This window comes from Sciurus carolinensis, chromosome 8, assembly GCF_902686445.1.
Source record: "Sciurus carolinensis chromosome 8, mSciCar1.2, whole genome shotgun sequence".
NCBI lineage: Eukaryota > Metazoa > Chordata > Mammalia > Rodentia > Sciuridae > Sciurus > Sciurus carolinensis.
Genome location: NC_062220.1, coordinates 29,755,678 through 29,899,856, shown reverse-complemented (window position 1 = coordinate 29,899,856; position 144,179 = coordinate 29,755,678). Strand labels below are relative to the sequence as shown.

At 36.1% G+C, this 144,179-nt stretch overlaps 3 protein-coding genes across 3 annotated transcripts; all 3 read right to left on the bottom strand.

Moving 5' to 3' along the window:
• Window positions 1–2,571: 2,571 nt before the first annotated feature.
• LOC124990272 (40S ribosomal protein S25-like) lies at window positions 2,572–2,945 on the bottom strand. The gene is given in 2 exon segments (XM_047560099.1): window positions 2,572–2,846; window positions 2,849–2,945. Coding segments are annotated over 2 exon segments (372 nt in total).
• A 28,835-nt stretch (window positions 2,946–31,780) lies between these two features.
• Iqub (IQ motif and ubiquitin domain containing) lies at window positions 31,781–111,442 on the bottom strand. Its single transcript, XM_047561459.1, has 13 exons — window positions 111,079–111,442; window positions 95,785–96,188; window positions 92,942–93,076; window positions 89,306–89,467; window positions 89,046–89,218; window positions 88,679–88,834; window positions 83,008–83,218; window positions 70,313–70,488; window positions 58,964–59,134; window positions 54,367–54,543; window positions 50,403–50,651; window positions 38,184–38,369; window positions 31,781–34,434 (listed from the first exon to the last, which is right to left on the bottom strand). Exons 2-13 carry the CDS (start codon window positions 96,182–96,184, stop codon window positions 34,252–34,254), a joined length of 2,379 nt encoding a protein of 792 aa, XP_047417415.1. The 5' UTR covers window positions 96,185–96,188; window positions 111,079–111,442; the 3' UTR covers window positions 31,781–34,251.
• Window positions 111,443–115,734: 4,292 nt separating this feature from the next.
• Window positions 115,735–127,983, bottom strand: Ndufa5 (NADH:ubiquinone oxidoreductase subunit A5). Its single transcript, XM_047562533.1, has 5 exons — window positions 127,873–127,983; window positions 127,523–127,567; window positions 125,641–125,757; window positions 120,152–120,217; window positions 115,735–117,465 (listed from the first exon to the last, which is right to left on the bottom strand). The coding sequence occupies exons 1-5, from the start codon at window positions 127,891–127,893 to the stop codon at window positions 117,364–117,366; spliced, it is 351 nt and encodes a 116-aa protein (XP_047418489.1). The 5' UTR covers window positions 127,894–127,983; the 3' UTR covers window positions 115,735–117,363.
• Window positions 127,984–144,179: the final 16,196 nt, after the last annotated feature.

Sequence of the window (144,179 nt, the reverse complement as noted above, 5' to 3'; positions counted from 1 at the left end):
GACTCCAAAGTCTCTTTAATGACTTAAACAAATTAAAATAAAATCCTGACACGATCTCAACCATGTAAGACCACTGAAACAACTGCCACTAAAACGGTGGACAGAGTAAGTCACATTTTCCTATGGGTTATGCAATAATTGGATCTAGATAGGATAAAGATCTACATACTTGTTTGTCAACAGAAAGTCACAACCAGCAACTACTGGTTTTGTTGTTTGGGCTTTGAATAGTTTTCTATACCATCCTCAAAGATTCATGTTTAAATGTTTCAAAGATCATCTTGTCATTACTGGTACTACTTCATCCTGAAGCCAAATTTTCCATTCTAATACAAGCCTGCTGTCATGTCTCTACTTAGAACTGCAATTTGTTAACATTAGAATTGCTAAACCTGGAAATTAGCAGTTATAGACAATTCCCACACTAGAAGAAAATCTCTCAGTATTTCTGCAGACTTTTCTATTCTTTTGAAGTATATCCTCCTTATTATGCTTTTCTGAATTTCACAAAATCTATTATTCTTGCTTTGAGCTTTTACAGGTAAAAAGTCTCCTTGAAATTGTGTACAGTAGGCTCCTGAGAGTGAGTGAGCAAGGATAAGCTTGAATAAAGCATAGGAAATCATGACTAGCCAATCCAATGATCCTTCCATAATTAGAGAATTGTTAAAATCCATTAGAAACTTATGAAATAGCAAGGTGTTTAAGGCACTTTTCCCAACCCTTTTTCCTAAACCCTTACAACTCTAGTCTAAGTCCCATCTCCTTTAACTAACCCAGGCTCCTAGATTTGAATCTTTAGGCTCATCTTTGATCCTCCCCATCAGTCTTTTTGTAACCTAGATCAACTTGTCTTCCTCTTTTTTCATACTCCTGAAACCGAAGTTTCCCTGCTTCTGCTGTGTGAGGTCTGCAAAGTTGTAGCCTCTGCAGCTGAATGACTCTGGAAAATGAAGAATGAAACCCATAGAGTGGGTGTAAGGGTAGGATTTATTGAAGAACAGGAACAGGAACAGAAATCACACTGTGAGAGGGGATCTGATGCGGGTTTTCAATCTGAGTGTGCTAATCTAGGGGTTTATATAGCACTTGGGTTGACACTCTTAGTCCGAACTTATAACTAATCAGGATTTTTAAAAAGTACCAATGCTATTGGTCCAAAATTATGCTAATAAGGGTTTGGAAAAGTACTGAGGCTATTGGTTAGCTTGAGTTTGAACGGCCATGCAGATCTGCCCCACTTCCATTTTCTCTCTTCTCATCTGCATTCACAGCTTCCCAACAGGTTGCCGTCAGAGGATTCCAAAGCTGCAACACTGTGTGGGGTCAACTTCTACAACAGGCATCCATGCCAGGCCCAGGTCTGGCCACCTCGGGGTGATGGCTTGGCTGGCCTGCTTGGTCTCAGGCTGGGGTCAAGGTGGACTCCACACACTGCTGCCTGAGAGCCAACCCAACCCAGCACTTCTGCTGCAGGGTGGGTAGGCTTCCTGGCTTGGTGCCCAGGAAGAAGTGTCGCTACCTTTTGTAACCATCCTTTCATTTCTGCTTAGTACTCTTCCAATCCCATTCTAGGATCCCAGTCCCATTCACTTTTCTTGACATCTTACAAATTTCTACTAGGTAAGGTTTGAAGAAAAGTCCTGTTGATCACTTGTCCCATTCAAATCCAACAGTGATCCTCATTTGCAAGGTACGTTGTACACGCCCTCCAAAGAACCATGTAAAGGAAATTGAGCGTATCACTTTTTGTTTTGATCTGAAAATCTTGGTTAAAAATTTGGCATATCTTGCCCCCAACAATTTCTTTATGGTGCCCACTTTGGGGGCACATGAACTCAATGTTTTCATATTTATACCAAATTCTACAAACAATTTACTGGCAGCTTAGTGCTATGTATTCCACTGCTGGACACAGGTTACATATTTGAATTAAGAAAGAAAGACTAGAAAAAAATAAAAATCAGAGAAAAAAATCCAGGTGGGCAGAATCCAAGATGGATGGGCTCCATTTAATTCCCCTCCCAGCCATATATCCAATACTTTCTAGTAATATCAAGTCCTCACTCCTTGCCATTATATTCAAGATTTTTCCTCCCTCTATTTTAGTGCTTATCCCTCGACATAAATAATATGCTTCAGCTGGAAGTATGCCTGCTTCACTAACTCCTGCTTTCTTATTTCCACAGTAATAAGAACTGCATTTGCACATTATCAAGGTAGTTGAGTATTTCCCCCCCAAAATCCAAGAAGTTCTTGAGTTCTTCACCCATCCATTCACCCCCTGACAATACCTTCATCAGCAGAATTGTACTCATTGAAGGGGTGGTGGGTCACTTCAGACTCCATGAATGTGAGGCTGGACAAGTGATCATTCACCTCCTGAACTTGAACATTCATATAAATGAGTTTAGGAAAGTCTGCACATCGTTTTGCTTCCTTCCATACATAGCACGAGTCAGAAGTGGGGATAAAGTTACCTCCACTCTTTTTTCTTTTTTCTTTTCTTTTTTTTTTTTTTTTGATTTAATAAAATTGTATTTTTCCAAATGTACAGTTGATTGGACCTGCTCATGCATCTTCACCAGCAGCTGGGGCATCTCCACCCTTGGTATTTCTGGTGTAAATTATTTGAGCTCTGTGCTTTGAAACCACTTTGATAAGTCCTTTACTGCAGAGCTCCTGAAGGGCTGCCCTGGACAGGGAACCTTGAATCTTCAGTCTCTCAGAGACCACAGCTGGGGTTATAAGCTTGTAGCTGGGAACTTCCTTACAGAGTTTGTCATAAGTAGCTTTGTCAAACAAGACTAGATTTTTGAGTTTGTCCTGCACATTTCATTTGGATCGCTCTTTCTGGTTTTGCACCCAGATTTGTTCACTGGGTCCTTGTCTTTCTTGGCTGACTTTCCAGCATCTTTCTTCTTCTTGTCATCCTTGGGTGGCATTGTGAAGACTGGAGAGCAGCAACAGCTACTGCAGCCTTGTCAAGATGTTGGACAAAAAGCACCCCCATTCTTTATTATGCCGCTAATTTTCTGGTCATAAGGCCACATGTCCAATCACTCATCTATTTCACTAACATTATGGTTTATGGTTTCTTTTGTATTTAAACAAACTTGCAATTCAATATGTACACTTTTAGACCTATGATTCTAAAAACAAAAATCAAAACAACTTCTGAAACTATCAGGAATATTGTTTGACTTGAACATGCATCATTTTGATGGACATTGGACTATAGAAGAAAGAAAAAGAGAAGAATGTGACTTCCAGGCTAGGTTTGGGTGAATATTCATGAAAACAGAAATGTGATCTACTCCTTTTCTTATCAGACAGTATCCAATGATGAAGACATAAACCACTCTAGGTATTCCAGACAAAGGAATTTAATCTAGGGAGTTGGTAAGATAAGTATTATAAAGACTAGTTGAGAAAATGAAAGACATGGTGATAGCCCCAAATTAGAAAGCTAGTGAAAGCCAGGAGTGTAGAATTTTCACTGTCCCTGCGGGAGGTTCACCCACTGTTGCTGGGAAGAGCTGTCCCCATTACCAGCTGGAGAACCCTGGCTAACTCTATGTAGCAACTGCTGGAAGTCTGCTGTATCCAAGACCACCTGAGGAACTGGAAGTTGCCTGTTACTACCTGAGCCAGAGTGTCTGCCTCCCTCCTGCTTCTAACTTTGCTTCAGTACCTGCCACTGGAGGCACCAATCTGGAAACCCATCCTCAAGAAGTTCTAGGAAAGCAGTGGCAGTCTTTTTGGAAATAGCATGGAAGAAAGATCATGTCTGAATACTAGAAGACAGGACCTGGCACATTTACAAATTTTAAGACGAAAATTATTTGATAGGGATAATACTGTGAAAATAGGTTTATATCTTAATAACTGAGTTAATACCATTTTTTAAATGCCCATTAAAAGAACTGTACATAGGTTTAAGAAAAAAAGATTTTCACAGAGAACAATACATAATAAAATAAGCAGTTGACTCTAGCTAGCTTTTAAATTCTGTTTACCATAAAAATAAAGAATAAACAGTTCATAACCGTGTATATCGGCATATTCCCAGTGACTTGGGAGGCTGAGGCTGGAGGATTGCAAGCTCCAGACCAGTCTCAGAAATATAGTGAGGCCCTGAGCAACTTAGACTCTGTCTCAAAAACAAAAGTAAAAGGACATGGTTCAATCCCTAAAGCTATAAATAAATAAATAAACACACAAACAAATGAAAAAACAGTTCACATGGTTTATCAGTGAGCCAATCTTCAGAATTAAGGATTTTCTATTGTGGAGGTTTATTCCTTAGTGAAACAAGAAAGTGAAACACCAACACCTTATCTTCCATCTCCCCTGCACACAGGGGCAAGGACATAATTTGAATGACTACTGTATCTCAGCACCTAGAGCAGACCTGGTACATGGTAGACACTCAATAATTATTTGCAAAATGAATTAATAAATAGCTGAATGAACAAATAAATGTTTGGGTAGGGGAAAAAGTTGAAGAACCAGATAGGGTTACCTGGTGGGGAACAGAATGCAATATTAGGACATCAGGCTCTGGTATGTGAGGTCAAAGAAGTTTCGGCAGAATGAGCGAGTACAAAGAGAAGGTGAAAGGGAGCATCGGTTCCTCGCCAGGTTCTGAATGTTGTCTGGAATCGGTCCCTTAGCAAATCACATTGGCTTTTACCTCCAATGGGAAATGTTTTGGGTATACTTATGAGACTGGAAAGGGGGAAGCTACATAGGCTCAATCAGATGTGAGCCTTAAAAAAAACTATGGAGACAGATATTTGCTTCCAAACACTGTACCCAGAATAAAGTATGCTAAAGATAAAAATATCACAGAATTCTGGCTGAATGACTAACTTGTGAAATCCTTGCCCCTCCTCCCTCCCTATCACTGTCACCCACAATAACTGCAGGGAAATCTCCTGGCGACACACGGAGTGAACAGGCGATCAGTTCCAAAGGATAAAAAGAGGTGAGGGAGATAAAAATAAGAATGATGACACAGTAAGAAAAAGTAACATCAGATACAGAAAAGAGCTGGAATCCAAGTCAAGCCTCCAGCACAGGCAACAGCAACAACTGCTCCCTGGCACATGCTGAGGGGATTGGAGGAGGCTCTGCCTTTTTCCTTCCCAAAGAACTTCCAGCGGACCACCCTGGCCTTTTTACCCTTCCCCATCCCGACCCAGCACACTCTGTCATATTCCCTCTCCGCCTCCCTGACCTGGGGGCTCAGGCATGTTCTCCTTGGTTCCTCACCAAGAGCTAGATGCAAATTCCACATAAATGTGAAATAGATCCCTGAAGCTTCTCCTTGATAATGAACCTTCTGAAAAAGTTGGCATTCCTGGGAGCAGTTAACAGGACTGGCATATAGATGTCCTACATTTATTCACAAATACAAGATCCTTCGCAGAGGTCATTAGGAAATTTAGATTAGGAAGCAGATGCCTTCTGCTTCTGTTCTAGCAGGGCTTTGTAAGTTGGTTGGAGCATAATACAAACAGCTTGTCTTGCCACGATCATGATAATGACATAAATTATTAATATAGATAAGCACAGACAAAAGCAAAATTAAAACACTGTTAATGAATGTCACCAGGTTCCGGTTGGTTTTGTTCTGCTGTATTCTAAAGCTTTTGAGAATGAAAGCCATGGGGAGAAGGTGAGGAAAGCTTATTAAAATATATGCATAATATAATTTTCTGGATCTAGTGAAAGTTCTCTTTTATTCTCTACCTTTTGCCAAATGAATCAGGGCACATCAAGTCCTATCGTAAAATTGCCAGTTTTGAAAAATAAAAATACAATAAATTAATATGCAAATATAACTGGATATTCTAGGAGGTGCTGTTTGTTTAGTTGTTGTTGTTTTGGCAACTCTGTCCCATAGGTTCTTGCTTTAGTTGAAGTCAGGGATGAGAACATGACTCAGGACAAAGACCACTCTGTAACAGCGTTAGTCACCTTTCCTTCATTGTAACAAAATATCTGAGAAGAATAATTTAAAAAGAGGGAAGATTTATTTTGGTTCACAGTTTCAGAGCTTTTGATTCATGGTGACTTGGCTCCGTTGCTGCCGGACTTAGGTGAGGCAGAACATCACAGCCAGGGTGTTGGGGAGGAAACCGCTCACCTCACTGCCTAAGGAAGCAAAGAATGAAAAAAAGGCACTGGGGACAAGATAAACCCTTCCAGGGCACGACTTCCTCTCCTGGGGCCCCACCTTCGAAAGCGTCCATCAGCGCCCACTAGCACCAACTACTGGGAACCAAACCTTCAACACATGACCTTTGGGGTCATTGCAAATCCAAACTCTGAAAATAATGTTAGTAAATAACTTCAGGAAGCTTCAGTTTCTATGCTTTTAGAACCAGTTAATAATGCATGGAAATGATTTGGTAATGAAATGATCTGCTTTATTTAACACGACAGAAGCGTGTTTCACACATAGAAAATAATTCATTTATTATTTATTATTATTATTAATTATTATTAGATGATATTTAATTAATGTCTGAAATTATTAGAAAATTTTTTACCAGTAGACTTCTACCAGATTTCCTTGGTTTGGTTTTGCTTTCTTTTTTTTTAAACTTTAAGAGTGTATAAAATTACTGTGCAAATATTAAAAATCTCTACACTTCAGTTCTACATTGGCAGTCTAGGGAGGAATGCAAAAGGGAAAGGAATAGAGGAGAAAGACGCAAGGTGGAAGGATGGAAGACGAAGATGAGCACATGTGATCTGTGTGGCCTGTACGTGTTGAGAAATGTTGTATTTTCCAACACTTACAAACTGAGAAAATTTACCTAAATACACACAATTCTGGCTTCCTGGATAAATCATCGCTTTGGGCCCCTCAGGCTCTGAGTGATAGTTTCCCTTTTCAGAGGGAGCATGTGCATTCCAGGCCTAGGGTCGATTGCCCTGTCACTGATGTTTTTTGTACCTGGTCAGCTGCACTCCTTCATTTCATCTGCTTTGTACAACTGTGGAGGCCAGCTGTGGTTTTGGATGGCAATGACCCTTCAAATAATCTCTAATAGCAACCCAAGCCACCCAAACACACACAATCTAAGTAAAGAAATAGTGAGCTTGGAGAGCTAAACTCACTATGACAAGTGACCTAAACTAATAGACTTCAAGCATTTGTGCTCAAATGCCGCCTAAAGGAATCTTGAAAACTTCATGCTAGCACATTCTTATGTTGAAATCTCAATTTTTTACCATATGTTTAAACAGGTGAAATGATAGAAGCCTTAGCAGAGTGTCAGTCTGCCTCTCATCTTGAGTTCCCTCCACATCCTGATTTTCTTTTATTGACACAGTAAAACCTTGCCTGTGTGGAGTACAGCTCCCTGGATTCTCATATGGTCACGTATCCAATGCCACTATTCCATCATCTCCAAGGCAGAACAGTTTCATCATCCCCAAATCTACTTGCGTTGCCCCTTTGTACCAATGACAGCCATGGGGCACAAAATTGAGCTACAAAACAAAACAGAACAACAGAACGTCTACATATAACCTTACGGCAAGCATTGCCAATTGTCTTCCTGAAACGTTTTGTCGCTTCTCCCATTGTCTAGAACCCACAATTGTGGTGGGGCATTCCATCTTTCAGAAAAAGTTTACACTTTCCAGCCTCCCTCATATCCAGGTTTGGCTGTGTGGTGACACTCCTGTCAGAGAGCAAAAGTGCAAGTGTCGAGTGACAGCGAATATAAGTACTGCTGCAGCATGCACATATTCTTCTTTGTCCCCCACCTTCCCCGCCATTGTCCCTACAGAGACTGAGACCTGTGGCTCTCTAGCTGCCATATTGGCATCTCGGGACAAGAGCCTCACTGGACAGAGCCCATGTTCAATGTTGGAGCAGCACTACCATTCCAATCCCAGACTGCCTATCTCTGAACTTCCCAAGAATAATTAAGTGTCTATCTTATTTAAGACACTATATTTTATATCATTACTTCCCTGTGTGTTAGTCATAGCTGAATCTAATTATAATTATTATAGCAGTTACATTTCAAGTGATATTAATTTGAATAAAAGATATTGTCATTTGATAGGTCCCAAATGGTAAGTTATTGGCAATACCTTGGGGTTTACCTTAGTACATGGTCCTGGGGGAGGGGTATAGATGAGAAAATATCATGAATGTATAAAGAAAGAAAGAAAAATAACACTAGTCACATCACTCAGAGATAAAAATCTTAACATCCTATTTATTAACATTTTTCCCTATACTTGTATGTGCCAAAAGTAACCTTGTGGTAGTATTATTGTCATTCTATCTAGGAGATATTATATAACCAGAACAAAACATTTAGTTTTGCAGACCAAAGCCTCTGTTTAGAATTTATCTATTGAATAATGTTTTCCCAGAGGGTCAAATGAGATTGCCCTATAACTTCCAGTTTGGTAGTATATAACTGGCTTCAAGTCATTGAATTATCACACGTCTTTCTCCCAGGAAAGTGTAGTTTTGGTTCTTGGGGGTATTAAAATTTATAAATCCATCTTTAAAAATAAACTGAAATAAAAATAAGCAACATTTCATTATCCAAGCTTATTATAGGATCTCTGTGATCCATATGTTGGTTCTAAAGATACTTTTCAAAAGCCATATCCATACATAAATTTACACTGGCAGCATTTCTTTCTTCCTGCTGTAGTGCTTTAAAATTCAAATGCAAAGAGACCATCCTTAAATTATCTTGCCTTGTGAGTGACATTCTCCATTAAGGTCTAAAATTTACCTCCAACCCACATAGACCCAGTATCCACAGAGTTTGCTGCTATGAATTTTAATAGCTGGAATGAAAAATAGTGGAATAGAGGTTGGGGAAATTACTTGTGCTGAAAAAAACTTCACTTCCCATCATTTTAGAGATCTTTTCTGGACAGTTAGCTTCAAAGAGGGAGATTTACAGAGAAGCTGATTGTGACTTCGGGCTCAAGGAGGAATCTGAGTCATGAGTCAGGATACCTGCTGCCAGCTGCCTGTGTTTTGTCACCTGAGATCAAGCATGGCTTTGGGAAAAACTACTTTGTGTCACTTCCCATACCATCAGGCCAGGGCTAAACAAAGTAGGGTAGAACAAGATTTCTGGGGTTTGTCCCTACATAAATAAATTTCAAAATGTACCGTTTTAATATGTGTGGAAATGAGGGAAAAAATGTCACATGAAAATGTTAATGGTAAAATTTCTGCATATTCAATGAGACATTATTGTATGCAAAATGAAGAAAAGGCTCTGCACCTTCACATCTTCATTTAGAATGGAACCGAGGGAGATAGGTCTGCTCTGTAACATGGGAGAAGTCAGTTACACATCAGAAACTTCCTGGTACAGAGGACTGTGGAAACGTTAGCAAGTGAAAATACCTTGGAATCCATATTTCCCATAGCCTAGTTCCTTCATTGTTTTGTAGTGCAAGAAACACGGAAGCACAATTGGTTAACTAGCCCAGTGCCTATTTGCAATGTTCTTCCCAGTAACTACCTTATTCCTCAATTAAGCAACAGGTAAGAAGAGTTCACCTCCACCAATCATGAGAAAAACAAGACTCATCATGACAACAGAAAGCTAAGCAGACAAGGTGGATGAATATTATTGAGAAGAAACCTGAAATAAGAGGGGGAGAAATCTATGAGATGGTAAGCAGTGGACAGAAGAGAAAGACACTAGAAGTGGCAGCTGAGAGGGGCCCATAGAAGGCTGGACCAGGTACCCCACTCCACCAGGACAAACCTTGGAAGAGATGAGACGCAGCATCTGCAGGCCACCTATGCCCAGACGTGCTTGGGAGGGGGACAAAGTGTACTAGCAGCACAGCTTCCTGCCTAGTGTCTGCTCTCTTTCTGGCTACTGTGTTTCCAGACCCTTTGTGTACTCCTGCCTGGTGGCCAGCTCCCCAGCAACTTCACAGACCTGTTTAAGCTTCTCTTATCTCTATCCCTCAAAACCAATCGATTGGAGAACTGTCATAGTAGGCTCTATCCTGCAATGAAATGTTCATTTTTTAACTCAGCACTTCTTATTTTTTCCCTTCTTAATCATCCTCCCATAGGGTCCCCACATTGTGTTTCCTGTTTCCTGAATCTTAAAGTTACTTGTGAGGATGCAGCAATACATAACAACACACGGGTTGTTCAGGTAACTTCAGCTCCTCAAGGATTCTACCCACAGAGATCTAAATCTCTAGGACCAGGAAAAGGTTGGACTACACATCTTTTAAAGATATTTTGGTGATTCTAATGGAGTCCCTATTGGGGAACAAGTAGATCAATGGATATTTCAAAGGGAAGTTATAATTCAATCTAAGACTCATATCAGAATAAAAAGTAGTTATCACCACCAAGAGTTTTTAAAAATTCTGAGTATGTTCACACAGTGATTCATTTCCTATTTTGTTCTTTGTATTTCTTTTCTTTCCCTCAATATATGACTGGTGTTTGCAACTTTTTCCTTTTTCCTTTTTCCTCCCTTTTCATCATTTTCCCTCTTTCTTTCTGTCTTTCTTGACTCCTCTGACTGTACAATGGATTTACAAGCTCCAAATGTCTTTAGAAGTTAGAATTTTTATACAAGATGAACCAAGGGCAGCAACAGTATGGAAAAGAAGGGCAAAGTAAGGAGTCTTCAGCCTGAGGAATGCATGGCCCAGGGGCGAGGAAGGCGCAGGAGGACTTAAGACCTGCAAGGATACCAGTAGTAGCACAGATGGAGGTGGCCCTCAAAAGTTCTGTGTGAGAAAAACAAGAAGTGTTCAGAGGTGGAATGTTTGGGCTGTGGATTGTAATGTGATTAATTAATTACTCAGGAAAGTGTAAGCTAAGCAAATAGATAATAAGAAAATACATAAGGGACGAAATGAATTTCTAAGAATGTGAGCATTTCTTTTCCATTTTTTCTCAATATTCATTTCCAGAAAGAGTGTTTAGCTAGAATGGAAAGAACCTCCAAATATCGAAGAAGATCACATCTTTTTAATTACAACAAATAAAATCTTCAAGTGTAAATTTAATGTGAAATCATCTAAGTTTATTATAATTAAATCACAGAGGTAATACAATTAAGAACCTATTATATAAAATTGTATATGGAAATATAAAATAGTCACATACATTTAATATGTGTATTATATATAAACTGAACTTTTTATACCAAGCATATTTTTATTTCATCTTATGTTTATTACTTATATTCTGTTAACAATACATAAAGATACTAGTAGCTCCTGAATCAATTTTTTAGTGTATATACTTCTTTCATTTATTAATAAAAAGGAAAATTTTAATCATGACATCTAGTGAAATTAATGGAGCTACTTCTGACTTTTCATGCATAATTCTTTTTTAATTATTCCCAAAAGCTGAACAGCACAGTTTAATATATGTACATACACTGATTTACTCAAGGAATACTTTGCCTTTTTGCATGCTCTTTGCCTCATAAATAAATTATAATTTTAGTTACTCATAAATACATTATTAAAAATTAAGGATTGAGTAATAACGTATACATTTATTATTGTTTTTATAATCTCCCCAAACATAAATTATATTAGTTAACATTAGTATTAATTCTATTAGTTCTTATATTATTATAAACTTGCATTTACTATATTTAGGAATATTTTATGAGATATAGTCCATAATTTATCTTGGGCATTTTTAGTATATTCTGAAAACTCATATCGCCATGTTCATGTAAATCGAAAAGAAAAGATAGACTGTTCTGACAGAAATGAAGTCTAATTTGGTTCATTGTGTTGACTGTTAGATTGGTTTTTTTTTTTTAAATCACATTGTCTGGCAGACATGACAAGTCAAATTGTATTAGTTCAGGTCCTCCATGACGCACATGAAAAGACAGGATCAGATGTACAAAAATCTTATTAGGCAAAAAAAAACCCTATGGAGAGGGAAGAGGAAGAATCAGGAGATGTCAGGACAGCCTTTGGGCCACATTGCAGGTCTGACACGCATGGAAGGAGAAGAATAGGGAAGAGTCTTCGGCAGCAATTCTGAGAAAGTTTTGCCTAGAACAATGGAGAGCCCTGAGCTAAAGTTGTCTATCAGAGGAAACTCAAGCCCACAGAGATGGACCAGCATTACTAAAATTTCCATTGACTTGTGTAGCCTGAGAAAGTGCAGCCTCAATATAAAGCCAGTGGTGGATCCACAAAGCAGCAACTGGACTATCAGTCAGCTACACTCTCCACAGCCAGAGACCTAGTGATATGTTCCATAGCTTTGCAAACTAAGTTAAATTTGTAACCTATAGTTTTAAGTTTTTAGAATATATTGAATATATATATAATAAGATAAAAACATTGTTTACCAAAACATTATACCAACAAAATGTCTCTTAAAATGAATAATATTTTAATTTTTATAGACTTCTCTGGGTATGTCATGTCAAAAGTCATTTGATGGATCTTATTATTTCTCAGGATTAGGAAAATAAATTACTATAATGACCGAGTAATAAATCCTTTTGTGGGATGGGTGAATTTCTGTTCTTTGCCTTAAACAAAATTTTTTAAAAATCCAATTGAGTTATCAGCAGGTAATGTAAATTAAAATAATTTTTGAAGATAGACACTGATATTTGGCATAGAATTCAAGAGTTTAGGGAATTGAATGACAGAGTAAAACTTGAAATTCTAGTTTATATGTATATTTGTGGTAGAGAAATATGACATCTGATCAATAAAATAATCCCAGATAAAAATATATAAAATTTTCTAAGGGAAATAGAATTGAGAAAATGCATTCCTGAAAAGGAATTCATTAAAGTAGATAAAGAATATCAAATCATTATCAGTTTCATCTTGGAGATTTTGAGAACTGGAAAGAGCATCAGATTCACTCTTGCAAAAAAAGAAAAAAAAAATCTAAATAATGTCAAATTAACAAGTTTTCTTTAACCAATCAGACAATTGAAGGCTGAAGATAAAAGACTGACCTGAAATCTATGGAAAGACTGGCGCCTGAAAAAAGCATTTTCTTAACTAGGGCGGTTGCTATCAGACATGAGGGAACCAGTAAAAAGGGTCAGATAAAGTTTTTTGGAGAATTACAAGATGAGTGTCGGCTATTAAAACAATGTGAAGTTGCAGATGCGTGAGGTTTCCCAGTCTCTTGCCTCGCGATGCCTGTTCTTCCATAAGCCAGGTAGGACACTCATGGAAGTGATTGCTAAGAATTGTTTGGGGGATGGGATCAGCAGCCACTGCTGAAACTGGTCTCCCTGGTGTCCCATGGTCTGCGGGAGAAGGAACAGTAACAACACACAAATCCCTATTCCTCTGGGCAGTTAGGAAAACTCATTGCAGCTGGAGGAGTGGAAGATGGGGAGGAAAGTTCTCTTTGTGGAAGGGATGGGAACACCCACTAGAGAAGAGAGGAGAAAGCACCTTCAAAACCAACATTTCTGAGACCTGAGGTCACACAGGCTTCCAGAGACTGGTGCTTCACCATAATAGGATTTCACACCTCCATCACCAGTGTCAAGTAAAAATAACAGCTGAATACAAGAGGATGGCAGGGGTGGGGTGGGAGGGCGGGCAGGCTCTCTCCAGAGTTCAATGACAGGGAAGTCCTGAAGCCTAGGAGGAGCAGACCTGGAGAAATAAACCTCTAGGTAAGCAGCCCATACCTTAATCTCCACAGGAGCCTGAAACCTGTGGTACACTGAGGGTCACCACACAGCAAACCTCAGATACTATCCATAATCTGTCCACTTACACAAGATGGCCTGCATTCAACAAAAAGGCCTGTGGGGCAGGTGAAAAGTTAACAAAGCTCAACCTCAAGAGAACAGGCAACTGGAAGAACATAAGACATAAATGTTGTGGCCATCAGACAGGGGATTTAAGATAACTATGATTGATATGTTAAAGACTTTAATTGACAAGGTAGATAATGCCATAGTATCAGCCTAGTGACTTCAGAAAATAAATAAGAGCTTTAAGAAAAAATCAAATGGAAACACAAGAAATACATAATACAATAGAGATAAAGAATAATTTCAACTGGTTTAACAGAAGACTTAACATAGCTGAGGAAATAATTAGTGATTTTGAAGATGGGTCAATAGACATTACCTAAATAGAAGTACAGTGAGAAAAAAAAAGTGTAAAATCAGAATCAGGCATTCAAGAACCGTGGGGCCATATTAAATGATCTAACACAGACATAGCTGTAGTATCCAAGAGGTTCATAAAAGATTTAAAGAAATAATGGCCATAAGTTTCTGAAATGAAAGACAGCCATCAAACGAACAACTCAGAAAACACAGGACTTTAATTCAAAACAGAATAAAACTAAGCAGAAATATCTATCATCTATCATATATATATAATTACGGCACTGTAAAAGAATTCCATAGACTGAATGGCTTTAACAGGAGAAATTTATTTTCTCACAGTTCTGGAGAGGCTAGGAAGTTCAAGAGTCAAGGTGCCAGAGCTCCAGTGTCCTCCTTCTCTTCTTTTAAGGAACTCGGCTCTATTGGATGAAGGCTCCACCCTTATGACCTATTTTAACATTAATTACCTCCTTATAGGCCCCTTCTCCAAATACAGTCACACTGGGATTAGGGATGCTACATAATTGGGGGTGGGGGAGACATAATTCAGTCCATAACATTCTACCTTAGACAGCCCCCCAATTCATGTCCTTAATCACATTTTATCATGATAGTCCCCAAAGTCTTATTCCAGCATCCACTCTCACATCTAAAGCCTCATCTAAATATCACCTAAATCAGATATGGGCAAACTCCAAGTATGATTCATCCTGAGGCAAAATTCCCCTCTGACTGTGAATCTGTGAAACCAGACACGTTATGTGCTTTCCAAAACCCAATGGTGGGACAGGTATTGAAAAAACACTCTCATTCCAAAAGAGATAACTAGAAAAAAAATAAAAATAAAAAAGAATAGGCAATGGTCACAAGTAAGCCTAAAACCTAGCAAGGCACACTCCATTCAGTTCTAAAGCTAAAGGGGAAGAATCCTGGTGAGATGCCTGTCTTCCCTGGCCCTGCCTTTAACATTGATATTTCTACCAGCATTCTGACATCCATATTTCTAATTTTTTAAAATTCATTTTTATTGTAAACAAATGGGACACATCTTGTTTCTCTATTTGTACATGAAGTAGAGGCATACCGTTTTTGTAGTCATACATTTACCTAGGGTAATAGTTTTTGATTCATTCTGTTATTTTTTTTCTTCCCCCCCACCTCTCCCACCCCTCTTATCCATCTATACAGTCCCTCCTTCCTCCATTCGTTCCCCCTCTCACCCCCCATTATGTGTCATCATGTTCTTATCAGTGAGATCATTCGTCCTTTAGTTTTTTGAAATTGGCTTATCTCACTTAGCATGATATTCTCCAATTTCATCTATTTGCCTGCAAATGCCATAATTTTATTATTTTTTTATGGCTGAGTAATATTCCATTGTATATATATACCACTGTTTCTTTATCCATTCATCAATTGAAGGGCATCTAGGTTGGTTCCACAATCTGGCTATTGTGAATTGAGCAGCTATGAACATTATTGTGGCTGTATCTCTGTAGTATGCTGATTTTAAGTCCTTTGGGTATAGGCCAAGAAGTGGGATAGCTGGGTCAAATGGTGGTTCCATTCCAAGTTTTCTAAGGAATCTCTACACTGTTTTCCAGAGTGGCTGCACTAATTTGCAGACCCACCAGCAATGTGTGAGTGTACCTTTTTTCTCCACATCCTCGCCAACACCTATTGTTGCTCGTATTCTTGATAATCGCCATTCTAATTGGGGTGAGATGGAATCTTAGGGTAGTTTTGATTTGCATTTCTCTTATTACTAAAGATGCTGAATATTTTTTCACATGACTGTTGATTGCTTGTAGATCTTCTTCTGTGAAGTGTCTGTTCATTTCCTTAGCCCATTTGTTGATTGGGTTATTTGTATTCTTGGTGTAGAGTTTTTTGAGTTCTTTATAGATTCTGGAAATTAGCGCTCTATCTGAAGTATGATTGGCAAAGATTTTCTCCCACTCCGTAGATTCTCTCTTCGCATTGCTGATAGTTTCCTTTGCTGAGAGAAAGCTATTTAGTTTGAATCTATCCCAGTTATTGATTCTTGCCTTTATTTTCTTCATGGCCAACTTCACTTTTCTAGCATGTATCTCAAAACTCTTCTGGCCTCCATTCATCAGCTAGTTCCAAAGCCACTTCCACTTCTTTAGGTAGGTATTACAATAGGACCCTACAATGGGTACCAAGATCTATATTAGTCAGATTATGTAGAAAGGTATCAAAACATAGATGTTACAGAGGTAAGATAGATGGGGGGAGGAGAGAGGGAGACTGATTGATTATAGGGAATTGGCTCAGACAGTTATGGAAGCTGACAAATCCCCAGATCCATGGTTGGCAAACTGGAGAACCAGAGGAACCGATGGTGTAGAATGAGGCAATATTTCCCTTTGAGTCTAAAGGCTGGAAAGAATTAATGCCCCAACTTCAGGCAGTCAGGCAGGTGGAATCAGCCTTTTTGTTCTCTGCAGGACCACTGCTGACTGGATGAGGCACACCATACTGGGGAGGGTTCAAATGTTAATCTCATCCATAAATAGCCTCTGGTGGTGGATATATAACTATGACTCCAGGCATTTGTCAGAACTGTATATTGCAGAGTATCACTACTGTATGCCAAGTTTAAAGATCAACCAGAATGTTAGGGGAACCCAAGAAGGAACACAAACTATGACAAATGAAACTGACCGTTTTGCAAATTAATGATGTAACCATGCTCCAGATGTTGAGGAAACAAAGAGCTGAACTGCATACATTTAGAAATGGTGTGTTAAGGAGATATTGTAAGGCTAAAGACAAATCAACCTGCATACGCTGTAATGAATAACTATTTCTCATGGGGTGTGGGCCAACAATTCTGAATCTATCTCTAAGGCATATTAAATCTGAACAAATAAGAAATAGCTTGTAGACAATGGAGCCAGGTGTCTATCAGTGAAAGAAGTCACAAGGAAGAGATGAGCAATGGTGGAATAAGTGTTGTGATGCTGGGCAGCAATCTAAGGTACCAAGAAAACTCAGATGCCACCTACATCCAGTGGGGGTGAGGGAGTAGGTAGCCATCGGAGGTGTGGGCTGGCTGCAAAATAAAAGTTAGGAAAGTACTATATGAAAAGAATAAAGACAAAGGCAAGAAATATATATTTTTTCAAAGCAGGGACTTGATGGATTGAGCTGACCAGAGGGGTCTAACTTCTAACAAAGAAAAAGCCTGCACTTGCTTTATTTATATCTGCACAGACTAAAGGGAATCATAGGGTGCTTCTTCACGGAAAACAGGATAGGAGTGGGAATAAACAGGTTGTTTGGTGCTTGGCAGGTTAGGCCCATTTCCAGCATCTGTGTTTGGATTTGAAGTTATGAGCTAGGCTTTCTCAAACCAGGGAATTTCACCCAGGGGTTCCCAGAGAAGCAACTTTCCTGCCTTAAGGGCTCAAACAAATGTCCATTGTTCACAAACAGCTCTCAACACTCAGACTTATTTTAATATATAGAATTATCAAACTATAGAAGTGTGTCTGTGAATGAGTGCACATGTATACATTTCCTAGCTCTGTCCTCTGTGAGGGTCTAGAAGTGTAACATTCTAGCAACAAGGAGACCTAGCTCCCAGATCTTGAATTAAAAATACCATTATTCAATAAAAACAACCAAGGCTTCTAGGAGAATTGAATGATTCCAGTACTGGGATACAGAAAATATCACATGAGTCTGAAGCATTTTATGATAACAGAAAATAAGGATGTGGAAGGAGAGCAAGAAAGAAAAAGAGATATTGAGGGCATGCCAAAAGGATACCATAGGGGGCAACCTGTAGGAGCTCCAGATAACGAACACAGAACAATTTGAGTAAAAATAATGATAAAATCAATATCCATGTATTCATACTCACATGGTGTATAATAAATGCTAAAATCAGAAATGCTCATTGGCATTCCTTCTTTGGACAGGTGAAGGGTGGCTGCATTCACCTTCCTGGGAAATGCAGGAAAGTGCACAGGCTGTTATTATGTTTCCTGCCTGGGACTGTCTTCCCAGGGAAAAGAACTCATCTTTTCCAATATGTATAGACTTTTCTGAGACACATTTAGCCTCTCCCACAATGCAGCATCAGAACAATTCAGAGAACTGGAGAAGAGAGAATGGGAGGGGGAAAAGGACAGTAATCTCTGAGGGTTTTGATATTAATTTTAAAACATTCCTTGTCTGGGTTTTAGAGATGAGCAGACTTCTCATCTATAAATAAATTTACCCTGAGTGAACTATCTTCTTTTGAGTAGTTTTAAAATCTAATAAAGCCAGTCAATATGATACCTTCATAAATTATCTTAGAGGAAGTCATTTTATGTCCCAAATTAAATTATATATTACACACATAATTGCATATGAATAAAAACCTGCTTCATATTTTTCTTCTGAAGATGCACCTTTAGTTTATATGTGGATCTGAGGAATGCAATGTGCAAGAGTCAAATAAATAAGAGACATGTAACTGACATTATAGAAAACTAAAGTCTTTATTAAAGTAAAAAGAAATAGGCTATTTGGCATTTTCATGAAACAAAATTATATTGAATGCAAAACATAAATCGTTGCTTAGAGGAAAACTTTTTTTTTTTCTTTTGCAGTACTGGGATGAGCCTCATACAGAGCCTCATGCATGCTAGGCAAGCACTCTACCCTGAGCTACATCCCGCCCTTTATATTTATTTAGAAACAAGATCAGCTAAGTTACCCAGACTGGTCCTGAACTTGTGATCTTCCTGCTTCAGCTTCCCAAATAGCTTGGATTATAGGCAGGGGCCACCATGCCCCACTTTAGAGGAAAATTTGTACTGTGAAATGCTGTGTGTGTGTGTGTGTGCGCGCGTGCGTACATGAGCATGCTGGAGATTTGACCCCAGGCCTCATGTTTACCATCCACTGTACCACAAAGCTACATCCCCAACCCCTGTTTGATGAAATTTTAAAAGACCTAAATAAGTACACCAAGTTCTGGGATTGGAAGACCCAGTCTGGATAAAATGCCAGTACTTTCCAAATTAATCTAAAGTCAAGGTTCTCCCAACCCAAATCTTAGCAGGGTAATTTTTTTTTTATTGTAAACAAATGGGATACATGTTGTTTCTCTGTTTGTACATGGTGTAAAGGCATACCATTTGTGTAATCATAAATTCACATAGGGTAATGTTGTTTGATTCATTCTGTTATTTTTTCCCTTCCCCCCCACCCCTCCCACCCCTCTTTTCCCTCTATACAGTCCTTCCTTCCTCCATTCTTGCCCCCCTCCCTAACCCTAACTCTAACCCTAACACTAACCCCTCCCACCCCCATTATGTGTCATCATCCGTTTATCAGTTAGATCATTCATCCTTTGGTTTTTTGAGATTGGCTTATCTCACTTAGCATGATATTCTCCAATTTCATCCATTTGCCTGCAAATGCCATAATTTTATCATTCTTTATGGCTGAGTAATATTCCATTGTATATATATACCACACTTTCTTTATCCATTCATCAATTGAAGGACATCTAGGTTGGATCCACAATCTGGCTATTGTGAACTGAGCAGCTATGAACATTGATGTGGCTGTATCTCTGTAATATGCTGATTTTAAATCCTTTGGGTATAGGCCAAGGAGTGGGATAGCTGGGTCAAATGGCAGTTCCATTCCAAGTTTTCTAAGGAGTCTCCACACTGCTTTCCAGAGTGGCTGCACTAATTTGCAGCCCCACCAGCAATGTATGAGTGTACCTTTCTCCCCACATCCTCGCCAACACCTGTTGTTGCTTGTATTCTTGATAATCGCCATTCTAATTGGGGTGAGATGGAATCTTAGGGTGGTTTTGATTTGCATTTCTCTTATTACTAGAGATGTTGAACATTTTTCCATATGTTTGTTGATTGCTTGTAGATCTTCTTCTGTGAAGTGTCTATTCATTTCCTTAGCCCATTTGTCGATTGGATTATTTGCATTCTCGGTGTAGAGTTTTTTGAGTTCTTTATAGATTCTGGAGATTAGTGCTCTATCTGAAGTATGATTGGCAAAGATTTTCTCCCACTCTGTAGGCTCTTTCTTCGCATTGCTGATAGTTTCCTTTGCTGAGAGAAAGCTTTTTAGTTTGACTTGTTTTTATTTCTTGTGCTATGGGAGTCCTGTTGAGGAAGTCTGGTCCTAAGCCGACATGTTGAAGCTCTGGACCTACTTTTTCTTCTATAAGATGCAAGGTCTCTGGTCTGATTCCAAGGTCCTTAATCCATTTTGAGTTTAGTTTCGTGCATGGTGAGAGATATGGGTTTAGTTTCATTCTGTTGCATGTGGATTTCCAATTCTCCCAGCACCATTTGTTGAAGAGGCTATCTTCTCTCCATTGCATATTTTTGGCCCCTTTGTCTAGTACGAGAAAATTGTATTTATTTGGGTTTGTGTCCGTGTCCTCTATTCTGTACCATTGATCCACCTTTCTATTTTGGTACCAATACCATGCCGTTTTTGTTATTATTGCTTTGTAGTAGAGTTGAAGATCTGGTATTGCGATACCCCCTGTTTTATTCTTCCTGCTAAGGATTGCTTTAGCTATTCTGGGTTTCTTATTTTTCCAGATGAATTTCATAATTGCTTGCTCTATTTCTGTAAGGTACATCATTGGGATTTTAATTGGAATTGCATTGAATCTGTATAGCACTTTTGGTAGTATGGCCATTTTGACAATATTAATTCTTCCTATCCAAGAACATGGGAGATCTTTCCATCTTCTAAGGTTTTCTTTAATTTCTTTCTTTAGTGTTCTGTAGTTCTCATTGTAGAGGTCTTTCACCTCTTTTGTTAGATTGATTCCCAAGTATTTTATTTTTTTCGATGCTATTGTGAATGGGGTAGTTTTCCTAACTTCTCTTTCTGAAGATTCATCACTTATGTATAAAAATGCATTAGATTTATGTGCATTGATCTTATATCCCGCTACTTTACTGAATTCACTTATGAGATCTAAAAGTTTTCTGGTGGAATTTCCTGGTTCTTCTAAATATATAATCATATCATCAGCAAATAGGGATAGTTTGAGTTGTTCTTTTCCTATTTGTATCAGCAGGGTAATTTTTATAGTAATTGGTGAGTCAATTCTAAAAGTTATATAGAAGTGCAAAGGACTAAGAATAGCCAAAATAATCTCAAAAAAGAAGTATGACGTCATATTCTCTGATTTTAAAACTTGATATAAAGCTCCACTGACCAAGGCAACTAGATTAGTGGAACAAAAGAGTTATATGAAACTGACCAAGATATATATGATCAGTTGAATTTTAATAAAAGCAGCAAGATAACGAATTGTTGAAAATTCAACTAATTATGCTAGAACAATTGAATATCCACATATTTAAAGAGAAACTTTAATCTCTACAAAGGAAGGAGAAGCAAACAACATCTTTTCAACCTTGGAGAAGGCAACATTTTCTTAGAGGACACAAAAAACATTGAGTATGAAAGAAACAATTCATCATTTGGAATTGAGTAAGTAAAAAACTGCTACTTATGAAAAATGCCATTAATAATGTTAAACAGAATGCAATAGACTAGGAAAATGTGTCAATAATAATGTATCTGAATAAGGAGCTACATTAAAAATATCTGAAGATCAATTACATCTCAAGAAGACAAGCATATATATTGTTAATATCAAAGAACTAGGGTTGTGTTTAGCAAGTGAGAATTCCTTACCTTTATTCTAAGCAACTTAAAAAGTGTTAAAAAGTGGGTTTTTTTTTTTTTTTTTTCAACTCATGAACCCTTTCCTCAGTACTTACTCCTTACTCTATTCAATAGAAATCAAATAATTTCTGCAGGGCGAGGTGGAGCACGCCTGTAATCCCAGCAACTTGGGAGGCTGAGGCAGGAAGATCATGGGTTCAAAGCCAGCCTCAGCAACAGTGAGGTGCTATGCAACTCTGTGAGACCCTGTCTCTAAATAAAATACAAAATCGGGCTGGAGATGTGACTCAGTAGTTGAGTGCCTCAGAGTTCAATTCCGATACCAAAAATGAAAAAAGAAAGAAAGAAAGAAATCAAATAGTTTCTTACAATGAGAAAATGCCAGTTGTTTTCATTCATGTCAACTAAGAACAGGTACAGAAAATAGAGTTATCATAATATATAATGTTTATTTATTCTAACAATTGATATTTTTAAACTTCCACATTGTTATAGAATATTTATAAAATAATAAAGCCTTAAAAGTTTAAGACCACATTACAGTTCTTTGTTTTGAAGCCAAATGAGTCTCCTGAAGTTTGAGAGAATTACTGCTTTGCAAATTAGAAAAGAGAGAATTAGCGAGTTGTTGTCTTCCTAAAAGTGCCCAGCTGCCTCTAATTTGGGAAAGATAAATACAGGTTAGAAAGACCATTGGAAGCTGCCAAACAGAGGCATTAGCAGGAAGCCAAACCGAGTGGGAGGAGACAGACTGAATAATCCATTTGCAGATAAAGCTCTTGTGAAGGAGAGAAAGTTTTTTCTGAGGAAGTGTCAGAGAAGGGTCGCAATATCCTCTTTGATACTTGTAAATTGCATAACTGTGAAGTATTGGGAGAAGCTGTTCACACTTAATATACCTGGAAATCTCATCTCTATAAAATAGAGGTCTCTCTCTTTTCAATAGTTTTCATACACAATAAAGGATACAGTAAGGAGAAGAGATGACACTTGAGTGAAAATTAGGATAGAAGGGCTACAAATCCCCACAGGGCCATGCCATTATTCTGCAGTTAATAACCACATATGCCACTAATAAAGTGACCAATCATTGATGAGTAAATCCACATGAGTCTCCTACCCATATAATGCATATAAAATAATAAAAGAAATAAAATTACACTGTCTTTAAAAGCTATTTTAAATAAGCAAACATTACTTATTCAAGACACATTTGACCCTTCCCATGTCCCATGTATTTTTTACATATACTCTAACTCTCCACAATCCTGCTGCTGAAGTACACCAATCTGACATTAAAGACAAAAAGAGGCATAGAAATATTGCAATTATTTTTCATCCTGTGTACCTGAGTTCCTGGAGAATATGGGTAGTCATTTACTTGAAATTGCAGCTCCAAGGCATTATGCCTAGTTCATATTACACTCATGAAATATATTTTGAATAAATGAGTAAATGAATGCATGGGGTATAGTTGAGCTAACCTCAGGATTAGAATAAGTAGAATAAGTTAAGTTAGAAAACAATACTAGGGGGAAAGTCCAGTATTTGAAAATTCGTATAACAAAGAAAGATGGGTTTATAAGTACAGATGATAGCAATCATTTGAAGGTTATTAGGAAAGAATAATCCAATCTCCTTCTTTCATTACTTATGCTTGTACCTAATTCAATTCACAAATTCAATACTGACATGAAATACCAAACTCTGGTAAATTATTTTGTTGGAGAGTCAGAAAAATAGAGACTTGTAACTGGTGCAAAATTTCTTTACTCTGTTCAAGATTGATTTGCTTCTGCATGCTGCATCTCCATATTCACACCATGTCACTTGAGTCTTCAATGATCAAACCTTTCTGAATTCAGTTTTGGTATACTTTGCATTTGTTTTGACATGATATAAAATGCCAGCTCTCTAGACTATGAGAACAATCACTCTGAGCATGTATATGTTGGGGTTGTATTTTAATTTGGCTTTGTATGTGGGAGTGAAGAAATTCAAATTCAGTTTATGTTTCACAAACATCTTGGAACAGCTGTCCACAAGATGCTATGAGAAGAAGACATTGATTCTGTCATTATGACAAACTGTTCATATTTGAAATTTTCATGGTTTTGTACATATTTTCCTTTTCTGTTAAATGTACAAAATTTATGTAATTATTTCCTTCTGAACAAGCAAGTTTGAAAACTGAGTGTATGTGTTTTAAATTGATATTCATTGAAAACATTTTAATATTTTATTTGTATTATATATGTGTAATACAACCATGTTTTAAATCTGCAGTGAATTACCTTTAAGTTGGAAAAAGGAGTATCAGTATTGTTTTCAACCCAAGATCATCCAAAAAACTATTTTCCTGATTAATCTCTCTTTTTCATGTCTTCTCAGAGTTACATTTAAATATATATGATTGGTTTGAAAAATATGTGTGATAGTGTGTGGGAATAAACTCATAATAGATAGTGTCTGTTATGGAATGACATACTATCCTACCTATAAGCATCTCTCAGATCCAGTAAAGCATCAAGGTGAATTGCATCTAACAGGACACCATAGCTCACTATCTGAGATACCATTTGGATGTGCAAGGAATTCTGACTTATGAAATCTGACTAGAACAAAATAACCTACAAACAAGAATATGTGAAAATGTTCTTTTTCAACCAGATAGCAGTAACTGTCGACCTGTGGAACAAAGAAATTATAACCTGTTCATTTAGGAAAGCATAGTAACTTAACAGTTCAGTCTCTAAAGAATTATTGGATTAGTCTCAAGTTACAATTCACTGGAAATATTACTGTGCTCTTTGGAGGACTTTCTCCCTTGGACATTAAGACCTCCAAATCAATTGAGTCCAAGGTTGAATAAAGGGGAAGTATGTAGGATTTGCAGTGTAATAGTCAAAGAAGCCACTCTCGGCTTTATCCTTTTGTTCCCAGTCTGTGCTGTGAAGACAGGATACATAATGACTCCATCACCAGCTTTACCCATTATTCTGTGTGTGAGTGACACAGCACCACATATCAGCCAAGGATTTCAGGCATATAGTGCATCAGGTAGAAGAGCACTCCAGCTCTAGAGTGTTGTTACTCAGAGACCCTTGAGTAGGCCATTTCATTTCATTTTATCAAGTTAGATATTTCTGAGTGATAGGGGACATTGTAAGATCAGGACCTTCTGTGAGAATGAACTAACGCCTTCACTTCCTTTTCTATGAGTACCTTCACTGAAGTCAATATGGTGTGTGATGCCGTAGTGATGAGTTAGGTTTTCTGAAGGTTCATGAGTGATGACTATGTGGACAGAAAAACTAAACGCAGATAAGACAAATCCATATGCTATTAAGTATCCATCTTCATGAGAACAAATTTCTGCTCATTCTACAATGCAAAGGGTTAAATATAATCAAACAGCCACTGGATGGACTGCGGGTTTCCCTATGCAATATTATTATCTTGTGGTTTATTATTGCCCTGTGCTGTTGGTAAATCAGGCATGCAGTGGTGATGACAGGCAAGTGAGCCTTGGTGAGGAAAAATCTCAGTTGTTACGTCTGTAGATAAGCTCCATCCATATTGAGACTGTCCCTTAGTAAATGGGTCCACTGAGCCTGCACCAGGAAAGATAGTAAAAGAAGTTGATATCCATCACATGGAGAATCATTTTGTCCACTTGATTAGTGATCATCTTCTCAGCAGTGAATACTCCTGGAGCACACTGGACAGGGTGTAACTACCCACTTTGGTTTCCCCAGAACTCCTTATCCCAAATTTTCTAAGTCTTTCTACATCTCTTGCCAGTTGATTAACTTTTCAGTCACTATCATGGAGCTGTGTAGTCTCTGCTTTAGGCAATTTATATGTAACTTTTTCATACCTACTAAGTCTTTCATCTCTCTCTCTCTCTCTCTCTCTCTCTCTTTCTCTGCCATTTCCACATTACAATGGAATGATACTATGCATAGTCAGCATTGTGATTGGGTGGATCTGATAATACACAGTTCATTATGGGCACTCTGAATAACATCGTCACTTAGCAAATTACGATCAGGTGTTCAGCTTCTACCAGGACCCAACAGAAGGTCAGGAGAACAATGAGGACTTAGCATTGTGTATTTTTCTTCTGCAACACATGGTTTCTACTTAGGAGAGGATCCTGAAGATTCCCTGCTCTATCAATGTCCAGTCAATACAGCAATGATAAAGCAATAGGCAGCTCCCTGTCATTCCAACAAAATTTCTTTAAATTTTTTATTTGTTCTTTTTATTTATCATGACAGTAGAATATATTTTGACATATCATACATACATGGAGTATAACTTCCCCTTTTTGTGTTTGTACATGATGTGGAGTTACACTGGTTATGTATTCATATAAGAACATAGGAAACTTATGTCCAGTTCATTCTACTGTCTTTCCAATTCCCATCCCCCTCTTCCTTCCCTTCATTCCTCTTTGTCTAATCCAGTGAACTTCTATTATTCCCCCCACCTTCTTATTGTGAGTTATCCACATATCAGAAAGAATATTCAGCCTTCAGTTCGGTATTGGCTTATTTCACTTAGCATAATAGTCTCCAGTTCCATCCATTTACAAGCAAATGCCACAATTTCATTCTTATTTATGGCTAAGTAATATTCCATTGTGTATGTGTACCATATTCTCTTTCTCCATTCATCTGTTGAAGGGCACTTAGATTGGCTCCACAGCTTAGCTATTGCGATTTGAGCTGCTATAAACGTTGATGAGGCCACATCATTATAGTATGCTGATTTTTAAGTCCTTTGGGTATATGCTGAGGAGTGGGAAAACTGAGTCAAATGGCATCTTGTCAGTTTAGGAACTGAATTCCTCAATAAGACTACTAAAGCATATGAAGTAAAATCAAGAAACAATAATGGGATGGTATAAAACTAAAAAGCTTCATCACAGCAAAGGAAATGATCAAGAATGTGAAGAAAGAGCCTACAGAATGGGAGAAAATCTTTGCCACCTGCACCTCAGATAAAGCAGTAATCTCCAAGGTGTATGAAGAACTCAAAAAAGTTAACACCCCCCAAAAAACAAATAACCCAATCAATAAATGGGCAAAGGAACTGAACAGACACTTCACAGAAGAAGAAATGGTCAACAAATATATGAAAAAATGTTCAACATCTCTAGCACTTACAGGAATGCAAATTAAAACTACACTGAGATTTCATCTCACTCCAGACAGAATGGCAATTATCAAGAACACAAGCAACAATAAATGTTGGCAAGGGTGTGGAACAAAAGGTACACTCATACATTGCTGGTGGGACTGCAAGTTATTGCCATCACTCTGGAAAGCAGTATGGAGATTCCTCAAACAGGGAATTTTTAATATAAAGATTATATAAACATTAAGAGATATGAAGATTGGCTACTACAAGAGAACTCTAAACAATACCAGATATAGGTAGTCACTCCTATCTCTAAGGTGGAGGCAGATCATCTAAGGGGGAAACAAATTTGGAAGGATACTCCACTTGCAGCTGAGATTCAGGCCTTATTGGAAAGGATATAGTTGTGGTAGAGAAGTGTGCTATGGTGCTGCAACCTGGTATTGGCAAAGTGGTCTCAGGAAAGTGTCCTTCAGGCTGCTAGCAAGATTTCCTAGGAAGCCACCCACTGGGAGAATGAATGCCACCAGTTTGTTCCATCCACCCATGGAGGTGCTGGGAAAACTTTCTGGAAGGTTGTGCCACTGGGTGTTCCTCTCATTGCTCTTCACCATACACTATGAAAACCAGCATGAAAAACCACACGGGAAAAAAGAAAATTAGTCCCTCACTACATTGTCCCTCCAGTTGCCTCCACCAACAATACTTAACGTGGTCCCAGCTGACAAAGAAAAATTACTTACAGGATCTAGCTTCAATATCACACCAAGGCAAAGAAGGATGGTTTTGGAGTAGAGACACTAGAAGATGACAACTGGCCCAGTTGACACCTCTGACTTCTCAGCTCCTATATGCAACCTTCCACCTACACTCGAATTTCCTACGCTTCCAAACAATACAGGCTGTCCAGCACATAAATGATGTTCTTACCTTTTCTCCCAAATTGAGATTCATAGTTATTGTATCTATCATTAGTTATATTATTTGACAAATTCACCACCTGCCTGAATTCTGTTATCTAAAGAGTGAATTTTAAATTTAATCTGCAGGAACTTATATACAAAGTAGTAATGGTAAGAAAGAGAAAAAGAAAATGATTAGCATATACACATACCAAGCAAAGAGAAAATAGACAAAGCTACTAGGGCCTTCTTTTCTATAATTGGTTCCAAAGTTTTAGTTGGATCTGTCAACCAAAGCTGGACAGAATTTTTTACCTCATGTTGGAACCAAAATCTTCACTTCTGAAAGGTCAAGTCCTCATTCTTCTTGCCTTATATGATTGCTGTAGCTCTCCATTGATTTCTTCCTAGAAATTGAAATTCATCACTCTAGCCAGGTTTCTCAGCTCTCACAGGATTCGTCTCCCATGCTCTAGCATGCACATGTCTTACTAAGACTTGAAGGGTACATGCTACTTCAGACTTCCTAAGCTCAATGTATAAATATCACCCATGTAATGAACCAGCACAGTATTCTGTGTCACAGCAAGACTACCAGGGTTCCTCTGGATTGTGAGGGAGAACAGAAGAGTTGAAAGACCTGAGGTAAAGCAATGAAGATTCACTGCTGTCTCTGCTTTGTGAGGCTAAATAAATGTGATTTTGTTAATGGAAAACAGTATGTCAGTAGGTATGTGTCAAGTGATGGAAATGTATAAACTTGCTTCAATACAGATGCCACACCTGTGACCACAATTGCAATTGGTATCATCATCTGATTAACTTTATGATACACTGCAGCTTTCCTTAAAGACTTAAATAGGATTGACACCTGCCTAAGGCAGAGCTAAATGGGAATGTGGTGGGAATCATTACCTTTCAGCATTTGGTGGCATCAGTTCCCTCACGCATGCTGTATTATTTTTGTTTATTCTTTCTGTGAGGAGATTGAGGCAGTTTCAAGGGCTTTCATTTTTCTCTACTATCATAGGAGGAACCCTCACACAGGGGTCAGAAAATGTATAGAATATTGTCAATAAAAAGGTATACATTCCCCACCATGTTTTCTTGGAGTGGGGAAATGAACATGGGATAAGTCTATGATTATGATGCACCGATTACTGAATGTATTTAGACCAAGAACTAATCTATTCATTAGATGTCATAGACCCCTACTCTTTCCAGTGGACCATAAGGATGTTTTGAATCTCTGGAGATCAGAGTCATTTCAAAGATAGTATCCAAGAACCCTTATAAGGTCTGGGTATTTGTCTTTCCCCAGGGCACTGTCCCTGGTATAAAGCCCTGGAGGTGGCTTGTAGGAACATTCACAGTAAACATCTGTTAAGTGTGCAGAAACCAACTTCTCCCTCCACTCAGAAGCCCTCCATTCAGTACATGCTTTTTCATCCTCCAGAGCTAGAATTTCTTTTTTATGCTATGTATGTAAAATAGAACCACAGTAGGATGCAGTAGTGGGTCAAATAGTGGTCCCTACAAAGATATTTATGGGTCCTAGAACCAGGATCCTGTGAATGCCTTTACTTTGGATAAAGAGTCTTCACAGATATAACTTAGTTGAAGACCTTGATATGACATCATTAGTTAGGTGGGCTCTAAATCTCTTGAGTAGAAGGAGGCAATATGCTTACAGAGGCAGAGATTGGAACAATGAACCTCAAGAAGCAAGCAACAGTGAGAGCCATCAGAAGCTGTTAGACACAGGGAGGACCTTCCCAGGTCGGTTCCAAGGGAAATGTAGCTCTGCCAACACCTTGATTTCAGACTGGTGGCCTCTACAACTGTGAGAAAATACATTCTGTTATTTTAAGCTAAGTTAATCATAGCTTGTTATAATGACCCCAAGAAACTAAAACAGCAGCTCATTTCATTCCTATAGATCGTCTGATTATCAATATTATAAATTATCATTGTGATAAATTTCTAGAGGATCAATCCACTGCCTCTTGGACGTTTGTTATTTGTTTTAGTGTGGTAAGAACACTTGAGATCTACTCTGTTAACATTTTTTAGTGAACAATGAATATAGCATCATTATCTGCAGACACCATGTTGTACAGTAGATCTCTGGAACTTACCATCTTGCATAAATGAAATTTTATACCCATTGATTAGCACCTTCAGTTTCCCCTTTCTCCACCAGTTGGTGGCAACCAACTTCTATTCTTTGTTTGCTCCTTTAACTCTTTCAGATACCTCATGTAAAAGGACCATCCCGTCTTTGTCTTGTCTGATTTCACTGAGCATAATGTCCTCAAGGTTCATACATATTGTCAACTGCTGCAGGATTTCTTTGCTAAGGTTGAATAGTATTCCATTATATGTATGTACAACTTTTAAAAACCCATTCATTGATAAACATTCAAACTGTTTCCTTATTGTGGCTTTTAGGAATAATGTTGCAATGAACATGAGAGTGCCAATCTCTTTGAAATCAATTTTTTTTGATAAATACCCAGAAATTAGACTGTTGAATCGTATGGTAGTTCTACTTCAATTTTTGAAGAAACTTCACAATATTTTCCACAGCAACTGCACCATTTTGAATTCCTAGAAGCAAGGTGTAAGTGTCCCAAGTTCTGTAAAATCATCACCAATATTTGTTTTATCTTAAATTATATGTCCCTAGGACTTCTTATAACTTCACCCTCAAATCCCCAACTTCCCAATCACATTATTCCCACTAAAGCAGATTATGAAATTCTATTTCAGCATGCCTACTGTCTTCTTAAGACTACAGAGACCAGCCAGCACAGAGATTTTCAGTGATGCTGGTAATATACTCACCAAGGCATTTCTTAATCTTCATGCCTCAATAAGATATTTCTAGAAAGTGTCTGGGAAGGTTCCACATGAAAGATTCACACTACAACCATGCATCGTCTTTCTGACCCTTTAATGTTTTCTGGGGAATTTCTGACATCTCAAGCTCACTGGGTTAGGCCTCTTTAGACACTACCTATTGTAGCCTAGGCTCAGATTGCTCACATATGTGAGGAATATATGGACAATCTCCTTGTTGGGGGTGGGGTATAATAAAAATATGTAGCATGTGGTAGCACCATGGTTACTCAAATTATCACCAGCAGTAGCACAGTATGGGGTGCAGATGGAGAATAGAGCACAAGGAGATCAAATATTTCAAGCACTTAGTCACTTTGATGACAAAGAGTGTGGCAAGAAATGAGTATTTCTTACTTTAAAGAGGATTCAAATAGAAAAGAATAAGTCGAAAGCCTTGGATGGTCATTTTAAAGCCCCGATAAAAGAAATCAGAAAGTCTTTGCAACAACTGTAAAGAAATTCCTTATTTTCTGTATATGTAGGGCAGGTGTGACTGGTGATTAAGTCTGGAGACTATAAAGTTTGCAGAGCTGTAAAGTCAATTAAATGTGCCCTCCTATTAAATCTCGTACTACGGTAAGGATACTGGTGAGGAAGATCAAGCTGTGGTCTGGTATGAATTAGCTGTACACTGGAAGAGCTTTAACATCTTGGCAATTTTTATCAAGAGTCAGGAGAGTAAGTATAAGAGTATATCCTAAGGATATTAGATTAAAAAGAATGAAGTAAGAAATTATGTCATGCCAAATATATGTTCTTACCTAGAACTCAGAACTTAACACGTTAGCTTGAGACCCAGAAAATTGCTGGATCTGTAGCCTAGGCCTCAAACACTAGAGCTCCTTGTGCTCTATTCTCCATCTGCACCCCATGCTGTGCCACCACTGACGACAATTTGAAACCACGATGCTAACACATGCTGCATTATTATCATTATCCCCCCACCAGCAAGGAGGATGCCCATATGTTCCTCAAATATGTGAGCAATCCAAGCCTGAGATTCCATTTTAAGATCAGTTTCCTGGGACCCATTTCTGCTTTGGTCAGGATCTAGCAGGAACCAGTTGGCACACTCAGACTGTTTAATTTGAGAAGCATTTTAATAATAGGACTGTTTACAGAGGAGAAGACACTATTTAAAGAAACAAGCAAGAAAAAGTAAACTAACTACAAAAAGAAAGACACTCACTTGTGAACTAAAGGAGGAAAGGGAAAGAATGTTTTCCAGAATCCAAAAAGAGTTGAAGAGAGGGAGGGATGATCACCCAGCTGGAGCCATGGTCTTGGGCAGAGAAAAGCAGCCACCAATGACAGATCAAGAAACAGACAGACAGGAGAAGCCAGGGGAATAAACACCCAGCCTCTATCTTTCTCTCAGGCCTCAAATCTCCTGTTCAGTCCTATGGGTCTTAGTCCAGTCTTCTGCTCCTGTGCTGCTGTCAACAGCTTCACCCATGGGTCAATAGGGGAATTCCTAAATCCTTTATTAACCCATCTGTCTATTTCCCCCTCACTACGTTCCCACCCCTTACTTCTCAGAGTTGTGAAATTCTCACTCTCCCATAGGAAAATCCAGGTACTCACCATTCCAGTGTAAACTTGCATATGTCTGGTACATTGTTGCCATTTTATCAGTGATCAAAATGTCTCCAATCTATTATGGCATTTGCCAGTAAATAGATGGAGCTATTTCATGCTAAGTGAAATAAGCCAATCCCAAAGAACCAAAGAACAAATGTTTTCTCTGATATGCAGATGTTAATTCACAATCAACGAGGTGGGGGTTACAGTTTGGATTAGACAGAGGGGAATGCAGGGAGGGGAGGGGGCAAAGGGGTGATTCTACATCATATACAATCAGAACAATGAGAAGTCATACTCCATTTATGTATGATGTGTCAAATGCATTCTACTGTCATGTATAATTTAGAACAAATAGAAAAATGTCCCCAATCTAGTCCCCCTCTGTGATATGTTGTTTAGAAAGTTCCGAGAATGTCTGGATTGTCTATAAAAATGACAGTGTTATATCACTTTCCTCTTGGATGTTTATTTCTTTAACAATTGTGATGCAATGTACTTCACTTAGAAAATGTGTAAACATTCTAGAAAATGTGTTGCTAAACTGTTATCAAATGTTCATACAGAACAAATACTTAGGTTGAAATTCTTGATCACTTCACTTGAAAGAACAGCCTCATTAATTGATGATTAGAATTAGGAGGAAATTATACATTTTTCTATAATTGTGAGTGAAATGTTGCAGTTTGAACTACAGACCTTCGTTCTTAGTTCCCTCTCTGTGTTGATAGTTTCTCTCCACCCTCCAGATCTACTCCATCCCTTTGGTCACGTGCTCGTTGCCCTGAAGTCATGTGACTGCTGACCACTCCTCCTCCTGCTCTCCTCTTGGGTTCTGCACAGGGGATACCCAGGCAGACTGGAGGAAGGGAAGTGAGAAGTGGGCTATTTCTTTCTTCCTCCAGGAGATCACCAGGGCTGGCTGTGCCCTTGACGGCCTGTCACTGGTCCTCTCCAAAGCCTTCTTCGTGGGCACTCTCTTTCCGAGTTCCCAGGTTCCTCCCTCTGGAGTTCCTCTGAGAGAAGGGGTAGATACTGCGCATTTCAGACTGGCACTGGGTTTCGGCACTGTGTCCCTACATTCCAGCCACATCGTGTAATAGGTCCTCTTCTCCAGTGATGCTCCTTCGAGTGTGCCATCTCTTCCCTAAGACTGACTGATCTGCCACTGTACATCTTCGGAGAGCCTGACAAACATGTGGTCCCGGTCATTCTTCTGGTTTTCTGGAGAAGGGGTTGTGGGGCTGACTCCATCATATCTGCTCTCCCCAGAGTCTCACCATTACCCCAAGGGGAGTTATTTTTCTCATGGGATAATAGCTCCACTGTTTGCCTTGTTTACTCACATAAAATGCAGATTCTTGTTTGTGTGTTTACAAATAGTTCTAGTTGATTTACTGGGATTATAAAAGATAAAAGTGGATAATAAAAGACAAAGAATTCCTATGTTGAAATATGGTCTTTATCCTACTTATAAAGATTTTCAAGAAAGAGAATTCTCTAACTACTCTCCTACAATTGTATTTTATCTAAAGTAAACTATTTGCATTAAACGTTAGGCCCACTTTTTGTTTGGATGTTGTATTTTAACTCTAAAGTATTTACATTTTTTAAAAAAACAGTGTGAAAAATTCAAAATGAAAGGTTCTCTTTAAACTATTAATTTCAGTAACAAAATCACAGTTCAGTTTAATACTAACTGCCTAAAAATGAAACATTTATAGAGATGTTTTTTCTTCATACAATTCAGCATACTATGAAAAAAAAACAATTAAAATTAATAAAAAGGTAAAATTCCATTTCCATATCATGTGACTTCTGTATTACTCTCTTAGCAGCGGACACCAAAGTTTATTATCAAACAAATATTTCTGGATCTTCTAAGAATGAGGCCCCTTGGCTTCTATAATTTTAGGTGATGTATCTACGTAATATTTACGTCTGATTTCATTCATTTCACCATGATCAAGTATATATGAGGCCAACACTGGAATATGAGAAAAGTAGTTCCTAGCCAGGATATGTTTGTGTTTGATCTTGTGGATAAATACAGGTTCATATCCCTGAAAAGAAAAGAAAATTTAATTCTATTAAAAGTCACCACAGATATTCATCATCAGGTAAAAATGTTGCTGTATCTCACTGTCTTTGCTTAGTAGTTCATTCTTCACAGAATACAGGTTGGTTGGTTTGTCTATCTGTTTTCTCTCACTGTGTGTTCTCTTTCAAGGCTTAGTCACTATGATGCTTCAACCTGGGAGCCTTCCCTAGTTGTTCTTCTGACCTCTCAATTTCCATCCACTGCAAGTTACCAAACTAATATTCATTCTCTTTTCCATTTGTATGTATAGGCTGGTTTTACATGGGTTAGATGTTCCCAGCTTTCTGGTGTTTTCTATCTAGGGATTGCCGTGTAACATGTAATGAATTTACATACACACACACACACACACACACACACACACACAAAGTTCAGAAAAGCTTTTTAAAGAGGTTTTTAAGAGTGAGAAGACTCATGTATTAAGCACATTTAGCCCTTGACCATTCCTGGGGACAGATATAATGTAATTTATGCCAATTTATGACCAAGAGTCCACAAGCATGAGAATGAAAACCAAAGGTTGAAGCTGGCTGAGGGAATTCAGAGGACCTGAGTTTCTAAGAGCACTGTCCAGGACACACTGGTCCGGGACTGCCCACCTCTGACCTTGTTACATAAAGGAAATTAGACTCACATTCGATAAGTCATGATAAATTGCTCATTCTCTTGTTAGGGCTAAACCTGACAGCATCCAAAACAATGAAGAATTACATTCATTATATTTCTTCATTTTTCTCTATGCACTTTGCATAGTATTTGACACATTCAAAAGTAAATTCTGATTAAATTAATAAACTTCATCTATTCTCTTTATAACTCTTAATCAGATCTCTTTTCAACCAAATCACCTGTATATTATTTTCTGAGAGTAAGAAATTACCCCACTAAAAATCTCTTTATATGGTCAAATCTAAGGTAAAGTCAGCCCTGAGGAAAAAAAGTCAATGGATTTATATTCATTTTTTTAATTGGTTCTTTTTAGTTATACATGACAATAGGATATGCTATGGCTGATATTCCTACGAAAGTTTTAGACAGGAATATCCCAGCTTATTTTAAAGTTTCCTCTTTACAGAAAAATTTAGTAGATAAATTCTAGTCCTTGTTACTAATCTAATTTTGTTTCAATTTTTGTCTGTATTTCATCCAAGGAAAACTAAAACATTTCTGTTATGCTAGATTAATGTATACTTTCACAAAATCTTGCAGACTTCAAAGTGTCCTTTATAAATATAAAAAGTAATAAAGATGGGCTAAGTATATTAGGGAATACACATTCAAGGAAATATCAAGGTACTCTTAAAAAATAATATAATATGGAAAGATGTCCACTATCTATTGTTAAGCCAACCCCCCAAAACAAGTTATATAGCAATTTTTACATAAATAAATGAAACTATATATATATATATATATATACGTTAAGTTAAAAGTATATGTAAATATATGTATATATGTTTACATATACATATATGTGTATACATATACTTGCACATAGACAATTCTAGAAAGATTTCATTAAGTTATGTATAAGAAATAGAAGTTCTCTATGGAATGTACAGATAATGATGGGTAGATATCAGGAGACTTTTATTTTTTATATTATTTTAACCTGTTCATATTTTTAAACCAATAATGCATTGCTCTGATTATAATTAAAAATAAAATGAATCAAATATTTTCAAAGTACTTTCAGATACATAGTTACTACCCAAGGTGATTCATGCCCAACACTCAGCTGAGAGTTTAAACAGTAGGCTATTCAGTTATCAAAACTTCCCTATGATGAGATAACATTATCTCCTTTTTATAGATGAGAAAACTGGGGCATGAAGAATTACCAACCTTGACCAAAACTAACTCATAAAGGAGAACTCCAGAACTCAAAGATGGGGCTGCTTTCATTCTTTTTACAGATTCCACATTTTTAGCTAATCTAAAAATTCAGGAAGTAAAGAGGGCAGGTTGTTAGTGAAAAAGCTGGAGAAGAACTGGGTCAGAACTGCTGATTTTTCGTCCACAATCACTCCTACTCTGGCCAATGTGCACACTTTGAGAGATTCATCTGCCGCCCTTAGGTTCACAGAACAGATATCTTTCTTCCTGCCTTTCCTATAACTTCTGAGATTGCAGGAGTCGAGATTATTTTAAATTTTAAGTATTTTTCACTTCTTGAGAAAGCAAATATCTCTTTGCATTAAGGAAATTCTGGAAATTCTTTAACTTGCTGTAAAGCATACAGTATTCTTTAACTAGACCAAATATTACTACTTAAAAGATTATGCCAGCCCAAACCATGAAAAAGGCAAGCATTTTTTAGTTTGTCTGGTTGAAAACTTTTGCTTCACTTCCAGAAATTCAGAAAGATTGGCATACTGAAATTAGAAATGCTTGTGAATAGAACATTTAATTTGATACTGCAAATAATTTCATTAAATACACAAAGGGAGTTGTGTGGATTAATTGAAGAAGCACTGGAATATCAGCTCTGGGAATGAACTTCAATCTCATTGTGGGTCCTAGATGAAATGATATTGCTAGTATTGGCTATGTTTCCAGTGATTAAATATTTATGAGGCAGCTTAGTTTACTAAATATAACATTTAATGCAGTTTCAATTTCTTGCTGCCCTTCCTTTTATCCCTAGAGTGAAATTTTTCTTAGCCTGAATTCTTAAAACTGAGAAATTATTGAAAAAAAGCTAAAAATTTAACTGGCTTCTCTTCTTATATTCTCTCCCTACCCAATTCTCAAAAACCAACAGGCAGGGAATAGCACTATTCTAAATGATCATTTCTTTATTTTCCTTTAGTGACGTCATGCATGGAATTAAAGATGCAGCAATGTAATCAACTGAAGGCAGCACCAGCCTTAGGGATGCTGGGCTTCTGTAGTGTAATGTAGCTTTCTAGGAACTCTTCAGGGGCCCCTCGATTTTGTTCATCAAAATGTTTTACAGATTTCATCTTGTAAGTTATTGAAACTAAATGGTCTTTAATTTTTGCAGTGCTTCCTCCACTCCTAGTTAGTTGGAAGCAAATGAAAAAAGGAACCCCATCAGTATGATTGCCATCTAAAGTACAAAATTATGAACAAAGTACATTTGACAATGGAGTGTATTTTTAGGCAGCCTTGTGATGATTATTAATCAATCAAGGGACAGATGCCGGGTTCCATAATACCTTTGTGGTGGTAATATTTACTTATTTTTTTCAATAAGTACTTATTAAACTCCTAGTCGGTGACAGGCACAATTGTGGGTGTCAGAGCACAGATGCAAATAAATGAGACAAAATCTTCACCTTCGTGGAACTAATTGTGGAGTTAATGTGTTTCAACTTGCTGTCAGAAGGTAGTGGCATCATGTTGAGGTACTTTTACATTCAAATCGCCTATCTTTACCTTTTACATGTTCTAGCTTCCTTTTTTAATCTAAAAAAATACATATTTTTACTGGTATAGTATGATTATACACAATAGTGGAATTCATTTCTACATATTTGTACATGTACACAATGAATATAATCCAGTTATTTTAACCTCTGTCTTACATACTATCCACATGTTTTGTTACTGTTAATCTATATATTGTTTCTTAATTCCAATGGGGAAGTATTTAAATCATTCATGGAATGTATTTAAAGGCAATCAAGTTACCTCCAATAATTCCAATGACTCAATTAACTTCCCAAATAAAGTACAAAGTCTTACCTCTTCAATACTGGTTAGTTTGAGATGAGCAACTGCTTCATCTTTGGTGAGAAGAATGCAGTTCCAGGGGGACCACTCCAGGGACTTATTCCACCTGACCATGACCAGATCATTGATATCGTCCCAGGCACTGAGAACTGACTGTGAGGCCCAGATGTTCTCCATCAGGTACTGAATATCCTGTAGCTGCATGTCAAAATAAGTTTGAAAAGTAATTTTTTTCTTCTAATTAAAATTTTTAAAAAGATTACTATTTTACTTGAGGAAATAATTAAATTATGTTTAGGTTCATTTTTTAAAAGCAAATGCCATTCATCAGATTTCAGAGGCACACAACTCCTTATTTTATACCAAACTTCTGTTTATTTTGTGTGAACTACATCACTAGTCTCAGTTCATGACCCTAACCTAGAGTAAGCTGTATATTTCTTCCAGTATGCTAATTTTACCTTAATAGAATCACTATAATGCCTTATTATTGCCTTAGTAAGCATATGGTGTTCAATTCTTTCAAAAACTTGTTAGCAACTATCATCTTATCCTCGGGGCCACAGTAGGACTCTCTTAAGGATTTTTTACTGCCATTTTACAAATGAGGAAGTTGAAGTTTAATAAAGACTTAGTGTTGGTTTAAAATATTTTGTTGTCTTAATGACAAAAGAGGGAAAGGTGGTGAAATGAAATATGAAACTTTAGTAAAAAATTAAATCATATTAGCTAAAAACGCTTGGGATGACTTTTTATCATGAGGTCTCCATCTAATTGTCATGGAGGTACAAGCTTTACAAAGTACAAGCACTGCAAAAAGAAGAACTATTTTAAAATTTATGTGGGAAAGCAGGAATCTTTTCTGTAAGATCAGCAGATGAAACCTAAACAAATTTATCAAAGTTAAAAACAGAGTTTTCCACCATAAACAACTACAGTATTTCTTACATGGATAATTCAATATATTAAGTTCAACTAATGCAATCTTGCTTTTACTTAATTTTAAAGAAGAAAATATCATCACCGCTGCTATGGAAAAGAAATCTATGGGACTTTAAAATTAATACTTTGTGCTATTTTACTTATATTCAAAATTTGTTCATATTTGTGTTTATTTTCAATTATATTGATAATTTCAAAATTGAATCCAAGGGAATGAAGTATTTATTTGTATGTAAATGTGAAATGTGCACATGATCAAGGTGATGGACAACCTCTAAAAACTGGCTGCCTTTCACCAATCATTGTATTTAAAATTATTGCAATAAATGAGTAACACTACTGCTTACTATATTTGATGATCTCTGCATGGATTACAGATGAACTAGGTGACCACTAAAACACTCAGTCTCTTCTCTAAATAGAATCTGGAGTTTCTACATATCTTAGATTTCATCTTTTTACTTTACATGCCATTGTGTCCAAATTCAGTCTGCTGATCTTTACCAATGTCCATGACTTTACTATTCATTTAATTAGAAAGTTCAAGCACCCATATGCCTGTCAATAACATCACTAAACTAAATACTAATCAAAATTATTTCACTCACAAGAGGGAAAAGACCAATTGGGTACCCGTATTTGTCTAGTAATCTTAGACATTAGAAAATTAAGATAAGAGAACCAAAACCCTATAGAGGAGCAGTATTCAAATTAAATCATACCTCAGGGACACTATTCTTATCAGAAAGGCAATAATGCTCTCCCAGGAATTTTTCTCAGATCTCCACTTATGTGATGTTAATTTTATGTCAACTTGATGGGACCTCAGGGTTTCTAGATATTTGATAAATCAACATTCCGAGAGTTTTTATAAGGGTATTTTTGGATTTGATTAACATTTAAATCAGTAGACTGAGTAAAGCAGATTGCCCTCTGTAAGGTAGATGGGTCTCATCCCATCACCTGCAGTCCTGACTAGAACAAAATGTTGATCCTTCCCCCAAGTAAGAACTCTCCCGCCTGACAGCCTGTGAACGAGACTCCAGCTCTCCCTGTGTCTATGCAGCCTGCTCTCCTTCAGACTCGACCTAGGACATTGGCTTGCAGGTTGTGGGGTGGTCGGCCTCCATAATCATGTGAACTGATTTCTTATAATAAATCTACCTATTACATAAGTAGGCCTGTTTCTCGGGAGAACCCTGACTAATGCAATATGAAATACTGAGATGGCACTCACAAGTGAGTTATAGTAAAACCCTAATTTAAGATTTCCAAAATGGTAACATCAACAATTCTTTAAGAAAAGCACATAAGGATTTAACCCCAGAAGTAAATATCATCTTTATTTTAAAAAAATGTTAACTCCATTGGGATATATATATATATATATATATATATATATATATATATATATAAAACATTGGGATATGGATATAATTATTCATGTGTATATATAATATATGTGTGTGTGTCATTTTTTATCTTTTTTTCAAACTCTGGGTTGCTACCTCTTCGGTGACACCAAATTCTCTAAATAGAAAGTGGAACAAGCAGATTTGGATTAAATAGAAAACATCAGAGGACATCCATAGTGGCAAACACTGTTTCAGAAAATTGTTGTTTCTGAGGCAATACCGTATACATTCAAATGGACGGACTCTGGGAATCAGCCTGCCTAGGTCTCAGTTCTAGAGCTGGTACTTACTGGTATAAACTGGGACAAGTTAGCTAACCTCTCAGTGCTTCTGTTTCCTCATCTGCAGCATGGAAATCGTTCCTATTTTGATAGGATTTGTTGTGCTGACTGAATAAATATATAAAGTACACAGAAATATGTAAGCACTATTTGAATGCTGGCTATTGTTACTGACATCATTATCCTCATGGATGTCTGCATTAGGTTGTTGCAGACTGTGAGCAAATGCTTGAAAGGTAATGATTTAGTAATTTTGAACAAAGCACACTACATTTGGAAGGTATTTTTTAACGCTCATTTTGCATAGAAATATATTGTCTCCTTTCCTATTTGGCATTAAATACAATTCAGTTAATTTTAATTAAAGATTTTATAGAAAATTTGACCTTATTTGACAGTTTATAAAACAAATATCATATCGAGATCACCAGTACTTTATGACTTACTTGTTGCTAATGTCAGGTGCTAAAATTTGGATCTGAAATGTCCCCCAAAGGCCCAGGTGTGAAAAAGGTTTGGACCCAATTTGGCACTCTTGGGAGGTGCTAGGAACTTTAAGAGGTGGAGCCTAGTGGGAGGTCTTAGGCCACTAGGGGCATGTCCTCAAAGGGAATTGTGGGACTTCAGTCTCTTCTTCTGTCTTCTTTCTCTGCTTCTTAGGCACTGTGAAGTAAGTCATTTCCTCTCTCATGCGCTCTTGTTATGATGTGCTGCCTTGCCACAGGCCCAAAACCAACAGCACAAACTATGGATTGAAACCTCTAAAACATTCAGCCCAAATAAACCTTTCTTCTTTATAAACTGATTGTCTTGGGTATTTTTATAGTCATTGAAAACTGACTAACACATTGGGCAAAGTCATTTCAACCGTAAGTCCTTCTCTTTTCTCATTTTTATGTATCAAATCCAAATAGTGTCAGGATTTGACTTTGTAGAACTGAAGACTCTTGTGACCTAGACAACTCAATGGAGATCATGGAAAAACCAAAGAGACCATGGTAGTGGTTAAGTTAGGAATTCAGGTCAAAGTCCCTTATATCACAGGACTACCCTATTGCAAGAGCCTAGGGTTGGTTACTCTTATGAGACAGACTACCAGTGGGGTCAATGATCAAATGCCATGGTTCATTCAAAAGAAACTTTCCATTTAGGTAGATCAGTATCTACTCAAAGCTCTTTCCTAAGGTTTGTTTTGTTTTGTTTGTTTGTTTTAACTTTTGTTTTATTGCCCTAGCTTTCACTTTCACATTACTTACCATCATCATCACTTTCAGTATATACTAAAAATTACCATCATCTGCCAACCCCAGTATGTTTATAAGCAACATCAATTTCTGGAAAAGTGAATCATTCATTCATTCAACAATTATTAAGAGATATAGAGTCTTGGCTATGTATCAGGTTACAGAGACGTATCATAAGCAGGGGGAAGAAAAGGAACAACCCTGCCTTCTCAAGATTTACAATTTAGTCATTAAACAATCTCTCTCTTTCCCTGTCTCTCATACATACATGATTGCAACAATGACGTACATACAAAGAAAGGAATACATCTTTAATGATAACTATAAATTTTAAGTTTTCTTAGAATTATTTCATGTGTGGGCTAGCTCTTTCTCTTCAGAGTTATTTCTGTCATTTTATCTGATCACAAATCTTAAAAAAGTCCTCTTCCCCCAAGTAACTCTCTTTCATATTATTGCATTAGATTATTCAAAGAAAATTAACTATAGTTGAAAAAAGATTGTTCCAGCTATTCTTTTGTTATTTCTAGATATGCACGATAGTAGAGTGTATTTTGACATATTATACATAAGCGTAACTTGTTCCAATTAGACTCCCATCATTGTGGTGGTACATGATGTAGAGTTACATTGGTCATGCATTCATCTATAAGCATAGAAAAGATATGCCTAATTAATTCTACTACCTTTTCCTATTCTTATCTCCCCTCCCTTCCCTTCATTCCCCTTTGTCTAGTCCAATGAACTTCTAAACGTTCCTTCACTCGTTGTGGGTAAGCGTCCACATATCAGAGAGAACATCCTGCCTTTGGTTTTTTGAGACTGGCTTATTTCACTTAGCATGATATTCTCCAGTTCTACCCATTCATCAGCAAATGTAATAATTTCATTCAGCGAGGGAAACCCTTGCAGGGCCAGGCCCCCCAGCCCAGGTGGTAGGTCTGGGAACCAGGACATGGGAACATCATAGAGGAGGGCCTCCCAGTCCAGGTGGTAGTTCTGGACCAAAGAGAATTTCTTGGAGGAGAGCTACCCAGTGAAATTTCCCCACCCGGTAAGTCTTCCCCACTGGGCGAGGCTTTCCCACCAGGGTAGTAGAACCAGAGACACAGACCCAGCTCAGATGTGTCTCAGTCTGCAGTCTAGTCCCCCTCTGACTGACCATCAGTCAACAAGTGGAGGTGTTGCTGCCCACTGACAGGGAATATACCCTACCTGAAGGCCATCACCCCTAGAGGGACAGCTTCCTAGTGGAGCACCGCATTCTCAAGTTCCTTCAAGACTTCAGGCTACTGAAGGCTAAGAGGTGAGTTATTGGAAATCTACAGAGACAATATTAGTCAATAGAGGAAATCTGCAATATCTCAGAGTTTCACTACTAGAGGGGTACATACCTGAGCAATATGAGAAAACAAGGGAAGAAAATGTCCCAAACAAACCTAGATGGTATAGCAATAAAATCCAATGACAGCATGGCAGAAGAAATGTCAGAAAGGGAGTTCAGAATGTACATAATTAAAACAATCAGGGAAGAAAACAAGGAGATGAAAGAGCAAATGCAGGCTTTAAATGATCACACCAATCAACAGTTAAAAGAGCAAATACAGGAAGCAAAAGATCATTTCAATAAAGAGTTAGAGATATTGAAAAAAAACAAACAGAAATCCTTGAAATGAAGGAAACAATAAACCAAACTAAAAACTCCATAGAAAGAATAACCAATAGGATAGAACACCTGGAAGACAGAACCTCAGACATTGAAGACAAAATATTTAATCTTAAAAACAAAGTTGAACAAACAGAGAAGATGGTAAGAAATCATGAACAGAATCTACAAGAATTATGGGATATCATGAAAAGACCAAATTTAAGAATTATTGGGATTGAGGAAGGCACAGAGATACAAACCAAAGGAATGAACAATCTATTCAATGAAATAATATCAGAAAATTTCCCAAATATGAAGAATGAAATGGAAAATCAGGTACAAGAGGCTTATAGGACTCCAAATACACAAAATTACAACAGAACCACACCAAGGCACATTATAATGAAAATACCTAACATACAAAATAAACACAGAATTTTAAAGGCTGCGAGAGAAAAGAATCAAATTACATTCAGGGGGAAACCAATACGGATATCAGCTGATTTTTCAGTCCAGACCCTAAAAGCTAGAAGGGCCTGGAACAAAACATTTTTCAAGCTCTGAAGGAAAACAGATGCCAACCAAGAATCTTATACCCAGCAAAACTTACCTTCAGATTTTGAAGACAAGATAAAATCCTTCCATGATAAACAAAAACTAAAAAAATTTACAAAAAGAAAGCCAGCATTACAGAACATTCTCAGGAAAATATTCCATGAGGAAGAGATGAAAAACAATGATGTAAATCAGCAAAGGGGGGAACTACCCTAAAGGAACAACCAAATAAAGGAGAAACCAAGTCGTTTCAAAAAAAAATAATAATAATGAGCCAAATGACCAGGAATACAAATCATATCTCAATAATAATCCTGAATGTTAATGGCCTTAACTCATCAATCAAAAGACATAGACTGGAAGATTGGATTAAAAAGAAAGATCCAACAATATGCTGCCTGCAAGAAACTCACCTCATAGAAAGAGATACCCACAGACTAAAGGTGAATGGATGGGAAAAAACATACCATGCACATGGACACAGCAAAAAATCCAGAGTATCCATTCTCATATCAGATAATGTGGACTTCAAGCCAAAGTTAGAAGGGATAAAGAAGGACATTTCTTACTCTTTAAGGGAAGCATAAATCAGCAAGACTAATAATCATAAATATTTATGCCCCAATAGTGGCTCATCCATATACATCAAACAAATCCTTTTCAATTCCAGAAATCAAATAGACCACAACACAATAATACTAGGTGATTTTAACACACCTCTCTCACCACTGGACAGATCCTTCAAACAAAAATTGAACAAAGAAACCATAGATCTCAATAACACAATCAACAATTTAGACTTAATGGACATATATACAATATACCATCCAACAAAGAGCGAATACACCTTCTTCTCAGCAGCACATGGATCCTTCTCTAAAATAGGCCATATATTATGCCACAAAGCTAATGTTAGCAAATACAAGAAGATAGAGATATTACCTTGTATTGTATCAGATCATAATGGATTGAAATTAGAAATAAATGACAGAGTAAAAAACAGATATACTCCAACACCTGGAGATTAAATAATACGCTATCGTATGATGAATGGATAACAGAAGACATGAGGAAGGAAATTAAAAAATTCTTAGAGATAAATGAGAACTAAGAAACATCATACCAAAATCTCTGGGACACTATGAAAGCAGTACTAAGAGGAAAATTTATTTCATGGACTGCATTCAATAAAAGAAGAAAAAAATCAACAAAAAATGACCTAACACTACAGCTCAAAGTCCTAGAAAAAGAAGAACAGAGCAACACCAAAAGTAGTAGAGGACAGGAAATAGTTAAAATCAGAGCTGAAATCAATGAAATTGAAACAACATAAACAATAGAAAAAATTGACAAGATAAATAGTTGATTCTTCAGAAAAATAAACAAAATTGATAAATCCTTTGCCACACTAACAAAGAGGAGCAGAGAGGAAACCCAAATTACTAAAATTCATAATGAACAAGGAAATATCACAACAGACATGAGTGAAATACAAAACATAACTAGAAGCTATTTTGAAAATCTATACTCCAACAAAATAGAAAATCTCGAAGACATCAACAGGTTTATAGACACACATGAATTACCTAAACTGAACCAGGAGGACATACACAATTTAAATAGATGAATTTCAAGTAATGAAATAAAAGAAGTCATCAAAAGCCTACCAACAAAGAAAAGTCCGGGACCAGATGGGTTCTCAGCCGAGTTCTACAAAACCTTAAAAGAACTCATTCTAATACTCCTCAAAGTATTCCATGAAATAGAAGAGGAGGGAACCCTCCCAAACTCATTCTATGAAACCAATATCACCCTGATACCTAAACCAGACAGGGACACATTGAGGAAAGAAAATTTCAGACCAATATCCTTAATGAATATTGATGCAAAAATTCTGAACAAAATCTTAGCAAATCGCATACAAAAATATATTTAACCCACCACCATCAAGTGGGTTTTATCCCAGGGATGCAAGATTGGTTCAACATCCGGAAATCAATAAATGTATTTCACTATATCAACAAACTTAAAGTCAAAAATCACATGATTATTTTGATAGATGCAGAAAAAGCATTCGATAAAATACAGCATCCCTTCATGCTCAAAACATTAGAAAAAAGAGGGATAGTGGGAACATTCCTTAACATTGTAAAGGCCATCTGTGCTAAGCCCATGGCCAGTATCATTCTAAATGGTGAAAAACTGAAAGCATTCCCCCTAAAAACTGGAACAAGGCAGGGATGCCCTCTTTCACCACTTCTATTCAACACAGTCCTCAAAACTCTAGCAGAGCAATTAGACAGACCAAGGAAATTAAAGAGATATGAATAGGAAAAGAAGAACTCAAACTATCCCTATTTGCTGATGACATGATTATATATTTAAAGGAACCCGGAAATTCCACCAGAAAACTTTTAGAATTCATAAGTGAATTCAGTAAAGTAGCAGGATATAAGATCAATGCTCATAAATCCAATGCATTTTTATACATAAGTGATGAATCTTCAGAAAGAGAAGTTAGGAAAAATACCCCATTCACAATAGCTTTGAAAAAAATAAAATACTTGAGAATCAATCTAACAAAAGAGGTGAAAGACCTCTACAATGAGAACTACAGAACACTAAAGAAAGAAATTAAAGAAAACCTTAGAAGATGGAAAGATCTCCCATGTTCTTGGATAGGAAGAATTAATATTGTCAAAATGGCCATACTACCAAAAGTGCTATACAGATTCAGTGCAATTCCAATTAAAATCCCGATGACATACCTTACAGAAATAGAGCAAGCAATCATGAAATTCATCTGGAAGAATACGAAACCCAGAATAGCTAAAGCAATCGTTAGCAGGAAGAGTGAAGCAGGGGGTATCGTAATACCAGACCTTCAACTAGACTACAAAGCAATAGTAACAAAATGGCATGGTATTGGTACCAAAATAGAAAGGTGGATCAATGGTACAAAATAGAGGAAACAGACACAAACCCAAATAAATACAATTTTCTCATACTAGACAAAGGTGCCAAAAATATGCAATGGAGAAAAGATAGCCTCTTCAACAAATGGTGCTGGAAAAACTGGAAATCCTTATGCAGCAGAATGAAACTAAAACCCCTATCTCTCGCCCTGCACAAAAAAATCAACTCACAATGGATCAAGGACCTTGAAATCAGACCAGACACCCTGCATCTTACAGAAGAAAAAGTAGGTTCAAATCTTCAACATGTTGGCTTAGCATCAGACTTCCTTAACAGGACTCCCATAGCACAAGAAATCAAAGCAAGAATCAATAACTGGGCTAGATTCAAACTAAATAGCTAATTACCGAATTATTCTTACAGAAGTTGTTTCATACTCTGAGTCTTTAGAAGTTAGTTACTTTGATGTTCAAAAATTTAATAAATATTTTTTAAATCTAGCAAGAAACTTTTGGACTTTCATGAACAAATTCTTTTCATGAGTCTTCTTTCCTCCCTTTCAGTTAATGATCACTGTCATATCAACAGAATTAATCTATTTTGAACTGGCATGATATTCCTATATGAACTGGAAATGAAGAAATGGAAATAGAAAGTCAGATTTTTTTCTTTTTACAATTATAATTTTCAAAATGTATTTGTTTTAAAACCTCTCTAGCACTGACAGTCTTATCAAGATCTTTGACGTTAGAAATACCTCATTTATTTTCCACAACAATATCCTTTCTCAATTGATTAACATAATGTCCACACCTTTTAACAAGAGTAACAGCCTCAAAGGTGTGTTTCTCCCCCTGTGAAAGCTGCCCCCATCCCAGGACTTCCACAGAAGTACATTCCAGGTCCCCACTGACCGAACCATCACATGCCACCGTGGTGTGCCCAGGTCCACCCTGCTACCAGAATGGATGGCTCTGTCAGTTCTGCCCCAGCCCCCAGCAATGCCTGAAAAGATGCCACACAAGCCCAATTTTCTGGAAGAGTGTCTGATGATAGTGTTTGTCAAGGGCTTCTACACCTTGCATGTACGATAATTTCTTTTTCCCTTTGGAATGAAATTGAAAAAATAAACTGGGAGACTACAAACACCCATCCCAAGTGCTAACTATACAGTAGCACAAGAAGCGTGCCTGTAGTATTCCATAAGGAATATATATGTGCCTTTTTGCTCTCTTAATGTTTCTATTAATGGATATTTTAAAAATCATACCCCCTCAACTTGCTTTCAATATAGGAATATTTGTGATTGGATATTATAATTTCCTATAGTTTCTGCTTCAGGGAAGGCTAAGAAAAGCATATAAACTGGCATGTTCTCAAAACTCCCTTCTCCTCTTCAAGGTAAATTACCAAGCCATTCCTCACTGTCCATTCCTCTCTTGGAAAAATCCAAAGTTCTCACACATTTTAAAACTGAAGAGAAATCTTTAGGGTAGACTAAGCAGTCGAAATAATGCCCTATTATTACTTAGTATCATCTAGGACACATTTCCAAAGGAACTGCAAAGAGAATCTTGACAGATACATTGAATGTATTGCTTAAAACATTGTTTCGAAGAGCCAAGGACGATTTAGCAACAAGGACACCACGTCTGAGCTCAGCAAGGACTTAACTTCATTTTTACTTCCAATCATGAGGTTCCTTAACCTATGCCTGTGTCAGACTCCCAAACACCAGTAGGAATAGGACTCCAGCTCCTGCACAACGGCTGTCTCATCAGGACTTACCTTGACAGCACTACAAACCACCTGTGTTTGCCACGCCTCTGTTTCCTAGTGAGCCAGAGGGGTCCTCCATCGTTTCCTGATTATTTTACTCTTGTACAGCACCAGGTTCCCACTCACCTAGTCGCACCCCTGCCTTCCTTCCTGTGTGCTCTTTTACTGTTCCTTCCAGAAATATTTTTCATTGGCCCTAATCAGAATATGATACAAATATTTCCTCCTTTAAATTCAACATAGGCTGGGTGCAGTGGCGCACGCCTGTAATCCCAGCGGCTTCAGAGGCTGAGGTAGGAGGATCGCAAGTTCAAAGCCAGCCTCAGCAAAAGCGAGGTGCTAAGCAACTTAGTGAGACCCTGTCTCTAAATAAAACACAAAAATAGGGCTGGAGATTTGGCCCAGTGGTATAGTGCCCCTGAGTTCCATCCCTAGTACCAAATAAATAAATAAATAAATACATAAATTCAACAGAGGAGATGATGCTTGTCCTAACAAAGGGAAATCTACAAGCTATGTTGCACATCATGATCTCTTTTTTCACTCATTTATTTTATTTAAACAATTCTCTACCTTGTCCTCTAATCTTTTAATATTAATTCTTTTAATCATTGTAATTGCTCTCTGAATAGGTACTATTAATATCCCCACTTTACAGGCAAGTAGGTTGAGGAGCATATGAGTTAAATAGCGTGTCTAAAGACACGCCTGTTGAAGTAGAATTCAAAATTTGTTATGCTTCCTCCAACATCCTGCCCCTGTGTCTTTCATCTCCCTCTCTCTCTCCCCCACTCTCTCTCCTTCTTTCTCTTGCTCTCTCTCTCTCTCTCTCTCTCTCTCTCTCTCTCTCTCTCTCTCGTTCTCTCTCTCTCTACTGCATTTTTCCCAACAGCATTAAGTGTGTTATATTTCCCTCATCTAAAAATCAGATGCCCACACTGCCTGCCATCTCTGATGCCACCACACAGTGCCACCTCTGGCCCTGGGTCTTCCTGAATGCTGTTTCCAGGCCTGTGACCCTTGGTTTGTCGTGGTCACCAGATTCACTCCCACTCATTCTTCTGTCTCTTCCTGTAGGTTGTATCTTCAGGGAAGCCTTTTCTGGCCCACACATTAGCTCGAGTTCCCTTTTTAAACCCTGCATAGTGCTCCACACTGCTCCTCATAACACTGTTATCTGCTGTCACAGAGACTTGTCCTACTTTATGACGTCTGTCTTTTCTAAGATAGAGGGTCTGGTCCACTAGTGCATCCCCAAAGCACAGCACAGCCCTTAGATACCAAGAACACGTCTACACATACAACTTAGGGCTGGAATCGCCGTCCACATTTGGAAATCAGGGGGTGGTATTTCCCACCCAAGAATACCTTCAACTGCGTGCACTTCCTGTCAAGACATCCTCCTCGACAGACACATTTCAGCCGTGACTGGCGCCCCCTCTTGACCATACCTGCATCAAGAAAGCAATCTGAGAGTTATCTTCATAATCAGCTTCTGAAGCGTAGAGCCGTTGAAGTAAACACTTGTACTTCAAAAATGCTTCCCGTTGCTTCGCCTCATTCTCAAGGCTGGTGCAGTGGCGACACCGGTATATGTGCTGGGAGGTGGTTGCGATGGCAAATTCCGTAGAAGGCAAATAGAGCTGGCAATTGCGGCAAAAGTGAATCTTCTTGTAAAATTTCAGTGGGTCTTGAGGGACCTAAATAGCAGGAAAAGAAAAATAAAAAGCAAGGTGCAAAAATCAGACCATACACTCATCAGAAGCACTGTGCACTAATGTTTAGAACGAGTTAAAAAAAATTGGTTAATTTAAAAAGTCATATTTCCCCTTAACTTACTAATCTACACAAAGTTTAAATTCCAAGCATTATTCATTTACCCTGTCAAGACTCTACCCAGCGTTTTTTTCCTGTCAGTTTTCTGGTGGTTTGCCACATATTTGTAGGTGTTATGAATAATACAGATTTTTAATATTTTGACTTTTTAAATCGTTCCTGCATATGAGGGCATACACATTTTTCCAAATTTTATTTCTATGCTGTTTGAAGATGAAAAATCAAATCCCCAATTTTGCTATACTACCTTCTATTCCAGTGGATTTATATGTCATCCAAATGATCAGTATTCCCAAGTCTATTTCCTTTCCAGAACTTTCTATAGGAACAGAAATCAACAAAAGAAATACTGACTTCCCACATTAGAAAACACAGTTTCTCTTTTCCATGACATGCATACGCTTTGGGGAATTCTTCCTCTGATTCTACAGCATTCTGGAGCATTTGCCTCCTGCTCCACAATTGTACTCTCAGACCTAACGTAACACTATGCACACAGAAAATGTTTTGAAAATGTTTGTACTTGAATAAGTTAAATATAAGTACATAAAACTAGCATAAGAGTTACTCTTGTGGAATTAAATATATTGATTTCAGTTCAAGATTTAAGCATATATTCTAGGTGCTCAGAAATGATCTAAGTTGCTTCTAGGTTACTGAATTCAATCACAACTTCAACTGCTGTTTGCATGAGCATCAAGTAAGGTAGGAAAAACTGCACACCAGGTTATAAACACTGATTGCCTCAAGGGATTCAAGAGTAGGAAATCAAAGTGAGGAAGGGAGATGAGGAACAAAATATTATAATAGGAGGAAGAAAAATATGGTCATCTCCATGAATGCAAGAAAAATATATTTGATAAATTCAGTATCTATCCCATATTTAAACAAACAAATCAAAAGCAAAACCACTATCAACAAATCAGGAATTTAAGAGACATTCTTTAACCAGATAAAGGGCATCTCCAGAGTTCATTATCTGGGCAGTTCCCTCATTTGTAGCCCTGTGTCCTGCAAATTTTAGCAGTGTTGAACCAACAAGAGTCTTGATCTCTCTCTACAACCCAAGGAATCCTCTCTGTTTGTATAGTAGCATGGACAGTCTTTCAAGGCAGTAAAATGAGGCTACTGTAGGACTGCTCATTTGTTTCCTGTCTCTCAGGAACCACACTCCTTCATTTCCTGGTGTCTTAAAAAACATCAGTTCTCCTTTTTACATTTTAGTAATTTCAAGTTACTTCATCTTGGCCAGAAGTGGGAGAAAGTGATCAATTATATTTAACAAAGGAGTCAAGACAATTCAGTGAAGAAGTGTCTTTAAAAATGGGGGGAGGGGACAATTTGCAAAACAAAATTAGAAAATATCCTTAGCTAATCTGAGAATGGATGATAGCCCTAATTGTAAAACTTAAAATGACAAAATTATAAAGTAAGAAACATGAAAATTCTTGTGACCCTTGACATTAGACAAAGATTTCTTAAATACTAAACCAAAAGCAAGATTCATTTTTAAAATTGGTAAATTGAGCCTTATTATAAAAACTTCTCTATTAAAAATACTACTAGGAGAATGAAGACACCACAGAATGAGAGAAAATATTTTCAAATCACATGTCTGACACAAAACTTATATACAGAATATATTTTTTAAATTCTCAAAATTTAATAAAGAGAAAACCACCCAACCATAAAAAAGAAGGGGGTTGGTAAAAGTTATGTGCAGATACTTCATCATAAAGATCTACGTAAGGCAAAATGGATATGAAAAGATGTTCAATATTATTAAGCATTAGTTTAATGCCTATTATTAGTTATTAAGGAAATAAAAATTAAAATATAAGACACCACTACACAATTTGTTAGACTTCTCAAAGTTAAAAACTGATAATTCCAAGAACTGACAAGGATATGACATAACTAGAACTCCCGTAAATACTGCAGTTGAGAATTCAACCTCGTACTACTAGTTTGGAGAAAAGTTTAGCAGTCTATTATAAATGTATGTATGCATCTATCATGTGGCTCAACAATTATATAATTACTCCCAGTTATTTAATTGCATTAAATTTACCCCAAACTTATAATCAAGTGTTTATATGTTTTTATTCATAAAAGTCCAGAATTACAAATTCAAAACTTCCCTTACTGAAAAAAAGGATAAAAAAATACACTCATGTGTATCCAGACAATCAGGCAGTTGCTCAGCTACAGTATCAGACTACTATACACTCCAAAGCATGGGTGAATTTCAAAAGTAATGTGCTAATCCAGAGAGTCAGTCTCAAAAGACTGCTACAATTCCATGATAGCATGATTCCACTTATGTGACATTCCGGAACAGATCAAACTATGGAAATAACGTGCAGGTCAGTCAGGGTTTGCCAGGGTTGGGGGGTCGGGAAAGTGCTGACTAGAAAGGAATTCTCTCGGGTAACAGGACTATTAATTACCTAGACTGCACTGTTAGTGGCTTTACACATTTGTCAAAACTCACCAAAAAGAGTACATTTTGCCAAAGGCAAATTTAAAACATGAATAAAATAACATGGGAAGTACAGAATTTGAAAATTCCCTCTAAATTTGTTGTGAATATGTATGAACTGCATTAGTCTATAGAAGGACTAGAAATTAACATGGACAAATCAAACATTGATTGAAATAATACAGCAAGCAACTTTTCTCTTGGATTTTCATTATAATTTAATATGCTTTTAGCAATATAATTAAGGTCTTAGAAAAAATTAAAAAGAAAGAACATAAAAATTAAATAATTTTTATTCTTCTAAAGGATTTGTCTAAATATTGAGATTCTGTTTTGTCAAAAAGTTACAAAGATGTTTAGTCAGCTCCTTAAATTATAACTCTAAAAATAATTATTGAAATGAAACACAACGTATAATTCTTTGGCAGTCCCCTCCCCTTAGTCCCAATTTATTGAAAGTGTTTTAAATAATTTTTCACAGTATGAAAGCAATAAGGCACTTACCTTGGCTTAGGACCACAAAATTCCCCAGAAGCCAAAGCATGCCAGAGTTAGAGTTAATTGAAACACAATTTACATTTGGATTTCCCTCGGGATATCTATATGGGTCTGTTCACTAATCATTATAGCTACGTGCTAAGTATTTTAGGGAAGATAAATAAGGTGCAACATGCAATGTAAGAAATGAAATGCTTAACTCTCCCTGACCTCATGAAGGAGAGGACATGAAAGAGAGTTGAGTCTATAAAATGAGTGGGAGTTGGTTGGTGAAACAGCAGAGCATTCCAGGTGGAAACATGCATGTGTGCATCAAGGTGTGAGATGTTAGATGAATTCAACATTATGTAATTCTCAACTGGAAAACTAGTTCAATTACTATGAGAAAAATTCAAGGCTGGAAGCACAGACATAGAAGGCAAATGAGTATGTTTAGTTCTTCAACATGCTAATCATTCAAAGCAAATTTCACCAATAAAGTGGTCTTCCCCATAAATTCCAAATGAAGAATTAAAGCCAAAATTCTGAACATCTTCCAATTTAACATATTGCATCTAGGATTCTAAGAAAGGAATACAGGGGGGAAAAAAAAAGAGTACCTTCAGGTATCTTGCAACTTCAGGATTAAACAGAGGTATTTTAATATAGTGAAAAAAGAGTGTTGCAATTCTTTTTCTGAGTCCTTCAAGGTTATGGGGTTTGACTCCTCTCATCATGAGGTCAACTTCTCTGTCAATCAGTTCTAGGATTTCCTGGGTCAGTTTACATTCATGTTCCTATACAAACATAGTATAAAATTTTAAAAATCACTGTTTTCAAATTTACTTCCCAACCAAACCAGAAGCTACATTTCAAGAGAAATGATACAATACTGATAGAAGTAGAAATTGTTATAACCAATTTGGGAAAAAATTAGCATTATCTAATAGTAGAGTTGATAGGCACAGTTATCGGCCCAGGTATCGTACTCATGTGTCTCAAAGAAATGTCTGGGGCTATTGTTCACAGTAGCCAAAAACTAGAAATAAGCAACACCCATTAACAAACTGATTGCCACAGCAAATTACCATTTATTCATACAATGGAATATTATCTAATTTATGGAAATGAATGAACTACAGCATAAAATAACATGCTTAAATCTCACAAAGTAATTTTAAGCAAAATAAGCAAGATATAAAACAATACAGTATAATTTAAGAAAATTCAAAAATAAATCACACTAAATCACACTGTTCACACAGAGGTGGTAAAACTGAAGAATATGCAAGGAAATGACTATCATGCAAGTCAGCATGGCAGTTAGTTCTAGCAGACAAGAGGACTGCAGTGAGGTTGGGAAAGGGGGACACAGGATGTTGCCCTGCTTAACACCTGCTAAACTATACACCCTATGTGTTTTTCTGCATGTTTATTATAGTTACAATATTTAATAAAGTGATAATACTGAGTGCAGATAAACAAGAAAGCCCAGGTAAGAGCACCAGGATTAAGGCATATTTGTAAGTAGTAAAACGGAAGTAGTTTTCCTCCAACTGCCCAGAGGAGAATCAGATGATATAGTCCGCATGAAGAGTCAGAGGCAGTGAGCAGCAGTAGAACAATGCTCTTTCATTATTCTTCTTACCATGCACTTGGTAAAGCTAATATGAGAGTCTGCATCAGTGGTCCTTCACTCTGGAGGCAGCTTAGAAGGACCTGGGGAGATTTTGATATTGTCTTCACACTTGAGGGTCTAGTTGAACTGCCCTAAAATGAGGCCTAGACATCACTCTCATTTATTCTTATATACCTTCATGATCTCTTTCTCTCTCAAGCTCCCTAGGAGATTATAATGTACACTGAAGTTTACAATTCTGTATTAGTAATTGTCATCAAAAATAAAACCTATTATTTATGGAGGGCTCCCTATCAGTGAAGTATTGAATATGTATATATCTATATATGTGGATAGATGTGTACACATAGACATATTCTCAAAGTGACTAATTTTACTAATCAGAAAACTAATTTTTAGAAACACTAAGTAATTTATTTAATGTTGTGCAGTCATAAATGGAGTCAGAATTTAAGTCATACTTAACTACCTTAATCCTCCATCAAAATATTGTTAAAATATATACATCTGAAATTTTAGGTTAAAGGTATTAATATGCATGAGTTATCTTTTGAATTCATCCTTGGACTCTTTAATTAACTGGGTACCACTCCAAATTACGTCAGGTAGGATTTTTACTGTATTCCCTATCTCTCTTTTTGCCAAATTGGTCCTTCTACTGCCCTTTACAAATGTTATGTTTAGTTCTTGCCTCTGCACCTAGTGCTTCCTCTCTCTACCTAAGTAGCTTTACCTATCAAGGCTGATCACTACACAAAGATCTTTGAAAAGGCAGTCCAGAACAAAAGTAGCGAATGCCTCTGCTCTCAGGACAGGCAGAAATGCAAGATACCTGCGGAAACCTGTCTCCCAAGAAGAACCAGCTGCTCAGCTATTTAATCTATTTTAAGAGTGTCGTGTGTCTTGGTCCAGTTTCTTCTCAAAAGAATTAGCATACTTAGCAGTAAGGGGGCAAAGAATCCACCTGAGATATCCAGAGTTATGTTTGAAAATTCTCAAGTTTGCAATCATGTGGCTCACTTAGATGGACCTAAACATGACGGAAATCTTTTTTCAGTTGTTATTTACAATGAACTACCAGTTATCATTAGGATATCTATACCCATATGCTCTGGTAATTTGAGTTGATTGACAACCCAGACTGATTGACTATGTAGTCATTCAATCCATTGCTTATGCACAAACTTTAGTTAATACAGATGATCATTCAGAAACAATGATATCTCTATGTCATAAGCGAAGGGAGCAGTTGACAGTGTCTTATTATCTTCAAGAACTCAGAGCACAATTCAGAAACCAAATATTTTGCATTGAACTGCCCATTTATTTGCTTTAAAATATTACGTTCAAGTTGAGCTATACAATTGAAGAGCACCATTGGGCTAATGATCCTGGAGATTCCCCTTTAGGAACACAGAAAATACGCACACGGTAGTGAAGAGCACTCTCTGCAGGGATCGCACCCCCCTGAAGACATCATCTTGGCTGAAGACAGCTACCAACAGCCAAGGGAAACTGCCTCATCCTCATCTAAGGTCATGCTTTCTTTTTGGGGACATCCTGACTCAAATGACCAATTAATGGGGTTTGGGGAACATAAAGGCCCAGGACCCTCTGAGAATCAGGGGTATGTGGGAACAAAAAGAAATGGGAACTTGGCTCAGATACAGCTCTTAATGGATACAAATTATTCATAGGAACATCCAGCACTCACGTCCCTAGTCCTGGAATTCATAGCTGGAATGGCTCACTTGGAGTTGGCTCCACCACTCTACTCTTGACCTTTTGACCTGTAGATTAAAATTATACTGATGGAAAAGACCATACAGAAGCTTCTGAAACTGCTCTGTCCTGGAAACACAGGATGGAAATAGAATTGGCCCCACTTACTACCTAATGGGGACAGGGAAGAATATTTTTGACACTCAGGCAGCAGGCATGTCTAGCCTGATTTTGACAGCAAATGGAAGTCTAGAGCCTCTGCCTGAGAAGAGCATAGTGACCTGTAGTCTAGAGCTCTGAAGTATTGGGTCAACCCAAATTATTGGCCACCCATACCAGTCGAGGTGCTAGTCTAGGGTAAAGGAAATCTAAAATGGGTAGCAGAGGAAAGAGACAAGAGTATCTGTGGTGGCCTTAAAGCCAAGGTCTACAACAGGGGCTGCAGTTGTTCTCATTAACCTTGCTCCTATAATTTTCCCCAGGAATAAAGGGCTTATCCAAATCAGAGGAACTACTTCCCACACTTACTGAAGCAAGTGCATCAAGTAGCAGTTTGTGCAGGGTACATGCAACAGTTTGTGCTACATGCAGACCTGCAGCTCGCACACTCCCCCTCCTGGTGAGTCATGGACCAACAACTCTCAACCGAGTGAGAATGCCTCTCTGTTTTTACTATCATAGTTTTTAATACATATTAATTGTACAGAATACCGGGTTTCATTGTGACAATTTGATAAATGCATATAACTTAACCTGACCATATTCACTCTCCCTATTTCCCCACTCCACGTATCCCCTTCCCTTTTGCTGAAAGGTCCTTTCTATTTTCATATCTACGTTATCACCCCTAGATTCCACATGAGACAAAACATGTGCTACTTATCTTTCTTCTCAATATTTTTTTAGTGGTAGGTGGACACAATACCATTTATTTCTTTCTTTATTTTTATGTGGTGCTGAGGATCCAACCCAGGGCCTCACATGTGCTACGCAAGTGCTCTACCACTGAGCCACAACCCCAGCCCCTGCTACTTGTCTTTCTGAGTCTTACCACACTCTGAGAAAGAGATGTCTCATCCAAAATCACACTTCTTTTCCAGTGTCTGCTTACATCCAATAGAAGGTCCATGTGGGAGTAAAAAGCCCTGCCCCTTGCCTCAATTCAGCACAACTCTGGAGGGCCAACCCAGCTTCAGAATTCCCAGAGAGACTGGCTGTCATTGCAGAGATTTCACAGCATGTGAACTTCTCCATCTGCCCAATCCTGCCTCACACTAGTGATCCTCTCGCACTCTCCAGTGAACTTCTAAACATACACCCCCATCTCAGAGTCTGTTTCTTGAGGAAACTTGACCTGTGGCATCCACTAACTTTGTTTTTATTAAAAGCTGAATTAAAAACAGAAGTCACTAATGGAAGACAAAAAGAGATTTAAAAAATACTTAGATGATGCTGCTTTCAAACCTTTAAAACTAGATTTTCATTGAAAAATGTTCAAAAATGTAGATAATAATTGCTGTTTTGTGGAAATGAGTTAACTATTCATCTCATGCTATTTATTTGCTTACATTTGCATGTACTGCATAGATATATTTACATTTTGAATATTCATTAAGCTATGCTTACATTTTATTATGTATCATAATATATATTTAAAGAGCTTGTAGGTAAATATTAATTAATAAAACATAACTGTCCCAAATTATATCAAAACATAGTTGTTAATAAAATACATAAGAGAATATTTATTAAAAATATAACTACTTAATGCAAAATACTTTGCTCATATTGCTGTTCAGCTAATTTTTATTATTGATGTTGAAGTCTACCCCAAAACTAAGAAAAAGTTAACATACCTTCACAGTGTGTTTAAGTGTTAAAAGTATATCCAGTCTCTCATCTTGAGAGAGCGTTTTCAGAATAATGCACTTATAGATGTTCTGCAGTTCTCTGGCTCTGATGGTGAACTGGGTATCCATCTCAATTGTTTTGCCATCAGCTCTTCTCCATGTCTTTGGAGCTGAACACTTGAAAATAATATTGTGTTTAGAATTATATTTAAAGGCTAAAAATAACAATTTTATTCCTTCCACTGAAAGTTTACCCTAATGTCATTTATAACTAAAAGCATAAAACTTAAGAAAATTAATTGAAAAATTTGTAGATCAGGCTAATATAAAACATTTTAGGAAAAAATGAGCTGTTCTTTCAATAGAATAGAAGACTCTTCTACAGGTTTCAGAATTTACAACCAACTTGCACTAATTGGTATGTTGAATGTCTTTATGAGTATGCAGAATTACTCATTAGCCCCCATGGTAGGGACAGAGGGCATATACTAAGAATGTTAAAAAAAAAAATTATCTGCTTAGTTCAATTATGTTGAGGGTATAAAATTAATGTGTCTTGATAATGCCTTGCCAATTGAAGACAACTTTTGTGGAGCAGTTGTAACAGTCTTCAATGTTTTCAGACCTAAAGATATACCAAAAAGGGATTGTATGACTTTATGTTTTGGGGTCCCATACAAAAATAAATCTATAACAAGTTCAAAATTCTTCAAAAAGCAGGTGTTCACAGTGAAACAACTATACAGTAAGTCTTCTCTATCTGTGGGTTCCATATACTCAGATTTAACCAACCACAGATCAAAAAATATTGTTTTAAAAAAATGTGTCTGCGATTTGCAATAGCCTCAAAAAAAATAAAATACTTGAGAATCAATCTAACCAAAGAGGTAAAAGATCTCTACAATGAAAACTACAAAACATTGAAGAAAGAAATTAAGGAAGACCTTAGAAGATGGAAAGATCTCCCATGTTCTTGGATAAGAAGAATTAATATTGTCAAAATGGCCATACTACCAAAAGTGCTATACAGATTCAGTGCAAATCCAATTAAAATCCCAATGATGTACCTTACAGAAATAGAGCAAGCAATCATGAAATTCATCTGGAAGAATAAGAAACCCAGAATAGCTAAAGCAATCCTTAGCAGGAAGAATGAAGCAGGGGGTATCACAATACCAGAACTTCAACTATACTACAAAGCAATAGTAACAAAAACAACATGGTATTGGCACCAAAATAGACAGGTAGATCAATAGTACAGAATAGAGGACACAGACACAAACCCAAATAAATACAATTTTCTCATACTAGACAAAGGGGCCAAAAATATGCAATGGAGAGAAGATAGCCTCTTCAACAAATGGTGCTGGGAAAACTGGAAATCCATATGCAACAGAATGAAACTAAACCCCTATCTCTCACCCTGCACAAAAATCAACTCACAATGGATCAAGGACCTTGAAATCAGACCAGAGACCCTGCATCTTATAGAACAAAAAGTAGGTCCAAATCTTCACCTTGTTGACTTAGGATCAGACTTCCTTAACAGGACTCCCATAGCACAAGAAATAAAAGCAAGAATCAACAACTGGGATAGATTCAAACTAAAAAGCTTTCTCTCAGCAAAGGAAACTATCAGCAATGAGAAGAAAGAGCCTACAGAGTGGGAGAATATCTTTGCCACTCATACTTCAGATAGAGCACTAATTTCCAGAATATATAAAAAACTCAAAAAACTCTACACGAAGAATACAAATAACCCAATCAACAAATGGGCTAAGGATATGAACAGATACTTCACAGAAGAAGATCTACAAGCAATCAACAAACATGAAAAAATGTTCACCATCTTTAGTAATAAGAGAAATGCAAATCAAAACTACACTAAGATTCCATCTCACCCCAATTAGAATGGCAATTATCAAGAATACAAGCAACAATAGGTGTTGGAGAGGATGTGGGGAAAAAGGTACACTCATACATTGCTGGTGGGGCTGCAAATTAGTGCAGCCACTCTGGAAAGCAGTGTAGAGATTCCTTAGAAAACTTGGAATGGACCTACCATTTGACCCAGCTATCCCACTCCTCGGCCTATACCCAAAGGACTTAAAATCAGCATACTACAGAGATACAGCCACATCAATGTTCATATCTGCTCAGCTCACAATAGCTAGATTGTGGAACCAACCTAGATGCCCTTCAATTGATGAATGGATAAAGAAACTGTGGTATATATATACAATGGAATATTACTCAGCTATAAGGAATAATAAAATTATGGCATTTGCAGGTAAATGGATGAAATTGGAGAATATCATGTTAAGTGAGATAAGCCAATCTCAAAAAACCAAAGGATGAATGATCTCACTGATAAGCGGATGATGACACATTATTGGGGGTGGGAGGTGGGCAAGAATGGAGGAAGGAGGGACTATATAGAAGGAAAAGAGAGGTGGGAGGGGTGGGGGGGAAGGAAAAAATAACGGAATGAATCAAACATCATTACTCTATGTAAATGTATGAATATGCAAATGGTATGCTGTTACTTCATGTACAAACAGAAACAACATGTATCCCATTTGTTTACAATAAAAATAAATTTTTAAAAAAATGTGTCTGCGGAGACAAACCCACATAAATACAGTTGTCTCATACTAGACAAAGGTGCCAAAAACTTAAATTGGAGAAAAGATAGCCTCTTCAACAAATGATTCTGAGAAAACTGGAAATTCATATGCAGCAAAATGAAATTAAACCCCTATCTCTCACTCTGCTTGAAACTCTACTCAAAGTGGATCAAGGACCTAGGAATTAGACCAGAGACCCTGCACCTAATAGAAGAAAATGGAGGCCCAAATCTTCATCATGTCAGCTTAGGATCTGACTTCCTTAATAAGACTCCTAAAGCACAAGGAATAAAATCAAGAATCAATAATTGGGATGAATTCAAACTAAGAAGCTTCTTCTCAGTAAAGGAAACAATCAATAATGTGAAGAGAGAGCCTACAGAATGGGTGAAAATCTTTACCACATGCACATGAAGTAGAACACTAATCTCCAGGATATACAAAGAACTCAAAAAACTTAACACCAAAAAAACAAATAACCCAATCAATAAATGGGCTAAGGAACTGAGCAGACACTTCATAGAAGAAGATATATAATTGATCAACAAATATATGAAAAAATGCTCAACATCTCTAGTAATTAGGGAAATGTAAATCAAAACTACTCTAAGATATCATCTCACTCCAGTCAGAATGGCAATTATCAAGAGTACAAGTAACAATAAATGTCAGTAAGGATGTGGGGAAAAAGGTACACTCATACATTGCTGCTGGGACTGCATATTGGTGGAACCATTCTGGAAAGCAGTATGGAGATTCCTTCAAAAACTTGGAATGGAACAACTATTTGACCCAGTTATTCCACTCCTAATTCTATACACAAAGGACTTAAGATCAGCATACTACAGTGATGCAGACACATCAATGTTTATAACAGCTCAATTCACAGTAGTTAAACTGTGGAACCAAACTAGATGACCTTCAATAGATGAATGGATAAAGAAACTGTGGCATATATACACAATGGAATATTACTCAACCTTAAAGGAGAATAAAATTATGGCATTTGCCAGTAAATGAACAGAGTTGGAGAATATCATGCAAAGTGAAATTAGTCAATCCCAAAAAATCAAAAGCCAAATGTTTTCTCTGATAAGTGCATGCTGATCCATAATGGGTGGGTGGAGGGGGTGGACAAGGGAAGAATGGAGAAACGGAATTGGGCAGAGGGGAGTTGGGGGAGGGAAGGGGCCAGGGGGTGGGAAAGATGAGGCAATTATATGGAGATCATTACCCTTGGTACATGTGTGATCCCATGAATGGTATGACTCAAATCATGTACAACTGGAGAAATGAAAAGTTGTGTTCCATTCGTGTACAATGAATTGAAATGCACTCTGCCATCATGCATAACTAATTAGAACAAGCAAAAAAAGTGTACTGAATATACACACCTTTTCTTTTTCTTGTCATTATTCTCTAAACAACAAAGTGTAACAACTATTTTCATAGTATTTACATTGCATTAGGTATTATAAGTAATCTAGAGATTTAAAGTACATAGGAAGGTATACATAGATTATATACAAATATTATGTCATTTTATATAAGGGACTTGAGCAACTATAGATTTTGGTATCCACTAGGCGGTCCTGGAACCAATCTGCCATGAATCTGAGGGGACAGCCGCACTTTACCTTAGCAGGGCTGTGGTCCCTGCAACCTAGATGCTAGCTAAAATTCTCACTTCCTATTTCCAAATCTGGCTTGGTGCTTCCCAACCCAGCCTCCTCCTGAGCTAAGGGCCAAAGATGAACTTCACTTGCCTTGAAGCTCACTTAAAGATTTCTAGGAGAGGAGGTCAAAGACCAGAGACAGGACATAGAAGAAGTTCTTTCAGACTAAGAGGACACCAGGATAATCTGTAATGATGGGGCTTCTGCGTTTGCCACTGCTTCTGTCCCTCTCCTTTTAGGAGAGGAGGCAGTCACCTAAGAAATCTCACAGTGATAACTTACTATCTATCTGCTCTTTTCCTTACAGTAAAAGGTTGCTCAGTTTCTTTCCCTGTTTATAATCTTTCAGAAACAAGACTATGTTACTAACCCTCGCTGTTCAAATGCTCAGATGTTTTTGTAAGTTAACTGGTATTTGCTGTGAAGTTCATAAGGACCCCAATTTATGCTCAATTATGCCATATCTACAGTCCTTTAAATCCTAGATTAATTTGAAATTCAAAGAGAAGTTATATGTGTGGGAGCAAATCATTAGGAATGTAGAATAACCAAATGGAGACATAATATAAGGCAGTTATTCAGAAGGTCAGTGTTATCAATAATTTTTAGTTAAAACGCCAATTTACCTTTAATTTTTTACATTTTATGTTAGCTAAATTACATTGATAACTAAAAAGTTACCTCTTACAAACAACTGCATTTGATACAGTTTCAAAATAATGGCCGCATATTCTGGTCAAAGTGAAAATAAATGTAGTTCACAGGTAGAGAACTTCACTAGAAACTTTAAACTCTCAATTCTAGTTTTACTACAATAAATGAGAAGCTACAGCCCTGTAATTAATTTATATGAGATCATAAAAATAATATTAAATAATGCATTGTTAATTAGCAGACTGATAAAATCATGTAAAATTGATTAAAGAATTATGAAAAGGAAATAGCACAATAAAATATTTTATTATTTAATTATTATCACTTAGAAATAAAATCCTTTTAAATGGATATAGCTTTATTTGGTCATAACTCAGTAACTCAGCACATTACTGAAGTACAACACTGGTTCCAAAACTCTTTTGAAAAAAGGAATAAGCAAGCTTTGGCTGTGTTTAGTTCTGCAATATTCTAAAGTACAGCTAATATATTAATCTTTGCACAGAATTTTTCTCAGGGTGGAAATGTAATTTCCTTTCTACCAGTAACATAGACAATACCTTTTTCTCTGCAGGTTGCTAACTTACTTCATTTGTAATAATCCTTAAAATGCTTTTATGAAATGTCTACTTTATCTGTAATTTTTTTTTCAGTTGATGCTTTGATTTAATTCTACCTTCCCTCCAAGTTTTTGGCCCTATGGAATCCAGTACAACATGATAATATTTGTTTTTTTCCCAATATGTTTTATATTCAAACCTTCTTACTCTTCAATTTTGAATTCAAACCCTATCTTATTCATAAAGATTCATCTAATACTAGAGTTTGAGCTAATAACATACCTGAAATCCTATTACACCTGTAGTATCACTCAAACACACAAGCATGGAGGGATAGATCTCAGTCACTCAGGCCAATAAAAACTGGATCCAACTCGTTCTATAACTGTTTATGATTATTATTTCCATTTCTCCCAAAACATTATAAATTCCTCATATAATTCTGTATATTTCTCAGAGCCGAAAGTATTCATTTATTCATTCATTCAACAAATATTTACTGTGTTTACTAAACAATAGTTGAATACTAGACATCAAGTAAATAAAATACTGTCCTGATGTCAAGAAATTTCAAATCTTATGGTTAGAAAATAAGTAATTAAAAGAGAGCATGAATGGGATTAATGACTGCAGGTTAGTAAGTAACTATGGATTGGTATAAACCACCTGACTGGTGAAAAGAAAACCGTACCTAAGAGGAAAACTGAATAGCTAGGAGTTAGTCAGATTAAAGAGAAGTGGTGATAAAACCAAAAAATCCCAGATTTGAAGTTTAAGTTCCCGAGAGCTGGCAAGGAGAAGATATTAAAAAATTTGTTTGGCAAAGATGATTTTATTCTTGGGTGTATTTCTGCCAATACTGATAACTTGGTCTTCAACAGTAAGCTTCTTTGATTTTTGGTCTTCAGGTGTTTTTTACTCTGATGCACAAAAATGTCAACTTTGCTTATTTCTCTTTCCTACTTCCTTTTTTCTTTGAATGCTTTGGCTATAAGAAATGTACAACAATCATGTTCTTAAATTGCTGCAGAAAATGAAGCGTAATAAATTCCATTTAGCTGCCAACAAATGAGACAGCACAGACTCTGAGACAGAGGAACAGAAGAACAGCAGGAAGACACATTTCAGGGAAGGGAAGGTGGAAAGATAACAAAAACCTTGAGAGCAGCGGGCCTCCACAAAGGAGAAGAAATGACCACACTGTGAGAGTGGGCCTTTTCTTTCTCCTAGATTAATTCTCAAGTCCCTAAGGACACAAAGCGAGCACAAGCTTAACCCCTCAAGAGCTACTGGGTGGTGATCAACCTTTCTTTTATACAGCAAAGGGGTTTTGTTCATCCACAGCGACACCCCTGTTTAATGCAATGCTCAGAAAGAGCTGGATACATTTTCCTGTCCCATTAGCTGCTGGCAACCTGAGTATGGAAAAAAAAAAAAGCATTTAAATGGCACAGCTAACATGAATTGTAGTTTTTAAAGCTTGCAGCTGTAAGAAGTGGTGTATGAATCAAAGAGAATCAAAGAAATAAGTGGCCCATATTCTAGGGAAAAACTCTTATAAAATTCAAATGATCTCTTGATGCAGTGTGGGTAAAGAGCACCAAGGACACACTAGAAACCAGCTGATGATTTTTCTTTCAAATTTTTTTACCTGAATGTCTTTACCTCTGTCAACCTATAAGTTTTTAATATCTGATAACCTGTGGAAGTCAATGTTTGGTATGTTAAAATTACAAATTATTTAATGCTTCAAAAAATCTCTAGAGTAAGTCACTTATGAAGAATGAAAACAGCAAGAAAACGGCTATAACTTACTAGTTTAATTCCGTGGTTGGATCAATTTTAAATCATATCATTCATTATTCAGAGATATTCTACGTTCAGGATAAAAAGATAAAAGATAAAATATTGGTTCAATGGACCACAAAGTTCTTGGACTCAGTGAATTTAAACTAAAACCAATAAATAAAATATAATTTTCTAAAGTTATTTTTAAACTAGAGGAAAGTAAGCATTTCTGTTTAAGTATCTGTATGTTATGGTGCTAAATATAGATCTGAATATTTGCAATATGTCTCTAGTTGTTCATTAGTTTTGACATCTGAAAAAAAAAAAAAAAAAAAAACGATGCCCTCGTCTAGCTTCAGGGGTTAATTTTAAGTTATTTTTTCTTAGCAATTAAAAAAATACCCCAGCCAGGTGTAGCAGTGCATGCCTGTAATCCCCGTGGCTCAGGAGGCTGAAGCAGAAGGATCACAAGTTCAAAGGCAATAAACTAAGCAACTCGGTGAGACCCTGTATCTAAATAAAATACAAAAATACAAAATAAGGTTGGGGATGCAGCTCAGTGGCCATGTGACCCTGAGTTAATCCCTGGTGTCAAAAAAAAAAAAAAAAAATCCCATAGAATAAGAAGTTCCTTCAACCAACATTATGAAATCAACACTGACTCTGCCTGAATATCAGAGACAACACCAGGCATATCATAGGGGAGGTGGACAGTAATAAGGAAGAATACATCTTGTAAAAGTATTTACAACAAAATACTATAAAATTTATTTGCTCTTTAGATGTTTAGTATGGCATCATATACAAAAAGATAATAATTATTTTGCCTTAGAGTAAAATCAAGTTTTTAATTTACTGCAACAGGCTAAAAGTCAGTCTATATTTCCAAAAATTAATTAGATTATAAAAATACAATGGGGATTGTTCTCAGGTGCAACTGTTCCATTATATGGTTTTTCTTACCCAGCATAACACTTTGGTCAAAATTAGCTTTTGAATTTAGCCTTTGAATTTAGCCTGGGAATTGAGATCAACTGGTTTCTCATCTGGGGTGAGAACTCTGATTCTGAAATCTATGACCCACAAAAAGACTTCCTTTGATTTCTTGTGGCTAACATTTACATTTTTCCCTCAATCTTCTGGCCTTTCTTCTCTGTGTGCTACCTTGCATCAGCCTGAACAAGAAATCCAGCTTACTTATCTGGTTCTTTAACCCTTCCGAAAAAAAAAACCAAACAAACAAAACAATACAAAACAAAAATCAAAAACTTCCTGTTTTCCTGACACACAGCAAGTCATCTTATACTCAGAATTCTTTAGGACCTAAAATTCTACATCAAGAACCTATCAAGTATTAAAAACAAAAACAACAAAACAGATCTTCCTTCCTCACCAGAATCCTTGTAAACAAAAGTTCTCCATCTTAATCTTTTTAGATGAAATTTACGTAAAGACCTCTTAATTGCCATACTTCATGAGAAGGGATCAGGGTAATCAATTGGCTCTGAAGTCACTTTCATATCTTGGGCTTTGACCCACTGATGAACTCTATATAATTTCAAAAAATGTTTAGAGATGGTGCTTGGACATGGGGACTGGAATGTGAGACAGTCATCACATAAAGAGGAACAGGCATTGTATTTAGAACAGAAAATTTACAGCAGCTAATAGGAAATTAAAAGTAGTAATGATAGCACACATGGGAAATCCTGGAGAAGCACCAGCCTCAAGTAAGAAAGGGTATGTGCCACCCAACTTCCTATCCACCAGCACTTAGAAGCCTCATGACCCAAACACTCATGTTGCCTGGGTCCACACTGTTTTGTCTGGTGAGATTAACAATCAGACATGTCAGAATACAGTTTCCAGAGCTGAAGCTTAGATGCAAGTAAAAGCAATCTGCTAACGGAAGAAGTTTTGTTTGAAATATGAAAATATATATGAGTATTATGGCTTTCCCTACTGTAGTCTTCTTTCTCAGAAAAAGATATTCAAGAATTTTAAATGACAGTGTCTACATTACATAATTTCTTGATTATGTTCAAAATGTAAAATTGCACGCCATTGTTTCTGTCCCTTAGTTCTCCTCTCTGACATCCTGCACAAACATTTCTTGATACTGTGATAAGGGATGTACTAAGATATAAAGATACAGAGATGAAAGACATCTTCTGCCTTAAGAAGTGCAGAATCTAGGAAGAATTCAATAGAGACAACAAAACCTGGCCACCGCATACAAAGACAAGAGTGAGACCCAGTCCCACGGGCTAGCAGGAGAATCAGCAGGTCCTTTCTGCAAAAAAGGGACATATGAGCCTGTTTTACAGGGTGAGTAGTTTTGGCAACTACAGAGGAGAGAAAGGGCGTTTCATGTAGAGGCAGCCTCAGATGCAAAAGTATCAAAAGGACATGGTCTTTCTGGGGATATGCAAGTAATGGGGCATGGCTGGGGCAGCATATATGGCGACAGTGAAACCACAGTGATGAGGGAGGTGTCACGGGCCAGGAGAAGCATCGCTCTCTCAGGGCAGTGGGGAAGGACGGGATCAGAGGTGTGTTTAGTGAGGTCACTGTGGCAATGGTGCAGGTGTTGGAGGAGGGAACTGAGAAGTTAGACTGGAGGCAATGATCCAATTTGGAAACATAAAGTAATCCAGGTCAGAATGAAATTCAGATTCAATCAAATGAGTATTGATCTCACAGACGAGGAAAGGCGAGGCCTATCTTGTGACATTCTTTCAGGGGAAATGGGGAGGCAGGAGAGAGAGCTGCTAGCCCATCCTTTCATGTTCCAGCAGGATCCAGAGGCATTCTGACAAGAATCACATTAGCTTTGCTCCAAGTCTTTCCCTGTGTGGCCTATTGGTTACAGGCAAGATCATCAGGATGGACTCAGTGATAGTCGGTTTGGAAAGGAAAAAAATGAAGAATATGAAGAATTAAGGAGATAGTAAAGTAATAGGAAAAATAGGTTTGTAGCCAGATGGGGAAGAAAGAGTACCAACCAGGTATCTGTCTAGAACAAATGAGTAGATGATAAAACATCCCTGAGATAGGTCATACCAGTGCTAAAAAATAGGTATGGAGGTGAGAGAGGCAAAAGATGGAGAGATGATATGACTTCGGGTTGCCATATCACTTGAGGTGCACTCTTGAGCATCCAAAGAGCGATGCTAATAGGAAACTGCAGAGATGGTTTGAAAGCTCCTATGGGTCTGGCCTGGACCTGGAACTGTTGCAAAAACCAAAGATAAACTGAGATCAAGTAGAAGAGGGTACTAGTAAAATAAGAAGAGGGCATGTAAAGTACCAAAAGATATATATGGTTTTTAAGAGCAAATATTCTCAAAAAAATAAATAAGAACCACAAAACTAGAAGCACTACAGGCTAATCTCTTGGAGAAATTCATCCTTTTCTTCTGGCTGGATTGACTTTTAATTGTTTGGAAAGATCAGGTTTATAAAAGGAACTGTGTTACTATGGAAACAAGCTATTCAATACCAAACAGGCAGTTTGACCACAATAGGGTAATTACTTTAGTTTTCCCCTTAACTCAATTTGTTCATGGTTTTCAATAATCATCTATCCTTCTGGTCAGTTGATGGTGTAGTGAGCCCAAAAAGAGACACCAGACTTGAGTCATTTTCCTCAGGCTGTCCACTGTCAGAGTAGCCCAAACCCTGAGGTTCTGTGATTTTCATACCATGTGTTTCATCAGAGTGTGCAACTTTTCTACTTCACACAGCCAGCCTAAATCTAAACAAACAGAGACACAAGGAAGCTGTCTCCGACTTTTCCTTCATGGTCAAATCCCTTTAGTGAAGAACATGTTCCTTTTGTGTTACTTATCAATCTTTATTGTAGGCTGCAGGTAACATCTACAAGCTGTATCAGAAGACGTAAATATACAGAACTTAAAGAAATATGCCACCAAAATGCTAAGCAAAATTCATGCAAATTCTTACAATAGAAGTCTCTCCTTTAGATCATTATTATACATTTTTAAACTCCAGATACATTCATATTTAAATAATAGTTTCTTCACTAACCTTATCCAAAAAAGCTTGTATTGCTGTTTCCTGTCTATCCAAACAAGCAATGTGTCTGTGTCTCCCAATGGAAGCAATTATCTGGGTCTCTTTTTCCAAAAGTTCACACAAAGCAGCCTTCCTTTCAGCTCTAGTGAGACACTGGTTAATCCGAGAAAGTTCTTCTTGATGCCAGACTAGAGGAATAACATGAAAGACTCTTGAGTTATTAAAATCCTATATCCTTACAAAGTAGTTTTTAACCATCGCATCCTGACAAAGGGTATTTCTTTTTTTAATCAATTTAAACAAAATTATACATGAATAGAATCATTCATATCATACACCTGATGTGTAAAGGGGAAAATAATGTGTGGGACTAAATGGAATCAGAGAGATTTAAAACAATAAAAGTAACAGGAAACAAACACAAAAGCCAAAGGAAATCAGCACAGATGATGTCAAATTATGCCTCCAAGTACACATACGCACTCCTCAGCATCAAAAAAAAAAAATGTGGCAGCCATGAACGTGGACTCTCTCTTCAGGAGGGTGCCTGTCAGGAGGAGTGGAGGGGAGCTGACAGTTCCAGCACTTCAGATGAGCAGAGGGCACACGGTCCACAACTCTGAGGGAGCCAGGGCCTGGCTGTGTTTTCTGTCATATCAGAGTTGACCATTGGACTGGCTTAGAGTTACTGGGAACGCTATCACCAAACCCCAGTTTTCCTTCACTCAACTTCTACAGAGTGTCAGATATCAACAGTCATCTAAATATTTCCCATGCTTTCCCCTGCTCCTCCTCCCCTTTATCTCTCTTACTCCACCTTGGTATCTGCTTCCCTGAGGATCTAGAATGACAGATTCATGTAGAATTGCTGACTTTGGTTACTGCCCCCATTCACTTATGTACCACTTTCCCTTTCTTCACAAAATCTTAAATTACAGTAGCAAATGTTAAAAAGTAATGTCACAAAGTCATTGCATTTACTCTACTCACATTATAAAAATGTTTATGTTTTAAAACATTATTTACTTTCAATAAAGATTCTCATATTATATATATTCCAAGACCAAATCATAAAATGCAAAAGAACAATATTTTAATAAACTCACTTTATCTAAAGAATAAACTGAATCCTCAAAGTTAATACATCAGAAAATATGGATTGCTAGGTCCTATTTCATAACCAAATCAAAATTTCTGATCTCAGATATATATAATTTAAGAAATGTTCCATTCAATTCTTTTTTTTTTTTTTTGTACCAGGGATTGAACCCAGAGGAACTTAACCACCAAGCCACATCCCCCAGCCCTTTTTCTTTATCATTTATTTTGAAATGGGATCTCACAAAGTTGCTTAGGGCCTTGCTAAATTGCTGAGGCTGGCTTTGAACTTGCGACCCTCCTGTCTCAGCCTCCCAAGTCACTGGTATTACAGGTGTGTGCCACTACACCCGGCTCCGCTCAATTCTTATACTTAAGACATTTGGGAAAGAAAACTTTTTCATCCAGTTTTCAAAAATGTCAACCTTATTTGTATTAACAGAGAATAGTGTTGGAGAGAACCTTAGAAATTAAATTATTCAGTCCTATATTTACGAAATAAAACCCTGTTTCCATAAGAACAGAATTTCTGGTTTTTTTCCATTTATCATCACCCCCATAGCCCAACATTTTCACCATTATGTTAAAGACTTCCTTTGGGAAGAACTCTTCTTGACATAAGATTATGTTCCCTTGTCTTCCATTAGATACGATTCAATGAAATATATGTTCCTTCCCACTGTTACATTACAGACATAACTAAACTCATCAAGCTGCAGGGATATTTCAGGATATAGTACACTTATATAAATTCATATAGCTAGAAAATGATTTGCCTTATATTAAAATTTCAGATTTACATTAACACCAACATCTCTGTGAAGTAGAAGATAAATTCCAGAAGCCATAATGCTGTTTTTGGTCCTCCTTTCATAACCACTGCCTTTCATGATACCTAGTTTAGTAGTTTTATCAAGCTCTTTCTTTCTCTTCTCAAATTTCAACTTGAAATTATCCTGATCAGGTCAAGGAGTTGCCAGTCATGTTCTTTACAAAAATCCACTCTGTCCTTTATCAGGAATACATTATTCAAACACTGTGCAGCTAGATCTGTCCAGCAAGAGGATCTGTAAATTTAAAAGCTAAATAATGCTCAGCAAAAGAATTGTAAATTTGAGAGTCAAATTATATTATGGAAGTCCAGGAAATCTATGATTGACGAGTTTGATATTTTAAAGTAGCTTTATGACCAAAAGAACTTAAGAAATATGACAAAATCCATATACCAAAAGGCAGTTTATGAATGAATAGAAAGTTGCTTGCCTGTGGAAATAATAACCAAGAATATTTATCTCATAGGATTATATAGATATTCCCAAAAAGCAAATGAAAATTATATTAGTAAGCCTATTTTATTTTCTAGTGTAACATTAGAAACTTTTAGAAACTATAACAACGTAGGCCACTAAGTCATTATTTAAGCTATCCTGGAAATCTCAAACAGCAACATACTACTCTCCCATATATATTCTTAAATCCTATGTATATATATGCAAGTAGACATATAACTGTACTTTCAAATATACTTAATTATTGGTATGATGTTTTGATAGTAAACAATTCAACCAAGTTAATAATGGATCTTAATTCTAATAAAATTCTTCATTAGATGAATATAATAATCTATCGGAAGAGATAGAACATGCCAATAGAAAAATAGCATGTCCTAAGTACCTATAAGGAATAGAAAAACACAGGACAGAAACAGTTGAACAAAAGAGATTCTGTATCTGACTGACAGTTTCCAAAACTATACAGGGAAGACATATGAACACAAGAAGTCTTCCCCCTTTCATAAAAATATATGTTCCCTAGAGAAAAACTGAGATGCTATATTAGTTTGCTAGAGCTACGGTAACAAAGTACCACAAACTGCATGGTTTAAAGAACAGAAATTTATTTCCTCACAGTTCTGGAAGCTGTAAATCCAAGATGAAAGTGTTGGCAGGGTTGACTTTTTCTGAGGCCTCTCTTCTGATAGTCACTGTCTTCTAGTGTCTTCATATAATCTTCTCTCTATACATGTCTCTGCCCTAATCTCCTCTTCTTATAAGTGAAGCCAGAACTGGGGACAGGCAGTTAGTGTAGAAATAGGGGGTCAGGTCAAATCCAAGAAATGGAGGCCATGAAAGTCATCTGCCTCTGGAAGTTGGAGACTGCCCCAGGGAGAATGGAATGTCAAGGATCTCCGGAGCCCCTTGATTACCAAATTTACCTGCCCTTATGGAGGACTGCAGGTAAGGAGCTGCTAATTAATGCCCCCTGGGTCCTTGCCTGGCTGAATCATTTTGGCCCTCCCCCTGCCCCATCCACTTCTCACTTTTTACATCTTGCCTGCAAAACCGGGCCTAGTCAAGAAGGCAGGAAGGAGAGATAAGAGGGGATAAAATTGGAGAACAAAAGAGACCTTATCCTATAAAAGGTGTAGGGTGGTCTCACTTCTTGGGATTCTAGAACATCAGCCATGGCCTCCTTCTCCCTCCCAGGAGAAGTCTGTATTATAACTAATTTTAAATAAAACCTGCTTAATATGTTTGCCTTGGCATGCTTCTCTAGTGTTCAAACTTCAACATTAGAGGAAGCAGAACTCTTCACCCATAAATGGCGGTATCATAAGGACACCAGTAATACTAGATTAAGGCTCATCCAAATTACCTCATTTTTTTCTTAATTACCTCTTTAAAAGGACTGCCTCGGAATATAGCCACACTATGAGGCAAAGGGTTAGGACTTAAATTTAAGAATTGGGTGTTGGGAGAATGCGGTCTCACACTATAGCACATGTCAATATCCATAAATATTTTGAAGCAAAAGATATTAAAAGAATTAGTTCATTTGAAAGAACAAACTTATTTTTGTCTCCTTAATTTATGTTCTTAGATAAATCACCTAATCTCCAGTCTGAAATTCAACTATAAAATTAAATGCAAATACTAGCATCAAATATTCACACTCATTCTAAATTTTCTGAAATTTGAATGTGTAATTGCTAAGCAAGAAATAACATAACATAAAATATTTTATCCACCACTGGCAGTCCACATGCATATGCATTTTAAAATTCTCCTCACAAACTATAAGCCTGAACAGTATGAAAAAAGCTGACATGTGTCTAACAAGATTTTTAAAACTAGAGCGAATTGGCAGAAAGTGATGATTAGAGAAAATGGAGTAAAGGAAATATTTATGTGAGACGGTAGCTAAGAATTATCAAGAATTCACAACAATCATAGATTCTTAGGCTCATGACATAAAGAAATTCCAAACAGGATGAAAATAAATAAGCATAGGCAAATTAAGCACATAATAGTAAACAGATGACTATCTAGAAGAAATCAACCCTTAAAAAGAATGAGGGAGAAGCATAAAGCAAATAACAAAATAACATATTGACACTTAATGATATCGATAGTCACATTAAATGTAAACTGTCTAAATATCTCAATTAAAAAGCAGAGATCATCTTATTGGACTTAAAAAATAAGAACTGGGCTGGGGAGATAGCTCAGCTGGTAGAGTGCTTACCTTGCAAGCACAAGGCCCTGAGTTCGATCCCCAGTACCGCAAAAAATAAATAAATATGATAAGAACTAAGCATACGTTGCCTATAATAAACACATCTTAAATATAAAGAAGAGGTTAAAAATAGAAAAATTTTAAAATGCTAACAGTAATCTAAGAAAGCTCTAGACTGTGTATTAATACTAGGCTAAGTAGATTTTACAGCAAAAATTATGAAAAGCAATAAGGAAAGTTATTTCATAATATTAAAAGACTCAATTCATCAAGAGGCTATAGCAATCCTAAATGTTTATGCACCTAACAAGAGAGATTCAAAGTAAATTAAGTGAAATCTGATGGAACTGCAAAGAAAAATAGAAAAATCCACTATTTTAGCCTGCTATTATAGCCTGAGATGTTAATACTCTTCTTAATAATTTACAAACAAATAAAGGAGAAATTAGTGAGTATATAGAAGATTATAACACAGCTATCAACCAACCTAACCTGACATTTATCATTTATTATTTTTATTTTTGTATAAAGTTATACAATTATAATCAAATACAAACTCTTCACAAACACAGACAAAATATTCTCTACTATAACTTATATTCTGATTGCCATAACAAGTCTTCAAAAAATTTAGAAGAACTCTATTATATTGTCTCTTCACTACGAAGTTAGAAATCAGTAACAGAAGACATCTGAAATTAAATAACTTATTTCTACATAATCCGTGAATCAAAGAAGAATCAAAGAGTAATCAGAAAACATTTTGAAATGAGAAAAAATTAAAACTCAAAATATTGAAATTTGTGAATGCAGGTGGCACAGTAGTAGGGTAAATTTTGTAGTGCCAAATACCTATATTAGGAAAGAAGAAAGGTCTCAGCTTTCACCAGATGCCTAGAAAAAGAACAGTAAATTGAAACAAAAGGAAACAGAATAAAGAAAATAATAATAATAAGGGTAATAATAAACAATAATGAAAGACAACATAAAAGAGAAAAATAAATATAATAGTAATAAAAATGATAAATCATTAGCCAGATTTGATCAGAAAAAATTGAAAAGACAAAATTAACAATATTGGGGATTTAAATGACATTACTACAGATTCTACATGTTACAGATATTGAAAGGATAATATGAAATAATGTTAATATTTTCATGGTAATGAATTCAACAACTTAGATAAAATTTTAAAATTCCTTGAAAGACAAACAAGCAAAGCTCAAACAAAGAAGATACATAACATGATAGCACTATGTCTTTCAAGAAACTAAATGTACAATTCAAATTCTTTCCACAAAGAAAACTCCAGGCCAACATGACTTCACTGACTTTTCACTGTAAGAAAATTGAAGGGTACAGCATTATCCTTATAGAAAAGTCAACAATAACCTAAAATGAAGGGGAAAAAAAAAAAAAAAACACCCTACAGACCAATATCCCTTGTGAATCTAGAGGCAAAAATTCTAAACAAAACCCTAAGCAAGTCAAACTTGACAATATATAAGGATAATACATCATAAGTAAGTGGAGTTTATATCCTAGGAATAAAGGGTTGTTTTAACATTTGAAAATCAATCAAAGTGATTCAGCATAGCCCTAACTGAAAAAGAAAAACTACTATATGAACATCTCAATAGACAAAGAAAAAACATTTGACAAAAATGCATCACCCCTTCCTCAAAAGCACTCTCAGAAGGTAACTTCCTCCGTCTGACAAAGGACATCAGTGAATATCTGTTTTAAAGTGACAGTGGTGAAAGACTGAATGTTTTCACCCTAAAATCAGCTTGGAAGATTCAATATTGATAGGAAGTGGATATTTCCTAAGTTGAACGTGGATTCATCTCATTCCCATACAAACTCCCAACAGGTTTTCTAGTAAAATTTACAAACTGATTCTAAAATTTACTTGGAATATAATAGGCTTAGAATAGTCAAAACTACCTCGAAAAGAAAAAGCTCAAGGGACTAAAATTTCTGAATTTCAAGATTCATAAAACTACAGTAATCAAGACAGTATGGTATTGGTGTAAAGATAGATGAATAGATTAATGGAACAGGATGGAGAATTTAGAAATAGACTCACAAATAGGTAGACAACCAATTTCCCACAAAGATGGAAACAACAATTCACTGGGAAAATTATGTCTAAAATCAAATAGTATTAAAACAGTTTAATTTCAGTTTATGCGAAAATAAATAGGTAAACTTGGAAACTCTAGTTTTTCATAAAGTAAAGATATGCTTTCTTATCATTCTTATTCAACATCATATTGAAAGTCCTAGCTAGATGAATAATGGAAGCTTAAAAAAAAAAAAGCACACATATTTGTCTTTATTCACAGATAACATAATTCCTAATTGCCTATATAGGAAATACCAAAGATTCCAAATTAACTCCTAGAATTAAAAAGTGAATGTAGCCAAGTCTGAGGATACAAGATCAACCACACAGAGGTTAGCCATGTTCCCTACACCACAAATGTACAAAAGGCTGCCATTTAAGACAGCACCAAATATTGAAACACTTAGGTGTGAATTTAACAAAATATGTGCAAGATCTGTATGTTAAAAATGTGAAGCTCTGGTGAAGAAGTCAATGAAGATTAAAGCAATGAAAAAATGTACCATGTTCATAGGCTGTAGACTCAATATTTTTAAGATGTCAGTTCTCCCTAGTTTTATCAATGTATTCAACACAATTCTATTCAAAGTCCCAGCAAGATTTTTTGAAAATGTCAAAAGCTGAGTAAAATGGAAGTGGAAATGGAAAGGCAAAAGAACTAGAAGCCTAAAGAAAAACAAAATGTGAAGACTTACATTGTTCAAGATTAACTATAAGATACAGAATCAAGGTATATGCATGAGTGCACACGTATACACACATACACATCAGAACAGAGTCAAGAAATAGATCCATAAAATACAGTCAACTGAGTTTTGACTGCTATGATCTAAATGTTTGTGTCCCTCTGCAAGAAAAAAAAAATCACATGTCGAACTCCTTATCCCCAAGGCAGTGATATTAGGAGGTGGGATCTTTTGGGATGTGATCGGGTCCTGATGGTGAAACCCTCGTGATTAGGATTAGAGACCTGCCCTAACAGGCCCAAGCACAGGCCCTCTACCACAGTGGAACATGGTGAGAAGCCACCATGTATGAACCAAGAAAAGGGCACTCACCAGACAGCAAACTCTAAGCACTGGCTTTCTGTTGTTGACAAGCTACCCAACATAGAGTACTTTGTTACTGCAGACCAAATGCACTAAGATTTTGATAAAGATAAAAAGGTGATTCAGTGGAGAAAAGACAGTGTTTTCAACAAATACTATGGGAACAATTGGATATTAAAAATCAAAGCATTTAAAACTTAACATATATTTCATACCTCATATAAAATTAGTTTGAACTGGATTGTAACCCTAAATTTAAAACATAAACCTAAAAAATTCCAGTTTTTAGATACAGCTCAATACCAAATGCATGATTCACACAAGAAGAAATTAATAAATTGAACTTTAGCAAAGACTTTTGCTCTGAGATAGATATTGTTAAAAAAAAAAAAAAAAAAAAAAAAAAAAAAAAAAGAAAAGACAAGCCAAATGTGGAAGGAATGGAAACTTGTTCTGGAGGTTGTGGGAAAGGCTGGATCCTTCTGAAAGACTCTGCTTGATTCCTGTCCTCTTCCCTAGCTACTGTTTCTTCTCCCTACTTGCTTTGGGAGATGGGTGAATGGGAAGGTACAGGTTCCTGCTCTGCAGACCTGAGAGATGGCTCAAGCTCATTCTTCTGAGGCTCTTGAGCTGAATCCCCTCTTCCCGTGACTCCCTGAGCCCAGACAGGTACATCTGACCTCCAGGTAGCCACTGACGCAGGATCTGATATTCACTTCAAACTTCTTTCTGAAAAAATCGGATCATTTCTCCAGTTGACTCTATTGAGCAGTGGACCCAAGAGGACTTCAGATCACCTTGTTACTACACAGTAGAGACTGTGTAGTCCCTTCTGACAAACACATGTCTCTGTTAAAAAAATCCTGGGAGTGTGTACATCTCAATGCAGCAACACTCTCCAGCTCTCTTAAAGACCTCTAGCTTCCTAGGTGAGAGAAAGACTCCAGTCTACCCTCCTAGGTAAGGGTTAGGCACCAGTCCTTTGTATTCCTCAAACAAAGGGAACATATGCCAAAGCTCCTCTCACTTGGCATGTAGTCCTCTGCCCTCACCCCACACGTAGCAATGGCTCCCTCCAAAGAACCACTTTATTAACCTCTTCAAATTCTCCCCCTTTCCCTTTTTAGATCTTTGATCCTGCTGAATGGTCCATGGGACAATGAATAGTTCCCATATAATTTCCTTTGTAAATTATTTATGAGGGAGAGTTTGCTTCACACTGACTCTAATATCCTGATCTCACCTACTGAATCCTCCATAAAAAAATGAGGCAGGGTGATAGTACTTCACACAATGAGGAGGGACACAATGAGGAAGAGGGATTAATGTTGGAGAGGATAACGAAGCAATTAAAACATTCATAATCTCCTGTAGGACGATGAACTGGTACGATCTCTGTAAAATTATCTAGCAGGATCCACGAAAGCTGAATATATGCCAGTCCTATGAATGAGAAATTCTACTCTTAGAAATCCACATCCAAGAGAAAGGTACACATACCTTCACCTAAAGATGTTTGTGCATCACTACTTGTATTGGCCAAAATTGGTGTGGGAAGACAAATCCACAGTAAAATTAATATAAAAGCGGTGGTGCATTCATGCAATGGCATACTGTATGGAAATGAGAATGAACAAACTCACACAATAACAAGGAAAAAAATCTTATGATATAGTACTGAATTTCAAAAGCCAGATACAAATTATTCTTCATAAATATTTTAACTTACATAAAAAATTTAAAAAATCAACCCCAATTATTTCAGGCTCTCACTGAAACATGGAATACCTAGGTGGTATTGTAGCACCTATTTTCTTCCTCTATTGTCCCTTATGACAATTCTAATTAGTGGAAGAAGTTACCCTCAACATATTGCCATAAGAAAAAAAAAGACAATATAAATTAAATGTTGGCTAGAAACAGTCTTGTTTCAACACATCTCAGTTACATTTATTTCCTTAAGTTGACATCATTTTGTTTTTATTACGGGAAGGCAGCTTGTCTTGAGGAAAGGTGGTTTCCTATTATGGATAATAGTTTGATCTATGTAACTGTCACTATGCACCACAAGAGGGCAGCAATTTCAAGGACTAGAGTTAGGAATATGGAATGAAGAAAACTATATTTAATAAAAGAGCTTGTGAAACAAACAAAATTTAACTTATTATTCCAAGTGTTTAAATTTATAATTTTAGAATTGAAAGAAACTGAGATATGTCTTTTATGTAAAAACTCTTGTTTTATTTTTATTTTTCTCCATACAAGTCATGTGCAGATTTGTGTGGCAGGTATATATTCTAGTTTCATATTTAAGTTTATACACACACACACACACCCTGGCACTTTTTAAGTGCTTTCATTTAATCACTTTCATACATAATAATGTTTTGTGTTTTTCACTTTACTAAGCCCTCTGAAATGGATGTGCCAGAAACTATGGAGTCCTTTTTTATAAGATGAAGGGACTAAGGCTTAGAAGTGAGTAACTTGTTCTAGTTAACACTAATAATAATTAGAAAAAGCAGAACTTCATTCAACACGTTTTTAGTATTTTTCTGGAGTTGTCTGTTAGCCAAACAAAAATAATCAAGACTCCCTTTAGTTAATTCATGTATGAATTTAGAACATTATTTTCACAGAGCTTGGATCTAACATGAGGTTAGCTGTATAATTGTCCTCCAATACTGACACTCAAATTAACCACTGTTATCATCTCACAGAGAAAATGACATAGAAATGAAGTTTAAAAACAAAATAAACAGTATTCCTAGAGATTAATGATTAGAATAAAGGGGGAAACAGATGTAGAGTTTAAGAAGGCTTAAAGTTACCTCAAACACTGTTACCCCAAGTTGTAAACATTCCACAGTCACTCGATTTTTGCATTACCAAAGAGATAAGTGTTTGTTAGGCCACGTGTTTACTCATTTTATTTCCGGTAAGTAGGGTACCGTCTCACAGCTATTTAAATACACCCAAAATATGACACCTAAAATTGTACACAATTTGAAAACATGACCTGAGCAATTGAACTCTCACATAAACAAAAACAGCATATTAGGGGACAGGGCACAGTGGCACACTCCTGTAATCCCAGCAGCCCAGGAGGCTGAGGCAGGAGGATCTCAAGTTCAATGCCAGCCTCAGCAACTTAATGAAGCCCTAAGCAACTCAGTGAGACCCTGTCTAAAAATAAAAATGACTGGGGATGTGACTCAGTGGTCAAGTGTCCCTGGGTTCAATCCCTGGTTTAAAAAAAAAAAAAAAAAAGTATGTAAGGAAGTAAGTTATAGGGAAAAAAAACAGTTAAAATAAATGTTATCAATAATCATAGAGAAGTCAAAGACTTATTTCATTGAATAAAAAGACTCTGTTCAACTAAAAAAATACTATAGGCTATTTTTTATTGCTTTTGTTTTGTTTTGTGTGGCGGGGGGTACTGGGGATTGAGCCCAGGGTGCTTTACCCCTGAGCTAAACCCATATTCCTTTTTTATTTTTGAGACAGGATCTTGCTCAATTTCCCAGGTTGGTCTAGAACCTGTGATCTCCTGCCTCAGTGTCCTGAGTAGCAGAGATTACAGGCATTTGCATTGTGCCCAACTAAGGCTATTTAAAAAGTTTTAAAACTCTACACAGAGGTGTACACACACACACACACACACACACACACACACACACAAAATGGAATATTACTCAGCCATAAATAATGAAATTATGGCATTTGCCAATAAATGGATGAAACTGGAGAATATCATGCTAAGTGAAATAAGCCAATCCTAAAAAACTAAAGGTTGAATGTTCTCTCTGATATGTGAATGCTAATCTAAAATAAGGGTAAGGGGAGAGAGAAAGGGGAAAAAAGGAGAGGGAATTTCATCAAAATAGAGGAAAGATGAGTAGCCTAGACCAAGGGGACGGAAGGGGATGAAGGAGGGATAGGTAAAGGAAGAACAGTGAAAATCTGATTGAGCTTTCCTATGGACATACATGAATATAGCACAGTGAATCCCTGCATCAAGTATATACACAAGACACTAATTAAAAATAAATAAATAAATTGCTGAAAGATCAGTAGAATAGAGGGAGGAGAGAGAGTGGAGGGAGGAGGTGGGAAGTGGTGGGGACTGAATTAGAGCAGATTATAGTCCATGCTTTTGTGATTATGTCAAAATGTATCCTCTAGTGCTATAAATAACTAAAAGTCTCAACCAATCAGTCAATATTAAACCAAGATGTGTTATTACGAATTGTGGTGATATAAATGAAAAGGGTACAGTGAGGATCACGAGATGACAACGGTATATCCAAGGCGTAGTGCCAGTCACAAGACCCTTGAGGAGCTGACTCTCATCCTGAAATTGGAAGATGGGCCTTTGGGAAATGTGGCGTGTCTGCTCACCCATTCCAAGTAACCGAAGCTTTTCCTGTATCAGCGACTAAAACATGTCGTGTAGAAGAAACAGGATATAAATCATTCACTGTTATTATTATTGGGGGGATTAAAAAGGTATTGCTGAGCACCTTCTCTAAAGAGCACAGTCAGGGGATGCTGGACTGAGGGATTTAAACACCTCAACTCTGAGTTCACAAACTGTCCAAAGCATCAGGAAGCCAAATGAGACAGTGCTTTCCCTCTCTCAGGTGAACGAGGATCAAATGACACAATATACCTAAACTGCATAATTCACACAACAATATGCACATTTATTGTTAATATACAAGCGTTTTCAATGTTGTTTCAAGTTTAATTTCTGTGCCAAATGCAAGATAGTATTCATCTCTCTAACTTCAGCTCAGATTCCCAAGACTTCTCCCCAAAATAATAGTCTTTCTTTTGTCTTCAGCAAAACTGTTTTTCCTGTTAATGAAAAGTTTGTTAGTTAGTATTTTATTCAAAACCTGTGTCAAACTTACGGTCTAGTGCATTATAAAGAAGCTCAAAGTCTTCGTCTGTTTTAGGATTATGCCTCCGGTCATAGTCCCTTTGCAACCATTCTTCTTTTTCTTTTATTTTCCTTAGTTCCTCCTGTGCTTCCCACTCCAACCTCAATTGTTTCTGTCTTTTTAGTTTCTCTACAAAGACTTTAGCATGCCATTGCCTGTAGCGAGTCTGTATTACTATCACCTATATTTAAATTAAAAGGAAATAAAGTATATACCATCAACTTTTTGATCAGACAATAAAGGCAACAATTATTTCAATATCAATTCAACAGTAAAACAGTGCTGAGTCTGATTTTAGCTTTGTCAGATGTTCTTACATATATGAACATAGAAGTCACGGATAATACATGTCTCTGCTATTCATCTTAAAATCTAGCAAAAATCACCTTCATAGAAGGCTGTTAGTACAATGCTGAGGAGCACTGAATCTCCTCTCTGCTACTTAGTAGTAGTTTGATTTGGGGCAAGTTGCTTGCCCTTTCAGTACGTTAGGACTCTCATCTGTGAAACAGTGATAACAGTACACACAGAAAGTGCTTAGCTTGCCAGGCACGGTGGTGTATGCCTGTAATCCCAAAGGCTTGGGAGGCTGAGGCAGGAGGATTGCAAATTCAAAGCCAGGTTCAGCAACTTAGTGAGGCTCTGTCTCAAAAAAAAAAAAAAGATTTTTTTTTCAAAGGGCTGTGGATGTGGCCTAGTGGTTATGTGCTCCTGGGTTCAATCCTGTTATCAAAAAAAAGAAAGTGCTTAAGGATTTAGCTCAAGTCTAGTATATTACATCACAAGTCCCTGGTACATTACATCACAAGTCCTCCATCTATACAATGTTTAGGAGTTTTGGTTATTTCTAGCTCATCTTAATTGCCTTAAGCTAAGGCACATATTTAAAACAAAACTATATTTCCTAAACACATACAGGTATATGTGAAAACCAGTAAGGGTTAGATAAAAGAGACATAAATAAGAATTAAAATTCAAATAAAATGTGGGGAGTTTGCAACAAGATTGAGGACAAAACATATGCTGGCACATACTTTTCCCACTTCCTATTGTCTGATAAGTACAGCAAAGTGTGTAAAGCAGAAATCAATAATCACTGGATCATACCGAATGGGTAGCCCAAAGGAATAGAAACTTTGAAGAATCCCCTCAAGGAAAGAGACAGATGGAACATAATGAAGAAGGAATCTGTAACCTAGTCATGCACTGGAGGGGCAAGCTAGAAGACACAGAAGTGGCCCTAGAACTGCTTCACGCCCCAAACTGGCAGATGCTCTGAGCCAAAGGGCAGCCAACCAGGTACCAGTTGAAAAATGCAAATGGAACAGGCTCCCGTAAAACAATTTAGGTAAACAGCAACAGCAATATTTGTCCCTAGGCAAGATCGGTTAGTGTACCCAAACGCTGGTGAGACGAGGACATATAGGAATGCCCTATCTAGAAAAATAGCGCTGTTCCAGAATCAAGCCTTATACTATAAACCCACTGGGATCAGAAAGCGGTAAACATGCTATTAACACATTGCCTATTAACAAATTAGGTCCCAAGTTTCCAATTCTGTGAATATTTCAGTGAAATTAACAAAGGTGAATTAAAATAGGTTAGAAATCATAACCTAGAGCTTATATTTTATTATATTAATTAATATACATTATGAGTACTATAATTATATTATAATTATCTATATAATATATTATATACTATATCTAAGTTTTTATAGATATTCCACATTCGGGATGATAGGACAAAATGAGTTAAAAATCTCAAATCTTCTATGAGTACATACCCAAGACTAACCAAGCATTTGAAAAGAGCCAACAAAATAAAAAGCCTCTCACCCAACAGAATAATTTATTCTTGCTTGAAACAGAATTAGTAGAAGAGTAGTTCTCAAAGAGTAGTGGCTAGACCAGCAGTATGGGCTTTGTCTAGAAAATTTCCAGCAAGCAACCCACCTTCACACACACTGCCCCCAGCCCCTTGCCCAGAGGATTGGATCACAGCATCCTGTATATTCACAACCCCAGGGGATGTGGAAGCTGAAGTTTTAAAACCACTTTATTAAAGTACAATAAAACAGAAAACAAGACTAGAGGTAGTTAACACTTTCAGTGTAAAAGTCTATCAAAATAAAACAATCAAGCTTAAAAACAAAACCCAAAAAAGGACTGTGGAAAAATCTTTTATTTTTGAAATTTAAAAAAAAGAATCAATAAACTTGTGTCAGTTTGGTTGCCATTAAACTTTTAAAACTTACTAAAGACACCAAAGCAAGATTTGTTTAAATAACAGGAATTTTCTCATATGGCCATCCAGAGACGGGCGAGCAGTTTAGGGCTGGTAGAAGCCTGTGCCGCAATTAACATGTGGCTTTCTACTTGTATGTTTCGCTCAGCTGATCCACTTATCATCTTACAGCCAGGAAAAAGTGGGAAAGGAACAAAGCACTTTACAAGTAATTCCTGGAAGTGCTTCACATCACTGCCCTGCACACCCGTTGGCTAGACCTTAGTTACATGGTCCCCCTGATTTTCAAGGGAGTTAGGAAATGTCGTCTCAACTGGACAGTCATGTGGTCAGTTAAAGAATTTTGGTAGAGAACTGGAGGTTTGTTATAATCTGATCTGCGGAATGTGTAGAGACTGAGAAGGAATTAATAAACAGAAACTTAGGTGAGAAAATCTTTTAGAATACAGAAGGAAAGGTCGCAAAAGTTAGAAAGATGAAGAAAAAATCAGAAACATGAAAGATAAATCCAGTCATTCCAAAACACATCTGATAGGAGTTCCAGACAGAATGAAGAAATTTGATTACAGAAATTACTCAAAATAAACATTTCCCAAAGCAAGACATGAACTCTCAGAAAGAGTCCATTACCAAGTTTCAAAGGCAGCATGATAATACTACAAAATACAAAGGATAAAGTGAAAATTCTAAAAGCTCATAGAAAGAGGAAACAAAGCAATGAGAATCAGACAATATCTGAATGTCAAATACAGTTTCAAAGTTACAAAGGAAAATAATTCTGAAAATAAACTTGAATCTAACCTTCTATACCCACTTAAACTCAAATCCACATATGAGGTTCATTCAGTGAGGACTTAAGACGATTCACTCCCTATGCATAATCTCTGAAGAAATTACTAGAGAATGTGTTCCAGCAAGAATAATAAATCAAGCAGGAAAATTAAAACAGTGGACAAAAACTTCAAAAAACTTACGAAGATAAGTATATTTTACTCAAAAACAAATATATGTATCAAAGAAAATATGTAAAATAACAATCTAGAATTATAATTATATCGTAAATCATCTTTCATTGTAATTCAAAATCCTCACTGGATAGGAGGAATAGGGGAGGAAGGAAAAAGAAAGGAAGAAAAGAAATGCATATTAAGGTTCCTGTTCAGAGAAAATATACCACTGGATTACCACACATTTGGCATAAAAAAAAAAAGGTGTGTTAAAACGTTTTATGAGTAACTAGTAGAAAGTGCATATAAACTTATAAACTACCTAGTCTAAATTATGAAAAAACAAAAGCATGAAAAAGCTTAATCAAGCCAACAAAAAGAAGGAAAGGTTAATAAAAGAATAAACAAGAAGGATTCATAAATTAACAAGATGAGATGGCAGAAATTAATAAAAAAAATCAGTCACACATAATATAATCTTGCCTAAAACAAGAACTGTAAAGCATTGAACTCTAGAACCTATTTAAAAATTAAAATGAACATGTCCTAAGTGGAGAGGAATCAATAAGAATAAAAGAACTTAAATTAAATGGAAATTGACCTCTCATACAGCCTTTTAACTGCTCCCTGAGTTTATGGCCCACTGCTCACTTTGACCTCCCACAAAATCTCCAACCCACTTTCCAAGATCCTCTGGGGCTGACGTGTGTGGGTCTTGATGCCCTCCCTCTTGGCAGGCATTTAGATTTTCACTAAGCCAAGTTACACATCTCCATTTGCTTTACAACTTCTAAAGTCAGCTGACATTTACTCTTCTCTTTTCTCATCTATTCTTTGCCTGATATATTTATAATTTTTTCCCTTTAATATCATTTTATTGGCATTTGGAAAGTGGCAGGGAGAGGGTTCCTTCTCTACCTAATATCCCATGTCCTCTATTTCCTCCTACTAAGAAAATCTCAGCTTTCTTGCGGAATAATATACTACTTAGCAAACACATTTACCATCCACTCCTTTGGGAGGGACATCACATGACATGGCTCAGGCCAATGAGATGGAAGCCAGATGTCACTGGGTAAGGCTTTCAGGAGGAGGGAACATGGAACATACTCCCTTGACTTCCCTCTTGTTCCTACAAAGAATGTAGACGTGATGATAAGTGTCAACAATTTTGTCACCATACAGTAAAATGCTAAGCATGGTGAGATTTTAATGGAGTGGGAAGATACAAGAGTGCAGGTTCCTTATGATACAGTAAAGTCACCATCCAAACTCAGTACAATAATGAAGTAAAAATTAGTTTGGACTGAGAAACTAAAAAACACATCACTGTAATAAGTGACACTGATCATGACAGCCACAAAGCTATCAGGAAACAATATTTCTCCCAAGGATACTCTGCAGCTATAAAATGTCATAGCAATTCCTTTCTTTGAGTAACTATTTTCTTACTCACTGACAAAGTTTGTGCTCTAAAATCATAAACTCTAAGAAACTTTATTGCTTGAAATTAGATCAGTAAGAACAAAGCATCTTATTGTTATCTAAAAAGATCTGAATCACTTTGACAGGGAGAAGCAGCCTTGATTTTCAACAAGGGTACTGAACTTAGGGAACCTTAGAGATAACATTCTCCAACTCTTTTAACTTCATCCCCAAGAGAACAGGACCTTGGTCCACCTTGCAATCCAGACCTTGATGTTGACCCACTTACACACAGCCTTACTGTACAATCAAGAGACTACTTTGCTTAAATTCTACCTACACTTCACTTTCCCCCTAAATCTCACAATTCCATCTTTTCTCTTGCTGGGTAAATATTAATTTAGATTAAAAACAAAAACTCATCAGGCTGGAATAACTGGGACTGATAAAGCCAAGTGCAAAGCTAGCCCCGTGGTGACGCTGGTGTGCTGTCTTCCTCAGGATGACGACTCCACAGACTTGACTTTTGTGAATTCCAGGTTTCTCTCTCAAAATAACTCTAGGAGGTAGATACAACTATTATATGCTCTCTATAAGAGATCAAATAGGTTGAAAGTAAAAAGGTGCAAAAAGATGAATTGTATAAGTGATAAGAGTTGGAGTGGCTAACTCTTGTTAGTGAACACTCATGTTGTACTGAGTTTCAAATGGTCTGGCAAGCTCCCTACACGGTTCTACAATGACAAAGGAAGGGTTAAGGCCGAGGGACAGAAATGTTAAGAAAGATAATAATGACCAAAGGCACCGGAGATTCCCTAAGGACAAGGGAAGGATTAGGAACATTTAGGGTTCTGGTTGCTTGTATGGAGGGAAATTGGAGATATGGTCTGTATTTACTATCAATGAAACATGACCCATACTCATGTGGATTTTTAGGCTAGTGTAGCATAGGAAAACACACAGAAAACGATTGACTTTATATATTTAATTTTTAGTATTTGTTCACAATGGAATTATCTTACCGCCTTCAATCTTCGGGCATGGTATTCTGCAGCTGAAAAATATTCCCCTGGTTCTAACAGTTTATCAGTCATATTTGATACGTACACACCAATTTTAGACATTTGTGTGGATGTTGTATTTGTAGTTTGTTGGAGCTTTTTTCTCTGAGAAACTGTCTAAAGTAAAAAAATAAAACATTTAAGTAAGTATTCACTATATTCACACATGAGAGAGAGAATATTTTTTTCTACATATTCCAGTAAAATTTGCTTTCATTATCTTAATTGTCACATAATTAATGAGAAGAATTTGAGAGAGTCATATAGTATATAACAATTGTTGACCCTACAGTTGCAGAAACCTAAATGGAAAATTAAAAAACATTACCTGGGTGTCCCTTGAAAATGCAGAGACTTTTTCAGGGATCTTTTTAGGTACAGTTTGGGTTCCAGCATTGTGATATTCTGTTCCTGTTATTTTATGCCTAAATCCACCAAGAAATGGCTTGTGAAAATCAGACTTTATAATCTCAACAGCCACCACCTGGTATTGATTAATGCCTAAGGGGATAAAAATCAAGACTGAATGGAAGTTCAGTTAGAAAGGGAAACTAACATGGCTTATCTGAAAGACATCAAATAACTCACCAGTGTGTACGGTGACAGTTATGATTTGAGAGACATCACTTAATCCCTCTATCCTTTTGATTGGATATAGATCTGGATTCGTAGATGAGAGTTCCAGTTGTACAATTTCCTGTGGCTTAATTCCATGTTGTATAAGAGTCTCATTATTTTTAAGAATTATTCCTAAAATAAAAAAATTTAGAAGTTTTATGACAAAAAAATGACTATTTTTATTATTTTAATTATGAAATAAATTATATATATGTATAGATAGTATATAACATGATATTCTGATATTATGTACACATTGTGAAATGGCTAAATCAACATAACATAACTATTACTTACATACTTATATTTTTTGTGTGTGGTGAGAACACTTAAAGTTTACTCTCTTAGAAATTTTCATGTATACAGTGTACTGTTATTAACTATATAGTCACAATGATATACAACAGTCTCTGGAAATGGTTAATTATCTGTACTCAAAATTTTTAAGGTGATGGCAAATATCCCAAGTGGTTGTAGAAACACTATCACTTAATTACTAAGTATAGTATGAATGTTTTCCACCTCTTGCGGTAATAATAGTACAGAAAATACCATTAGAGTGACTATAGTTCATAATAACCTACAATATGTTTTATGAATAACTAGAAGAGAGGAGTTTGAGGCCTTTGAATACAAAGTAATGATAAAGAAATGAAAACAGTCATTATCCTGATTTGATCAATACACAATGTACACATCGAAGTAGCACACTGTATCTCATAAAATATATATAATTGTTACATATTAACCAAAACAATTTTAATCTTTAAGTAAAAATAAATGTCACCTGTTTTGATCATACATTGTATACATGTATCAAATTATCATACTGTACCCCATAAATACATATAATTAAAATAACGATAAAAAATAAAAATCAAACTTCACAATAGGAAGAGTTAGCAGCATGCTTGTGCTGAAATAAAACTACATCTCTCAATTCTTCAAATATATAAATATAATAACCATGAAACTCTATGGACATTTAAAAATAAAAGCATTTTATAGCAAGAGCAGAACAATATACTGAACACTGACTGTGAAAACTCACAATATATTATATGTAAATACTACACATATGCATTCCAGGGGAAGCATGATTATTTTAAGACCCATTTCGCCCTCTGGTGTGGATAAATATAGACTCAGAATTCCATATAAGCTCTTCCTTTCTCTCCTTCCATAGTCAGAAACTCACATATATTAATGCCAAAGTGGAGATTAGACTCACTTTTGCACTGGTAAAAGTGAACATTGCTTTATTTTTCTTGTGGTGGTGGTACTACTTCATCTTCTCCCCTCTCCCTGCTCCACCCTGCCACTGTGTATTTAAAAAATTAACTGATCACATTTTTGTGTTTCAAGACATATGAAAATGCAACAATGTTATGTCACTGGCTGCCGTTTTGGGTCATGGAATCTTTATTGATGGAATCTACTAATCTTCAAATGTATGGTCTTCCTTAATTACAATTTTGATTTTGAACATAATGAAAACCATACTCATAAATATATCAGACAGCACAACCTATTTTACCTATATTTGAGCAAGTACACTCAAAGATCAGTGAGTTTCAATTTCATATTCCACATTCTTAATTTTAAAAATTAACATGAATGTCATAGGGGCTTTGCGATAGGTTGAATAACGGCCCCCAATATTTGTTCACATCATTATATTACCTTTATAGCAAAAGCGACTTTACAGATTTGATTAAGGATTTTAAGATGCAGAGACCATCCTGGTCTATCTTGTTGGGCCCTAAATGTAATTGTGTGTACCCTTATTATAGGAAGGATGAAAAAGATTTATTAACAGAGGAAAATACAAGACAGTATGACAGAAACAAAGAGAGAGCTGAATATACTACTCTGTAGCTATGAAGATGCAGGAAGAGGCCAATGAACCAATGAATGCAAGGAATGCAACTCTAGAAGCCGGAAAGGCAAGAAGGTAGATTCTCCCCTAGAGCTTCCAGAGGGAGAAAGGGCAACTGACACCTCGACTTTATCCCAATGAAACTGATTTAAGATTTCTGGCCCCCAGAAATGTAAGAGAAATATATGTGCTGCTTTAAGCCACTAAGTTTGTGATTAGTTTTTACATAGACATAGAAAACTAATCCAGGTTCCCAGAGTTCTCTTTTTTCCTCTGTTTGTTTCTGTAGAGGATGTAGTCCCACCAAATTTGAGCTCCAGTTCCAGTCCTGGAAGACACCATCTATCTTAGAGAATGGCTGGCATCAAATCTAGCTGTTTCACAATTGTGACTGACACACACCTTTTACCCAAAGGTAGTATCTGGTACTTATAAAGAAGAAAGGCCATGGCATGCAGAGGACAGGAATCCTTAAGTACCGCTGGCCATCTCCTACAGTCACAAAGTGCTCTCTTTTCTGATTTTCAACTTTACCTTTGAGTTAATGTCCAGTAATTTCCAATTCCCTCTTCGGAGGCACCTCCAGTTTCAGTTCAGACTCTGCTACTTATCAGTCATGTGATTTTACCAAAGTTCCCTGAGTTTCAGTTTCCCTCTCTCAGAGAAAGAGTTAATAATAATACTACCTACATCAAGGGGTTGCTGTGTGGATTAAATGATAATGTAGGCAAAACATTCTGTAGAAGTACTAACACGCAGTAAGGGTTCAATGCATTAATCATTGTGCTCATTATTATAATTACTAATAATTATTTTAATTTTAGCCTTGTTTCCCTAGTCAGGCTTTAATGTGCTATTCGCACAAATCTTACTTTTGGAGTATATTCACTGTAAATTAATTTTTTAAATTATTTTGAAATTGAATTGTTTTTCTCTGCAAACGTTGTGTAGCATCTTTATAAGTCAATACCAAAGCTTTTAAAACTAAAATATTAGAATTTGTTCAAACACAGTCTATAAAAATGTTTTTTAGCTACGTTAGTCTGGTTATCTATCACAATTACAAAGACTATATCTAATCATGATCAATCATGATTCAAGACTAATAAAACTTCAGTGGGGCTTCTCAATATCATCCACAAAATATAAACGAACCAGGCATCACAGGAATGACCTTAACATATAAAATATTCAGAAACCATTTTCAGTCTTGCATTCTCCTTCATCTTCTTATTTCTTCAATCTCAGCTCCTCCCATTCCACGTATAAAATCTACTTCAGTCACTCAAAATGTCTTATCACTTCCAAAAAGCCCCAGGTTTTCTCACCTCTTTGGGACTTGGCACAAATATTATCACCTTTATAAATTGAAACATTCTATAATTTCCCAGGTTCCTTCTTTCCTAATCTCATAGCTTTTTGTGCATATTTCCAATAAAGCATTTGCATATGATATGGTAACTACTGCATGCAATTCTCCCTTACTGGTCTGTAAGCAATTTAAGAATAGGAATCTTGTTTCATGTTTCTCTATATCATCTGCTATTAGTAAAGTATCTAGAATAAAATGTCTTCAATAAAAAGATATTAAATGAATAAATGCATAACCACAAGATAATGCTAAAATAGTAAATACGGAGACATTTTGTTTAAAACTTCAAAGGTCTTGATTGTTTACATGTTAAAACTGGAGAATTCTGGATAAGTTTATGAGCCTTCGAACTTACCTGCATAACTTATCTGCAGTACAAAAGGTGGGATTTTTAATAAGTGTGAAAAGTGATCCTTGAAGTATTTAAAAATGGTGTCAACTTTAAAAGGCATTATAATTTCCTGGCCCACAGGAATAAGTACAACTTTTACTGAAGATAAAAAGAGAAAAGCAATAAGCATCGTCAAATACAGTAAGGGTCAGCAACCTACACTCTACAAAGAGACACAGAATTATGGGCCAAATGTTGATTGTGGAGAATTCAGGTTATTTCTGCTATACTTCCCCACCACACCCCAATCATATCTAAAGAGAAGTGACCAACATTGAGCTGCAACTCTAGGCTTTGAAAATTAATCCACAATCTCAAAAATTTTCAGAAATGTTCACTACCTGTATTATGACATATGTATAGAAAGCAGTTCTGAAAAATCAAGCATTTTTGATTAATGAGCATAGGAAAGGGAGACCTTGAAATAGACAAGTTGTTTCAGAACTTGGAAATGCATTTTAACCCCCTACTATAACTACTTTTGACAAAAGTTAACATTGTATGGCTCACACTCCACCCTAAAAAATAGGAAAATAAGATGCTTATGTGTTGAGCCAGGCATGGTAGCACATGCCTGCAATCCCAGTGGCTCTGGAAGCTAAGGAAGGAGGATTGCAAGTTCAATGTCAGCCTCCACAATTTAGTGAGGCCCTAAGCAACTCAGCAACACCTTGTCTTTAAATAAAATATAAAAAAGGGCTGGGGATGTTGCACAGTGGTTAAACACCCTTGGGTTCAACCCCAGGTACCAAAAAATAATAATAATCATCATCATAAAAAGATGCTATGTGTTAAAAATAAAAACTGATATTACAGAATGACCATCTATTCACAAATTATATGGAATAAGTATAGTATAAACTCTTTTACCTTTATAGACTTTAAATTTTTGTTTTAGTCAGCTATTTCACCACTGGACTAAAAACCAAACCAGAACAATTGTAGAGGAGGAAAAGTTTATTTGAGGGCTCACAGTTTCAGAGGTCTTAGTCTATAGAAGGTCGACTCCATTCCTCAGACCTTAAGGTGTGGCAGAACATCATGGTGAAAGAGTGTGGCAGAGGGAAGCACCTCATATAATGATCAGAAGGCAGATATATCCTCTTGCCAGATATAAATATATATACCCCAAAGTAACGCCCCCAATTCCCACTTCCTCAGCCACACCCTACCACTTCAGTTACCACTCAGTTAATTCACTGATTGGATTGACTCTTACCACTCAATCACTTCTCCTCTAAACCTTCTTGCGTTGTCTCACACATGAGCTTTTGGAGAACACCTCACATCCAAACCATAACTTTTAATAGAGAGGATGCAATAAGTAATCATAGTATAGGTCAAAAAGCTTGTATATTTCTAGATGCCAGACATGACAGTTTTCAAAAAGTTGAGACATTTATCAACATTCCCATGAAAAAAAAAATCTAACAAGGCAATAGTCATATTAAGGTTCTTTAAACTTATTAAAATTGTTCTCACAGTTCTCTACAAATGCAACACTTTCAGATGTTAAACAGAAATTATTAGTAGGCTATTTTGTTTCTTGGAGGTGAAAAGCTATGATTAATGTATTTTAAATTTTTCATAGCAGTGGTTTCTTAAGCTTTGGAATGGGGAGATATGTTGAGGGATTTGTGAAACTTGGTAAGTACAGCGTCAAAACAACTTTTTATTTAAAAAAATCACCATGTTTTTAAGTTACAATATCAGGGAATTATAGAAATACTAAAAATGGAATCCAAATTTACATTGAATAATGAAATTAAGAGATACTCAGTTCAGTTGCATATAATTAATTAGCTTTCTCTCCTTCCTCCTTTCTATTCTTTATTTGTCTGAACCTACCACACAACGTTAAACAACCCACTATAGTCAAAAGCTACATTTTACCAGCCAAAGTAAGCTGCTGTTATTATCACTGTTAAATGACAACCCACGTTCTCCATCCTATGAGTGGAAATTCTCAAAACCTGTGGACCAGGAGGAATAGTGCAGTCAGTTAATGGTTTTCTGTATAACTATGTTACTGCTGCTCCCCTTTTCTGTTATTAATAATATTATAATGAACACTGCTTTAGGGTTTTAAAATTGACCAAAAATGAGACAAGGATTTTTCCTAAACTAAATATATGGTTAACTCTAAGCAGACTATAAAAATATGTAAAAGCAACATGATTCAAGGAATGAACAATGAATATGAAACTAGGGAATCTGGTCTCTAGCTACGTAAAATAATTCCACATTGGCAGGCAAAAGAATTGTAATTGTACTCAATAATTTTTCAGATATTTCTCACCATCCCTAAACATTTTAAACTTATTTATTTGAATAAATAAATAAATATGGATTTAAAATTTGGTGATGCTCATTTACTGAGGAAGAGTAGATATTGCTAAATAGAAAAGTTTGCACAAAGTCAGTGCTATGTTGCATTCATGTAATCCCAGCAACTCGGTTGAGGGAGGAGGATCACTTCAAGGCCAGGTTCAGCTACTTAGCAAGGCCCTAAGCAACTTAGGAAGACCCTGTCTCGAAATAAAAAATAAAATGGGAAGGGGATGTAGCTCAGTGAAAAGTATCTCTGGGTTCCATCCCCAGAACCAAAAAAGGAAAAAAAGGAAAGCTTTCACACATAGTGAATAGTTTAAGTGGTATAACTATGGAAGTTTGGTGGGCATGGGAAAGGGAAAATAGTAACAAATATAAAATAGATCTTCAAATGAAAATAAACAAAAAATAAAAAATGAAAAGCAACTATTCTTTGAAATGCAGAAATGAAATATTCTGTCTTCTCTTCAAAATACCTGTTGCTGAAGATTCTGTCACTGACGTTTGCAAAGACTCCTTTATAGCCTTTATTTTATTCAGAAATGCCAGAGTATCCACATTTGAATTCTGTTCGATTAACTGCACATGGGGCTGCTGTGTATCATATCCTAGAAAATGCAAGGATTTTTTGGAAGGCACGACCCCTTCCAGGAGTTTTCCTTCCTGTTTCAATTCGAGACTTAAAATGCTGATGTCACTGAGCTCCTCAGGTGACTCATTGCCCTCACTGATTTCTAGTTCCGATTCATGCTCTTCACTTAGACCTGACTCTGAAAGTTTTTCTGAAGGAACTGGAGCATTGACAGTTTCAGCAGGCTCCTCGTAGTCTTCTGCCTCAGCTGTACTCTCAATATTAAACTGTTCCTCTTCAGACATTTTCCTAAATCAAGAAAAATTAACACATTTACTACATATATAAGAGTTTCTCCCCCTAATATCAAACTCATTGCTGATATAGGGTGATGTTCATAATATACTAAAATGGTGTTCATTGTTATTTAAATGTTGATTATTTCCTTAATGGCAGAATTTTGGTGAATTTTTATTTAAAAAACACAACAGAGACCGGCCAGCAACTAGGTCCAGCACCCACGTGCACATCTTCAGTGACCATCCTGGTCCAGCACCCACAGTCTCCTCCCCAGTCCAGTGCATTGTCTAATGCCCACGCTGTAGCCGACCATCTACAAACATGGGGGGTCACCTCTGCCCACTATCATGGATTATTCCGGCCTGGGAGGCCACCATCCCTAGTCAGGCAACTCCACTCTTGGGACATTGCATTATCAAGTACCTCTCAGTTGTCTAGGAACAGACAGTTGTTTGAACAGTACAGTATAGTTTTATTGTAGAATTTTTTTATTAATAGTATTATTATGATTATTCCTATTATACCTACAATTATTCCTACTTTTCTTTTCTTTTATTAATATTTTTCTCATTCTATTTTCCTCATATCTGTTTTCTTGGAGACTCTTTCTCCCTTTTCTCATGCTAACAACCAATTTCTTTTAAATCCTCTTTCACTATTCCTATGACATAGTACCTCTACAGACTCACGTCTTATTAACATTACATCCTACACCCATCCCCATCCTCTTTGTCCCCATTAGATATTGTGGTCATTATTGCAAAACTATTGTTGATACTGTAGATAATAATGGAACTCATCATCTCTATTAAGACAATACTGTTAATATTTTAATAGAAACTATTTGGGTTAAGAATGCATATTGTCTGTATTCTGTGCTGCTAATACTGATCTCCCACTTTAAGGTAAGCTATTGGAAACCTGCAGGGTCACTATAAGTCTACATGAGGAAAACTGCAATACCTCAGATTTGCACTGCTAGAGGGGAAGATACACAAGCAACATGAAAATACAATGGAAGAAAGTGTCCCAAACAAACCTAGATGCTATATCAATAGAATCCAATGACAGCATGGGAGAAAAAATGTCAGAAAGGGAGTTTAGAATGTACATAATTAAAATAATCCAAGAAAGAAAGGATGAGATGAGAGCAAATGCAGGCAATGAATGATGGCACAAATAAACAGTTAAAAGAGCAAATGCAGGAAGCAAAAGATCATTTCAATAAAGAGATAGAGATTCTGAAAAAAAAAAAAAACAAAAAACAAAAACAGAAATCCTTGAAATGAAGGAAACAATAAACCAAATTAAAAACTCAATAGAAAGCATCACCAACAGACTAGATCACTTGTAAGACAGAACCTCAAACAATGAAGAAAAAATATTTAATCTTGAAAACAAAGTTGACCAAAAATAAATGATCGTAAGAAATCATGATCAGAACTTCCAAGAATTATGGGATTTCCTGAAAACATCAAATTTAAGAATTATTGGGTTTGAGGAAGGCACAGAGATACAAACTAAAGGAATGAATAATCTATTCAATGAAATAATATCAGAAAATTTCCCAAATCTGAAGAACAAAATGGAAAATCAAATATGAGATGCTTATAGGACACCAAATGTACAAAATTACAACAGATTAACACCATGGCAGATTATAATGAAAATGCCTAACATACAAAATAAAGATAGAATTTAAAAGGTTGCAAGAGAAAAGCATTAGAAATACAAAACATAATTAGAAGCTACTTTGAAAATCTATACTCCAACAAAATAGGAAATCTCAAAGACATCAGCAAATTTTTAGAGACATATAATCCTCCCAAACTGATTCAGAAAGACATACACAATTTACACAGAACAATTTCAAGCAATGAAATAGAAGAAGAAGAAGACATCAAAAGCCTATGCACCAAGAAAAGCCCAGGACCAGATGGATTCTCAGTTGAGTTCTACAAGACCTTCAAAGAAGAACTAATTCCAATACTCCTCAAAGTATTCCATTTAATATAAAAGGAGGTAACCCTTCCAAACTAATTCTATGAAGCTAGTATCACCCTGATAACAAAACCAGACAAAGACACATTGAGGAAAGAAAACAGACCAATATCTCAGATGAACATCAATGCAAAAATTCTTAACAAAATTTTAGCAAATCGCATACAAAAACATATTAAAAAGATAGTGCACCATGATCAAGTGGGTTTCATCCCAGGCATGCAAGGTTGGTTCAACATCCAATAATCAAAAAATGTAATTCACCACATCAACAGACTTAAAGTTAAGAATCATACGATTATTTCAATAGATGCAGAAAAGCATTTGATACAATACAACACCCCTTCATGATCAAAACACTAGAAAAAATAGGAATAGTAGGAATATACCTCAATATTGTAATGTCTACCTATGCTAATAAGCCCATGACCAACATCCTTCTAAATGGAGAAAAACTCAAAGCATTCCACCTGGAACAAGGCAGGGATGCCTTCTTTCACCACTTCTATTCAACATCACCCTTGAAACTCTAGCCAGAGCAATTAGACAGACCAAAGAAATTAAAGGGATATGAATAGGAAAAGAAGAACTCAAATTATCACTATTTGCCAATGACATGATTCTGTATTTAAAGGAGTCAAAAAATTACATAAGAAAATTTCAAGAACTCATAAATAAATTTGGTAAAGTAGCAGGATATAAAATCAACACTCATAAATCTAATGCATTTTTATTCATAAGTGATGAATTCTCTGAAAGAGAAATTAGGAAAACTACCCCATTCACAATAGTCTCAAAAAAAAAAAATTGGGGAATTGACCTAACAAAAGAGGTGAAAGACCTCTACAATAAGAACTACAGGACACTAAAGAAAGAAATTAAAGAAAACCTTAGAAGATGGAAAGATCTCCTCCCATGTTCTTGGATAGGCAGAAGTAATATTGTCAAAATGATCACACTACCAAAAGTGCTATACAGATTCAATGCAATTCCAATTAAAATCCTAATGATGTACCTTACAGAAATAGAGCAAGCAATCATGAAATTCATCTGGAAGAATAAGAAACCCAGAATAGCTAAAGCAATCCTTAGCAAGAAGAATGAAACAGGGGGTATCACAATACCAGAACTTCAACTATACTACAAAGCAATAGTAACAAAAACGGCATGGTATTGGCACCAAAATAGACAGGTGGATCAATGGTACAGAATAGAGGACACGAACACAAACCCAAATAAATACAATTTTCTCATACTAGACAAAGGGGCCAAAAATATGCAATGGAGAAAAGATAGCCTCTTCAACCAATATTGCTGAGAAAACTGGAAATCCATTTATAACAAAATGAAATTAGACCCCTATCTCTCACCGTGCACAAAATTCAACTCAAAATGGATCAAGGACCTCAGAATTAGACCAGAGACCCCCGCACCTAATAGAAGAAAAAGTAGGTTCAAATCTTCACCATGTCAGCTTAGGACTAGACTTCCTTAACATAACTCCCAAAGCACAAGAAAGCAAATAAAGAATCAATAATTGGGATAGATTCAGACTACAATGCTTTTTCTCAGTAAAGGAAACAATCAACAATGTGAAGAGAGAGCCTACAGAGTGGGAGAAAATCTTTGCCAATCATACTTCAGATAGAGCACTAATCTCCAGAATTTATAAAGAAGTCAAAAAACTTAACATCAAGAATACAAATAACCCAATAAATAAATGGGCTAAGGAAATGAGCAGACACTTCACAGAAGATCTACAAGCAATCAACAGATACATGAGAAAATGTCCAACATCTCCAGTAATAAGAGAAATGTAAATCAAAGCTTCCCTAAGATTTCATCTCATCCCAATTAGAATGTGTATCATCAAGAATACAAGCAACCATAGGTGTTGGTGAGGATGTAGGGAAAAAGGTACACTCATATATTTCTCATGGGGTTTCAAATTGGTACAGTCACTTTGGAACACAGTAAGGAGATTCCTTAGAAAACTTGGAATGGATCACCATTTGACCCAGCTATCCCACTCTTTGACCTATACTCGAAGGACTTAAAATCAGCATACTACAGTGATGCAGCCACATCAACGTTCATAGTTGTTCAATTCACAATTGCTAGATTGTGGAACCAAACTAGATGCCCTTCATTAGATGAATGGATAAAGAAACTGTGGTATATATACACAATGGAATATTATTCAGTCATAAAGAAGAATAAAATTATGGCATTTGCAGGTAAATGAATGGCGTTGCAGAATAACATGCTAAGTGAAATAAGCCAATCCCAAAAAACCAAAGGCTGAATGATTTATCTGTTAAGTGGATGGTGATACATAAAGGGGGTGGGGGAGAGGCAAGAATGAAGGAAGGATGGATTGTATAGAGGAAAATGAGGGGTGAAAGGGGGTGGGGAAGGAAATATAATAGAATGAGACAAACATCATTATCCTATGTACACATATGATTGCACAAATGGTGTGACTCTACAACCAGAGAAAGGAAAGTTGTGTGAAATGAACAAAATAAGATTTAAAAAAGAAACATTATCAATTAAAGGAAGAACAATATAATTGACTATAAATCCATAGTATCCTTCACAGAATGTAGAAATTAAAAAATATATACATTTGATATTAAACGTAAATATCCTAGTCCTTACTCTATGGCCATGTTGTGGAGGAACTTGACTTGAGGCATATCCTGTGTACCAACAGTCTTTGTAAAATGCAAATTTTCTAGAGTAAGAGAATTAACTGAAGAAAAAAATAAGAAGATGAAATAGATATATTGTGATTGTTGAAGTATTGTAAGGAGAAAAACAAACTTAAATCTTCAAAAAACACTGACCTTCTGTGCTGGGGGCTATGCCATATGGACTATGCCAAGATGGCACCTGGCAGCCAGCCAGAAGTTGTTTTGCTCACATCCGAGGTGAGGAAGTCGGTTAGCATAAAGCACACCCAGGTGTTTTATCATTGGCCGTATTCAATTAAGTCCACGCACACAATGCGTGCACATGAGTTCCCGAGTGCTCCTGATTGTGCCTGCTCATTTTGACCTTTACCGTGATTGGACAGCTAGCTCCTCGCCTAATAATTGGCGTCAGCCCTACCCTTCACCTCCTAGAGGGAATATAAACCGGCTCTCCTCCAGCCCCGCGGTTCCTGGGTTTCTGAATCATCAATAAACCGTTTCAAATTTAAGAGTCTCAATACTTGTTTGTCTCCCGTGCCAAATTGACTCTGCTGGACGGCGTCACTTCTGTCCACCAATGTAGCATTTTGATGTGTGGTATTATTACAGTGGACTAAGAGAATGTAATGCAATCAAATAAAAACTACCAATGCTCTATATTTACCAAAAAAAAAAAAAAAAAAAAAAAAACACAGAAAAGTTTAAAAAATTAATAACAAAAAGAACTTCAAAACAACAATTTTGAGCAATATTCTGTGACAAATATGTGGAAAATATACTCTATAATATCATCTCCTTCTCGTAAGGAATGCCCTGTGAAAAAAGTTTTTCGCACTACTTCTTTTTCTGGATATAAAACTGATATGAGATGCATGCATCTGGCATTACAAATGATTAGACACTACAAGGAACCTGGCAGCTCCAGAGCAACTGTATCCCACAGAGAGTATCCTCTGCATCAGCTCTGCTCTCACAAATTGTAGCAGAGATCTCTAAGGACATCTGTCCTCAAAACGAACATCTTGACAAACAAATCTGGACTGTCTGGAGTTGATTAGATCCAGAGTTACAGTAACTAAGAGCTTGGTTTTGGGAAACAGGAAGACAGTATCTAGGAGCATGGACCAAGATAGTCCAAGGTATCCCAGAACCTGGCTGTCAAAAGGAGAAATAGGATCAGAGCAGCAAGTTGCTAATATATCAGTGAGCCTACCTACAGAGGCTGGCAGTCAGGAATGGAGGATATTGCAGGTGCCCTAAAGTTGCTTTTCAATGGCAACAGCTGGGGGGAAATTAAACCTGGGAACATCCGGGACGTAGGAAAGATCTCTCTGGGGCTTCCACTTAGAGTACAGATGCTTATGGGAAAAAAAAAAAAAAAATCATCCTTAGTCAGTGGAGATATCTGGCTACTAGAGGACAAATTTTTAAAAGTGGAACATCTGAAAAATAAGTAATCATTGAACTCAAAGAGTAAGCTATAAAGCATTAGAGAACCTTAAAGAGAGAATTAGGAAATTGGAAGATTTTATATCAAATGTTGCAAAGAGATAAGAATATGAAAATCAGTGATTGTTATGATTTAGATATAAGGTGTCCCCCAAAAGCTCCTTTGTGAAACAATGCAAGATTTGGAGGAGAAATGATTGGGTTACAGCCTTAACCCAATCAATGAGTTAATCCCTAATGGGATTAACTGAGTAGTAACTGGAGGCAGGTGGGGTGTGGCTAGAGGAAGTGGTTCATTGGGGGCTTGACTTTGGGGTATATATATTGTATCTGGAGAGTGAAAACCTCTCTCTCTCTCTCTCTCTCTCTCTCTCTCTCTCTCTCTCTCTCTCTCTCCCTCTCCCTCTCCCTCTCCCTCCCCCTCCCCCCCCCCCTCTCTCTCTCCCCTTCCTAGTCCATTGAGCTGCCTCCCTCTGCCACACTCTTCCGCCAGGATGTTCTGCCTCACCTCAAGCCCTGAGGAATGCAGAACAGCCTTCTATGGACTAAAATCTCTGAAACTGTGAGCACTCAAATAAACTTTTCTGCCTCTACAATTGTTCTGGTCAGATCATTTAATCAGAACAACCAAAAAGCTGACTAAAACAATGATTAAGAGCACAGAGAAGAGAAAAAGAAAGTAGTCAAGCACATATATTTTTGCTAAGCATATATTTTTCAGAGATCTGAGAGTGGTTTTGTATTGTTATAACAAAACAACAATAAAGAATATGCAACAGACTTCATATGCCCTATGAAGCCAAAAAATGACCTGTAGAACCCTTTTCAGAAAAAGTTTTTCAGCCCCTGTTCTGGCACATGTCAAATTAGTGGCCCAGAAGAAAACAGAATAATGGAGAAGAAATGTTTTAAAAGAAAATGGCTGAGAATTCTTCACAAGTAATAGAAAGTATGAATCCACAGATCCGTAAAGCACAACATAAATCTATACCTAATAAAAAAAGTACAAATAATTCAGAACTATGTATACTGTAAGATATTAAAGAATACAAAGATGAAGATAAGGTCCTGAAAGCAGTTATAAAAAAAAATATGTACTACTTTGAATCATTTTAATTTGCTGATATTAATACAAAGAAAAGTAAAATGATTGCAGACTCCTCATTGGATAAAACAGAAGCAAAGGCAAAAAGGGTACTAATTAAAAAAGATAATAATCCACATAGAATTATACATGCAGAAAAATCTTTCAAGAAAAAACATGGAAATATTTACAAACAAATTACCACCAGGAACTTATTGGCTCTAGAGGAATTTTTTTTCAAGCATATACTTGAAAAGGGAAAACATTTTCAAGGGAAATTGTTTTTCTTGAGCAAGAAGGAAAAGTGAAGACAAAACCATAAATATGTAGGTAAATACAAATAAATACTATCAACATAAAATAATAGTAGATAATAATAAGAAATCAGGGAAAAATCAGACCATTCTCAAATCCCTCTACTGTTTAAAAACTTTCACTATGAGATTTAACTATCCCTATTGGTAAGTTACATACGCATAACTAAATCTAAAATATAACCAATAAAAGAACAAAACTAAAGTTTTGAAATTTCAAAACAACAAAGGGGTGGGGAGAGTGGAATAAGGGAAAAAACTGAAAGAAATTTCAAGAAAAGGTCAAGAAATTTCCTTAGGCTCTGAGTCACTGAAAGAGCCTCATATTTGTATACCAAGGAAATACAAGGATGACTAAGAGACTATCATGAACAATTATATATTAACAAATTGGATAACCTAGAAGGAATGGATAAACTGCTAGAAACATACAACCTAACAAGACTTAATCATGAAGATATAGATCACCTGAACAACCATAATGATTAAGGAGACTGAATCAGTAATCAAACATTTCTCAACAAAGATAAGCAGAAGACCAGAGGGCCTCATGGCAGAATTCTTTCACCAAACATTTAAAGAACTAATATTACACTTTCTCAAACTCTTCCAGCAAAACTGAAGTGAACACTTCCAAACTCATTTTATGGATCAACATTATCCTGACAGCAAAGCCAGACAAAGACACGATAAGAAAAAAATCACAGGCCGATATCCCTATGAACATAAATGCAAAAATCCTTAACAAACTACAGATTGAGCATCCCTAATCCAAAAATCTGAAATTGAAATCTGAAATATGCCTAAACGTAAAACTCAAAATTTTTTTTCTGATTTAGAAGAATTTCAGATTTCAGAACTGGGGGTTAAGGTAAAGACTACTGAAAAAGCCTTATGCTGTAGTCCCATATCTGGAAAAACTCTGAAATTTGAAACACTTTCAGTCTCATGCATTTTGGAAAAGGAATACTCAGTCTGTACCAGAAAACTGAATTTCAACATAATATTAAAAGGAACATTCACCGTGATCAAGTGGGATTTATTTCTGGAAGGCAAGGATGGCTCAACATATACAAATCATTAAATTAGATATGCATTTATTAACATATAATGGAATGAAGGACAAAAACACATATGAGCATTTCAACAAATGCCTAAGAGGCGTTTGACAAAATTCAACATCTTTTTATGATAAACATTCTCAATTAGGCATAGAATGAATGTATCTCAACAAAATAAAGGCCACATGTGAAAAGCCCACAGCTAACATACTCAATGGTGAAAAGTTGAAAGCTTTCACTCTGAGATCAGTAACAAGGGTGCCTATTCTTGCTACTTCAACTCAACACAGTACTAGTTTTAGAGCAATTAGCCAAGAAAACAAACAAAACAAAAGGTATCCAAATAGGAAAAGAAGTAGTGAAGTATCTTGTGTTTGCCTTGCATGTGGGTTCAATCTCCAGGACTGCTAAATATATAAATAAATAAATCTGCCTAATTGTTGTACCAGGGGAGGATTCTGTGGTTATTGCACTAGAAAACAAACCAACAAACAAAAAATGGTTCTGCACTTTCTGTTTTCTAAGACTGTTCGGCATACGAGTAGCTTTGAAAAGTTAGTCCAGAACAAAGCTGCCAGTGACTCCCAAGAAGAAATGCAAAAGAACTAAATGAACTAGCCCCTGCCCATCTCTTGACCTCATCTTGAAAACACTCTCCTGCCTTATTATATGTAAGTTCAATTTCCACATTGGAACTTTTGCATATATATATATATTTTGCATTATATTTTTGCAACAAAAATGCATTACTACAGATCTGCATGACTAACTCCTCCTAATTTGTCACGTCTCAGCTCAAGTGCAACTTCTCCAGGGAGGCTAGCTAAGCACACCACACTCACTTCCTGTTTTATTTTATTCATAGATCTAATCACGGTTGAAAAACATGGCTTACTCATTCACTTACTTGCTTACTGTCTGTCATCCTCTAGTAGAAAACTGCTTTCATGAGAGGAAGAATATTTTCTGCCTTAACAGTGCTCTTCTTCCATATCCAGAAACAGGCCTAACAACTAGTAGCTGCTCAAATAATCTTGACTCTGATATATGAATAGGTAAATACAGGATGCAAAGATGAACATTACAAAGTCTGTAATTTCATTAATTTAGTATGCTAATTAAACAAAAATATTATCAATACTTAATGCCAAGAATCAATACATATTCATGATTTTAAAATATGATGAACTAAAAATAAAATCAAACTTCACTTTTCTGATAAAGGATATGAACATGTAATTATTTAATAATACACTAGAAGCATTCTCATTAAAGTTAGGAAAAAGGGAAGATGTTTGTTAATGCTGCTATTGAACAACATTAAGAAAAACAAATGAGATATATTTGAAGGCAACAATAAAATTTGTTCATGTGAGTCCTCTTCAAATTAGAATCACCCAATAGGTATGAACTTCCACTATTAAAGGATATACTCAGAAAGAAAATGAAATGTGTTGTTCCACTTTCTCCATCCATGCTACCAACACCTTAAATTAAAAAATAAACCTTGGCCACAGTAGAATTAGTTCAATTTTTCAACAGATTTCTATTGGGCACCTACTCATTAACAGTCACCCTTTTAGCTGTGTCTAGGGACACAAAAGTGAACAACACAGGTTCAGAAATTCCTGCAGAAATCAAACTTAACTTCCAGTGAGGAAAACAGACAAGAAACAACTAAAGTAGCAAAAATATACACAGAATCGAATAAAAACAAGTGTTAGGAAGATAATAAAGAAAAGAAGGGAGTCAAAAAGTACTACTGTGTCAGGGAAGGTATAGCAGAGTAGAGTAGAGGGTTTTGCAGAAGCAAATGTGTTAGGAAAGGAATGTACTACTGGTGAAATGACACTTGAGCAGGACACTAAAGAGAGAAAATAAATGGGGAAATAAGAACAAGTGAACACCTACTAGTGAACAGGTACTCATCTCCTGTGGCTGGAGAGCAGTGGGATTCAGAAAGAACAGTAGAATTTGAAGTCAGAGATGGGTTGTGGCAAGAGAGCATTACATCACACTGGGCTTCATAGACCATTGTAAGGACTTTGGCTTTGACTCAAGGAAGCCAGCAAAAGGTTTCAAGAAAAGAAATAATGATCTTACCTAAAGTTTAACAGACTGACTCAAGCTGCTGAGTTGTCGTAAAGATTATGGCAAACAAAGAAATAGGAAGCTGGTAGATGTCTATTGGGATCCATTACAATAGCCCAGATGTGAGGTAAAATGAACCAGAGTGATTATGGAGATGACAAGATGTGGTTATATTCTGTATATAATTGAAAGATAGACATGAAAATGTTTGGTAATAATCCAAATGTAGACTAAGAGAAAAAGGTAGGAATAGAGGATACTGCTAAATTTTTTAGCTTGAGCAACTGAAAGAATAAAGTTGCATGTATAAAAATGAAGAAAAGTGCAAAAAAAAAAAAAAGCAGGTTTGGGGTGGGAGTGGGAGTTAAATCACAGTTTGGCTAGTTTGAGATGCCCACTGGACAGTCAATTAGGGTTGGTAGTTTGGAGTTAAGAAAAGAAGTTGTCTGGAAATAGAAATTGGAAAGTCAGAAGTCTACAGACGGCATTTAAAGGCATGAGACACATGATATCAATGCACTAAGTAACAGCAGCCACATACCATAAAGGAGTTCCTTTCATGCATACTGGATACATCAACACTACTCTACCTTCCTTGTTGATGAAACTGTGTCCATTTCCTAGTTGCCATGGTTTGTGATGCTTATATTCACCTCACTACTAGTTTAGAATGCTAAATGCCCTAGATTATTCCCCTCCGTGCAAGCTATTGCCTCAGAAGGAAGACTGTTCCTACTTCTCACCTGTAGTTTTTATGCATGATATTGCCTAAGGTTCATAGGTCCTTGGCAAATGATATGAGTAAGTGAACTAAATAATTGCATTAAAAGTTTATAAGCTGTCAGTTGTTTTTAAAGAGGGGGGTTAGCAACTATGTTTATAATAATTGCAATGGTAACTGTCTGTTCAACTTAAAAATAAGAAATTTCAAGATTCTAAATCAGAGTCACGAAGACTATAGACCAGAAGGACCTCACTGCCATCTAGTACAGTGGTTCTCAGCTTTGGTTTCCCAAAGTGGGCTTTCAGGAGAGTCAATGCTGGAGCGAGACTACCTGGGTTTGAACCCTGACTTAGTAACTTCCTGCTGAAAGAAGCAATCTGACATGGGGCCTGCGTGCCTCTTCACTCCGTGTTTCTGGGTATGACAAAAATGCAAGGTCAAGACGTTGCTGACCAGGTCATTTATCAGGTTGTGTTTGCAACTAGAACCCATGACAGTTGAGATGTCATCTCCCAATTAAGAGCACATTTCCTTTGGTTTACTTTAAAAACAGTAAAATCCCCATGTGCAGGCACCCATGTGGGCACACTGCTATGGTCTGAATACCATTTGAGTGTGTTCCACAGGCTTCATGTGTCGGAGCTTGATCCTCAGTGCAATGATGGTGGGAGGGGTGACCTTAACAGTAGAGCCTAGTGGGAGATCAGAGGGGTCACTACCCTTGGAAGTGATTAAAGTAGTTCTGTAGGACCTTGAACTAGGACTCCAGAGAGCCCTCTCAACACTGGTTTCTGGGCTGCCTTTCAACTGTTCCCTCCCACAAGTACTCCCACATAAGAATGCCATTCAACATCTTACCAGGGTGACACCATGCTGTTGACTTTCAGTCTTCAAAACTGTGAGTTAAGTAAGTCTCTTTTCTTTATAAGTTACTCAAAAGGGAGTATTTCATTATAGTAAAAGAAAACAGACCAACATATTCACTTGTGTCAATCCTGTAGGACTTTGGTACAAACATGAAGCACTGGCTACCTCTTTTACAGAGAGTTCTTTTTCTCTGACCAGCACCCAAGAAACAGTGATAGGCGAACTTATTAGTTTGCAAGTGGGGCAAAACACCAGACTCCTCACAGTTCTTAATACTATATGACTTTGTGATAAAGAGGTTTCTTAATATAAGTCTAATTTTCCTCACTTGTAAAATGGGATAGTAATAGATTCAACATCAAAAATGCTTTTAATGATTAAATAAAATAATGTACATAAAGTACTTAGCAAACACTTCCTGGCATATAGTGACAACTTTATAAATGTTAGCTAACTACTAATTAACTATTTCTAGTATATCCAAAAGGCTAATAATTATACATTAGTAATGCCTCAAAGGTATTCAAAAAATTGCTTATTTCACTCAGGGAAAAGCACTTTCAAAATACAATATCGTAATTAGCCGATAGTTATACTTAATTACTTAGTCCTCATAGATAGTTGATGTTATGGTGTTTATGTTGAAAGAAATCAGACCAGATAGTTTGAGCAATATGTTCAAGATCACTGAGCAAGAAATCAGTAGATTTGGGATTCAAATCCAGGCAAACTGAACGAATGCTTCTACACCACTACTTTGTGTGGCATTTAAATACAGGAATCCATGGAGACCAGCAGAGAAGAGGAAAGGAGTCCTTGTAACTAAGAAAAAGTATTGGAACTGCTAATCTTCCCCTGAGACTCAGCAATGCTCCATGGTATGTTAGTAGTGATTAGATCCAGAAGAAAAATAATGATGTTACAACCAGAAACATCAGAAACCGCGTTTCATTTTTAAGTGAAAACATAAACCATGGTTTATGTTAAATTGGTTACAATTTAAACTGTATAGAAAATTCAACAGCACGGTTTGTTTCTTAACCTATCTAGTATAAGCAGCTAATTATATTGGTTCCCAATACTCCCTATATGTATATTAACATGCTACATTTTTATATATAAATATGTATAAACTCACACTGTAGCAAATACAAAATGTAAATAACAAAGCACAGACATTACAGGTCACAATGTAAAATGTAAAATTTCAGCCTAAAGAGGTAGGTAGCATCATAATTTGAAAATATTTTATTTAATGTCTTCCCACTATTGATGTTAATTTTGTTGCTGTGTTGCTGTTTTTAAGAGAGCAATACAAAAAACGCATACAAAAATGATAAACTTAATAGAACAGTAAGGGATATAATAAAAAGTGTGTCTTCTTATTAGTCAGATACCCTGATTTTGTTTCTCAATGTTAAGCAGTGTTAACAGTTTATCTTTTCAGAAACTGTCTGTGAAGGTACAATTATGTATTTAAACTTGTTTATGCTCATAGTAATATATCTTTAAATATGTTACTGTATATTTAAAACTGATTCTTTTACAACTTACTTTTATTAAATATTTACATAACCCATTAACATTATTTCTACATAAAACATATTCTTCTACCTCATTCTTTTCAAAAACTTCCTCACAGGATTAAGTCCACATAATACTTAGCTGTTGCACTACTGATGGACATTTAGGCCATCTCCACTTTCTTACTATTAAAATAGCATTTACTATTACAAACACCTGTGTACATTTATCTCCGTATACAAGTGTAAGTATATGTTCCTAGAACTAGAAAGAACAAATCAAAGAATATGCAGATGTAATTCTGTTAAATCCCATCAAATTGCTTTCCAAAAAGGCAGCACCACATTACAGACTCAAGAACAGCCCCTTAACTACTTCCTTGAGTTCTTATATTGTTTTATGAGTCTTCACTAAATACCCTTTTGTTATGCGTGCGTTTACATTTCCCATTACACGTTGTTTTTTGTTGTCTTTTGCTATATCAAAATTTTAGGTTGTTAGGTAGTGAAATTTATCAATATTTTTGCTTATGAGAGTTTCCAAATTTCACGATATGCTTAGAAAAACCACACAATGAAATATAAGTACATAAAATAAAATGAGGTAGATCAATAATAATAGAAACTGATTCCAAAACACACAGTACTGAATGCAAAAGCAAAGTGCAGAACAGTATGTTCAATGTTCAGGTGCCACTACCGATAGAAGGAAGAATATCACTGCTCATTCTTTTCACTGTTTGAACATTTAATTGTTCATGTGTTATCTAGTCAAACGTTTTGATTTTATTAAAATAAAAAGCAGTCTCTATTATGAACACACACACCCCAAAACGTCTCCCTTTTCACTTCTAATGCATGATTTCGTTTACCATTTAACGCGTGTTACACCTAGACTGTTGGGTAAGTATGAAGACAGAGATCCAGTCTCGCTTTCTACCAGATGGGCCTGGTGAGTTTTTGCTTGTTAAGAGGCGACGGACCAAGGTGGAGGAAAGGCGTGACTGGTGAGTGAAGTCTGAAAGCCCTCGGTTTCCTAGTCAATGAACGGCGGAACGATTTCTAACGCCAGACCTGGGCTTCACTTACGTTTGGTTTCTGTACTATTTCGGCGACAGGCACTTTGGGTGTGAGGGGATGTACACCTCCTAGCTTGACGCTGCAGCAAATCCCAAATCAGAGAAGCGGAGCTAGAAAGGAAGGAGAAAGTTGGGACTCTTCGCAGGACTTGTAAAGTGGAACATCCCGGACTGGGTAGGCAGCCGCGGGAACGCGGGCCGGATCTGGTCCAGCGCGGTAGTCACCGCGCGAGGCCCGGCCTAGGCGTCGGGCCAGGAGAGGGCAGCCACAACCTGTCCTACCCAGCTAATTAACGCAGGTAACCCGGGCCAAGCGGTTTCGTGGGCTCTTTGGATGCAGCGTTGGTCCTCAAAAAGACTCTGTTGCAGGTGGTATCCCAGCAACGGCCCAGGCGTCACCCCCTCCCGCCGGGCCCCGCCCCCTAGCGCAGCCGAGGAACCCGGCAGGAAGCAAAGGCGCCAGAGGGTAGGGGTGTGCCCAGTGTTCACCCAGGTCCAGGAGCGTTTCAGGGAATGGTTCTCTGAAATAAATGCTGACCGCTATTAAAGTTTAGAGTTTTTAAAAAACCGAATCAGAGAAAATAGTGAGAGGTAAGCAGTTGACCAAGGAGAACGTGGTGTACACAATAGCAAGTGCCTACTTGCTTATTCAATACTTCGCTTTCAGCTTCCTTGCAGCATAAGACAGTTACTACTGAAGAGTTCACTAGTCGGGACAAGCAAAGCTTTTATAAAGCACTCAAATATAAATCGCTTCCCCCTCCCCCCAATATTCTTTAAGGAATTTTTAAAAGAAGAAAGGAATAATGTTGGGTGAAAGATAACTTTCTTGTTGCAAATGTAGCTAATTTCATGTGGCTATCTCATATAACAACAGCTAAAATGTAAGTGTTATTACTAATAAGTACCTTACATATATTTTTAACTTAATAATTACAAATATTTTGAGAAACTGGTGTGAGCTCCATTTCACTGACAAAACGAAGGCACAAAGAGGTTTAAAGAGAAACTAGGATTATACCCAGGCTGACTCAAGCCCAGATTTTAAACCTGTATTCAACACCCTTCCATATTTAAAAGGGATGTAGAATAAACCTAAATTTTTGTTATAAATAGTACAGGTCCATTCCCTCATTCATAATGGTGCATTTCTTTATACCATTTTGTTAAAATTGCATTCTTCTCTCTCCAATGACTTCCTAATGTCCAGTACCATTTTTAAAATGGGACACATTCCAGCTATTTTGAAATGCATACTTATTAGAATATGAAATAAGTATTATAGTCTTAAATAAAATTGATTTACATTAGTTTTAACACTTTTGTCTCTTTTCATGATCATGTTACCAGCAGTTTGAAAACACTAGCATTAGGAATAGGGCAGGAAATGGAGGGAAGGAAACAGTAGAGAATTCTGTTAAATATCTCACCGTGTTAAATGTGAACTATTACCCAAACTATGTTCATATTTTGTTACAGTTTGCATGGAGTTTACTTTATACAACTCAATTTTACAATACCTTACCTAATCTGTAGAATCCCTAAGTAGTTTGTGCAGCTTGGAGATTGTAAGCACATCAAAATTTCTTTCTCTCTCTCTCTCTCTCACACAAACATATTTGCTTTCTTATATAAATGTAAATGTAAAATAAATGAAAACGATCATTAGGAAAAAAATTTCAGAAGTAGAAGAGTAATTTTGCAGTATCACTTTCTATTTTGCTTTTCACCATAAATCTATTTTCTCAGGATTTGTTGTCCAAAATAATTTATCTTTATTTCTCATAAAACATCTACCTTCATTCCTCAGAAGTTATTTATATAAGCACTTCTTTTGATGTGCTTATATTTTTACAAAGATGCCATCTAGTGGTTTTATGAAATCGAGCATTTCAAAGTATTTTCCACTGCTATCCAAGTTAAAATGTGTCTTGATATAAAGGGATATTAGAATAATTGAGAAAATTAAGAACCTTTTTGAAAATTATGCTTTGAGAATTATCTATATGTACTAAAATTTTATCTTATGAACTTGTTAAGAAACAGGAAATACAGGTGGATAGTCACTTTTTTTGAAAACTTTCTGGATGAGTCAGATGTTTGATATTTAGAATATTCTGATTTTTGAAAGGTAATATGGACATATACTCTATAATACATAATATTCAGTGTTGGGAAACAGTCCTGAATCAAATACATTAATACTTATAAGGCAAAAATATACTCATCTTAAGATGGAATGAATAGCCTTCCATCAGTTAGTTAAATTTGTTTTCAAATGAGTTATGAAAAAACTCCATTTTAAGAGATTTGTGAAATTTAGATAAGCAATGATGGGCCTGTTTTTCCCTTAAAAAAAAGGAATATACTCTACAATTAGAGAAAAAATATTAAAATGCAATTATTCTATAATAAAATAATACTTATCTTTAGGAAAGTTAAAGGATTCACCTAATAATTTTTGTGTTGAAGATCATGAGAAGTCCACAAAAATTAAATTGCAATGCTTTTTTTCACTCATCTGTAGAAGCTAATCTATCATAAATTACACATAAACACAGCACAAAAAAATTAGCTGCTATAAGACTACTTTGATAGTTGTAAGTGATGCATGGCAAACTCTTGAATTCTATGGAACATTCAAAAATATTTTAAACTTGGATTTGGTCTTTTTGGTTTCTTTCTATGATTTGCTCCTATGTTCCCATGCCCTACCACTATGTTCACAGAAGTTTGTGTTGATGGCACCATGATCACCCTGCCTCCTTTATTGAGCACTCTTTATCAACTCTAATAGTATGAAAAAGAAAACATTAAAATGCTGGGATCTGGGAAGGTCTATGCAGAGTCACTTCTCACTACTTTTCTTCACTATCTAGAGGTTTAGCTTATTACTTTAAATAGATTTTCAAATAAATTTCTCCAGTCCCCACCAATAACCCAAATCTACAATCTAGAATCTCACTGAAAATCAAGTTTTAATGGAAAAAAAAGCATTCAGTAAATACAAAAACATACTTGGTTATATGCTCAACAACTTTGTACTTAACCCTAAACCCCAGAATACACTTGTTAATTTGTTTATATAACCATGGAGGCTGGGGAGAAAATAAAAAGTTGATATTAGCTCATATGTGAGGATATTCCTACATAGACATTATTGATTTTTCTTCCTTTGAAAACAGTCATAGACAATCTTTTTAAAAAATAACTAGCTTTACTTTTCTGACTATATCTTAGGATCAGAAAAGGAAAACATCAATATAAGCTAAGCACTTTTTCTTCCATCCACAAATGTGAGGGAAAGGCAGGGTAAGAGAATTGTAAAAGGACGCATTGAAACCTAACTCCTGATAGCATCACATTCACTACAGATGACAATGTGTTTAGTTTTCTAGCTCCTGCTGTTATAGGATGGATGGCAACCCTGAGATCTGAGCCTTATTTCAGTGGGGGGCCTGATGTCCTATCTGTCCAGGATAGTCATGGTACATACCTAGCATCCTTATGAAATTATTAATACTTTCTTTCACTTCAAAATCATTTCACATTGAATAATAACTGATTATCCCCAATAAAAGTCATTTCATCTGGAAGAATGCCCAGAAATTGAAATATTCTGCACTAAGTCCAGTTGTGAAAGGGGTGTCAAATTTTATGTCATTTTCTTGTTTGCAAAGCTCAAACTGATTAGTTCTCTTTCTTCTGAAGTAGCTGGAGGATGGTGATTCACCCAAATGAAACCTACTGGGAGCCTACTACAAACTGAAATAAGCCATTCTGAAAATTACTCAAATTAGTCTAGAAACCACTGAGCAACACTGAAGATCTGTGAATAGAAGAATCATCTGCAAAATGGTCAGATGCTTAATGTGGAAGTTTATAGGAAGCAAATGGAAAAAGATTTGAAGGAATAAGAACAATCAGGTGTAAAGTTGTACAGGCAGCTGGACTACCAGTAAATGCAGAAGAATGCACTATCTTTTAGATATCAATCCTTTTAACATTTTGTGCAAATCCGAAAATCATTGCACAAAGTGAAATTCAGCTTACTACTTTTGTTCATATTGTTCTTTACAATTACTTTGACAGAAAGATCAAGGGAGCAAGATCTAGGTTTGCTGGGTTCAACCTATGTGGTATAGGCAGGAATGAAGGCATCCCAAGCATATTAGTAAAGAACAACATAATACAAAGTTAGGAGCATGAATTCTAGAGCAAGACTGTCTAGGTTCAAAATTCAGCTCCATGTCTGACTAGCTATGTGACCTTGCATATGTTATTAAATCATCTCTTTGCCTTAGTTCCTCCAGCACCCTGTGTTACATATAGCAGGGCAGCACTATTCATGATGGATTGTGTTTCCTTATGAGAACAACAGTATCTCACTCTTAAAGTTGTGGTGCAGCTTTAATGAGTGAAATTAGTTAAGTACTTAGCACTGTACCTGGTATTCATATTCAAGTCTCAAAAATCATTAACTATTAGGTTTAAATACTTGCTATTATTCTACAAATACATTATTCTAAAACTGGCAATTCTAATGGAAACACCAATAAAGTCCCCTTTCAACAATAAAGCTACAGTAGCGCTGTTGGTGAAACATAAAAGATACTCAAAAATCATGGGAGAAATGAGACTGAGAGTATAGTAAAGGAACAGCAAGACAATTTTTTTTTTTTAATGTAAAAAAAGTTTGTTAGAAAATTAGCTTAAAAGCATCCATGCACACATGCTTTAGGATTCTATATTTTGAACTTAGCAAATACACTGTATATTTAGGCAAATGTTAGAACTGCAAAAGGAAGTTATAAATCATCAATGCTGTTTCTCTTACAGAGGAGAAAATAGGCCATCTGAGAGGTTAACAACTTTCCTCACTTTAGTCACTGAACTCACAATGGTGCTGAACTGCAAGAATGAGAACCCTGAGCTTGACTCTCCCTCTTAACACTTCTACTTCCCCTCCACAAGGATCTCCCTTGCCATCTGACTGCTAAGAAGTAAGCCAATCTACCTACTACCTAATATTAATTAGCATATAGGTTATAGTTTTATGATGAAGAAATATATTAGGAAAAAGGAAAAATACTATTTTTTTCTCTTTTTGAACAACTCAGAAGAGACAACCCATATATAAACACCCCCAGACTGAGAAAGAAGAACTATCCATCTATGAAGGAAAAAAATAAATTTAACTGGGTATTAGGAAATAATGGGGAGCTAGGAAGAAAAAGTGAAGATGGATGCAAAGTAATCTGATTTTTGTCAAACCATGAGCTTGCCACCTTCCTTCCTTGAACGGCATTTGTCTTCTTATACCTAGCTGCATCCATACTGGAAACAATGAAAACTACTTAGTGATTCCACTCTGAAATTATACCCATAAAACTAAGATGTTTTGAATATAAACCCATGTGTGCCAGGTAAACTTCAGAAACTCCCCTCTTTTTTAAAAGAAATTCTACCTCTATCCTGAGGTAGTTGGGTTGATCCATAAAATTAAAGGCTAAGGGCCAGAAAGCTAACTTCCTTAAATGAAACAAAAGGAAAGGGTTTTCCAACCACCTCCGTAACAGTAAAAAATTTTTCAAGTATTAAAAATCAATCACTTCAACTGTACAATGAATTCTAATCAGATGGTTTTCAAGGCTAATGAAGTAACAACAAAATGTGACAAAATGAAGAAAATATGGAAATAGAGAAAGTAAATAATTCAAATGCAGCCTAAAATAAAATGATATTTATAATGGATTTGAAAGTCATTATAGAATTATATATTTAAATTTTCTTCACACATTAGATCATAGCCAAGGAAGTCCACAATTTAAAATTTTATCACAAACTATTTTTGCCATTATTCTCATAACTGAACATTTTCATGCTTACTATTTCATCTCAAACGGTGACCAGTAAAGCTGTTTAGACAATAATAATAAAGTACTTTTTCTCTTTTTTTTCAGGATAATGAAATGAAATTAAGTAACATGCTAAAGATACTACTAAAGAGATTTAAGCCTCTGATTTTGGTCTCTGAAATGAAGATCTGTAGGAATTTTTCTAGTTAACTTTCAGATCTTCCCACAATCTTTCTGTTTAAAGAAATACCATCTTTGAAATAATCTGGACAAATACTCGTCAAATCAAAAACTGATTCATAAGACCCTAAATGCTAGTCTCTTCAATATGTCCTGTGTCAGTTTTCTTGATTATGTCAAGAACATGGAGACATTTTAAAATAACAGAACATTTAATTACATCAGTTTCCCATCAGCCCGCAGAAGACATTTAGTGATTATATTGGCCATTTCCACTGGTTGGCAGGTGGCTCTTCCACTAATGGCTCCCACGGTTTCCACTGCAGCATTTTTCTTGCCAGACTTAATTCATTTTCAGCCTGTTATAAAAATTTTTTAAAAACATCATTTGATTGACTATTCAACAGGTACTTACCAGAGTTAATAAATGAAATTTAATTATAAGAGTATTACTTTCATATTACTATCTCATGATTTATTTCACCATCAAATGCTGAACATTATATATTAAGTTACCTTAATTCTCACAGTTACACAGTCATGAGTAAGAAACAGTATCTTTTTATTGAATTGCTCTAGTTAGAATGTTTAAAAATTTAGTCAGTGCATTTTCAATTCTAATTGCTTTACAAGTTCTTTAAGATCAGAAGTATGTCTACTCATCTTATCAATGTCTTTCAAACTATTTTACCATGGTCCACACTTAAAAAAAAAAAAAAATACAGTACTTCCCTCTTATCTATGGGAATACATTCTAAGACCACCAGTAGATAACTACTGAAACCATCTATAATACTGGACCCTATATAAAATTGTTTTTCCTATACATACAGATCTATAATAAAGTTTAATATATAAACTAGGAACTGTAAAAGATTAATAACAATAAGTAATAATAAAACAATTACTGTGTTAAGTAAAATAAGCATTACTTGAACTCCCAAGCACTATAATACCATGACAGTTGTTCTGATAATGGAGCTACAAAGTAATAGACAGGCAGCACATACAGCTTAGATACAATGAACAAAGGAATGACTCACATCCCTGGCAGAATGGGACAGTGTGAGATTTCATTAAGCTACTCTGAATATCATGCAATTTTAAAGTTATTATTTCTACACACTAGATTTTGAAGACCTAGTATTAAAAATGGCTACATTTAAATTATATTTTAGACATATCAGGTTAAATAAACATTAATTTAAATTTAATATTGCCATGAAATGTGAAGTGCATAGCTGACTCAAAAATACTTAAAATTCCTTAAGACTATAACTTCATGATCAATTAATGTATCAACTAAACTCAAGCTGATCAAAGAAAAACAAAACATAGAAACAGGAAGAGGACAAGAGTCAGAGGTTTGCATCAGGTTCCCTTAATACTACTACTATCACAGTCGACCTGACAAGTGAATAGAAGGGCCAAGAAAACAGGCCTTGCTATAACTAAAGGATATGCAGACAATGTGGCAAAAGTTTAGGTTAATGTCTTTTATTATATTAAAAAAAAAACAACTTAAATCTTAATATTTTAGAACATTAAGATCAAATAACATGGTAAAACTATTAATGAATATAATCTATAATAAATGAAAGACAAAAACATATTTCAAAAATCTAAACTTACTAATAAATGGAGGGAAACAGATTATTTAAAACAAAAAGTCAAATAAAAATAAGGCATCATTTTCCCAGATTAAATTAAATTGCATTCTTACCAGTAGCGATGTATTAAAGTCAGTATTTTGAAACACTGCTATGGCACTAGAGATTATTCCTATCAGAAAATAATTTGGTATTATGGGCTTAGATTTAACTCATGTTAGGGATTTTCACTAGTAATTTTACTTGAAGGTACTAATCCTAATATAGTAACAAAATATGGAAAAGTCTGTCGGTACAACCATAATAATCAAAGTTATTCATAATAGAAAAAGATTTTCCTCTATTTTTAAAAGATTTCTGTAATGATGTTAAAATACTTTTATAATGAAACAAATTCTATGAAAAAAGCTGTTATGTTCTTGATTCAATTATTTTCTAGGCAGTCAGCCATATTTCACTGAAGAAAAGGTCATGTTGCCATATATTCAGCTCTCTAAATTATTGTAAAACAGACAAATTGTTCTGATGAAAGGAATTTGCCCGAGACAACAAATTTTAGAATGAAGCTTAGGTCAGTTTAAGGCATAGTATCATCAGACTTCTTTAAGCCAGTTTTAAGAAGTTAAATTCACCATGCTCCTAATGCAAAAAACGCTGCATTCTTACCAACAAAAATATTGTAGATGATTTTAAAAACTATCAAATGCACAAAGCAGTATTTTTCTAGTCTGTTTCCTTCTGTTGCCCATTCCTGTAACCTATCTATGAATAAGGGGAAAGAATGCAAATTCTATTTAAACAAAATTAAACTGTGTATTTTTTTTTTCTTGAATAAGTAATGGCTATAGTGACAGAGAAAGGAAAAAGATATCCAAATAGAATATTTAAATCTTAAATATGTAATGATATTAATGATAATTTTTCACAATCACACTTGTATTTATTATTCAATATCATTATTTGTCAGGATCAGTATGCAGATAACAATGTAAAATCAAGCTTTCAAAAATATAGTGTACAATTAAAAATTGCTCAACTTGGTCAAATGTTCCAATAACCAAAAAACAAGTACATTTTTATGATTCAAAACATTAGTTTTTCTCCATATTAAAAGTATGCCAAGCTCTTTAAATATAAAACTATACTCACACTGTTACTACACTGTTAACAAGAACATGCTGATTAAATTGAAAGAATATCAAACTCCAGTCTTCCAAGTGAAGCCTCAAAAATTCAAGTTAGAATTAATGATTAAATACTTAATTGGCATTCACATGCTAGAAGTAGCACATTTTCTAAATATAGTCTTATTTGATGAATTAATATATAAACAAAGAAATTTAGCCTTTCTTTTCTTTCTAGAATATCAGTTTTGTGTCTCTATATAAAATGAACATTCGAAATCAAACATCTAAATGTTCAACTTTTTCTTTACCTGAAGAATCACCTCTTCTATTTGGCCAAGTTGAAGTTGGTCTTCTAATTTTTTAACATCTGATTCCTGTCATTTCAGGAAAAAAAAAAAACATTAGATAGTGGAACACACTACAGGGATGTTTTAATACCCTGTATTTTGAAAACCAATATGTAAAAAACCCTTACAACAAACATAATTTTCCTATCAACATGCCTTCACTAACTTTTTTACCAAATAACTGGTAAAATTCATTTAATTTCCCTGTTGCTATATTGTTTGTCTTAATATTAAAAGTATTATTTGTTGATATGCTTATTAAAGGTAAGGCAAATGATACCAATTCAGTCTTTCTAAAATAGATTTTAAAATATCACTTTGCTTTTCTTAATGTTTTCTATATTTCCTCTGAAAGTATTAACATTAAAAATAAGCCAGTCACAGAGGCCCATGCCTGTAATCAAGTGACTCAGGAGGCTGAGGCAGGAGGATTTCAAGTTCAAAGCCAGCCTCCAGCAAATTAGTGAGGCCCTAAGCAACTTCATGAGACCCTGTCTCAAAATAAAAAATAAAATATGGCTGAGGATGTCAATGGTTAAGCACCCCCAGGTTCAATCCCAGGTACCAAAAAATAAAAATTAAAAAATGCTATCCTATGATCCCAGAAATTCCCTTTTTGGGTATGTGCCAAACAAATGACATGTTCCAGAATACTCACAGCAGCAAAATTTTTAGCCCCCAAACTAGAAATAAATCAAATCTATGACAAAAATAGATCAATAAATTATGGTATTTTAAATATAATAGGATACTATATGGTAATGAAAGTGAATAAACCACAACTATACACAAAAACAGGTGATTCTCTCAAACATAACATTAAATGGAGAGAAATCAGACACAAAAGAGTACATAATGATTATTCCATTTATACAAAGTTCAAAAAAAGTAAAATGAATCTATCATGTTAGAAATAAGAATAGTCACTGCTAGCAGGATAGTAACTTAAAAGGGAACAAGGGAGAGTTTTTAGTGTTCTAGAAGTGTCCTTTGATCTAATATTAACTTGAGCTGATCACTTTATGAAAATTCACTATGATTTCTGTATATCTTTATGTACACTATAATTTTTTTTATTTTGATTCATTGTACACAAATGGAATACAACTATCCTTTCTCTGGTTGTACACAAAGTAGTCATACCATTTGCGCAATCATACATGTACATAGGGTAATGATTTTGTCTATTATCTTACCTTCCCCCTGCCCCCTCCCCACCCCTCATTTCTGTCATTCTTCTTCCCTTCTTCCCTTACCTCCACCCAAACCCCATTATGTATCATCAGCCACTTATTAGAGAAATCATTCAGTCTTTGGTTTTTTGGGATTGGCTTATTTCACTTAGCATGATATTCCCCAACTCCATCCATTTACCTGCAAATGCCATAATTTTATACTTCTTTACGGCTGAATAATATTCTGTTGTGTATATATACCACAGATTCTTTATCCATTTATCTACTGAAGGGCATCTAAATTGGTTCCATAATCTATCAACTGTGAATTCAGCTGCTATAAACATTGATGAGACTGCATCACTATAGTATGCTGATTTTAAGTCCTTTGGGACAGGCCAAGGAGTGGGATAGCTGGGTCAAATGGTGGTTCCATTCCTGTACATTATAATTTAATGAAATGATTTTTAAAAAAGAAAATGCTGGGCTGGGGATGTGACTCAGTGGTAGGATGCTTGCCTGGCATGGATGAAGCCCTGAGTTTACTTCTCAGTACTGGGGGGCGGGAGGGATTCTAATAAATAAGTACCTAGAACATTTAATGACATTTATTTATTTTCTAGTATACTAAGCTTTTTGAGTGTCAGGAACCACAACACATATACACATATGTAAGGAAGCCTTCCTCATTATTAGGTGGTTTTTATGTTCTATAAATAGAATTAAAAGAAAGAAAAACAATGATTTTTTTTTTTTTAATTACAAGAATTCACATGTTCCTGCTTCGGAGAATCTGAATGGCCTAGAATATCTGCATGGATTATTCCTTCACTCCCTCCAAATCTGTGCTGAAATATCACCTTCTTAATAAGGACTACTGATAGCTTATATTGCAGTAGACTGAATAATGTCCCACAAAATGTGTGGAGCTTGGGAGTATTATCTTATATGGCAAAGGTTTTGTGGGTATGACTAAAATCCTGAGATGGGAGACTTTCCTGGATTGTCCTTATCAGCCCTAAATGCACTAAAAGTATCCTAATAAAAGAGAGGCAGAGGGAAAATACATTAAAAAAGAGAGAAGATAACCTACTATGTAGGCAGAAATTGGAGTGACACAGCCACAAGCCAAGGAATATCAAAAAGTCACCAGAAGCTGGCAGAGACAAGGAACAAATTCTATCCTAGAGACACGAGAACATAGCCCTAACAACTTGATTTGGGCTCCTGATACCAATTTCAGACGATTAAACATGTAGAAATAGAACAGTAAATTTCTATTATCTTTTTAAAATTTCTATTATCTTAAAGCCATAAAGTCTGTGTTAATTTATTACACAGCAGCCCTAAGATACTAATACATTCTGTAGTAAGATCCTCCATCCCTAGCACAGCACAAATCATTATTCCTTGCTTTATTTTCTTCACTACATTTGTTAGCTTCTAATATACCATATATTTCATTTACTTAACTTTTTTACTTATTTATTTTAGAGCCTCCCATATTAATGTGTAAGCTCCAAGGGCAAGGATTTTTATGTTTTTTTCACTGTCATCTAGGAACTAATGTCCATGCCTAGAACTACTCATGGCATAAATAGTCATTCAATAAATGTTTCTTGGTTAAATACATAACTAACTTGAAAAAATAGTTGAAAGGGAAGAAGAAGAAATATGAGCATGTTTCAGAAAGACAATTTAGCACCAAATTAACTCAGTAATGAGCCCAAAACTCAAAATCAAAACAAGGAAACAGGTCACAGTTATAACAGAACCAGAAGTGGGTAAGAGGTAAAGAAGTCAAAGAATGTTCAGCATATTTCTTAACTCAGGAAAGAACTATTTTGAAAAACGGTTTACAAATTTGTCTCACTGATAGTGAATCAATAATGTGATATTTATTTACCAATGGCATAATGCATTAAGCTTAATAAGGTATATAATGAGAGCTCACTATATCCTTGGAACCAGGTTAAGGTTTTTACAAATATAACCTCATTCATCCTAACAACAATTGTTAAGGTAGGTAGTATCATACCCAAGTTATAGATGAAAAAAAATCGGACAGAAAAAATACACAGTATATCACGTAATTCAGCAAGTATCAGAGCTAATGATAATCTTGGATAGGATGCAAAGCAATGTTTTTCACCAATATGCTACATTACTCTTTCCCCAGTAATAATATAATTTTTTTTTCATTTCCATCTTAATCTTAGGCTTGGTAAATAGATATCTGATAATCATAACAATGTTCACTGATGACCATGTGCAGGGCTAAAAAAAGTATGATAATTTTACCAAAACCTGGAATCAGAGATACAACTATTATGAAATGTTTGGGGTTGTCAAAATCTATTTGTATTTATCCTTCTGGATAAACAAATATTTCTCAGGGACCTCGTGTGACAGGTACTATGCTAGATTCTTAGGGTAGGAAGATTAATTCAATATCATTCATAAGTAGCTTATGAGTAGTAGAGGAGACAGGCATAACTACAATATGACAGGTACAACAAGAGAGGTGAGGAAGTTGTCAAACTACCCAGAGCTAAGAAAAGGTATCACAAAGAAGTGATGACTTGAAAACTGCATAAGAACTATCTTAATCTATCTGTGCTGGTATAATGAAATACCTGAGACTGCATAAATTATAAACTAAATTTATTTTCTCACAGTTCTGGAAAGTGGGAAGTCCAAGATTAGGACTGTGAGTTCAGTTGTCCAGTGAGGGCTGTATCCTCAGAAGGGAAGAAACACTGTGTTCTTTACACAGTGGATGCAGAGAGCAAGAGAAAGCCTAAATTGTGCAAAGCCTTTTATTTGTAAAAGCCTTAATCTCATTCATAAGGGAGGAGTACTCAGGGACCAACCACCGTTTAATACTGCCACACTGGCCAGTAAGTTTCGACACCTGAATTTTAGAGAAGACATATTCAAACCATAGCAAATTGCCAGAGAGAGAAGGTTAGGGGCATTCCAGGAAGAGAGAAAATACAAATGAATACAAAAATAAAATTGCATGGAATTCACAAAATTGCCAGCAGCTTGACAATGCTGAAGTATAGGATGTAAGAGAAAATGACAGAATAGGATTGTGAAAATAACTAAGAGCCAGACCTTGGAGGACTTTATATACCATGCTAAAAACTTTATTCTGTTAAGACCATGATTCCCAAAGATGGCTCTGCACAAAAATTATGCAGATAAAGGTTAACATCACATAACCAGCTCAAAAAAAAAAAAAAAAAACACTCGTATTATCTTGAGATTATTGAAGATAATAATAAAATGGGAGAGGCTAAAAAAGAACATATAGAATAAACAATCAAAGGAAAACAAGGTTATTAAGAAGAAAAGCAGAAAAAGAATCAAAGGTGGAACTGAGATTCACCTCATGAAAAGAAAAAGGGAAATTTCTTATTCCATGATGGGGAAAAAAAATGCCTAAGTTCATTTTCCTCAAGGAAAACATGAAAATGAAAATGAAAAAAATGAACTTCTACATTAGAGACTTTAATCTCTAAAATTACTTCCACAATTGCCAAGGAAAAGAATAAATATTCCAAATTAAGTTGCACTGTTTTGCTGTATACCAAAGAAAAAGACAGGAGTTCTTTTCAAAGACAAAGGCTGGCATTCTAATAATATATAAAATACTTCGGGAATTTATGATCACTACTTTTGATAATTACACAAAGTTCAAGAAATAATTGATAGTATAAAAATTTAACAAGGCAATACAGTTTGGTATGAAAAATACAGCAGTATTTTACTGTGTTCTTGTCTAGTGCCTTTGATTTGGAAGTTGTAAAATGCTTGTATTAGTTTGCCTGGCTGCCATAATACTATACATATACTAGGTGGTTTAAAAAACGAAAATTTATTCTCTTACAGTTCTAGAGACTAGAAGCCTAAGATCAAAAGTGACAACAGAGTTACCATCCAGTATCTATGGATTAAATGCAAAAGATTGATAAAGAATTAAACTAGAAAGAGAAGAAGAGTAAAAGGTACAGCTACAATGTTACCTCAGGATAGGACTTGATCTGATTCTTGCATTCCAGTAATTAATAGTGTTTTGCATTTAGAAAGCACTTATTAAGCAAGAGTTTGCTGAATAAAGGGGAGAAAAAGATGGAAGAAAAGCACGGAAGATTACAAGTAAGAGAGCAATTGTGCAGGAAGTGCAAAATATAAGCAACTGAGTTTTTTGGTTAAATGTTACATAGGCTATTATAAATCCAAAAGAACAAAACTGAGTTAGCTACTTACCGCTTTAATCATACCCAGTTTCTCATTTGTAATCTGCTCTGTATATTTTCTATATGCTGCATTTTTAGGGATATGCTCAAGAACATCAAGAATCTTTGTATACAATATTCTTAGCCTCTGAAAGACAAACCATACAAATTTCTATAGGTTAAAATATCACCATAGAAAGAACACTTAAAAAAAAAGTATCACAGACAGAAAAATTTAAGAGGATTCACATCTGGTGCTTTTTTTTTAAAGAAACATTTTTTCTTTACTGCAATTTCTTCATGTCTATATCATATCCCCACCCTTTACAACTCAGGAAAACTGAATAAAAATGTGGAAATTTCTTCTGTATGTTGTATGTGCAATAAAAGCTGTACATGAGTCAAAGTATAGTAATAAGCGGAAATAAAACTAACTTAATGCTGATGACCTTTCTTGGAAACTAAATCATTCAGCAAATCAGTATTTCTCAAACTGAGGTCCTAGGCACTGCAAATTCTCTTAGATTTTTTCTGTTTTTCTTACTTGAACTTGTGAAGAAATAAAAAAAAATATGCAAGCATTAGATCATGAGTATAATAAAATTTAACTGAATAGTTATAATATTCAGTGCTTGTTTGTGACTATAATTGTGTTAACACCAAATGGATTCAATTTTCACCAAAGGCACTACCCAGCATATACTGAAACACAGTACTGTAATCAAAATCTGGATATATTTTCAGGGTGTAAGTAGCAAATGTAGGGTGTGAAATAAAGAAAGGAATTAAAGATCATTTCAAGGTTTTTGACTTGAGTTCAAAAAAAAATGGATCTGCCATTCACTGAGAAGAGCAATCCTGAGCAAAGAGCAGGTTTTAGGAAAAAGATCAGAAACCACTTATTGGACATGTTAAGTTTGAGTTACCTGTCTGAAATACAGTGGAGATATTCACTAAGCAATAAAATACATGACTCTCATGAAGGGAAAGGTCAATACTTAATAGGGAAATTTAAGTGTGTACAGGTAGTATTTAAAACCATTAAAACTGGGTCCACTCACCAAGAGAGATCAAATCTAAACAAAGATCCAAACACCAAGTGTGGAAAAACTACAAAAATGTTAAAAATGGGAAGATGAAGAACAACCACAAAAGGCGGCAAAAGATAAGGTATGGGGGAATAGTAGGTTAAGAAGTCTTGACACCCAGTAAACAAAGTGCTTGATGCAGAGTATCAAATGTGTCAAAATGTTACTGTTGGATCAACAGAACTGAGAAATGTGGGCTAACCACCAGGTTTGGCATCATGGGGATCAATGGTGACCTTGAAAACAAGTTTTGGCCAACACCCGACTGAAGTACATTCAAGGGGGAATAAGAAATCAGAGGCTGTAAATACTGATAACTTTTCTGAGTTATTCATAAAGGGAAGGAGAGAAATGGTGTGACTATTGAAGAGAGGGTAAGGATAAAGGGGGTTTAGTTTATTTTGCTTTCCTTAGAAGCATTTCAAAATATTAAGGGAAAAGGAGGCAACTGCTGGTGTGATGCCTTAAGCAAAGTCAAGGGTGTGGAATCCATGGCACCTAAACAGAAACGGTGTGTTGGGGAAAAGGATGAAAAATGGAGTTACAGATTTGGGAGGGAGCTGACAGAAGTGTATGTACAATTGCCGCAACGAAAATACCAAGGAAAAAGTCAACAAAAAAGTGGCTTAATAAAGAGGTCATGGCCAAAAAAATGAAAGAAAGAAAAAGGAGTGGCACTGGATCAAGAAGTTGCTACCGTCTTTGTCAAGAGCTCTTGCGGGGTTGTGACTGAGGGTTTGAAACATCCGTATCCCCTGTCCTTGCGTCGCAGGGTTCCAGGCTTCCTCCGGAACCCAGGAATGAAGAAAGAAAAAAGGTACATACCTCGTGTGGATTCTCACATACAGCCAACCCCACAAGGCCAGTGGTCTGTTTAAAAACAAAACACAATTCGCGTTTACTATGGTTTCTGCGCATGCTTTTCCTTTACTAAGCAAAACCACGACTCCCCTGGCTAACATGGTCTAAAGTCAGCTGCCAGACTCTCGATTCCCCTCGTTCGGAGTTTATTTCTTGCTTCTTCAAACGGAGTCAAAAACCTGGTCACCTCCTGAAAGAACAGAACAAGTCCCCCAAGAGCACTGCCGCGCGCGCACCCCCCGCGGGAAGAAAGGCTACTGGGTTGACTCTTCGCCCACCGTCTAAATCCCAACAGTGACCTCCATTCGTCTCACCTTCTTCAGCACACCCGCCATGACAGCGCCGAAGACCCGACCCCGCGCAGCCCTCTGGGAACCTCGCTCAGACCTGCTCAATCGACCATCGAGTCTGTCGCTCGGTCACCGTGGAAACGGCTTGGTTCCTCTCCTTCAAGTTCTACGGAAAGAGCAAAGGCTCTGTCCAGCCGGAGCGCAAAGCGAGGGAGGCGGGGCGGGGGGGGCGGGGGGGCATTGACGCATGCGCTACGAATACAGACAGGTTTAAGGCTCGGGACTGTGGGGCAGAATTACGTGTATTCGCGTTTAGTGCCTGGGCCCCAAAGGCTGAGGGAGACATTACAGACTACAGAAGAATTTGTACGACTTATTCGCTGTAGGAACTTCCACTATCCTTAACCTTTGGCGAATTCCCTAACCTCAGCTTATTAAAATGATGGTAGTAGGGCTTGAGCATCATCTAAACTGGTCCTCTCTGCAAAGGTTAATTCGTAGTACAGGGATGTCAGTATTCTCGGTCTTATGAACCAAAGCTGTACGCAGCGAGAGAACCTCTCCTCTCTTCCATTTCACTGCCGAAGTACATCATCCCATTTTCCCGGTGGAAGCGAGACGAGACCACACCGGCTGTCCCCACTTACCTCCACGAACACTATGAACACTCACTCCGTGTTAGTTGTTGGAACTGGATTTGTAAGATAGGCTCTCGAATTCTGGAACTCATAGAACGACGATGAACGCATCTGTTAATAGATGGCGTTTAGTAAGTGTTCCAAGGTATTTCCAATGGATAATAGTGTTCAGTGAGCGTTCTTCTGAAGGAGGCTTGTGCTAAGCAGTGGTAACGGGAAAGAGGAAATAACTACCCAACAATCGTGGGTGATTGGAGTTAAGGAATTTTTTAAAAGTCGGGGAGTATAACAGATTGAAAGAGCACACATATATACGCACATATATGTACACATTCATTTTATTATGTATATGAGTATATGAGTATATGTGTATGTAAAAGTATGTATATGTGTATGTGTGTATATACATATATATATTTCTTTATAAGTGAGTTGAAGAAGGTGAATTGGAGAAGGTGGGTCAAGACTAGAGGCATGTAACTAAAAAAGGGAGAGGAAACTAAACAAAAAGCAAGCAGAAGAAAAGAAATAATAAAGATTAGAGAAAAATACACAAAATATAAATAGAGAAAATTCAGTGAAACCAGAAGTTATTCTTTGACCTAAGGAGAAAAAAGAGACAAAACTTAAATTGTTAACATAAAATAAAGAAAGAAAGAAAGAAAGAAACATAATTAACAACCCTACAGAGAATAACAGGAGTAACTAGGGAAACTATGACAACTGTATGCTAGCAAATTATATAACATAGATAAAAGAACAAATTCCTAGAAAGACATAAACTACCTAAATTGACCCAAGAAAAAATTTAAAATCTGAATATATCTATATAATAAGTAAAGAAACTGAATAAGCATGAAAAAATACTATTCACATGGACAAACCCAGGATCAGGTGGCTTCACTAATAAATTCTACCAAACATTTAAAGAATACTCCTTCAGAAACTATTTTAAAATATACAAGAGTAGGGAACACATTGCAACTCATTCTGTAAGGCAAGGATAACTCTGAATTCAAGAAGGTAAAGAAATTACAAGGAAAAATTTCAGAGAAATATTCCTTATGAATAGACACACAAATTCTCAAAAAATACTAGCAAACTAAATTCAGCAACATATAAAAAAAGAATTATACACCATGACAAAGTGGGATTTACCACAAGAATATGAGGTTGATTTAGTATCCCAAAATCAATTAGTGTAATGTCCCATTTAATAAAATAAAGGACAAAAAGCTATATGATAATTTCGATAGGTATAAAAATTTTTTGACAAAAATCCAGTGCCCATTCATGATTAAAAAAAAAAAAAACTAGGAATAGAAAAGGAATTCTTCAACCTGATAAAAGGCATTTTAGAAAACCCCACAGCAAACAAGAAGAACAAAAACAAGAAGAAAAAGAAGAAGCCACAGCTAACATCATACTTGAAAAATAAAGACTGAGTTATCATACTAAAAAAGAATGAATGAATTTCTTTTCCTTCTAAGATCAGTTGACAACACGAAACCGTCCACTCTCACCAATCCTTGTCAATATTTTATTGGAAAATTTAGTCTGGACAATTGGGCAAGAAAAAAGAACGCAAAAAAAAAAAAAAAAAAAAAAAAAGGATTCCAGAACAGATAGAAGTCTCTTTACAGTTACATGATGATCTTGTATACAGAAATATTAAGGAACACACACACACACCTTTTAGAACAAATGAATTCAGCACGGTTGCATTATATATGATCATCAATGATCAGCTCAGACTATCATAATAAGATTCCATGGACTGGGTGATCTAACAACAGAAACTTATTTCTCAAGTTCTAGAGGCTGAGAAATACATATTTTATTATGTATTAAATTGAAACATAGATGTCCCAGCTCAATCAAAAGAGTATGAATTCACCCTTCTGGTCCCTTTGTAACAGTTGTCCATTTTATGGTTTGAATATAGCCCTTGCTGCCCTGTCACTGCGACTTATTTTTTAAAGGATATGCTTCTCTTCTTCTCTCCCTCCTTCCCCCCTACAATCTCTTCCCTTCCCTAATCTCAGGGAAACTTTCTTCCCTATCCTAGGCACATTTATCTGTCCTTGAGCACATACCCACCACAGGAACAAAGTAATTCAGACTTTGAGGATGGCACCAGAAGGTCTCGGAAATGATTATCTCCCAAACTTAACAAGTGAATTACAACTCTAACAGAGAACACATGGAATGTAACCTTTGGATCACCTCTTTAAAACCACCTGTTCCCCCTAATGGGCAGAATCACAGCCTTTGGGACAGGAGTCCCCATGTTTCTCCTTTGTTAGCAAAGCAATAAACCTTCTTTTGCTTTTTTCTCAAAACCATGACCTCATTATTGGACAAGGGCAGAGCTTGCTGTAATACCTTGGGTTCTCAACAGATTGAATGATGTCCACTCACACTGGTAAATGTGATCTTCTTTGCCTCAGTCAGTGAAATAAAATGCTAACCTCTGTTGTAAACACCTACACAGACAACAGACACATCAAGAGGTAACATTTTACCAGTTATTTTAGCCCCAGTCAATTTCCAATCCTATGTATATCCTAAACCTATACTCTTGGTTGTGTTTCTCTGGAAAACCCAAATATAAATTGTTTCACAAAAAAATACATAAATCCTAACCCCCCACTACCTCAAAATGTGACTTTTAAAAAAATAGACTCATTGTAGATGTAATTAAATAAAGATGAGGTCATTAGTGTGGGATCTTATCCAACATGATTGGTGCCTTTATTAAAAGGGGAAATTTGTACACAAAGACAAACACCTAACTTTTGCCATGCAAAGGTTAAGATAGAGATCGAAGCAATGCTTATACAAGCAAAGGAACACAAAGATTTCCAGCAAACCACCAAAATTAGGGGAGAGGCCTGGAACACATACATCTATCTCTCAGTCCTTAGATGGAAAAAAACATTGCCATCTCCTCGAACTTGGACTTCTGAGACATGGGTAAATGTCAGGCAGTCAGTGTAGAAATGAATGATAGGGGTCCAGAGGGTGATGATTGGTTATCAAGAAAGAGAACAACAGGTGGTTGACGGTTAACCTTTGTGATTGTGCTCCTAGTCAAGTATTTGGGGAAGACAGAGAAGACAATGATTAAAGATGGGGGTCCTGGGTCTATCCGAAAGGCAAGTCCACCCTCTCCTGCAGGCTTTTAACTCTGAGGTTCCTCCTCTCTGGAGGAGTCTATTCTCTATCACTTTCTTAAATAACACTTGCTTGCTACACTTGCCTCTGCATTTCTCATGTATTCATTCTTCGACATTGGGGAACAAGAATCCCTGGTTTCTGATCTGCACTGAATTGCTATCACTTCTAGCCTCCAGAACAACAAGATGATAAGTTTCTGTTGTTTAAGTCATTCAGTCTGTGGTATTTTGTTAGAGCAACTGTACAGAACTAGTACACTGAGTAACGTCCTAGCCTGATCACATGCTTCTCTCTTCCTTAGGATAGCTATCCCTGGAAACATCTACCATGAATAAATCTTTCCAGTTCAGATTACCCCGAAGTTGCTATTATAATTGCCAGCATAACTTTCAATATCTAGTGAAGTCATCCATGATTACAATTTATGACAGAGAAAACATACATTAACATATATATATATATACGTATATGTATACACATTACAAACTTGTACATATGTGCACACATAAATAAAACTATTAAATTGGAGCAATCCGTATGGTACTTCCATTTGTTCCTCTGCGATCTATACCTTTGGACCCACTAGATCACTCTTTTTCAGGTGGTCACATGAGGATTGGGAGGAAAAATCCTTATTTTTCAAACCAGACAATACAGATATAGCCCCTGGGACTGAGATGAATGGAAGTTTATGAGGTCATAGCCTTTATTCCCCATCACTCCAGATTCTAAGAATTTTTGTCATTGTGGAAGATGTTCTAGAATATAGAACAATGTGATTATATAAGATGCATATGTTTTTAATTTGTTGTAACATTGGGTTCAGGTTTTTGCTGCATCATATTTGCAAAAGACACCTGGTTAACAGACCTGGCTGAGCTTAGCTGAGGTACTACATAGCTGAACAGGTCCAGGTGATGGGAAAATGTGTGAGTTTTATGAGCCAATCCCTTAGCAGAGGGACAGTGACTTGATAATGGTATTCTCTGGCTAGTGACAGTAGAATTAAGTACAAAGGGATATCATTCTTTGCATCTTTGATATCAAATGGAGATTTAGAATGTCTTAGTGTGTATAGCAAGGGGATCAAATATATGATCTGCTCAGATGGAAGAGGTAAACTGTATTTCCTTCTATTGGTGGATGTTCCAAATGCCTCAGAAATGAGATGGCTGTTGGGAAGTTCTTAAGTAAATAATGTTAGTGGGCCAGGCGATTTAGAGCCTAAATGTATTTTACACAACTTGCTCTGTGGGACTTCTAGCCTACACAAGAAGAGAATTCTTCCTCCAAAAGTAAGTGACTGAAGAGTGAGGATCTCCTACACTGCTTCTCAGAGATGCAAGGCTTCTGTGAGGTAATGCATCTTAACAAAATTAGGCAGTTAAAGTATTTCCTGGAAACTAGGGCTCTGGTGCATAGCCTATCACAGAGGGAGGAACCAGGATAAATGAGTGAAAAGGAAGAAAGCACCTCAGTTATCAGGGCCTGAGGTTTATTTCTGAAAACCTACATATCAAGGACAAGTTGTGCCTTCATTTGTTTCCTCTTGAATTTCATGATCAGGAAGCAAAGATGAAAATCAACCAGAGCCAGAGAGTATGCTTTCCTCCCCAATACTGAGAAATAAAAAATATATGTTTAAGTTAAATATTAACAGAGACTAATATATTCAAATTCCAACAGTTTGGATATTATCCATTTCTTGTCCCTTTATAAGAGGTATGTTCAGAATTATTTGGACTTTTTCCTGTCTTCTTCTCTATCAATGCTATGAGCACTCCTAAAAAGTAATAACTAGTGTAATAACTAGGTACTTGTGTTTTTCAGATAAGTTGACTTGCAGAAATTCATTGGAAAATGAGCTGAAATGCAGATAAAAGCTGTTACCTCGTTTTATGTTAGTGGCTATCTGCTTCCATATGTTCCAATCAATGTAAAAATGAGGATACCCAACACTCCTCTCCAAATTTGGATGAGGTATAATCTTGACTTTAAACATATTTTTCTACTGAAAGGAAAAAAAAAACCTGTACTGAGTAATATTTATGACCACCTCACCACTCCCACTGGGGCCTGTCTGGTTCCACTTCTGTCAACCAAATGCTATTGCTCTCTACTTATTAGTAATGAAGAAAAGAAGTGATGAAAGGCAAAGAAGTTGTTGAAGGAGAAAGAAACCCATTTTATGAGATTAAAATAAACATTCTTAACATAAATGGTAATCAGGATATTCTAATAAATGAAATGCTAATAAATCAAGTTATTTAAAAATGAATAACAGCTTTTAGAAACAGATAAAAGTTAGAGATAAGAAAACATTGAAATATGATTTAAAAAGTATCATAAATATTGATACTATATTTTAAGCTAATCTCATCCAGTATAAAATGGTAAATTAAATAAGTAAGATAAAATTGGGGAAAATAGCTAAAATTAGAACAGGGACTTCAGAAGTATGAAATGAAGAATATGATGGTGTTTTGAAACTAGATAATTGGCAGAACAACTGAAATAATCATTCACTTAGCAGATGCATATTGATAATTTATTCTATGTCAGGAACTGCCATAGGTACCAGGCAACCTGTTAGTGAACTAAATTGGCAGCTTCATAGATAGAGTTTTGTTCTAGTGGCAAATAAATCAACAAGTTAATACTAAAATTGTCAAATATGAATATTTTCAAAAGGGCATGAACAGTGCACTATGACAGGAAGGGACCTCACTGGAAGGGGACCAAAGTCTTTCTGAGGCCATGACATTTGTGCTGAGACATGGAGAGAAGAACCTCATCATACAAAACTAGCTGAAGAATGTTCCAAGCATAGGGCACAGTGAGTACAAAAGTGCTGAGGTCAGAAAGTACCACTACCTTAGGCAACTTCAGGATCAAAATATTTGGCCAGAGGGAACCTTTTTCATAAATACAGAGGCTGCTAGGTCACTCCAGTTGACTTTCCCTCCCAACCTCCAAATCCAGCAAAGCCTCCTTCCTCAGAAGACTCTGGAGGAAAACAAACCCGGGAAAAGTCATACTTTACAGGAAACATTGGGCAGGACTCTCAGAGAGAGGTAGAGGAGGGCAATGAAAGAATAAATTTAAAGTGATATGCCTGCATTTGGGACTAACAGAAGGGAAATGGAGAGGAACAACTGGAGTTATGAATGAAGAGAATGGAAAATTGTCTGAGGATCCCCCAAAGTCCACCTTGAAATATAAAAGCTGTTTCAAAGGTATCCCAGTGAAATTTTTAACATGTCTTGTAGTGTATAAACTTCAAAACTTCCACTAAACATTTTGTTGGTATCCTGCATATAAATCAATGTGCTGTGAAAAGCTAAATCAATATTTTAACTATGGATTCTTTTTCTAAATTTCATAGTCAATATATCTTTCATTCACAAGAACTGTTTTATTTGCAGTATATAACATGTAATATATATGTAACATATAATGTAGTAAGAAACAGTCTCAGAGGTCTTATATTACATTCAGGCAACTTGTCCTTTCTCTGTTAGATGTAATCCTGTAATATTGAACTACCATGAAATAATCCCAGAACGCCTTTTCCTTTAGCTGAGCTAGTTCAGTCATGCATGAGCTATGCAGTCATTTTGCCAGGAGGTGGTGATAAAGAGACAGGTGTTAATGGCAGTCTCTGGCAACTTACACCACCCAGAGGACCAAAATGTTTTTTCCTTTTAGATGTTCTGGCAAACTCATTTGGGAAGAAATATAATTAATAAAACATAAAAAGGAATTTGGGCTAAAAGATCTTGGGTACAAGTTGACAGGAGGAAAAAAATCCGGTCCAAGAAAGGGCTAAAAAGTCAACCTGCCATTTTTAAAAGTTTTTACTAATAAATGGTAAATACCTAGACAAGGAAGCCTTGGCTATGTGGCCCTCTTTTGACATTAAAATACAATTGCATTTTATGTACTTTTAATAGTTGAAGGATTTATGAGTCTGACTTAAAGGAACCATAGAAGAAGGAAGGAAGCAGAGGAGTCAATATGTTGTTGTCAGAGCTTAGAGGAAGGGGAGTAGGCAAGGAAAAGGAACAGGCTGAAGAAAGGTGGGTAACTTATGATAAAATCCAGCTGAACAAGAAGTGGAACCGGCACACCCACAGTGGCTCAAAGCCAGTGAGCAAGGTGGAGAGGGAAGCTAAATGGAATTTTCATAATATCTTAAAAGCGAAATGTAGCCATGATGATTGCAGGGAACCCCCTGAAGAGACCCTTGAGGAAACTAGTGGCAAATGCACAACGTATAACTGATTCCCCTGGCATGTGATGAAAATGCCTGCATATGGGTAACTGAGCCGATTAAAAATTGCAAGCAAATGATGATTGCTATGGTTGTGGTTTTTGTCTAAGAAAACTGTACTGTATGGTGGGATGTGATTTACTCCTTGTCAACCACATTTGAAGCTTACAACTATTACCAGCTCTTAAGCATGGAAGTAGCATTTTCTTTCAACCATTTTGTGTCACCCATGCTGATAGTTCCTAGGCTGTCCCTTCACCAGCAGCTGCCTGGGTTGCTAGTAGAGGACTGTATGAGCTGTCAGGCGATGGCCTTTTCTTTGTTTCTGGGATGATCAAAACATGAATAAGGAAAGCTGAATATAGTAGAAAACTGGTCCCCAGCGTCCTCCCTCACCCCAGCAGGGATGCCCACTCACCTCTGCACGCAGGCTTCAACAGGCTCACCTTGACAAAGTATGGGCCTGACCAGAATGACCCTAAAGACTCCTTTGGTAAGTCATTATTAATTCTGCAAAAGACACGCCCCAGGGAGACATTGGGCAATTTTTCCTTCTTTATTCTTAATTTAAAAGTCAAGTAGGATCATACATCTTTACTTCTGAAGCCCTACCCATTTCCCATTCCCACTAAAATTTATGTGCTCCATCTTCTAACAAGTTTTCCCACCCACATAGCCTTTTTAAACAAATCGTTAAATCTTAAAAGAACTCTGAAAGGAAAATAGCTCTACAACCTACCAGCTTTATGGCTCAGGCAAGTCCTTTAGCATCTTTGGTTCTTGGCCAATATTTCCATCTGTAAAGCACACAATGCTTGGACTAGGTCCTTATTTCCTGATGGTGGGTCAAGAACACCCTAGCTGTTCAAGTCTGTGTTCTAGATCATTTTGTTCAATAAAAGTTGTAATATTTGTTTCCATTTCTATTTTTAATTAATAAGTAAAAAATTATTCTAAATTTCCCATTAAAATGAAAATACTTGAGAGCTTCCAATTGAACAGCAGCTTTGTATGTGCTGTGGTTAGTAGAGGGCAAATGAGGCTGGGAGTACTTTCTCATAGAGCACCCCAACAGTTTGACTGTTATTCTACTTTTTTAAAAAAAATTTTGCCTCTTTGTAATTTTTAATTGCATCCAATCATTGTTTGAGACAGCAAAGGTAAGGGCACTAGTATCAATCTGTGAGTTAAGGAAGAATACAAAAATGTTAATTATGTAAAATTAATTTCAAAATATTTGGATTTTCATTTACCTGATGAAAGTGATTAAATATCATAGCAATGTCACTAGAATAACAATATTTTAAGAGAAAATTATAATAAGTTTTTCATCCAATTTGTCTTTTCATTTATAGAAAAATCATGACCCAATTCCACCCCCATACACAAAATATTAAGTAAAAAATACGAACGGTTAAGGCCCTTGATACTCCTTGCTAAACTGCTTTTCAAAGTAGCAATTTATAGTACAAAGTAGTAATTTATAGTACATTCAGGAAATGATGTTTTACTATGCCCTCACCAGAAGTGTGTTTCAATTTTGAAAAATGCAGAAAGTGCAAAGAAATATATTATCTAATCCTACTTTCTTTTTTTGCCCTTGTTGCCTGTGTTTTTGGTGTCATATCCAAAAAATCATTGCCAAAACTAGTGTCAAGAAGGTTTCCTCCCACATTTTCTTCTAGTAGTTTTACAGTTTTCAGGTTTTGCATTTATAGTCTTTAATCCATTTTGCATCGATTTTTGTTTAAGGTACAAAATAAAGTTCCAATTTAATTCTTTTGTTTGAAGATATTGAGTTTTCTCAGTATCATTTATTAAAGAGACTAACCTTTCTCCATGTATATCCTTGGCAATCTTGTTGAAGATTAGTTGACTGTAAACAAATGAACTTATTTCTGGGCTCTCCATTCTGTTCCATTGGTCCATGTATTAGTTGTTAGACCAATACCATATATTTTTACTGTAGCTCTGTAATATACCTTGAAGAAAGGAAATACAGTGTACTCAGCTTTGTTCTTCCTAAGATTCCTTAGGCTATTTGTTTAATGTGTTTGTTTGTTTGTTGTAATTCCATATGGGTTTTATGATCCATGAATCCCAATTCTAGGTAAAACGTCAAGATAATTGAAATCAAAATCTTGAAGAATTATCTGAAATTCCATGTTCATTTTCAGCATTATTTCTGTTTTAGTCAAGCTTTTTTGCTGCTACAAATGAAACAACTGACAAGAACAGTGCAAAGGAGAAAATGTTTGGTGCTCACAGTTTCCGATGTCTCAGTCCACAGATGGTCAACTCCTTTGCTCTGTGCTTTTTCTTTGTGGTCTTAGTGGTCAGAATTTTAGCTTGAAGTCCTCTCTAAAGGAGAATTTCCTCCTGCCCCCTTATTTATCTGACCCTTAACCCTCCTTTATCTGAGTACTTTGCCTGTAGTTCACAACCTAGAACTAAGTCACTTTTTGGCTCCTGGACCTTAGTCTCTTTATCATACTTGGAGATACCAGAGTTCTAACACTTGAGCAAAGACACAGCTTGGCCCACAACCTGGCCTCTGAGGGATGGGGGAAGGGTGGGGACACTGTCTTTTACCCTCCTTCCTTCCATCTTCCTTTCCCTGTCATCCCAGACACTCAGGTTTGTTAAACATTTGGCCCTGTGGTGGCATAGTTTTTCTTAACCTCTGTCGTTGGACATAAATTTCATGTGGTAAGCCTGGCTTCTGAATCTTTTCACAAGTAGAGTACTTTTGTTGTTGTTGTTGTTGTTGTTCCAATTACCCAGAGAGTCTCAACTTTCTAGAATGTTTAACATTTGAGACTAAAGACAAACAAGTCTGTAGCTTTGATCATCACCTGAGTGTAAACTTCAATTTTGTTTTTGCTCTACAGAAATGCTTATATTATTTTTTAACACAACTATGAGTTATTAATTTTTTTAAAAAAAAAAACTACCATTACTTTAGGTCAAAAAAGGAGGCAAAAATTACAAACTTACAAGGTTATTTTGACTGCCTTTTATTTAAACACTTTTATAAATATTTGATGATATTGAAACTGGGGTTTGAAACAAAACCAGATTCTCTGCCTCTGCTGATAGGCGGAGTCTGCGTTTGCAGCCAAGAAAGCCCCTTTTAGTGGAAGCAGCTAATCACAGCAAGGGTCAGCAAAGTCAGATTTTTCAGGATTACTGAATAGCTGTGTTGCAACTCTCAGTGGTGGGCTTCCCCCACCCCAATCCCCTTATTACAGCAGACCTCAGCAGCTCACCATTGATTTCTTTCTGGGCTCTTATTTCACAAATTCAAAGAATGAAATTCACAGATGAGGAAACGTGAGTGTAAAAGAGTATGATTTCTTTAAGTAAGAAGAGAGACAGAACTACAAGGTGAGAGGGGACCCAATAGAGGTTGCCACTTAAGTGTACTAGGGGCTTATGTAGCTTCTGGGTAGGGACATTAATCAAAATCTATACTAAAGAGGTATTGGAAAACTGTTAAGGCTATTGGTCAAAATCCATGCTAAACCAGTACTGGAAAAGTGATCAAAGTGATCAAGCTATTGGTTAGCCCTTGAATCTATAGTCTTCACTCAGGTCTGTCCTACCTCTCTATTTCCATCACCCTGGGACACAGGAGTTTGTGGGAATGTTTGGAATGTTTCTACAGGTTAACTTCTTGGAGTGGCCTTTACATTAAAAAATAAAAACTTAATTGGGACCCATTACCTATCCTATTTTATTCAGTATGACAACCCAAAGTATGCATGTCACTCATGGCTTTTGCATCGCTTCTGTTAAAAGTGAAACTAATCTCTTTCCCCATGATTGTTAAACAGTTAAATAGTCCCCTTTTGGCAACACTTATCCATATTTTTTCCAAAATGTGTCTTGGAATAATTTTTGATATTTCTTTCTTTTCTGTAAAACTGATCAGCTAATTCCATCTTCCATTTTTGATTCACTGTCTCAAAACTCCTACCCCATTTCCATTCTAGTTTCCTGAATGCTTCACAGATATAGTAGTGCAACAGTCTTCTAAGCAATTGCCTAGAACAGGACAAGTTTGAAAATAGTAGTTCTCACACTGTAGTTTTCATTAGAATCATCCCAGGTCTTATTAAAACACAGAATGCTGAGCTCCAACCACATGGGCTCCAACCTGTCCCCAGCCTCTGGGTTTCTGAATCTATTAGGTGTGTAAAGTAATCTGGTGGGTAAAGTCTAGAGTAGGGCCTGAATCTGAATTTCTAGCAAATTCCCAGGTGGTGATGATGATGATGATCTGTGGACCATGCTTTAGAACTACAGTTAAAACCATTGTTCACATTCGAGGACTCTTCTACTGCGTTTACTCCAGCACTTTCCAATTGCCAGTAACGTCACATCCACATGACCAAGTTTGAGGGCCTCCTACACCACACCTCATTCTATCAATTCCCCTTGTCTCTGTGCAGTTATTTACTTAACCCACTTCTTTCAAATGATATTTTTTCTTAAAGAAAGGATTATTTCTTATCCAGTAACAAGCAGCTTATATGTGTTTAAGTAATTTCAGTCTTATATTCCACAGTATTCTTTATTTTGTCTATTTCAGTCTCAAAGACTATTGCATTTACATTCCATTCTGTCAACTCCCATCTTCCTTGGGTTCTATTAAAGACACACAAGAGAGAAAATATGAAGACAGGTAAGATTCCACCACAAATGTGTTAATTTTTTTTCCCTTAATGAGTTAGGCTTATTTACACTTAGTAGTATGACAAATATATCTGCTTGGTTTATAGTAGTTTTAAAAAAAAAAAACCTCCAATGGAGTCTGTTTTGACTTTTATATGTAGTTGATCAGATATTTAGGAAGACTTGCATTTTGTAAATGTACAACTTTAGATTTATAACACAGAACTCTTCGACTTTCAATTTTGTTATACAGTACATTTTCCGTATGCGAATAAAACGATAAAACTGTCCTCTTTCTTCCTCTTTCCGTCTTTGCATCTCTTCTACTACTGATTTTAGTAAAAACTTGTCTTCCTTAGGGTTTGCTTTCATATGTTAAATATGCTTATATTTCCGTTATGCTGTGTCAGACTTAATGCGATTCCTTTTACTCCTAGGTAGTTTTACTCTAGTAGTTTCCTGATTTCATGGGACTGTTCTCATTACTGGGTAAGTAATAGGCCTGAGTCTTACAAGTTCAAAGATTTTGTAATGCATTCTTTATTCTTGAAACATAACTTGGTTAGACATATTTTGTTTTCTTAAATATTTTATAGATGTTGCTTTGGAGACATTATATCAGATTGCTTTTCCCTTTATAAATGAATTCATTCTAACTTGGATGCTCAAAATTTTCATTTTTATCTTTTTTCTGTACCAGGGATTGAACCCAAATCCCCAGCCCTTTTTATTTTTTATTTTGAGACAGCATCTTACTAAGTTGCTTAGGGCCTGGCTAAGTTGGTTTGAACTTGGAGAGCCTCCTACCTCAACCTGCCCAGCCACTGGGATGTGTACCACCACACTTGACTTTCTTTTTTATCTTTAAAATCTACTGACGTTACTAGGTTATTTTTTCTGTTTTGACTTTTCATGTCACTTTCCCATGGCACACACAGTATATCCTATGAGTATTTAATTTTAATCCTCTTTTTGTTCCGAAAAATTTCCTTCAGTTGTGTGCTTTCAACTTGTTTCTTTTTTCTTCTCTCTCTCTGTCTTTTCTAAACTTCCTGCTTTAGGGTCTCCAACTAAAATTCATTGGACTTCATTTGACTGGTTTATTTGTAGACATATGTAGGAATATAATTTACTGTCCTTTTTAATGTGTTTTCATTTCATTTCATTTCGTTTACCTTTTCTAATTTTTACTTTGTGTGTGTATGTGTGTGTGTGTGTGTGTTCCCTTCAGGATCTATTCTGATTAAAATCCTGCAAATTCCATCTTTACTTTGGCAAGATATTTTTTCTTCTTTTCTGAGTTCACAGCTGTAATTTCACCTTATATTTCCATCTCATTAAATTCTTGCATTAATAGTATTTGATCTTCCTTCATAAATGAATTTGCATAGCTGTTGTTTTAATTAATGGTAAAATATGAGTATATTTGCATCAACTCAGTGGCAACATTTTCCAGGTGAGCATAACTCCTCTGTTGGAAAGTTTCATGCTTTTTTTTTTCTGTATCTATCATAGCATATTTGCATCTTTGCTATAAGAAATACATTATTCATTTTAAAATAAGTTCAATTTTCCTAGGCCAATTATGTCTAAGAGATAACAAAGAAACTGCTTGCTAAAATCCAGTGGTCATAAAAATTGATCAAAAATATTAATAAACATGTTGAATGCCTTAAACCATCCAGAATAAAACTAAATCACCTATTATTAAGATTTTTATTTGCCTATTTGAATAGTCATAAACTTAGCAACTATTCTACATCGACCTCGTTTTGTTTCTTCATCTTATTCCCAGGGTTGCTAAGAGTGTCTGTCAAAGGAATTATCCTGATCTTTGTTTCCTAGTCCAGTGGTCCTTTTGGAAAAAAAAAAAAAAAAAAAAAAAAGGAAGAAAGTAGATTTCTTGCATATAGAAATTATGTTTAAAATGTTGAAGGAATAAAAGGATAGATGAGAGTGAAATATGGCTCAAATGATAAAAGTCATTCACAGTCCATATTGTATTATCTATTTCTGTCCTAAGGGTTCACAAATTACCTGCTTATATTCTGTGTCCATTAGAAAAAATTATTATGACATATATCCCTCCAAGCCTCCTGTGTATCTTTCATTGTCAATGTTGCTCAAAAATTACATCATTATTTCTGTTATCAGAACTGCATATTTTTAGGCTGTCAGGAGTAACTTGTCTTGGCCCAGATACCTGTTATTTTAAGGTTTGCCATTTGCCTGGTCTGTAAATTTACTCCTCTCCTCCTCCTACTTCTCGTTTCCTGACCTATTAAAAAATTCTCTTTATACTTTCAAAACTCAATTATTAATCAAACCACTAATTTGTACAGATTCAGTTAATTTGAGGCTTTAGTTGTTCTAGCCTAAAATATAAATATGTCATAAATAATAAAAATAATTTGTATTTATTTTTATTATAAAGACCTTTGCCAACTTTTGTATTGACTCTGTTAATATCTGAGTTCATTGGAGAGAATGCAGCCCACCACAGTGATTTCATTCAATACCTCACCCTTCATTTTTTTTAGTGGGACCTGTGTGTATGGTTATAGTTTTATATGCTATAGTCCATTCTCCTTTTATAAAGGTTTATGCTACTTAAGCATTACTACCTTTAAACTTTACAAACTTTTATTTCTCATATTTCAGTTACCTGTCTGAAATAGCCAGTTTTGTTTTTCTTCATTAATATAAATAATTATAATGCAATTTATGTTCACAATATTTTATATGTTAAGATAAGAATTAAGAACTAATATTAATAGTAAATGTTACAACATGTAAAAATGTGAGTCACATTTATCTTATCAATTACATTTGAATACATCAATTCCAAACTAACAATATGTATTCCTTTGATAATGTCAAGGTTCAACTGGGAAAAATTTAGATAAAAATATCTTCTACATCATAATTTTAAGAATAAGGATCTTAAGTTTATGTTTTAAATAAATACTATTAAATTTCTATTTTGCCACATACAATAGTTAAATATTTGTTTTCTGAATTCTTGTTTATGGTCAATTTGCTTCTATGCAAAATAAACTCTCTATAAATATTCTCAGAAATCCCTTAGTGATTTTTCTATTTTTTTCTTCTACTTAATCTCTTCCAGCCTCTAGCCTGAGGGCTTAATAGATAATTGTAGTCAAAATGAAAGTGAAAAATTAACTCAGAACAAGTTTTCAACCTGGCTGGTACCATGGGATTTGCAACTCTGTAACTCCTTTGGCTTCTGGGAGCTGAGTTAATTATGGCAAATCACACTAATTAAATTATTCACTAGATCTTTATTAAAAACAAATCTATTGTGCTATAGAATGCATTGTGGATTTAGCTTAAAACTCCCAGCTTGTCTTTCCCTGTATTATGAAATTTTCACAATGGAGTATGAAGCCCACACGACAGAGCTGCCGCTCTCCTGCTGCTGTTTAGGTCCCAGGTCTTCAATTCAATGGACAGTTTTCAACAGCCCACATTGTGCAAAGCCCAAGGGTCACTCCTCTTGTCCTCAAAGAGGCTACAATAAAGCCTGAGGGTAATGAATGGAC

Bases quoted from the DNA above. Each gene is read 5' to 3' on its own strand.
- Iqub (XM_047561459.1), bottom strand. From the start codon at position 96,184: ATGTCTGAAGAGGAACAGTTTAATATTGAGAGTACAGCTGAGGCAGAA. The intron at 93,077-95,784 runs GTATTTTGAAGA...TTTTATCTTCAG, and splicing joins GACAGAATCTTCAGCAACAG to TAAAAGTTGTACTTATTCCT. The intron at 89,219-89,305 runs GTGAGTTATTTG...TTATCCCCTTAG, and splicing joins AACTGTCACCGTACACACTG to GCATTAATCAATACCAGGTG.
- Ndufa5 (XM_047562533.1), bottom strand. From the start codon at position 127,893: ATGGCGGGTGTGCTGAAGAAG. The intron at 120,218-125,640 runs GTAAGTAGCTAA...CTGAAATGACAG, and splicing joins AACTGGGTATGATTAAAGCG to GAATCAGATGTTAAAAAATT. The intron at 117,466-120,151 runs GTAAAGAAAAAG...TTTTTATAACAG, and splicing joins TAGAAGAGGTGATTCTTCAG to GCTGAAAATGAATTAAGTCT.